Source organism: Rissa tridactyla, chromosome 7 (genome assembly GCF_028500815.1).
Source record: "Rissa tridactyla isolate bRisTri1 chromosome 7, bRisTri1.patW.cur.20221130, whole genome shotgun sequence".
NCBI lineage: Eukaryota > Metazoa > Chordata > Aves > Charadriiformes > Laridae > Rissa > Rissa tridactyla.
The window spans coordinates 16,922,526-17,064,768 of record NC_071472.1 but is presented as its reverse complement, the minus strand read 5'-3'; the positions used below and the strand labels follow the sequence as shown (position 1 = coordinate 17,064,768).

The window sequence follows — 142,243 nt, the reverse complement described above, 5'->3', positions numbered from 1 at the left end:
ATAAATTTACAGTGTCTAAATCAGATACTTGCTTTGACACAGCTCTCTCTCGTCTTCAGCTTTGCACGAGGAGTTCTCTATGGGGGCTTATTTCTGCTTTACCCTCAGCCTCTCCTTCTATATTTGCTTGTCTCTCTCAAGCTGCTTCTCTTGTCTCTCCCTTCTTGCGTGTCTCTCTATCTCAGCCTCTTCTGTTAAGCTGAAATTTTGCGAGACTTAAGAGGCCTTTTTATAAAAGCCCAATAAAATATGATCATGGCTTTATAAAGTGCACAAACATGAAAAAGTCAAAGCCATAAACGCGTCTCCAGCCAAAAAATCTCCGCACACAGATTAATGCTCTCAGGACGAATGAGGCTCCTGGAGTTAGTCCGAGGGGCACAAACTACTTTTATTTCCACCCCTGGCAAAACCTTCAATCTCAGCACCTCAGTAGCAATCTCTGTATCCTTTCCGTAGGGGATATTTCCCCCAGCCCCCAACTTGGCTATAGTGCAGCTCTGTTACTCTCCAGACTTCTATCCTCACCAGTCCCTGACAGGGATTTGTGTCCAGATCAATATTTCCTTGCGGGTTTTTTTCTATCCTAAAGCCTTAACAGCTGCATCTCATTCTAAGGAGCAAAGAAGTCCCCAGTGGGTGGGAAGGATGTCTCCTTATTGTGATCTAACCTACTGTTGTCTTTTGACATCTGATCACTTCTCTTATGCTCTCTAAGTGCTGAATCCAAATGGACCCAGCACTGTACTGACAGTCACGTCCTGTTCTTGCACTATTTTACAGACTAGACAGCACAGACTTAAAATTTACCATCTAGCTTTTTTTAAAAAAAAAAAAAAAAAAAAAGTAAATTTAGATATGTCAGTATAGTTCTCAGTTGGATCCTTAATAATTTCTCCCTAAATAAATAAATAAATAAATAAATGCTGTCATGCACTTGTCTCATATCTGCTTTCTGTGGTCAGTCAGTGCTTTCCCTGGCATCCTAGGAACTTTCCTGGAAATATTCTGGTGAACATTAAAATCACTCTGGTTCTATGAGATTTCCGTGGATAGATTACTGTCCAAGGTTTCTTGCAAGTCTGATTTTTAATGACATCTACTCAGACATGCGGATGGGACATCAGCAATATTGAAAAACAATCTAAAGATTCTTTCTTTCAGCTAGAGGTGCAAGAGGAGGGGATGTTCACGTCACAGGTTTATCTGTCTTCTTTGAATTTCTCAATCAGTTACTCCCATCAAAATGAATTCACCACCACCCCCACGCTCCAACAAAGGTTTAGTAACAAAGCACTACTAGACAGATGTAGTAATAGGATAAATCCTATTACTAAGGATTTATCTGTGTAACAAAACAGGCATTACCCATCATTCTCTGGAATCTATTAAAATTAAGCATTAGATCCAACTTTATGTAACTTTTGAATATTTAAAATTTGGAGACAGAGCGCTATGCAAAACTAAAGCACCAAGCCCAAAAATCTCCCAGTTTGAGAGAAGGCTGGAAAGGGACATGAATCCACAGTCACAAATGATTGATAGTCAATTTGTCCTAGGTAAGGATACATCGACCCCTTTGTGAAGTAGAATCTGGGTGGTTTGGGAGGCCAATTCAAGTTTATCCACTATTTTTCTCACTTAGTCTCCAATGTTTATGAGATTAGGTTGTTTGTACTTTCTTCCTCCCAGAGATAGAGCATCCATGCAAAGCCCTCCTAGCACTTACACGTAAAAGGGAAGAGCCTGTTTTCAGTTTTATGCTCAGAAGGAAGCCAGAATACCAAACCAACACAAATATGGTGAGAAAACATTGCTCTTTAGAGCTGACACCTGACTGAAGTACACCAAGGCAACAGGGGGTTCTTGTTCTTCTCCTATCTATTTTGCCCTATCAGTGCTGCTCAGTTTTCTTGGAATAGGCAATTCTAATATTTGAGAGGTATAGACTCCCCATTTAGTCCTTGTCATCTCTACTGGGCTGGCTAGTTAGTGCCAATGGCCAAAGGGCAACACGCTCCATTTTCCCCTGGGGTACCCATTCCATGAGAGAAGAGACAAGGTCAAGAGATAAGCATGGGCACACTGTGTAGACTAGAAGTTTATTTCCAGGGTTCACAGCAATTCAATCAGCTGCATATGTGATTAACTCCATTTTGATCACTGTCTGGGAGGAGATCTCTGTAGAAATGTCTTTGTACGTGGAGAATACCAAGGTCTACACTTTCTGCCCGGCACCCTTCTCCCTAGATGAGCAGGTACCTCCAGTTACCCATGCCACCACTCTTTGGACCCATTCCACATCTCCTCCAATGAAAAAAGTGAACTAGTGATATTATAGCTAATGAAACTGGAGATGATAAGTAATGAAAGAGCAGAAATGAAATTTGTGTGAGGAAGGGATCTTCATGTAATGAAGATCTAAGGGATGATTAGCCCCACAATCCAGAGGTGACCTCAAAGCTTCTGCAACAACTTTTTTGGGGAAACAACAGACTTGAAAACTACATTAGCAGGGGTTAGTCCCTGTTTTGAGTCTTCTTCTCTCCCTTCAAAAACATACACACCCCACACCCCCATACCTTCATGAGTCGAGTTTGTAGAGGAGAAGCTCAGGTTTCGTTTTGTACCATCTCTGTTTGAAGGGTTCAGGCATGGGCTAACCCCCATGCCCTGTAACATTTCAGAGCAATCAGGGAAGACAGACAGATGGAAACACAGGGGGATGGAGGGAAGCTGATTTATATGCAGCTGAAACACAGCCCTGGGGCTGCTGCCAAGCCATATAGATGTGGTGGCAACACAAACAGAGACACGCAGAACAGCCTGTGCAAATATAAACACTGCCACACGTGATGAGGGTTCACCAAGTTCATGCAAACACCAGGGAAGGAAAAGAAAAGAGAGACTTAACTGAGGAGGCAAGTGTAAAGATTATGTCAGGCACAGGAGCTCTGTTAAAAAAGAAAACAAAAAGAAAGTGCCTCTTCCCTTGTTCTGCAGAAAAGCATGCTTAGATAACAGGAATTTGCAACTGATTTAAAGGACACAGGCCCATCTTCTTGTGTCATCAGGAGATATTCTTAACAGTCCCGTGCATAACAGCGGTCAGTTTTCCTCTCCCATCTAGATCTGGTGGCTGGTAGTTCATTAAATCATGTCTCAGGTCAATCATTATGTTTGTTTCTCTGTCAATTCAGGATTGTTTCCAAATGTAGAAGGCTCCTTACAGAAAGCTGGCCTGGCACTGGCCACTCGAGTGAACTGGCATTTCTTCTCTAGTTTTCCCACGTGAATCTACATCAAGTTCAGCAGAGACTAGAAGTCATCATCCTGCTAGAAGGGGCTCGCATGGAACAAATTTGTGGAACTGTGTATAGTCCCTGGAGGTTACGAATTGCAGGGTAGAAACCACTGAAGTAATTATTGCTGACTGCCATCCTAGGACAGAAGGGACATGGAAACTAAACATTCAGCCATAGCTGAGGACATCTCCTCCACCACCACGAAGTCCTACTGGCCACAGATGTAATAACAAACCGTATTCTTGCTTTGGAGTATCATGTTGCAGAGATGCCAGTGCAGCATTTTTTAGCAGCACCAAACTGCAGAAAATGTTGTATTCCAGATAGTTTAGTTTCCAGGGTGGTATGCTTTTCTTTCACAGAAAAAGCAATTACAGCCCTTCTTCCATTGCACGTATCCCCTCTATCCACATCCTGGTGTCCTGCTAACGTCTGCCTCTTTGCTGCCATCCTTTGGCAGCCTCCAGGTAGAAAAAAGGGAAGAGAGTCACTGACTGCCATCTGTGAAACCTTCAAATATCCCCATCAAAAGCTAAGCACTCAACAAACAAAGCTGTGGTGTCTTACCAAGGGCCCACAGGGACACCGCAATTTCCTTTGGGCTGAGAGATTAGATGGTTAGAGTGCAGGACTGTAAACCAGAAGGCTCCCATCCAAGCCCAGCCACTGACTCAAAGTCCATAACCACCTACAGGCCTTTGCCAAATACAGTTGTAAGCAGAAAGTTATATCCATGAGACTGATGAGACACAGTGTCCTCTTGTTTATTGCTGTCCATAATATTGGCCTGAGCAGGCCACATTGGTTAGATGAAACTGGTTAAGATATCCTTGAACAACGGGCCTTGCCATTTCAGTACCCTTAGCTATAGAGATGCTCTTGGCTGTTGGCACATCCTTTGTCCACCCGCAGAAGTCAGCTCCACAGATGCCGGGAATGTTCCAGCTTTTTACTGCTCCAGCCTTACCTTTTCCATGGAGTGGTTCTCCCCTGCAGAAAAAAGGGGATGAGACTAGGAAGCTGAGGTTCCACCTATTTTGTAACCTATAGTTTCTTGTTTTGTGGAATCTTTTTTTCCATATGGGGTTAGTTGGATGCTCGTCATTTACATTCTCTATTCCAGCTGGGTGAGGCTGTGCATCTCTCATGTCCTGATCTCTCACAAGAGAGTACTTCTCTCATGTACGAATCAACCTGTTGGCAATAATAAATACATACTATTTCAAGATCTCAGTCTATCATAGTGATTTCCTTCAGACTCTCCCTTTCTTGATGATTCTTTCCTTTTTCTTCAGCGTCTTCATCTCTCCAAGTCTTTCCCAACAGTTGTTAGGCACTGTTGTTACCTCATCTACTAGATGACGGTGCCTTTTGCTCTCCAGACAGATTGAGAAATGAAAATGAAGTGACTATTGCTTTTTGCATTTTATTTTTGATAAGGAGATGGAGTGAACTCTAAAATATAGCAGCACGAAAGTAGTTTGTCTTTTCAGAAATGCATCAAAATGTCTCCACATCTGTTTACATTCTCCAGTTCTACATCTCATCTCCACAGGGACTGAACAACTCTGGTCTCGCATTGAAGTCTGGATATTTGTTCTGACTCCTTGTGAAGGCTGTACAACTCGAAGCACAGTTTTTTTGGATACATCCCCATTCCAGCAAGATCACATTTCACTTTTTTTTTTTTTTTTTTGCATTTATAAAGTGCTCTCTGTAGTGTGAAGAAGGTACGGTTGACAGCTCTGGAAATGGAGGTCCTCTGCTTAGCCATAGTAGATGCAATTTAGGTTTCACCACCCCGTCCACTGGCAACAAGACCTCAGCTTGGAACCTCAGCAAAAAGAAGAGCAAATAAAGTTCACTCTCCATGACCAAAAGTCAGCTCTTCTGCTGTTGCAGTCAATAAAAGTGGCAGTTTTCAAGAATAGGCAGATCCGGGCAAGTCTGTCTTACCCTCTTTGGATTAGATATCATCTGTTCTTCCTCTTCCACTAATAATCAGTTCCAAACATTCACATTTCACCAACTTTCCTTGGTTCCAGCTAGCAATCCCTGCTAGCAATGATTCAGACTTGCTCCCAAACCAATCACCAGCATCAACCTCAGTTCATAAAGTGCTTTGAAGATCTGGAAGGCTGATAAGAATCCATATTTCTCTTGGTTACCCTGCACACACCACCCAGCTCTTGCCGTTCCCCAGCTCAGATGGAATGCACAGCCAAGCCAAGACTGCTATGATGCATTGGGCACATGGGAGGGCCAACAGTGAGCCCCACAGCAATCATGGCTTCAAATTAACAAAATTAATTAAAACAAAACAAAACAAACAGTTAAAAAGTAAATTATGAAAGAGGATCAAATCATATATAAAACTTTTTTACATTTTGAGACAACTCCTTTCATAATTTGTTCCCACATCCTTTAAAGGAGCCTGCTATGAATATCTACCATGTTACAATGTTATCTTCTTTGAAATCCATCTTTATATCTTCCTTTCTTTATAATGTGGAAGGCAGTCTTGGCACTTGTTAGATCTCTGATATCCTGAGACACTTACCTGATCACTGTGTTTCATTGTTCTCATTGTTCACTATCTCTGTATCCATTTTTGTGTCCCCTCTCTTACAGAGGGCTGTCTTTTTGCCTATATAGTTTATTGAATAATCTAGTGTTAGCTTATGAATGAACTTCATGAACACCAATGAGTATAAATAAACCCCATTCATAACATGCATTTTAAATGAGATGCATTTATCCTCTTCCTCACTTTCAAAGACAGAAAATGTATTCTGTGGAAAAGCTGAGGTTGGGAAAATGTTCTTTAAATGATAAGTTGGGGAAGAGCAGGCTGGGACACAGTTACCGGTGATTCCTTCTTTCCTGGAAATGGCCTTTAAAAGGCACTAGTTTTGGCACTGGAGCTACAGTTCAGTAAAAGGAGGCCTTTGATTGCCCACATCACCTCTCTTTTTAGTAGAGCTGTGTCACACAGGTAAAGCGTGAAAGAAAATGAAATCCAAAGGGGAATTCTGAACTGTCCTCTTGTGTAACTTCAGCCCAGTTCTGTCCAGACTAATTAAAACCCATCGGCTCTACATATCTCTCCCACCCAGAATCATTGTTTTAGTAATCAGAAAAGAGTGAGGACTGTTGTGTGGTATTTACAGCTGTCAGTGATTTCATGAGCTGTTATAAACATCTCTGCCACTTAAAGATCATGAAGCATGTTGAGAATATATTGACCATATACTGCCATGGTCAGTGCCTTTTTAGTAGAAATGAAAATGTATTTAAGACCCCATGGCTGACTGTGATGGATGGTTTCCATCATAAAAACCGAAATGCTTTAATGAGAACATGCTTTATGGGTCTAGCTGTTAGCCGTGGGGGTGTCATCACACTGTAACCTTCCAGTTCTTTCCCTCTGGGATGAATCGAAGGTGGCTGGACCACTAATTTATTACAAAGACAGACAGGTGCTGGAGACAGCAGAAAAGAAGAAAGCAAGAAATAAAGAAAGAAAGAGTGAGAAGAAAGAGAGAAAGCAAGCAAGGAAGAAAGAGCAAGAGGAAGCAAGCAAGCAAGACGGAGAGACTGACAAACTTAACTACAAAATAGAATTTGCCTGGGCTGCAATTTGTTTGCACGCCAGATGTCTGTATGGTTCAGGCTGGCAGCGTTGCAGAGGGTGGGAAGTTCAGCACTGCCCAAAGCCAAAAAGAAGACAAATGAAAAAAAATAAAAACATAAATGACTTTGCTGTTTGTTTCCTTCACCATCAAAAATTGTGTCCCTCCAGTCACGTAGTTGACCATACCACGCAGTAACACTTTCCCTTGCAAACATGTGGTTGGAGTCCTCCTCAGAATTTGGCCAGACCAGCTGAAAAAATGGATTTTAATGCAGTAGGCTGAGGGAGTCATAAAATGCATCTCTCTAATTAGTTTATGAATTTGAGACTGAAGAACTTGGGTGAAGAAATGTAATGATGTTAGTTCAATGATATTTGAACAGGCTTATTTACATTCCTCACCTTGTATCTTTTCCTTTTGCACCCATCTTCCTTTCTTCACCTCTCCCCCTCTCCCCTGCCAACCTTCTTTCCTTCTTGCTTCTTGCCAAGTCCATCACGTACCTGGGGTCAACCAGACAATTCTGCAGATGTGTTGATGATACTGCAAAACACTCAGCATGAGATGTTTCTGTCTGGTCTACAGATGGGAGACTCATAAACACTTGATACACCCAGTCCCCCATTACTGGTTTAACAGCTTTTCTACTGGAAAGCCAAGAGCTTCCCCAGGCAATGCAAGGAGTTGCCATATGTTCGGGATACTAATAGTTCCTCTGAAAACTCATGTGTTTTCAGGCTAACAGAAGAAGTGAAATTCTTTTCTTCTTGGTATGTTTTTAGTGGTTGAGAAAGGATCCAACTATATGGGCTGTTCTATGGGTATTGGCAGGCTTTGCCAAATGGGTATGTGCGAGTGTGAACGATACTTTTTGTCTTAAGTCATACAGATTGATTGCATTTAAAATGTTCTGTGTCGGTATCTTCTGTCCCTGATGATACCTCATCACAGCTCCTCAGAGACATCACCACCACTTAATCTGCCTGAGTCAGAGCACAGTGTTTCTGAGAGAGTTGCATCTTTCCCTGTAAAAACTAAGTGAGAAAAAGAGGCTGCTCCACACCTCCAGAGCTCTACTCCACCCTGTAGAGAGCAATGAACCTCTTTGAAGCCAGACTGTCCTGGAGTAGGAGATAACTAGGAGCGTCCTTTTTCCCAGTGACGTTCCAAGTGTGAGCTTAGGGCTTCCACATCTGCCAGAAGGAAAAGTCCCAGGAGATTCTTCCATGTGTGAGGCCTAAAAGTGTTCAAATATCCTACTGGAAGAATCAGTCTTCTTGAATTCCTTTGGCTAACCTGAAATGGAGATGGTCAAATAACGATCAGGTGCTAGGAGGAGCAGTGAACATGATAAACTACTCCTTTATCTTCTCTATTTTTTCATTAAATGCTAGGAATTGTCTGTCTGATGGCACCCCGAGGATGGACGACTTAAGTGAAGATCACATCAGTCTGGATGGTGGGGGATTCCAGCCTGCATTTAGAAGGAAAAAGCTCATTAGCCTTGGTTTTCTGGCTGAGTTACTTCAGATAAATTGCATTCTTCTTCCCGAACCCCTTTTGTGGTTTGAGATTGACAGAGCATCCTTCTTTCTACAGTGGAAATACTGGAGTGGTGTTGTTCTGTGCCACCTTCTGTCCCAGATTTAGTCATAATTTTTGTATATCATGTATGTAAATCCCTAAGGAAACTGTAAAAAGTTCTGCAGACCTTGGTGAAAGCAAACTGGCTTCTCAGTGAGACAGAAATGAGGTGTGCTGAGAAAAGAACACCTCCAAAGGGAAATTCAGAGAGTTGTTCCCTGAGTCTTGTGCCAAATTCCTTTGTAGCCTCAAGGTCTTGGTGGCCAACAGAGACTACATCACTGTTAGGAAGAGGCTAGAAAACATGACTGAAAGTGCTAAAATGCCATTGTGTACACAGCATCACTCCCTGACCTCAAACATAGTTTGAATCACCAGCCCTCAGAAAATGTATAACATAAACAAAAAAGACCTAGAGCAGAAACATGGAAATACTTCCACACAGAAAAGTCTTAGAAAGGAGCCCTCTGATGTAGATCGTTAACAAAATACAAGAGAGGAATATGAAACTATGACTGAAACATGGCAGTCCCTAATGCCCTCATCATACTCCTGGAATGAGGGACTTTCAGCTCTTTCTGAAGCTCATGCCTAGTTTGATATACACGAGTTCTTCTTGTAACACCTTCATGGGAATGCCTTGGATTACTCAAAAGGTTTACATTTTGGCACCTGCCTCAGGACGTTGCTGAGTCAATGCCCCAGTCTGAAGAACAGCCAGCGGACAGGACTGCGCCATTCACCACAGTGGGGCTCCATAGACAGCGAAGCAGCAGTTGTGATTTCCAGTCCCGAACCAGCAACTGACTCAACTTACCTTCATTCTTGTAGCCTTAGTTTCTTCATACCATCTCTCTGACATTGACTCCAGCCTGTGTACCCTGGGGGTGACTCTCTCCGCCCTTCCGTGACGAGCATTTTAGATCAGTGAATAGAGTTCTATCTAGATGTGCTACATTAAGCAAACTAATAGCCCTCGGTTCTCCAGACCCCACGTTTCCACAGAGAAAATGGCGATTTGTATTCAAAAAAGCCTGATACATGCTGTAGAAGTTATACAAAAGTTGTTTGTGGTGAGATCTTTGTATATGCAAGCTGCATTTAAAATCTCAGTTTCATAAAAGGCTCTGTCATCTCCTAAAAAAAATACCGACACATTTACATTAAAACCAGAATTCTTGGAAATCTGTTTCTTCTTCTGTTAGTTGCAAAGGAAAGAAAAAAATAATCCACATTGGTAATTCTTTTGTCTACAATACAGCACAAATGCCTTGGGTCCTCTGCAGTCTGTCAAACACTTCTTATTGTTACTCACATGGTGAAAACAACTTTTGTATCTTCTTAAATGTGGTGCAGGAGAATGTTTATGTAATGAATCAGATGAAGAAGGCTGGACAGACTCATCTACACTGATGTTCATCCCACCAATTTTGGCCATTTTTAAATTAGGTGTCTAGATTAAGTAGTTGTCTAGATTATTCCATTAATGAAGAAAAGTAGGCATTTCCAACCAGGAATACCCTCCACCTCTGGGACAGGCTGGGATAAATACTCCATAGAGATACACATCTTTCTCCATTGCCTAAATTGGGATCTACACAGCTTGCTGTGGCAAATACCTAAATACTAGACAGCTTAAAATTAGATGAGTTCGACCCCATCTTGAGACCGGCCTCCTATGTAACATTAATTATACCACTCACTGGATTCATTCCTTCATTTTATCCTGTCTCTCTAACCTGATGCGTCGCTCTCCCTCTGGTAAAGCTGTGCCAGACACCTATGAGACAGCAGAGTGATTTTGCTGCTCCCTGACATGACATTTTCCCCCTCAGAGCCTATCACTGTGTTGGTAGGTCTTCTTGTTTCATGCCACCACAACACCAGTTGTCTCTCCTTTCTACATATGTCCCTTTTGCTCTTGATGCGAGTTCTAGGGACTTTCCCACACTATGTCACTTCATCTGGTCACAAAGCCACAATCCCAGCACAGCCTCCTTTGCCAAATGTGTTGCGTAAGGTTCAGCCTTGTGGGTTTCCTCCGGACCAAGGAGACAACAAAGATCCTCTGTGGGAGCAGAAACACCAGCCTGCTTTCTCAGGGTGCACTGGAAGAGGGCTTTGGCCTCTTCACTTCCAAGTGATTACAGAATTTAACCTTAAATGGGATTACAGAACAGGAGGAAGATGATCCGAAATGCCTGAAAGTACTGGAAGTAGTAAAAGGAGATCATTTTCGTACTAATTCCCCAGCTAACAGCCAGGGCATGCCTGGGGGCACTGCCAGCAGTATCTCCTAGCTGCCGCTCCAATGACCTCACAGACGAGTGGCTCCTGACCCTTGCTTGGGGCAGATCATGCTTCTCACCATCCAACACCTAAAATCCCTGCTGTGTCACCCAGTGCCATACAGCCTATAGCATGACATCAGACTTTACTGCACACACTTTGCACATGAGGAACCAAGGGATAGCATTGAACTCTCATGGTTAGCGTGGAAACTTCCCCCAGTGTGTTTAAGGAATGTTGTTTTGTGGATCAGCAGCTGTGTGTAAACATCTTGGCTTATCATTTCTCCCCTCATTCTGTTAATGATGACCAAGAGGGAAGTATTTGGTATTTTCTATGAACTCTCATGGCAGTTCCAGGAAGGGCATACTTTGGGTCTGTGGCCCATCCCAGGCAATGTTCAGCTTAAGACAGCTGCCAGGCAGGTAGAAGATTGTACAAGGACATGAGGGCAGCTGAACTGGATCTGACTACGTGTACCCCTAGCCCTGCAGCCTGGGGAAAGTAAGAACAGGACAAGTTCATATGCTGCTTTCCCCAGGTCTATTCGTTCTTCATGAACTCATCCAGTCTCTCCTGGAAGCTCTTCTCCATCCATGACATCCTCTGGCCATGCACCTGTCAGAGCAACTACACACCGCAGGAGGCATGTTCTAACCTTTGGTTGGTTCTGACCCGGCCTCCCCAGCTCTATTTGGTGCTCACCCCATGGGTGCCCACCTCAGTCCCTGTGCATTCTCATGGGTGGCTCCGCGTCCCCCTGCACCAGTACTGCTATCGTATGGTGGCTGTGACCAGTGCACAGGGACCTTTGTGGTGAAAGAGTTAAAGCTCAGCTCCTCGACCATCCTGCTCCAGTGCTCTAGCCCCTCTTTTGCAGAGTTAATACTTCACACATGGTCTGTACTAGACAGGTATGCGAGACAAGATAGCAATCAGCTGACGAAATTCGGAGTTACAAACTGGCTGGGAGTGCTGTTCTCCGAGACCTCCTCGCGCGCACGAGGAGAAAAGCTGCTGAGCACAAAGGAAGGAGACGGCTCAGCGTGTCAGAGCACGACGCCTGGTCCTGCTTGGCACAAATAAGGAGGAAGCAAGAAAGCTTTCTTCAGGCTTTCCTAAATCAAAGTGTGCGAATAGCTGAGGTTGGGGAAGAAGTTGCCCCCTGCCAACACACACACATGCACGCACAATCGTTTCTTCCATCCATATCTCCTCGGGCAACTGAGTTTCTGGTTAAGCCCTGTGCTGAGTCACTGAGGTATAAATTCAATCAATATAAAAAATTTCCTCCTTGACAGCAATCCAAAAAAGCACAAATGAGCAGAAGAAGTGGAAGGGGGAAAAAGCTAGGAATGTATCAGGGCTGACAGCCCAGGAGAAGGTCCTACAGGAGGTATCTCAGCACCTTCTCTTTGCAACAGCCTGCCCTGGCACAATCTGAGCCATCCCTTTCCTGACACTCCACAACAACAAACCCAAAAGGATTAATGCTTGTTCCTGAGAGATGCCAAGCAACACTCCATTCCTACTTAAATCAGGAGATTGCAGAGAGCTTTGCACCTGGCAGGATGGGGTCTTTTGGTTCTGGGAGGGAAGATCTTGCTTTATGGCTGGAGATGAATGACGGCCATCTGAGCCCTTGTCCCATGCTGTGATGGGTGGCAGGGCTGCTGTCTGAGCTACTCTGCCCAATTTTTACAATGGTGCCATTATCCATCAGCCATCTGGCAGGCGTAGCCTCTATTTTTTCTGCAGCCAGCCCTGTGTTGGCAGATGTTAGGTGGAAAGGGAGGTTGGCGGGGGGAGACCTGAGATTTTGACATCTCATCCCTTCTCCCCTTTGCTAGCATTCCTTTGGCTTGCAAGTCTGACAAACCAGCAATGGGAGAAGATTGTTATCAGGTAAGTTCTTTGCAAGGACATAGGGTCACATGGTTTTCATCTATTTCTTTTAAGACTTCAATGGCAAGCACATTTCCCAGGAGCCAGCCTGTTCGGTAAAGCAACTAGGGGAAATTCTGGGTTAAGTTTTATTGTTTGTAAGAAGGTAGGAATGACACATCCTCCAAAATATCCTTGAGGGTCACTGATATTCTTAGTTATTAAAAAACCTCTCATGAGAGTCACAGGCCGTGCAGCGGGTATAGTGCAGAGGGAAGGCAGAGCGGGGATGAAGGTCTTCAATGCATTATTGTTACACAGGTTTCACATTCGGGCTGCCAATGGGGGCTGAGCCGCTCCACAGGCTCGTTTCCTGGAAGGAAAGAGCACATCCTCACCAAATACGGCCTGATTGCCTCAGCTGATGATGCTGTTATTCATTATTTTAAGACCCAAAAGCGGCGATTGAGGTCCCATTGTTCTCGGCACTGTATTAACAGACTAAGGACAAGACAAGCTCTGGTAACCAAACCCAGCAGGAGAGGGGTTCCCTCGCACCCAGCCCCTCTGCTGGGTGGTCTCAGAAGAGCTTGTGTTCTTTTGGGGAGACTGGGCTTGAACGGCCAGCATTTCTCCGAGCGTCTGAGTACTAAAAGCAAAGGCAAAAAGGAAAAGCAAGCAGGCAGAGGAGCTGCCCAAGGCGCTCGCCCACACCATGGAGCGGTGCTCCTCTCCAAATGGGCTCGGTGGCTTCTGCCAAGGGCAGACTCATCGAGAAGCTTGTCCAAAGACAGCGTGTCTCACTCTCTGAGTTTAACGTGACGCCTTTTGGTCTCTGCAATTCCCCCAGCACCTCTCAAAGGCACATGGATTTGATTTTGGCAGCTGTTCAGTGAGCCACATGTTCGGCTGATCTGGATGATGTGATTGTTTTTGGGAGGACTTTCCAGGAACATTAAAATTGCCTGGAGGATGCGTGTAGCTGGCTGGAGCAGGCTGGTCTGAAAGCAGAAAGCCATCCAACTGTGACTAGTTACGGTCCCAGGTGCAGCCCGTTGGTCGTATCGTGTCTTCAGCAGGGTGTGCCTCCCCCTCCAGCCAGGACAGACACCCTGAACACAAAACCGCCCCGGGAATGGCAGCTGAAGGGAGACACTAAGGCCTTTCACCATGTGTGCGACTCCCAGTTTTGCTCTATATTATCTGGCAAAAGAGAAAGAAGGGGAGGGAGACATGAAAGAGCAGCCTGGATCTGTATTCCCAGCCTGAGGGTAGGCCTGTAGCAGCAGTTTTCTGCGGTGCTCATGCAGACAGCAGGGCTGAGATGCTGGTCCTGTTATCTGTCCACCTTACTTTCCTCCTCCAGTGGGGCTCGACTTTCGGACATAGGAAATGAAGTCAGGCTGTGTCCCTGCTGCAGCCGTTTCGGAGAGGTGGCACAGAGCTGCACACCCCAGCACTCACACGAGCCCAAAGGGAGGAAATATGAGGATTTTTTTGAGTTAGCTGGTAGTGAGGAAAATCAAGTGATACTCTTTGGAGTGAGACGCAGGGCTCTTTTCCAGCAGAAGGATCTTGAGCCTGAACCTCAGCCCAAGGAGCTCTCAGGAGTAATGGTGGGGTGTCAGACTGGCTACCAGCGACCAGAGGCACTGAGCCCCCTGGTCTGGCAGTAGCAGCCTCAGATCACAGACTGCTCCTTGTAGGGGGCAAGTAAAGTAGATAACGAAACATAGAGATTTCCACTGTCATGCTTGGCTGATAACATTCCCGAAATAGGTCTCTCTGTTAGGATATTTTTTTCTGTCCTCAGAAAAAAAAAAAAAAGGCAGCCGGTACTATGTCGGCTTCTCTAGATATTATGGAAAGACAAATTTAAAAAACCTTACTTGTAACTAGCAAGATTTAAAATGACCAGCAAGTGGAAGATTTCTAAGTGGGGACACCAGAGTAAAATGGACACCAGGGTAAAATCGGGAGTTCTTCTCCTGGTTGCCTGATCCTTCATCCCAGAGTCAGCCCTTTCTTCACAGCCAGCTCCCTCCTCTCCATCTCTCAGCATCCACTATGGACCTGTTCAACTGGCCACCTCACATGAGGGGCACAGACAAACCTTTCCGTGGAGAAATACTGAGCTCACGTGGGGATACCTTTCACAGGATTCTTCTGTAATACAAACCTCCTCACACAAACGCTCAAAACTTCTTGGATCCTCATCGCATTTCTTCCTTATTTGTAATGGGCTTCAGCAAAACTCGTTGTCCATCAAATCCATGTGTCCAAGATCATGTAGTAGGAATCCTGGAGCGTGTGTGAAAGCGATTGCATTTTGCTGTTGGATGTCTTAGCTAAAATGCAAATTAGCTGTCACTCTTCAGTAAATTATGTGGTACTAAGCTTTACTATGCTTCCTTCTTTTCCCTTGTGTTACAAATAAACATGCGGGAAGGACGGCCTCTCCTACACATCTAGAGATGCTGATAGCTCAGTCAGGCAGCAAGATTTGGCTGGGCCTCTCTGTTTATAATAGCTTACAAATCTTGCAACTTAAAAACTACAAACCACATGCACATGCTGCTAAATCACTCATCTCCGCACGGCTGGGGGAACCCACCAAGCCTAAGTTCAGCACAGAAAGCCAACAGAAAAATGGACATCAGATAGGGCATGAAAAGAGGACTGATAGTCTGGGGGAAGTTGGCCCCTGCACAGCTAGAAATCTGTTTGAAATTGCCTCAGGTAGGAGCCATGGCCCGTTTCCTTACAAGTCTTTGCTAGAGAGATGTCACCTCCCATCTTTCTATCTTACCGTGTGCTGGTTTTGGCACCACCAAAATCCAGGCACTCTTCAAGTCTCAAGCACTAGGTCCTCCTCCGATGGGCTGACACAACTGCATTCAAGAGCACCTGCCTCTTGCACTGAGACCTTCTGATGGGTGGAAATATTCTTTTATTACTAGCAATTACAGCAACAGAAAATTAATTGCTCATCACGAGTTTGGGTTACAATAAAGCAGCTGATGCTGGATCTCTCGAGACAATTAATATAGCTCAGCTTGGAGAACAACATGACTGTGAGAACTAACGGCCAGCTGGAAGACTGCAAACAGCCTAGTAAAATGGCAAAGCCGGCAGTTACTACCTTTTCTTGGGTGGTGGCGTGTCTCATACTAAAGAGAGGTGACAATCTTTGGTCACTTTATGGGCTTTAATCACAAACAGTGCTCTCAGCAGGAGAACCCAGCCTCCCACAGCTTCACACCCTCTGCTGTAGTCCTATAAAGCACCCACTTGCACCACAGGCAACTAAACACGGGCTGCCTGGCAGCGCCTTGGCTGCACAGAGTGGGTGTATCAAAAACCAGCACAACTCTGTTTCTGTGCATAACAGGACATTTGTTCCCAGGCTCAGCCACCTCTACAGTTCCATCTAGACCTTGAAAAACATGTGAGTATTATCACTCGGGCCTGAGCGTGACCTCAGGCAGGAGGAGATCTGATTGCTGGAAGGAGGACTTGGAAGCCAACACCAAAATCAGAGTAAGTCCAAGTGGCTGCAATGGGCCAAAACTCCAGGCAGTACTGGAAACAAAAAGTATCAAAATTTGGGGTTGTCTCATGCAATTGCTCAGCACTTGATGTAGGAAAGCATCATTTTCCAAAGCTGGTGCTCTCTCTTTTCCCCTCTAAGTGCGCCGTTTGCTGACGAGCTCTGCTTTGCACCACCGGGATCAAAACCTGAGACAGAAACATAACACGCTGTACAACGGTCTAACAGGCACATCTGGATGCAGTGTGAACCTCACCTCTTCGTCAATATAATAGTATGCCTTAATTTCTCCCTCTAGGAAAAGCAAAAACAGTTCAGATCTGTGCAACAACAACAAAAACCAAAAAAAAGCAGTGATCAGTGATGTGGAAATGCTGCTACAGGAGGAGACCCTGCAAAATGTGTACTGGTTTAGATCAAGCAGGTGAAATACCCAACTCTGTCCAAAACAGAAGCCAAAGCCCGCTTCAACCAGGTTTTTCTTTCCCCAGGGGAAGGAAAAGAGAAGCACTGAACTGCAGGACTGCTCGTGATGGAGATTACCCCCACCTGCTCCCTCCTGGATATAGCCCTGAGAGTTACTGTCTTCTGTAGTTTCAACGGACTTCCCATTCCTAACTCTCCATCCTGGTCCCCTGTGATGTAACAAATGTGACAGCTTCTCCAGTTCTCAGCTGTGCAAACATCCCTGCCACAATCATGACCACACTGATACATCTCCTAAATTTCCTCACCACTTCCTTCCCCACCACCCTTCCTGCTTTGGCTGACATGATGTTGGCCACGCGGGACTGGCCGCCCTCATCCTGCCATAAGCACCCCAAAAGTTTTTCCTGCTGTCCTGCAAGACAGTAGGTTTCACAAGAAGCTGACACCAGGCTCTCCTCTCCTCACATGGTCCACCTCCAGCGGATTATGTATAAGCACAGATGGCTCTGCACCGTCTGCTAATTGGGGATTGTTCCTTTTTATCTAGTCACTGGGGCTTGTCCCGGGCAGGGGCTGCCTGATTTCTTTCTCTTTGATTTCACCGGGTTTTGTAAGAAGTTACCAGGCAGAACTGAAGGGCTGGTGGACGAGGCTTTCATGAATGCCTTGATTTGCGTGGGCTGCAGGGAGGTCTGTAGCCGTGCGGTCAAACACACTGGTGGCCTTTCAAGGATCTTACCCTATCTGCACCAGGTGGCAGGGTTATGCAGGATATACAGAAATGTGACCCAACAATTCCCAGGAAAAGGATGAAAGTGGATTTAGAGTAGGGATGGCTATGTTTCTCCTACCAGCTCACCCCCTCTGCCAAGTCCCTGAGTACCAGGGGTGAATAAGCTCAGCGTGTGCCACAGGCCAGTGTGTTATGAGCCGTTTTTATCGTCCACTTCTCAGAGCTACGTAGCATCCATGCCCAATTCTGCTCTGCTCCACTCTGCTGGGAGTGATGCGTGGGCAAGCTTCAGCTCGAAGCAGCTTATGCCCCCCATCGCTGCCTGCCCGCGGCTGTAAAGCATGGACCAGGATGGTGCACGTGGAGAAGTGAACTCCTGCGTGCCTTGGAATGGCCTTTTCAGGCCACTACAACTCCTGCCTCCCTGCTTTTCTTCCCTCCCTCCCTAACGCGCCTTAGCCCCTTTGGTTGAGGCAGCCTGGAACGCAGTGATGGGGCGAACGATGGGCAGAAGGAAAAGCTATAGTACATCATCCAGGTGGACAGAAAGACGTGTGGACACTGGAGATGTTGCAGAAGAAAAACTTGCTTGGACATGTGAGGATAGCAAAGACAGTGCCCCAAAAGCCAGCAACATCACAGTGATGAAGCAGTGTCTCCCACAGTAAGGGAGCAGGGAGGAGGAGGAGATGATTTCAAAGCAATAGTGAGCTCCAGCTCCACAGGAGGATCAGCTACAGCGGTCCCCTCACCCGTGTCAAACCCATAGCAAGGAACAGGCTTCACAAACTCCTCAGCACATCTGGCCACACTCCGTAATCTAGCATGTCTCATCCCATCGCCTCCGTTCCCCTTGTGGACACAGTCTGACAGCAGTTCATGGGAGGGCTGAGCTGATGGTGTGATTCTTTCCTACATTAGCCTTTAAGAGGGAAAATAACCCTCAACTAGGACATCCAGCACCTAATAAAAATTGTCTTAAGGAGACTTCTGACAATATTCCCTAGACCTCACATTTCAGCTACATGTAGGCACAAAATATTCTGGCGGCAGGGGCAATTCTCATGCAGGTGAGGCTGTTGGTGAGCATTTTCCAATGTGGCAACACCTTTGGCACAGGAATGAACCGTCTGGTTGCAAAATCTCATGCAGGTGAGGCCATGACCAAATCCCCACCAACTTGGAACGAGCGAGACAAGCAAATAGACCTTCGACTCTGCCATCGAGTAGCATCTCAGCAGGGGAGCGCTCCTTTGCCCTTCCCGTGAGCATCCAGGCATCATTAACATCCCTAGTGTGCGGAAATCCTCATCAAGGACATGACCTCATTGTTTCAGCGGCTGCACAAGTGCAGCTAAAAGATGGCCTCTGCCCCTAAAAAACCCATAATCACATGTAAAATGCTGGATGGGGAACACAGTTTGATTGAAAGAGAGTGTAAAGGAATAATAAGATAATACTGTAATATGTCCTTGGCCTGTCTCCCTTTCCTCAGTGTGTTACTCTCTCAAGCCTGATGATGTGATGTCTCATTCACAATTCTGGAAATGCAGGCCATATATATCCTTGTAACTAAGAGATCAGGGACCATACTTTGGAGTCTGCCTGGCACAAGTCAGCTCAGCTTGGCTCATAACTAAATGCCCTTCCTTTCCCTCCTCCATGCTGTGGTAGCCACCTCCACAATCCTTACTGGGAATGGCCCTGGGACACGCTATTCCCCGAGCCAAGCCTGTGAAACACAGGTATGAGCTGGCCAACTGAAAGGAAATGTTTATTATGCACAGCGTATAAGGCTAAGAAGTTGAGGCTAAGACTTGCCTATGGCCATGGGGAAAGTCAATGTCAGCGACCAGGCTTTCCTTTCCAAGGGTTGGGAAACAGAGAGAAGCACTTTTTCAGGTTAGTTTTAGCCCTTATTGCCTATCTGTCACTTTTTTTAACACGCCGTTCAGGATTAGTTGTCACCTAAGGCTCAACTCCGTAAGAGTGTGTAGGCACATAGATCCTAATGTCCCGTGCTGCGTGCACCTGTGGGTGTTGCCAAGGTGTGAGCCAAGGCTGCACTTGCAAACAGCCACTGACACGCACAGTGGAGCCTTTTCAGCAAACGTAAATGCCCTTTCTCAACAAGTACATGATTGGTGCTGCATGTAGTGCCCTGGCAAAAATGGCTTGCAGTGTTCAGCAGAGGGCTTCTGGCATAGGGTGCTTGAGGAGGATCATGTTAGCTCCAGCTGAGCACCAGATGTTCAGCCACAGCTTTTGATCCTGGACTCGCTACCGAACTGGAGAGTAGTTGTTATCAAATCTTCACCAGTGGTGTCTTTGGCCACTTTTGAGTTACAGCTTGAAGTTAATCCACTGGAGGTGTTTATCTCCAGTGCCATGGCTTGTAGGATAAGGAACTTGGATCTGTGAGTCCTGGATAGCTCAGGGTTCCCGTGGACAACTACTCCTTTGAATTAGGAGGCAGCATTTGTCACACCGCCATTAAGCAATTATAATTAGCAACTTTAAGCTACAAGATCATATTGCCTAGACGTGGGGCTTTACTGTGCGTGGCTGCAATGGCAGAAGTGTCACGCTGTCTGCTTGCGCTTCTGTCCTCCCTCTCCGCTGCTGTGGAGTATCTGCAGTGAGAGAGCGGGGAAGGCATTTTTTTTTTTTTTTGGGTGATACAAAGTGAGTGGGGAACAGTGAGAAGAGAGCTGATTTGACCTTGAGCGCTGGGAGAAAGCATAACACACAGTCTGTATAAAGTTTCCTCTTGAAGAAAAATAATAATAATAATAAAAAATCTTTTTGTTCCTCTACCAGAGAAGACTATAAAAATCTGCTCCTGCAAAGCTGAAGTGGATTTCACAGCCAAAACGAGGTCATTCAGAAACTGTTGCCAGGTCAAGTTTTCACTTTGAACATTTTCACAGTTAAAGGAGGATCCAGAACATGTAAGAAAACACAGCCCCAGACTTTCCACTTTAAACTGCTTCTTGCTTGAACTATAAGGTGCAAAGAAGAGAGGAGGACTGCGGGGGGGGTGGGGGGGGGGTGGAGTGGCAGGGCTTGGGTGATTTGTTTATCTAGAAAATCTTTGCATCTGCTCTTTTGAGTGAAGTTCCCATTGCTTTTTTTTTTTTTTTTTTACTCCATTTTCCAGCTGTGTAGCACAAAGCACAGGCAGGTCAACAGCCTTGACGAAGATCACAGAGTGAGTCAGTGGCTCTGGAGAGATCAGAGCCAGGACCCCACTGTGTGCCAGCTCTTTGTGCTTCCCTCTGGTTTTGAAATTCATTTCAACCCCAGGTGCTAAAACAAGGTGAAACAGGACAAATTCCAGACTGTGACTTTGACAGAGGCTTACAAAGGACACAGTGAAAATGCCACCACAATGTTGTGACACCAGACACCCTGGACTGAACGGTGCTCAGTCATATTTATGCTTAGGGGTATGGGCATTTCTGTGTCGCCATGACTTTGCAATAGCTTTTCAACCCACCAGTCCGTTTCAACCCAATCTGACAGCACTGTGGGGTCCTCCAAGATGTAACATTTCTGCAGTTTTCAAGAAAACTGGCAACCAGACAAAGGAGAGAGCTGGAAATTGAGTACCCGCTCTAGGAAAAGGTGACTCAGCCACAGCATTAGCCACCGGCAAATCCACCCAAGAAGGAGACCGGGGGGGGCACAAACCAGAAGCTCAGGCTGCACTTGCGCAAGGGGACATGGGCTCAAGCACCAGCAGGTCACTGTCTGCGCTGTGTAACTGCTAGCACACTCCTCATCACAGCTGCCACAGCATCTTCCAAGCCTTGCAACGGGTATCACACAGGCAAGAGACATGCCCAGGCATAAGATAGGTGACATCTTCCTCTTTGGGTGGAGGGGGGGACAGAAGGAAGTCCCACAGATGTGATCTGTGCCATGCTGCAGGACTGCCGCAAATCCTCCAGACTGATATTGGGTGTTCCTTCTTCTTCCTGATCAGACAACTAACCCATTACAAGTGATCTCTGCCTTTTCCCCCAAATTACTATTTCCTTGTGCTCATGTTAATCAAAGTTCTGGCCATAAGTTTTAATTTCTGAAATGTCTTTAAAAAAAGAAATATTTAGAGAGCTGTTTGAGGTATTTGCAAAAAAATAAAAATATCTGACCATTTTGCCAGCGTTGGATCTCGATTTGTTATTGTAGGGTCACTCGAAAGTAATGTCTGGCAAGGGTGAAAGTAATTTGCAAGCCCTGAGCTACATTGATTAATTGTGGCCAAGTTGCGCAGCGATAGTGGGGTCTTTTATTGGAAGGTCATGGAAGGGTACAGGGCTGAACAGAACAGATCATTACTGGCGGGCTGCTGGTTAACAGAAACTATAGAGCTGTTTATGAACAGGGGGCTCGGCTGGTCTGAACAGGATATTCATGAAGACTGTGCTACAAAATGGTTCGTTGTTGTGGTCATGCGCTCTGGGCTGCTAATATTCGTGGGTGCACTTGTGTGGGCATGTTCAGTTTATTTAGAAAATAAGGGCATTGAAGCACTTGTTTTCTGAGGGAGAAGAAAAAAAAAAAAAGCACAGAGTGAGAATTACTCCAACTGTGCAAATATTGAAGAGAAAGGAAGGAGAAAGTCTCATTCTCCTTTTTACAAGTTTTTAAATGACAAAGCGAAAGACGTGAAATGCTGGGCAGAGCTGTGCTTGCCATCGCCTGGGGTCCCCGGCGCAGCAGAAGGCTGCTAAACCAATAATCCTGCTTTCCTGACCTTGCAGCCTCCTAACAAATCCTTTCTACTTTAGCAGGATTTGTTTCAGAGAACTAGGCTGTGTAATCTGTACTCTGGTAATGTCCTCATTTAACAGACTCAAGGCCAAATCCTGCTCATACCTCCACTGGCGCGGTCCCATCACTTTTGGTGCGACTGCTCTGGCCGAGAGCAGACCGTGACGTTTTTCCCATTAATCTCATTCCCCCTTCCTATTGTGTTTCATTTTACGGTGCCCTGGAAACTGGGAAACCTGTATGCCTTCAGCCATTTGATGTACAGGAAATGTAGTCGCTTAACTAATCTTTTCCCTCAACAGAGGCGGTTTTGGGTTTTTTTTGGTTTGGGCTTTGTGGTTTTTTTTTTCTCAGAGCTGGCCTCACAATGCTTATGGAAACTGGTTATGGTAGAGGGGAAAAAGATTAGGGTTGGTAACTCAGCAGCCACATACATCATGCTCGGTTAAAACTGTATCCAGGCAGCTCCAGGAACAGAAGTCCCAAGTCCAAACTTTGTATAAGGCCACTCTCCAGCTACCCTTTGAGCTAAAAGAGCAGCCTTTCTGGCTCGTCCAGCAGCTGGAACGGATGCAGGCATGACTGAGCCTAAGACATCCCGTGCAGGCTGCAGCTGTACCAGGGTGACTGCAGCCGTCCGCCCCTGCCTGGTCCTGGAAGCTGAGCGGCTGTCAGCCAAAGGGCTCCCGAGCCTGCTGGAAAAGCATCAGAGTCCAAGGCACAGAAGCCGGGCTGTTTTGGAGGAAGGACTGAAGGCATTAGCCATGCAAGCACTGGAGCAGTCACTACTCAGCCAAGCGACCCTGGAAAGGATAGGAGTTCTCAACATCCACCAAAACTCTCAGGTCTTGGGACATTTTGGATCCCCCACGTGAAAGAGCTCAACAGCTGCCTTCAACCAGACAACCAACATTTAGATGTGTAAAGAGAGGTGGGATGGAGTCTGCAAACACAGCTAGGTAGGGTGTACAGACTACCGCATTGATTTGGAAAAGTGTGAGTAAAGTTGAGGATGACATGGTGGAAGGATGGAGATGAAGGTCTCACAGGACTCTCACTGTGACCCCTCCAACATCTTGCACGACTGCACTTGAAATTTGTTCAGATTTAGGAAGGTTTCAGTGGACAGTAAGACATACAGTACAAGGTCTGAAAACTCTGCATGCTCTTTGAAAAGATGAAATTTTAAGAGGCAGACAAGAACATCTTCAAGGAAGAGATGGGAAATCAGGTAACGTGCTCTTCACAGACTTGGAGACCTCAGAAGAGCATCAAGGATCTGGCAACAAGTAGTGGCTTCAGGCAGAGCTAGAACAGAGAGAATGGCTACAGCAGCCAGTCACCTGGGAAAGCTGCTACAGTAAAGTTTATATTGGATCAGGCTGTCCTGAGGGATTTCTGCAGGAAGATTGAAGAGGCTGCTGAAAACTCCGGAAAAAGAGTGCAAATGGGCCATAAAAATGAAGGCAAGTGGGAGGCATGATTTTTTCCTTTGGCCTAAATTTGTGCACAGGCTTTTGTTCACAGATGAAGTTCTTGTCCTGAGGAAGAATCCATCACTCTGGTATATGAATGTTGGCAGAGTCGGCATCGTTGCCAGGATGCTTGTTTACTGTGCTGCTTCCTAATGTAGCATTTCAACACCAAGAAAGGGCGCTCCAGCTTTCTTACGCTGCAGGAGAGGGAGATCCCTGCTCCTCTTCCTAACTCTGCTGTAAATTGCCTGCTCTTCATGGCACTATGTCCTCTAAGTCTACCTCGTCAAGTTGGTTCCCATTTCTCTTGAGCCCTTAACCCTCTGTTGGCCGTTTTGCTCACACTGGTTCAATTCCAGGCTCCCATCTGAAATGTAAAAATTAGCTGCCCTAGAGAAAGCTCAAGGTCTCAAGGCATCATTTACACCAGACTTGCTCCAGATAGAGGGATGGTGACCAAAGGTCCATGGATCCCAGTGGAATGTGAAACCCACAGCTATGGAGAAACTCTCCTGGAATTTCTTTGTAGGAAGGCTCGGCTTCCTTGCCCTATTCCCTTTACCCTCCTCTTGCCAAGGAGCAAACAGTTGGCTGGTGTTTTCCCAAGACCATTGCAAGAAGTGCCTTCAAAGCGACATCACGTGTGCCAAAGCATGCCTCCGGTCTGAGTGAGTTCCTGCCAGCCTGACGTGCGGGGGGAATGCTGAATTAATTCCTGATGCCATTGTATGCATCACAACACGTAGATGTCACCCACTGGCATGAGTGTGTTGAGTCACTACAATTCCCCAGGCTGCAAAAGCACAAGGATCATAACCATTTCCCAGCACAGACCCATGAAGGTGCTGGCTCCTGCTGGGAGACCTGTGTGCTCCGCTCGACCTCCCAATGGCTTTTCCGAGGAGTTAGTACCCATGCAAGGCGCAAGTGGGTCTGCCTTTCCCTCTCACTCTCTCTCAGCCTACCATGGCATGGATGGCATGGCTGTGAAAAGAAAATACGAAGAGTCTGGAGAAAGCTACACGAAGCCCCATGTTGTGAAACTTGGTTCATATGAGGCTGTGGAGATTCCCCCTTCCAATAAAAAAAAAAAAGGGGGGGGGGGAAAGGGAGAAGAAAAAAAGAAATGATGGTTTGGACCAAGTTCAGGTCTTTGATGTGTGCTCTGAGCCTGGGAGCCCAGGAGACAGTTGTACGTTTAACGCCCCAGTATTTCTGTACTGGGCACAGACTCCGTTTTTCCCTCACCGCCTCCTGGATTGCATCTGATCTTATTTCAACTACCTTCTTTATGCATATGCTTTAATACCACTTTTTTATTATTTCTTTTAAAATTGAGTGAAACAATTATAGGTTTTATGGACCAGTCTCAACCCTATGGACCAGTGCTGTTCATCAGAGGGTGGCAAGGACTTTTGCTGGGGCATCTATGAGCGATGCTCCACTCTGCCGGGAGGGCCAGCCGGGCAGAAATGGGAGTCAGGATGTTTCCTAGGGAAAACAAAGTGCAAGGGAAAGGAAGTCTCGTTCACAGGGTGAAAATGCCCCCCCTCACCAACAAGGCGAGGGAGTTAGAGTAGCAGACTGGTAGTGGGGCCCTACAGCTCTCGCTGTACGTACTTCTGCTACTACTGCACAAGCAGGACAACAAGGCGGAACCACGGCTGCAAGCCATTTGTCAGGAGTGCCAGGGAGATCTGTCCCTGGCTTACAAACACCAGCCGTGGCTCTCTGCTGTGATGGCTATGCCTGTCTATGTTAAGGAAGCCAGCAACTGGAGAGCAGAAGAGGAGGATGGAAAAGAGGAGGTGGGAAGGCTGTTGGTCCTGGATGGACAGACAGATGGATAATTATTGCCTTTAGGATCCTGAGGGACAGGTAAATTGTAAGGGAATCTGTAATATGCCATAAAATGAATATCTCTTGTTGAGGCCGTGATTTGTCACAGCCAGGAGAGTTATGAATTTTAGTTCAAGAGTCGGTATTATTTTAGCTTACCCTCGAGGATCAGGATTCACAGGCTGGAGATGAAGTGGATGTTGTATAAAAATGTTTCCCCACTGGTAAGTGGGTGTTTCTGCTCTTCACAGAGTGATCTGTGTGATATGCAGTTTTAGGGAGGGCATTTGGTATAAGGCATAAAACATATCACATTACAGGTGAGAATACGTGGGATCCGGAGCTTTTGACGGGTCTGAAGTGAGACAGCTCTGAAAAGGCAGTTAACAGGGCCAATGACAAAATGTGCTATTTGAAAAGCCTTTGAGGTTTTGCTTCTGATGAGTATTTGGGTCCCCACACCTCTGGCTTAGGATAGGAGAGGGGGTTTCAAGCGGGAAGTGTCAAGCACAAGCAACGAGAAGAGATAATAACTTGCACCGCGATGCAAGGGAGAGACTCGTCAGGGATCTCAGCACTGCAGGAGACTGGGGAGGGAGGACGGTGGCCTCAGAAAGAGACACCAGAAGAAGGGGCTGGTTGGAGAAGAGCCAACATCTCTGCTCTCTGCCCTAATTGCTCCATCCCTCTGGATAAATCAGGAACGGTCTGACTCGCAGGGGCTGCTCCGAATCGCTGTTTATCCATTAGACCCATCCATGCAAGGGTATGTTCCCGCAAGATCCGAATGAGGCACAGCTCAGCCCATAGCCAGGAGACAGCATCCCTTAATTCTTCTTTACTGTGAGTAACAGCTTTAGACAGTCACCCCCAGTCCAGCATCCTGCATCCCACCTCTGCCGTGCTTCGGACTGTCAGGGGATTGGGTTAACAAAACATGGCATTGAAATTTGGCCTCAGAGGAGGTGGCAAATTGGCAAACCAAGCTAGGACCCGTTCATGGGAGCAAGGTCTGCCATCAAGGGGGTGAAGCCATCCGCTCTCCCTGCACAGGCACATTGTCCTCTCCATCCCACTGGGGACAGAGGTGTCACAGCAGCAGCTCTAGGACTTGTTCTAGAGGAAAAGCAAAGGCCAAAATACGCACACAGGTTCCCCTGCAAGAGCTGATCCTTCTGCTTGTCAGCAGTGTAACCATCCGGAACAGTGTAATTATTGTAAATGTAATTAATAGTGATCTGGGAAGATTATAACTTTCTCTCTCTCTTCTTCTTCCCACCTCTCCTCCAAACTTTCTGGTTATGCTTTTTTTGGCAACCCCAAAATAGTAATTTGATGCAAACTCTGGCCACAAATCCAATGGAGCTTGATGGCCTTTAAACGAGGGGAGGGGGGATAGGCAGGGGTGATTGCCTTAATAACTGCTCTTGGAGAAAGGCCATTGATGTGTTTTCATTACTCGGAAGAAGAAGAAAGCCAGAAAGAAAACAAGTGGCAGGACAGCCATTAGAAAATAACTATGAATAATTATAGAGTGGGGGTAAGGGGAAGTCCAGGGAATTACTTCAGGGATATAATCATGAGACCACATCCAGGCCAGTTACTGGCGGCTAAGGAGGATGTATCCAAGCAGTGTTTGAGGGCCCCTCTGGTTTGGGTCCATCTCCACCCAGTCTTGCATGAGCCTACATCCCCGTCACAGAAGCTGTTGTCCCCAGTGTCTCAGCAGGACCCCAAAACGCTACACGCATTCCGGACCTTATAGTGCTCTGCAGACCTTCAGGGATGAGGCTCCATGCATGTGGCTGGGACGGGATGGAGACAGGATATTTTCCTTTCTCAGTGGGGAAGCTGAGGGTCTAAGCCGCAGCATGGATTAGATCAGTGAGGATTTTAATTGTCCTTTAAATGATACAACTGCTCTACTTATTGTGGGCATTTAATGAAGGAGGCTGTACACAGGCATCCCACCAGCAGAAAACTGCAGGAAATCAAGGTGTGACAGTCAAAGGGAGGAGAAAGGAGAGTTTTCCCTAGTCAAAAGGGCCATGAATGGGAACAGCCAGTTCTTCCCATCTCCACATCCCAGAGCAATTTGGATGTCCCTGGAAACTTCTGTGGCATCTCAGCAGAAGAGACAGCCTGGTTTCTGAGCACTGTTCAGAGTCGGGCTGTAGAGGTCACATCTCCTCATCTCTAGAAAGCCTCCAAACCATCCATACTCACTCCTGCTAACGGTGCAGCCAGACACCCACCCATCGGGCTCTCCATGAAAATTACACCTCCCTGCCCTTCGGAGAGGAGTTTTGGTGTGTTCCTCGTGGTGATATCGCTTCAGACAAGAACGTTTCCAGACAAGTGGCAATGCAAAAGGAAATTAAAATCCCAAATCCATCTTGGCTCATGCACAGAGCAGGAGGGAATCCAGAGTGGTTGAAAGATGAAAAAAGAAAAAAAAAAAATCATCAGGTCCCAAGAGGTTATTTTCATGCCAACTCCTCAGGCACTATGCAAAGGTTCAGGAGTGAACGTGCACAGCAGCTTGGAGGGAGCTGATGGTCACAGTCAGGAGCCATCCCTTCCAGGTAAAGCACTGCGTACTGGCAGGTCATGGGGCCAGGCAGCAGGTACGGGATCACAGAGGATCACAGAGGCAAATGCACGGATTCTTGGCCAACTCCAAGCATATTTTCTACACTAAATCATTATCCTAATGCTCCCAGCAGAACCTGCAAAACCTCACAGGGCAGAAAGAAGCATCCTTCTGAGGACAACTGCTTCTTCCAGGAGATGCCCCTCTCCGGCCACAGCAACAATCTATTGTATTTCTGGGTCACACATCACCATGGCATCCCTCTGCACAGCAAGGTTTCTAAAGCTCCTTAGTCTATGCCAGAGAGACACAGCAACCCCCTGTATTATATTGCACTACAAGGTAAATAATTAGACAATACCTCCAGAAGACAGCAGGCTGGGGCATCCGTTCAAATTTCCCAGAGACCATCTGAATTTATACTCTTCCTTTTATTTATACCATTTTTTCTTCTGGTTATTGATGATGTTTCTCATTTGTTTTTATTAGATGCAGGTGTTTTCTGCACTTCAGCTGGGAGCACTTTCCCTTTTCAGCCAATTCCAGATCTACTTTGTGTCTCGGTCACCTTTTGACTGTGATACTGGAGAGGCAGAGAAAGAGAGAGAAAAAACGAGTGAGATACTGGCTTTTGCTGCCTCAGCAGATGTGTGTTAAAGTGTTTTAGTGATTCAGCCAGTGCGTCTGCCTGAGGCCAAAGGAGAGGCATTGTCTGAATCTAAAACAATTAATAACAAAAAAAGAATGTGGGCAGCACGGAGCGGGGGAAGGTGGAGGTGGAAAGCGAGCAAATCACAGGGATACTTCCAGCTTGCAGAGCACCTCGACAAGATCTCCAACCGCTTTCAAAGACAGCCCTTTAAACCCACCCAGTCCCCTCTGAGACACCGAAGCCTCACCAGCCCGGTTGCACAGACAGGGAGAAAATGAAGCTGCTTTTGCAACTCATCCTGGTCATCCAGAGTCTCTGGAAGAGGGCCAGCCTCCTCCCCACAGCCAGACTGCACGTTCCTGGTGCCCCAGGGATGCATGACCCTATATGCAGGTCCATGCCCATGGCACGTGTGGCCGGGAGGGTGGGAGAGTCGCAGCACCCGCTCATTGCTGGGCCACCTGCAAGTGTTGGGAGGGACGCTGGACCACTCGCCCCGCACTCGGGGACCACTCTCAGGTCCTTTGAGAACCACCAGCAATGCCCGCTGTCCGCTCCATCCGGGAAGGTGCAAAGGGGAACCTCTGTTGTCTGCTCATGATGAAACATCTGTCTTTTCACCGTTAGCAGAAGAAACTAATTTCGTCTGTGCTCAGGCAAGAGGAATTTGTCCCCTGAGCCATTTCTGCCTCTATCATTTAAACATCCAGTACAGCCCTTATGCTTCGGTCCTTGTGAAAGACGCCGAAGACCTCCTGATGCTCAGGGTCTGATGTCCCTCACTTAATGAATCCCCTCACCTTGCAAGCTGACTGGGGTGGGCCATGGGGAGATGGAGGCACCCCAGTCACCAGTCACCGCTGGAAATTTTGGCAGCCGAGCCTTGATAATGTGAAACAGAGCCAACACAGCCCCGCAGAACACCCAGGCGCTGATCTGGTGAGGGGAGACTCCATTTCTACATGCGGTTTAAAATTGATACCCCCATGAGGCGTGTTAGAAAGCAAAACATTGATGCTGTCTTCACTGGAAGCATCGGTTGCCTTTGTTTTTTTAATGACACAGAAAGCTGCTTGCAAAGAGATAATTTCATTCAGCCTGGCCCTTGCTGGATGTGGAAGGGAGAAGTCCTTGGAGGTGACTCTCCAACGTATCCACTATGCCACCTAGCCCTCGCTAGCTCTACTACACCCACCAGTGCAGGACGGGCTGTTCGCTTCTGCGGGAAAGGGGCTCCCAGCATGAAGCTGTGAACACTTGTTGGGGTTATCATCGCAAGTAAGAAGGCACCGTCCAAGGGAAGGACAAGTATCTTGGGAAGAAATCACGTTTTACTTCTGACACTCAACCCGGCCCCCATGCGAAGTGAAATATCTTGTCAATATCTGCACCGCCTGCTGCTGCCCATCTTCCCCTCCTGCACTGCTGTCTCAGACTTGCCCCATCAGTTCCACTTTTGTCATTTTTCCCTCCAGGGATGAAATATTGGCTTTTTTTTTCATAACGATGCTTCAGGCACCTGATTTCACAACAAGTTGGTGTTTTTTAATACTTGCACATGAAAAAAAAAAAATACGCATTCTCCTGTATAAGCATTATTTTGCTAATGAGTTTCAGATCTACACAAACTGGACGGTGGTTCTTGAGGGAGAAGAAAAAAAAGAATCTCACTCCTGTATCTGTGATTCAGCTTTTAATCTTTCTAGATTGCCTGAACTTGTTTGATGTTCTAAGTGCCTCCAAAACACACAGATTAGCCCAAACTGATTAAAGCATATGTTCCATCCTCTTTATCATACCCAGAAAAGCCAGTGCTCTTGCACATTACAGAGAGTATCGTAATGAAGTGTGACGTATCTGAGATGTAAAGAATGGTAACTGCTTTCCAAATAATTATTTCCTTTTTTTTTTTTGCAACAGAGCCATATGTAACACATGGAGCCTATAGCAATGAACTATATTAGAAGACGCTAATAGAAACCTTGGTTTCCTCTGAATGCTCTCTGTTCACTCCCCCAAAATAAGAAAGCATGTCTTATAAACATAAAACATGATTGTGATCTGCCTTGGAAGAGCACAAGCCAGGAGAAATGTGATCTTTGTTAGCTGCAGGCTCTCGTACAGCTCACGACCAGCCGTGTGCTGCACACCGCGCTGTTGCTCTCCCAGGGCAGTGGGGTTTTTTTGGAGTACCAGCAAAAGATATCAAAAAGACAGCGCAAAGCGAGGAGCATGGACCAGGCGTTCACCTGCAACTCCATCCTGACTGTTGGGCCCAGTGGTTCGATGAAGGTGCTAGCCCCAAGATCCCCATGGCTGAGGCTACTTTCATAAAGTGGGAGAAAATCCACCATCAGGGCACATCCCATGGCTTCTGGTGGAGGATATGACTCTGTTTCCAGGCGTGCTTTTGTGGATGAAGGTCCTCACAGCACAGCGTAGGAGTGAAATGAGGGTGGCCACTAGACAGCTTCACACTACCTGGATTTTGGCCTCCTCTGAAAGCCCACGAGAAAGCTCCCAGACGGACCTGAATTAGAGCAGCTTCCCCAGGGATTCCTCACAGGATCTCTGCCCTGTGGTGATCCAGCCGTGCCTAAGCCTCCTGTGCCAGGGCTTGCAGCTGGGCTCCATGGAGGCAGTTCTCTACACACCTCACCATTTTGCGTCTTGCAGGTTGGAGTGGGAGTGAAACCTCCCCTCCACCCCTCTAGATGCTCTCGCTGTCTCCATACCAGGTATTAATATACGGCGCACACTGTTTCTTAAGGGGTGGAGGAGAGAATGAGGAAAGCAAATTCTCCCCTGCCCTAAACCCTCTCACAAAGTACTTCCAGATCTCCAGGTGAACAGTCCTCGCTTTCTGCCCAGTGCGATTTTCTGCAAAGCGCCCATTCAGAGTGGCAGCAGATTCTCATAAAAATTAGGGGCAGGATGCAATTAATATGCTGTAAAAGTCACACGTGTCAACTGGAGAAACCATTTTAAAACACTTCTAGATAAAATCCTAGGGGGTGGCTTTTCTTACCTTAAGGGTGCCTATTTTTTGGCAGTTAACTGTGATCTAAGCAGAGATTCAGGTAGTATTAAATAAAACCTCTGGAAAACCTCTTGGTAGAAAGGAAAAAAAAAAAAGCTTAGAAATGTGGATTTCTTGTTTGAAAAGGGGGAAGGACAGAAGGGAGTTGATCTTTACTACAGATTCCACATGGGGCAGGAAGGCAGTAAAACAAGGAACACCTGAGAGGTGCAAAAAAAAAAAAAAAGCCTTAAGCTTGGAAATTTTGGAGAAGAAGGAGTTAATGCTTTTAAGCAACCATCCGTCCTCTTACCATAGATAAGGGTGCATTCTAGTGGCAAAATCCGTGCAATGCAGCTGCACAGATGACTGATCTAAAAAGAAACCTGGGGAATATGAGGCTTTGCAGGAGCGTGTGCATATGTGGAAGGGGGGGGCTGACTTGAATTGCACGTAAACCTCACCCAGAATTGGCTGATCCCTTTTAAATTCCAACTCCCCTGGTAGATAAACCCTGTGCTTGCGAGCGAACTCCCACCCCCTTGGCTCAGCCGTTCCTCCCGGCTGGGTTCAGCTCGTCCTTCTTCTGCTCCAGGTGTAACATCCCTGTGCACAGCTGCCTGGGCGGGCCACGGGGCTGCACGCTGCAATTTCGGAGATTCCCTTCGCCATGCTTCCCAGCTTCCCGGCTCCTAGCAATGAATGAGCACTGAGGGAGGCAAGTGCGAAGGACCAGGGGCCTGGAGAGCTGTAACCCTTAGGAATGCAGCGGTGGAACAAAAGACAACAAACCCCAAGCTGTCCAGGACAGAGGATGAGCATTGCAAGGAGCTTTTTCTTTTTTTTTTTCACTTCTCCCTCCCCACTTTGTACAGGGCAAGAGGCAGAAGAAGAATGAGCTAAAACGTGCAAATTGGACTTCACATGGCAAAATTCCCCTTGTTTTCTGGCATGCCCTAAGCAACAGCGAACTTTTCCAACGAGGAATCTAACACAGTTCTTACAAGCAGCCCAGCCCTCCTTCCTGCTCACTGTCCGGCTGCGTTAACCCTTGCTGTTTGGGGGTGTCAAGGGCGCACCCTGGCACTGGGCAAAGCCTCACTGCGTTTTCACCCCTTGTCCAGGGGCAGGAGAGGAGAGCTGGGCACCCTGTAGCGCAAAGGCTCCTTCCCCGGACCAGGGCGGGCGAGAGCGGCTCCCTGGCGTGCCTCCAGCCATCCCCCCCCTGCACTCACCTTTGGAGCTGATGGGAAGGTGTGTGCACCGGCTCCCCTCTCCCTGTGAGTCCCCATCTCCCCCTCCCCCCCCCCTCCAGCTAACCAGGCAGTCGATGGGGGTCCCTGCCCCACCAGCACAGGGGTACAGCGTGCAGGATCAGACCCTGCTCACTCAACCTTTCCCCCCTTCCTCCCCAAACTCAGAGCCCTGACCTCTTCCTCCCAGGACTCCCTGCAGCCCAGGCTGCCCCGTGCAACCCAATTGCAATCACTTCTCTCCTTTTTTTTTTTTTTTTTTCTTAAACCTTGAAGATCTGAACTTCACCACCACCACCACCTTCTTTCCCCTTTCCCCTCCCCATCCTCGGCTTCCCCGTCCCCCTCCTCCTCCTCCTCCCCCTGTCTCTCCTCATAATATTATCCTTGATCACTGCCCGGGGTTTGAAGCCCAGAAGTCAGAAGCTGTGCATCCCCACCCCCACCAGCTCCAGCGTGCACTGATAGGGCCCTCGCTGCTGGCACCTAGTCAAGCTGAGGTGTCATTGGGATCTCAAATTGCAGCTAGGGGCTGGCAGGCAGCCAGGGGCAGTCTATTTAAAAGACAGCCTGTTCTGCAGTATTCAGTCTCTTTAGAAACTTCTCCAGGGGAAAAGTGTTGGGAGATCTACAAAGTGGATTTTTTTTCCTCTCTTTTCTTTTTTTTTCCCCCCTTCCCCCTGTTTTTTACTGCTCCTCTGCAGACTTTGCAACAAAACACTCCAACTTTGCAGAAAACTTTTCTTTTTAATTTTTGCCTTTTTTTTGGCTTTTTTTTTTCCGCTTTTTTTTTGCCTTTGCAAATCTTGGAAGAGGAAAGCGGGAGGGTTGAACAGAGCCGATCGAAACACAACTTTGCTTCATACCAAGCAGCTCGCTGCGTCGGGAGAGACTTTTTCTCCTCCTGCAGAAGAAGAGAGAGGGAAGGGGAGCTTTGCATCCCTTCTTCCTTCTCCTGCGGTCTTCCCCCCCGCCCCCGGCTGCTTTGATGCATTAATAGCAGGACACTGGTTTTCAAGGAACTTTGCTCCCTTCCCAACCTGCCTCCTCCCAGAGTGTGTCTGTGTGTGCGTGTGTGTGTGAAATCGCCGTCCCACCTCCCCAAACCCCCCTGCTCCCCCACGCCTCCCCCTGCAACCTGTAGGCTGTGCAACCCCTGCAGGCTTTTCTCCCTTCTCCCCCTCCTTCCCTTCCCCTCTCTTTTTGCGCGCCCGCGGATCGCAATTCCCCTTTTCGACGCGAGAAAAAGCTGAACGAAGGAGGAGGGGGGGAAGAAAGAAAAAAAAAGACAAAAAGCAAACCTTGACGCCCCCCCCAACCCAACGCCAAAAGCAAAGCAGGAGGGTCTCGCACCCCGAGAATAAACCCCAGCGTGGGGCGCCTGCAAGAGGGGCTGCGCTTTCCGACCCTTTTTGAAATTTTTTTAATTTTTAAATTTTTTTTATAATTTTTTTTTTTTTTTTTTTTTTTGCCCCCGAAGGGGCAAGCGGAAAGCAAGCACCGCCCGCCGCCCCCCCCCCCCCCCCCCGCTTCCCCCTTCCACCCCCACCCCCGTCCCGCAGCATCCCCGCCGCGATGCTGCTGCGGCTCCTGGTGCTGCTGGGCGCCTGCCCGGGGCTGTCGCGCTGCCTGGGCTCCTTCGTGCAGTGCGAGCCCTGCGACGGCAAAGCCCTGTCGCTCTGCCCGCCGCCGCCGCTGGGCTGCGAGCTGGTGAAGGAGCCCGGCTGCGGCTGCTGCCTCACCTGCGCCCTGCCCGCCGGCCAGCCCTGCGGCGTCTACACCGAGCGCTGCGCCCGCGGGCTGCGCTGCCTGCCCCGGCAGGGCGAGGAGAAGCCGCTGCACGCCCTGCTCCACGGCACGGCCGTCTGCCTCAGCGAGAAGAGCTACCGCGAGCAAGCCAAGGCCGGTGAGTGACACCCGCACCCCCCTCCGCTTCCCCCATCCTCATCATTCCCGCTGACACCCCCCCCACACACACACACACACGCTTCCCCCATCCTCGTCATTCCCGCTGACACCCCCCCCACACACACACACACGCTTCCCCCATCCTCGTCATTCCCGCGGAGTGACCCGCTGCACTTCCCCCATCCTCATCTTTCGCGCTGACACCCCCACCCCCCCGCGCTGCCCTATTCCTCATCTTTCCCGCGGAGTGACCCCCTGCACTTCCCCCATCCTCATCTTTCCCGCTGAATGACACACACACGCACATCCCCCCCCGCTTCCCTATTCCTCATCTTTCCCGCGGAGTGACCCCCTGTATTTCCCCCATCCTCATCTTTCCCGCTGAATGACCACCCCCCCGCTTCCCCCATCCTCATCTTTCCCCCATCCTCATCTTTCCCCCATCCTCATCTTTCCCCCATCCTCATCTTTCCCCCCTCGGGGTGACCCCCTCCGGCTTCCCCCATCCTCATCTTTTCCGCCTTGCCGGCTCCACTTCCATTTTTCCGCCTGCTTTTTTTCTACCCCACCACCATCTCCCGGCTGCATTTCCCCCTCTTTCCGGGTGCTCTTCCACCACCCCCCCGCTTGCTTTTCCGCCTTTCCGGCTCCCTTTCCATCTTGCCGCTTGCTTTTCTACTCCCTCCCACTGGCTGCTCTTCCCTGCCCCCCCTCCTCCCCGGCTGCTTTCCCAGCCTTCCGGCTGCTTTTCCATCTTCCCAGGTGCTCTTCCATGCCCCCGCTTGCTTTTCCGCCTTCCCGGCTACTTTTCCATCTTTCCGCCGGCTTTTCCATACCCACCCCCCCCCCGCCCTCCCCAGCTGCTCTTCCGTCCCCCCTCCCCCGTTGTGTGCTTTTCTGCCTTTCCGGCTGCTCTTCCATTCCCCTCCACCACCGGCAGCTGCTTTTCCATCTTTCTGGCTACTTTTCCATCTTTCTGCCTGATTTTTCTCACACACACGCACATACACACACTGTGGCTGCTTTTCCATCTTGCCAGCTATTTCCCCATTCCTTTCCCCTCCACCGGCACCTTTTCCAAGCCCCTGGTTGCTTTCCCACTGCTTCTCCACCACCACCACTTCCCCTGTCTGCTCCGCCAGCCCCCTATTGCCTTTCCACCTTTCCAGCTATTTTTCCATCTTTCCAGCTGCTCTTCCACCCCCCGAGCCCCAGTTGCTTTTCTCTCTTTCTGGATGCTCTTCCATCCCCCCCGGCTGCGTTTCCATCTTTGCAGGTACTCTTCCATCCCCCTAGCTGCTCTTCCGTGCCCCCTGCCACTTTTCCCATCCTCCTTTCCATCCATGTCCTGGTTGAACCTCCTGTTGCATCATCTCACAGCCTCCCTCACCCCCCGCCTTCCATCATCACCTTTGGGTTGTCCCATCCCCGATGGAAAACTTTTCTTCCCCCACCTCCCAGATGCACCCACTTAGTCACAGCTGCATCCCAGTCCTTCCCCAGTTGCATCCTTTACATCTTTCCTGCATCCCTGTCTTCACCCTCTCCCTGACCTCTTTCTCTCGCCATATCCTCCACTTTGCTGTGGGGCCCAAGCTGGCTTCTGCAGCTTGAGATACAGGGGAGGGCAGGGCACCTCCTCGTAACCATCTGCCCCATCCCCAAAGCCCCCCCGCCCCCCCCAGATTTGTTGCTCAGCCTCCGGCTTTCTCCTTGCGATGATTGCAGCCTGCTCTTCCTGGCTGCCCGCTGCTGGACGCCTTTGTTGGGCAACCGGTTTTAGCCCAGGCAGGTGCAGGTGCATTAGGGACAGGGAATCTGTGAAAGCAAAAAAAAAAAAAAAAAACCCAATATAAATAATGATGGTGTTGCTAATAACCAGAAAGAATAGGTTAAAAGCAAGCACGAAGGCTGGTGTGGTAGCCAAGCTTCTGAAATGTTTGCACCTTGCACGTGACAAAAGCACGAAAGCAAGCGCTCCTTCACTTTGGCACGCGTTAAAGCTCCCATTTCTGGATCCCGTAGCTTGTGCAAGGAGACTTGCCCTGTTTTCATCCAAATACATCTGTGTTTCTGCCACGGCGTGAAGGGGAGGCAGGGAGGATGTCGGCATGTCCAGGGGACCAGGGAACCACTTGGCAAAAAAAACCCCAGAAACAAGCCCCCCTACTTTTTTTTTTGGTCCATGAAAAAGTCATTTTGCTTGTTAGCAAGCTGCTGCTTATACCCGCGCAACGGGAATCCGTTTCTCCTTTCTAGCACCTAATAAATCTTGATGCTTTTATTATTTTTCCCCTTTGCTGCTTGCAGGCAGTGCTTGCTCCATCCTTCAGAGCAAAACCAAATTCCGTGTGTATAACTGCCCCCCTCGCCCCCAAATGACAACAAATGACCAAACTCCCCTAAAATTGGCGCAGAAACAGCAAAGCTGAGCATGGTTTTGTGAAGGGGAGCTGGAGGGGGCCAGGGCTTGGAGGGGACCCGCGCAGGGAGTGGAGGGTGAAGCCAGGAGCCGCGTTCCTGCCGTGAAGCCCAGGAAGCTGGGCAATAACCCGCCGGCAGCAGAGCTATGTGAAGTATCCCGGAGCGCGTCATTCCCGGTGTTTATTTACTCTGTGCGTGTGTGTGTGCCCGGCTGGGGGCAGGCGGTGTGGTGGGGAAGGCAAAGCTCCGCAGCTGAAAGGCAGCGGCCGCTGGGGGAGTGGGGCCGAGGGTGCCTCATGACACCCAAAGACACCCGAAAAAAAGCTTCAGCGCTTGGCTCCCAGCGTGAAACTCCGTTCGTTCCACCTGCCTCGCTCTTTCCAAGGAAACTGGTCCTTTGGCAGGTGCTTTGCACGAAAACTTTGGCCGGTCCCCTCATCATATCGCTGCTTTTGGTTTTCCTTAGGATGGGGAGCACCCATTGGATGAACAAGGAGAGGGATAGGAAAGAGGTTGCAGGTTGGTTGCAAAACCACCACCCCCGGCACCACCTGCACTTCCAGTTTGGACTCCCCAGGTGCCGCAGGGGACCCTTTTCGGCGGGTTTTGTTCACAGCCGGGAGATGAGCCTGTGTTGGAAAGGCTGCTGCAGGAAGGCACAGGAGACCGGCAGGCTCCTCTTGAGATTTGCGCGATTGCAAAAAAGAAATAAAAAATAAATCAGGAATTCCTGAGGACGGGAGAGGGGAAAAAAAACTCTCTTGGCATTCGACTGGTAGCGTGTGAGAACAAAGTATATTTTCATAGGCGTGTTCCTAAGCAACGGGGCAAGGAAAGAAATGAAGTTTGACTTGAACTTGCTGGCCTCTGCCAGTTTGGCCAGCAGTGCAGGGACCGTGCGCTGGGGAAGCTGGCCTGGCCCTCCCATCTATCAATGACCAAAATTGGCCCTGAGCTGCGAACCGCTGAGAAAGAATCAGCACTCTGCAAAATAAACTATGTGACAGCGGCGAGGACTAGATCAAACTGCATTTCTATCTATTTCTGCTCTTGCGCTGGCTGAGTTGAAAATCGCAGATGCTTTCCTCCTTATAGCCGAGGTGGAGACGCAGCAAGCCGTATTCCAAGAGCCCAAGGCTGGGAGGCCAGGCTTGGCTCTCCTCTAGACCAGCTGTCTCCCCTGGGGATAGGATGCTCCCGGGTACCGTGCCTCAGTTTCCCCATCTGTAAGCTGGGCATAGCGGTACCGAGAAATGCTAGAGCTAGTGGGTGGAATGTGCTTCTGGTTTGCTGAGAGGTCGGAAAGGAAGGCAAGTGTGGAATTAAAGGTCTTTGGTAAGGCTCGTTTTAAGTAGACGGATGTGTAGGTACTGAGGGGACGGTCCCTGCAGTCCTTCCTGGCACAACAGCCAGACGCAGTCCTTTACCAAAAGCCAAACATCGTGGCTGTAATTGACTGTTCCTGGTAAAAAAACCATGAATGAACTTCATTTATGGCACCGGCTGCAGAATTCTGGGTTTTCTCTGTTTCGGTTAGGTTTCCTTTGAAATGCACCACGTCTTTCCTTTTTTCTCCCCCGTGCTCCCGCCAGACTTCCTCCTGCTGAGCCAGCAAGGTCAGGCCGAGCGCCGGGGAGCGGAGGGCACAGATTGGAGCCTGCTGCCCTAAAAAGGCTTGTGGAAAAACAAAGGTTGTTGGATATTTCCTTCACCTCTCTCATTCCTGCTGTCTTTCTAGAAAGCGAGCAAGACTTGGCAAGTTTCCTCACGAAACCGTGAGCCAACGATAACCAGGAGGGGAAAGGGGGGAGCTGCAGAATTAGCCCTAAGAAAATCGTCTTTGCTGCGTCAGCTGGAAGCAGGCGGAGGAGGAGTGCTGCCGAGCCCAAGTTTCCTGCGGCTCTTGTTTGGTGCAGTCCTTTATCCCTCCCCAGCATACTCCATCCCCCCACCCTCCCCTGCATTTCTCCTTCCCGCGCTCTTCTGCTCCCCGTTCAGGGATGCGGGGCTTCAGGGGCGAGCGATGGGGAAGGTGGGTGGCGCCATGCCCAGGTCCAGGGCAAGGATGAGGGTTAGGGCAGGGATTGTGGGAGCTTGGGACATGCTGGCTGGCAAACACGTGTGGCTCCGGGAGGGACCCGGCTGGTGCGAGCGAGCAGCAGGTCCTTTGTGCCAAGCAGCTCCCGAGTTGTCAAGGGGAAAGCTAGTAGCAACAGGCCTGCAAAGCCTCGGATCCGAAACAGGAAAATCTCCATTTTTCTTTTGATCTGAAGTTTCAACAACAATAACAATATATTAAAAAAAAAAAAAAAAAGCGGGTGAAATCCATCAGGTGCCAGCAAGAGAGCCGGGTTTCTGCTGTGTGTGAGTACGGGGGAGGGAGGGATGGGGTGGTTCAAACAGGAAAGGAGGGGCCTTGGCTGGAAAGATTTTTCGGCAGCCTGGTTTCTAAGGCAGGAGGGAGAATATTAAGTAGTTGATCCAAATGAAATTCCTGCCGGGTGCCAGCAGAGTTCACCAGAGAAAAGACGTGGCTCTGTGCGTGCGTGCGTGCGTGTGTGCATGAGTGATAGAGCTGGTCCCCAGCCCCGGCACAGCACTGGACCCGCTCCAGGTGGACGGAGGGAGCCCCTCCAGAGCCCGCACCGCCGCAGCGGAGAACAGGGGCTGGCCTTAAAACCGGACCCTCTGCAAACCTGAGGGATGCTGGAGGAAGGCTGCGTGCCTCCTCCTCTCGATATTTAAGCACCGGCATCCTGTGCCCAGATGACCGTCGCGGCTTTGGCACGTCGGTGGCGTGAGCACAGCCGTGTGAGACTGGAAGCGTCTGCATGACTGCGGGGTGAGGTGTCCCGTCAGGCTCGGAAGAGAGGGGTAGGAGAGGTCGGGTACGTTTTGTGCCAGCCTCGGGACGGCCCCTGGTTTCTTTTGGTCGCGTAGTTTGGCATACGTGGGTCAGGGAAGCCGGGGAAGAAGGAGAGGAGAAGCAGCAGCGAGCGGGCACTGCCTCGCACGGAGCGCAGTGCTCTGCTTCCTCCTAACGTCCGCTGGAAGTTTTACCCGGGCTGGATCGAAAGGCGTCGCAGATGTAGGAGCAGCTGCAGGAGCTGTGATCGCGCTGGTGGTTCCCAGCACTCTTCACCCAAACTGGAAAGCCTGGGAGCAGCCTGGGAAGGGGGGCAGGAACCTCAGCCCCTCCGGGCCTTGTCCTCCCCTGCTCAGCGGGGCAAGCCACTAAGAACAGTTGCAGCTCGTTTCACCTGTGCTAAGTCACAGGGGAGATAAAAGGGCCCGTGGCGCAGCAGATCCTGCCTGGTTTTTTTACCAAGCACTTAGTAGTGCAAATTCAAGGTGGGACATAAAAGCAGAATTTGGCTGGAGCACACCTGCCCCTCGATGTGGGCTGCAGAGCAGCAGGATTAATATGCCCAAGGAAGATACACGTGTTCGCATGCCCACGCACGCCTGCACAAACATTTAATGTGTGCAAACACACACACGGAGCATTTTTGTCTCCGGGGGCAGAACGGTTTCCAGGCAGCACACACAAACCTCTCTTAGCTGCTAATGACTGGCACATCGGTATTTTGCCGTCAAGATCAGATATTGGCGTACAGACCGGCTCACTCTATCCTCCCACTGAGGGCTGAGAAATGAGGTGCAGCAGGTGAGCATATCAAACAAGGGGAGGCAAGGAAGGAGACAGAGGCAAGATATTCCTCCCAGCCAGCTGCGTGGATCCGAACTCTCCCGCCGCGTTTGGAGGAGGGTTGTATTTTCTGGATGGATGAAGTCTACGTTAGTTAAAAAACCCCGAGAGATATCCCAATGAAGGTGCGGGTAGGTTGTGGCTTGCAGAGGGCAGCTGGTCCTCCTGTCGCATGGCAGGGCTGGAGGACACGTGTTCGGGGGCAGTGGTGCCTGGTGGCATCGGTAGAGGAGATGGGTGCGCCGGGACCCCGCAAACTTCTCTTTGCTCAGGCAGCAACAACCGGCCTTCGGGAAAGTGTGAAAGAAGAACCGAATCGGGAAAAGATGGCAAATTTGCTGAAATGTGGCAAGCTGAGGGCAGGAGAAACAACCTCCAGCGTTGAGGAGGAGAAGGCCGCAGGACCTGAAGACATGGTGCATGCAGAGGTCAAGGATGATCCAAAGAGTTTGGCCTGTGTGAACTCACTGTCAGACAGCATAGTAACCTCCTAGTCATTTGTAATGAGATATTTTTGCAGGTAAAAAGACAGGTATTATCTGCTTATCCTCAGGACAGGTGTGGCCAAAAGCATGAGGACGCTCTGCTGGCGAGGAAGAGAGGGAACGCTGGCCCACGTGCTGCAGTCCTCTAAGACCTGGACCCCCCAGGCACATTTAATGAAAGCCCCCATGCTGGGTCTCCCCGGGCCGATGTCCAGGGTTGCCCGTGGGTCACAGACCCCCTTAGTGTTTATGTCAATCCACGGCTTGCAGTCAATCCCATCGGAAGCCAACGTAATGGGTTTGCAGAAATTTGGGACTGTTGGTTGTTTCATGTGGGCAAATTTGCTCTCAAGGAAGCCATTTCTCAGCATGTTTTAGTGGATCTCCTGTTTGTTTATGATGTTTCCAGGACAAATGTGCTAACTCCCATCAGTCCATGTCTTTTAACCGTCAGCTTCTGGCTGGGAGACTACACTTGCCTTAGGCTATACCTGCGGGAAGGTCCAAGCCTCCTTGGCTGCAGAGAGACTCTGGACAACAGACTAAACCTTGAGGAGGCATCTTCAATTTATGACTGTGGAGTCAGTGGGCATTTCTTATGCATGTTTGCATAAAGCCTTGCTCTCACTATTGCCCTCATTCTCCAGACCCCTCTGATATTCCCATAATTTTTCCTTGTGCCTTGTACCTTTTGGTACCACCTCTTTCACACAGAATGTGGAAAGGGGGTGTCAATACCCGCCACAGCAAACTGGCACACGGTTCCCTATTAGCCTGGCAGGGCTTGATCCTGCAAGATGCTGAGCACCTCTTTGCTAGGCCCAGAGCTTCACAGGCTTTCAGGCACCTAATCCCCTTCGTGGGAGCCACGACATCCATCCTGGAAGGAGTGTGAGGCCAAAGCTGAAGACGCTGTTGGCTTCAGTAGGACTGGAAAGCTCTTAGCAGCTGCCTGCCTTGAGGGCTGTTATTGCAGTTTGGTTTGTTTGCTTGTTGGATGGACACAGCTGGCTCACTGATGGAGATAATTGTTATGTTGATGGAGATAACTGGTCTGGTTGCTATTTAAGGGCAAGAAGGTAATCCTGACAGATACTTAAGGAAATGATCCCCTAGCTAAACAAGAGAGGGAATGTATCTTAAAGGTAACGTGGAGGGCAAAGCTGGCCAATAGTCATAATTCTATTTGTAGAAAACCAGTAGAAATATTTTCTTTTTCCAAATTCAGATGGGATTCATCCTCTGCAGACAATTAAATCAACAGAGCCATTTATTATTCATGCTTAAGAAATCAGATGTTATGTGTTGGACAAATTATGGAAATCTGGTAATTAAATAAGCCAGTGAACAACTATGGAACCTGGCTTTCACTTTTTAATTTAAAGGAGATGCTGAAAAATAAAAGTTTTATTAGGGAGGGACTGCATGTCTTATACATGTCCATCAGTGAATTATGGTGCTGCCACAGCCACATGTATGTCTTAATACATCTTAATAATGTCTAAACACAAGGTGACATACAGTCACTTGTGACTTCTGCTTTCCTGAAGAAATAGCAGAAGTGGGTGACATTTACCGCATCATTTCATAACCAGTTCAGTGTTCAGTTGTTTGGTTTTGTAATAGCAGAGGTGGCTTGAGGTTGCAGGATAAACAATGAAATGCAACAGGGATTTTGTCATTCCAGACAGGCTCCAGACCTGTGGCAAAGGGTGATCAGTTGTCTTTCTTGGAGTTTCAGACCCCAAAATGGACGTCTGCACCCTTGGCTCCATCAAGGGACCTGTGATATTTTTTTAACGCCGCAAAGTATCTTTGCATCACATTGGTCCAAAGGGATTTGGTTAGTGTATGCAATGGGAATACAGTGTAGGGAGGAAAATGGCTAGGAGAAGCAAGAGTCATCCGTTAGGATCAAGCTTGGGCAAGCTTTCTGCTTATCGATATCATCAGAGTGTGAACATCAAACTTCTGGTACTTTTTTTGTGGTACTACTTAGGTGGACTGAGAGATTAAGTAATGGCCAGGCCTACTCCAGGCGAAGGCTTTGCGAGGGAAGGAGCCATTAAGAAAGCAGAAGTAAGTCCTGAGGGCAGAGGTGCAAATTTCATCACTTGGAGCTCGTAAAAGTCAGGTCGGACGGTACATGTGACAATGTGTCATCCGGTGCTGACACAGAGATGAGCAATGGATGATCTCACAGATCTTCTCCATCTGGTTTGAGACAGAACTGTGAAAGTCAGACTGAAGGCCTAGAAATTAATCCAGGCAAGACTGGAGGTTGCAATCACAGCTGCACGCCTGAAATACTTGTGGTGTTGGACCAGTTCTCATCCAGCACCTGACACATCCGTCTGCATCTGCAGGCTCCACCTGATGTGCCTTCGCCTTTCTCTGGGGCGGGCAAAGGATTTGGCTTTCTTGGCTCTTCCAGTTCCTGGCTGCTGTTGAGGGTGACAGAGACCTTCAATAACATAAGTGAGGATGGATCTTGTGATGGAGACCACCAGCCTGCAGCGGGAGCAGCCTCTACCAGATTCAGTTCCCATAAGCCAGTTGTTAAAAGCTTGTGCTTGGTGTCAAACTAAATCAGATTTGAAACCCTGACTAAAAGGCAAAAGCCACCTTCATCCACAAGCAGGCCAGAGAGCTTAGCATAAACGGTAGTGGCTACATTTCTGGTAGGACATCCTCTTCTCGGGATCATCTTCTTTAGTATAGAGGTTTCCTCTTAATTGCACATCATTCTCAGTGTAAAATGAGACAATATTCACAGTGATATCCCAGCTTTTGATGGCCGCCAGCAACGCTCTTCCTGATTATAGTTCTCTTTCTAAGGCTGCCTTAGCACCTGGCTCTATGGTTTGTCACGTTTGGGTGTCAGTGATCAAAATAGTATCAGCATCCTGATTTCAAGTCCAGGTTTCTTAATACCTTGTGTATATTGACACCTGCATTCAGCTGAGTTTTGGAGACAGGCCCCACATAGTCAAGGGGGCAAAGCTACCTACTCTTCCTCCCTAGTGACGTTTGCTCCACCACTGCTGTTGAGCTACCTTCATCCAAAAAGTCCTCCTGTGTCCCCTTCTTTCTCATAAAATAATGATAGTTGATGGATGCTATTAGGCTTCTCTTCCAACCTAACATACCTCCTTCATTCCTAAATACATGGTGAGATTTTTTTCAGGTGATCCTTTCCCACCTAGTGGTCAGATGAGCAGGTCGCACCCTTTTGTTTTCATTCAGAAGACTGGAAAATGTGTTTGTTTTCTAGGAAGGGTTTTCCTGTCTTTTTGCCACAGATAAACCCCATGGAGAAAGTGCTGGTAAACAATTAAATGGTGCTTGTCAGGAGATACTTTAGATTTTCCTCACCTTTCCTGACAGTTAGGCAGAGACTGTCATGCAGTTTTCTTCCCTTCTTTGCTCTTTTCTGCTCTTGGCTCCTTGGCAGACTGGTGAGCTTTTTGCTGCCTTTATTACAACCAATGGAATCTGCTGCTAGGGTGGCTTTGTTGGAAAAGATGCAAGACTAAGAAAGACTGAATGATTTCATCCTTTCCAGGAAGGAAAAATATGTCTTGGTCACTATGATATTGAAAGATGATTTATTTAGATTTCTCTGGGTCATTCTTCAGTTCAGCTCACAGCTTCTTCTGCAGTTTCAGCATATGGAATGGGGAACATCTGTAGTCTCCAGATGATGTGAAGGAAATATGTTTTATCTTCCTATCATCAGTGCATCAGCAACAGGAGCTTCTTGATGTAAATCTAATCCTGAAATACTTCCTTCCCCTCCACTTGCCAGTTCAGTTCCCTGGAAGATAACTTTGTTCAGGAAATGTCAGGCTGATACAAGCAGCTATCTAGAAACAGCGTGCCTGCAATTTTGCAAGATGGCGCGCGTCGGCATCATTTAATTGTAATGGATGGATGTTTGTTCATCATCTTACCGGAGGGAGAAACTCTGGAAAGTTTCCCAACATTTTTACTGGTTAGGCATTTTGAGTTCCCTCTTGCACCGAAATATTTGTTGCTGAGAACCTCGAGTCTCTGGCCACGCTGCCTGTCCACCACAGGCCCAGACCTTCACCTGAACTTGGTGTGTCCTGTATATCCATTGCTAGCTCCCAAGCCCCTGTTGGGAACTAACTGTAGCCAGATTCAGGACCCCTCTGGAGAGAAAGAGACAGGTCAAAGACAACAGTGAGCCCCAGTCCTTGCTTGTACATCCCAGGTCAGAACCAGCCCAGCCCTCAGCTAATGCCCAAGCTTGGCTCTTCCAGCACAGCACAGATGCTTGGAGCCTGCTGAACTAACAGCTAGCAACGTGTAGGGAAGGAGCTTCCCATCATGGAGCTCCCCATCTCTAAACCTGCTTTTTTCCTTGCTCTAGAGAGTTGCTCCCAGGGAGTTTTATTTTGTGGCTGCAGCAAGGAAGGGCAGCTCAGGAAAGTATCATTTGGCACGCAGCAACACCGATCCATCCTTACGGTTCAGGTTCCCATAGCTGTACCTCTCCCACCTCCGCGGCACTTGCTGGCACTGCAGAGAAGTGGTGCTGACCCAGAGATCCGTTCCTATAGATAGGCACTGCGCTTCCAGAGCAGACCAAAACACGAGCTGGTTCCCTTGAGAGCTCCTTTCCCACACGCTGAGCTGCATTTCTCCCCCATCCAGCTCTGTATGAGGACACCGAGGTCATCAGGATGATGATCTCCCTTTCCCATGAATCCTATGTGAACCTGGGGGCAGCCCAAGCACCTGATATTCACGCTCTGCAGGTGAGCCCTGGCTGATGCAGCAGAATCTGCATCCGCAGGTTTCTGCTGAGGAGACAAAAATCTCATGAGAAAGAGCTGGTCTTCCAGGCTAGTTCAGCAAAGCCCAAACAATAACTAAAAAAAAAAAAGGCCACAGTATAGCACATCTCTCTGCCATCCATCCCCGCTCTCCGAGGCTCTTCAGGTATTCCTGAGCTGTTCCCAAGCATCCTAATGGGCCTTGGCTTAATAAAATGGAGATAAATCTTAACCTAGGGTTGAGTTCTTCCAGCCCTCTGTCTGCTTTTCTATCTCTTCTCTGAGCATGGTCCCACTGATCGATATCCTTCTCCTTAAAGGTGTCTCTGTGGGACAAGAGAGTGAGATCCCAGCAACTTTCACCATGGTGTCACAGGGATTTAACCTACTGGGATACCCCAGAGCTCTCTTCCAAAACCTCGTGTGGCTTTTGGGCCGTGGACTATTTGGACTCTGATCATACGTCTTTGGTAGGGGACTGGGCATGGTGGGGCAGAGTGGGTGTTTTTGTGGATGCTCCACGATGCTTTGGCTGCTAAAGACTTCCTTCCACACTCCGAAAATCACAAAAGGGATTTGCTGCCTTTGGCAGCTGTTGAGATACCTAATTCCCAGTGAAGGAAATAGGATCTGGGTTTTCTCACTACTGCTCCTATGCTTATAAAAGAGTTTGGTGCTGCTGCCCATGACAGCTGCACCACAGGCTGCAAGGGGACCAGTCCTGAAGAGGTAGTGCGCTTTATCTTTCTTAACTTCAGACGTTCGGAGGCCTAAGTGAGACCATTGGAGTCACAGGAGGAGAGACTGGAGCCTCTAGAGATATGTCGTTCCACCCTAAAATCGGCACCGAGGCCAAGTGATGGGTCTGGTCACAATTTGGAGGGTGCAGCATCTCTGCAATGACTTAGACATGGAGTTGAGCCATCCAGCAAAGCCCCAACACCTCTGTGCGAGCAGACGTGCGTTATTTGACACAGATCTGTCGTAAATGCCTGTTGTGCATTGCTGGGACTCGAGGGAGGTGGGGTGGCAGTCCAAGCAGGGCTGCTGTTTTTCGGTCCATCTCGGTGTGTGGCTGGTATCTCCTCCCAGTCTCTCATCGCCTGCGAGCATCACCAGCATGCTCCCTCGCCAGTCCCCACCAGACCAGCCGCGCCGGCCCACCGTTGAGTCCCCACCAGAGCACAAAAGTTCGTCGAAAGTCCAAGGCACATTGCAGCTGGCTCTCTGGCAGGCAACGCCCTGGGCTAGCAGAGGGACTGGCCCGAGCCTGCATCCCAGGCCCTGGCTGCTTCTCCTCCAGTGGGTGCCAGACGGCCTCGGGCTGGGCGGCCGCCTGAGATCACCGCCTGACTTCACCGGGGCGGTGGTCCGGAGCAGTGACCCTGGCCCCGGGCATCGCGCCTGAGCCGGCTCTGCTGCCCACCCTTGTGGGGCTGTGACGAGGGGCTGGGGGTCGCTCACCGCCACGCTGTGAGGGGGTTGTGCCTGCGACAGGAACATAAACGGGCTGTTCTTCGTTAGGGCGGTGAGTGCTCCCTTCAGTCTGGGCTGATGCCGGCAGCCTCCGGGGAGCTCAGGAATGCTTTTGCTCAGTTGTGCTCTCCAGCTGCCAAAGGGCGCGAGATGAGATGACCCTCCTCGCTCTGCATCCCTTCCCTGTCTGCATTTTCCCTTCCCTGCCTGCATTTCAGGGATGCAAGCACAGCAGCTGTCCCTTTGCACTGACCAGGAGGGGGGGATTTTGATTTTCCTGTCATGGTCACAGGTGGAAGTCCAGGCTGGGGTGGAACTTGCCTGCCCATCCCAGGAGGTTTCGGCGTAGGTCAGGCACCTCTGGAGTGGGGACAAGTTGGGGGGACAGCTGGGGGCAATGCACGATGGGTTTTTTTACCAGCCAGGGACTTGGGCACAGACTTCCTGTGTAAGATCCAGTCTGAAGAAAAATAGGTACATCTCTAACGTGCAGTTTGATAGGGCCCCTGTTTCAGGGACAGCACCGATGCTCCTCGTCTCCCAGCCACAAGGAGCCCAGGGAAGCTGCTTTGTGTTGCCCAGCAAGAACCAGCAGCATAAAGGATGGGAGAGAAAGGAGCAATGGGAGGATCCCGTCCCACCAGCAGGTACAGGGAAGAAGACAAGCATCGATTTCAGCAATCATTGCCTCTGCCTGCGTGTGCGTGTAAAGTCCGTCAGGAAAGCGTAAGAAGCTGGCGTGGGGCTGGGCAGATAATGGAGCCGCCGTAGATAGGAGTCTGGAGCTGTTTGTGCTGGGGAGCTGTTGTTATGGGTGAAGCTCGGAGGGAGTGTCTGGATCTGGCTCTGATTAGCGCTTCGGGGTTGCGATCGATGGGAACTGCAGAAAAATCCCTCCCTCACTCGGCCAGCCTCTCCCATGATTTTCTCCCTTCTCTGTTGTCGGCATGAGCTGCCTAGGTGTCTTATCCCAAGATGTTGTCCCTCCCCTCAGAAAGAAAGCCAAGGTGTCAGAGATCACGCAGCCAGGTTTGGAAAATGCCATGTTGTAAGCAGCGATGGGACAGAAACTGGAGTCTTCCAAAGACAGCTGCCACCAGGGCGCAAAATCACAAGGAGCCCATTGGAAAAGCAGGGTGGAGGGGTCACTCATGATGTCCTGCAGCTGAGGATATTCCCTTCATGGGTATACTGGAAGGTGGCACTTCATCCTGGGGGTAAATACTCCTCCAGTGAGAGCAGAGACATTGTGCAGTGTTGCCCTGTGCTGTTCAGTGGGAGACACTTGCTGCTCCGTAACTAGCGATGTTTCAGCCCTGGGTGATGTAAGCCTTAATTTCCGTCTTGCACTGAGCATCTCTGAACAGAGATGGCCCAGTCTCGGGGCAGAGGAAGAACTGGGCAACTTCTCAAGGTCTCCACCAGCGACATTTGCTGTCGTTCCTATGCTAGAAGTTTAACTGAGATCCCCTTTAAGTCTTTCTTCAACACTTTCCTGCTTAAGGGGTGTATTATGTTGTGCTCATGCTTTAAATAATAATAATGATGATAATAATCAAGAGGGCTGTTTAGCAAGGTTGTGCTATGGTTGTGCTTGTTCTTCTTAGGTGCATGTGGCTTTTTGGGGGGATTTTGAACAGGACAGCAAGTCCTCTAGCAGTGGGCTGTGGATGTACAAGCACGGATCATTAGCAGCGGTCAATAGATACTTTTCCTACTGTCCTGCCAGAAACTGATGAAAATGTGTTAGGAAAATTCAAGCCTCCTAGTGATTTGGAAAAAGCTTCCTGCTCCTCTCTGTCATGTCAGCAGGCAGGGAGGTGATGTTCCCACATCCCCACCCTGTGGGGACCTCACACGCATCCAAAACGTCTGGAGCACAGAAGCACCCAGGCTGGGTTTTGGCCCAGGTGCAGGAAGGTACATGGGCTGCTCTGGGCGATGTCTGTCAAGGACAGCAGGCAGATGGACAGGAGCAATTTGCAGCTTCCCGGAAACCATGCCTGGTACTTTGCTACTCCATGTCCCTTTTGTAGGGGCAGGGTGAAAGGGTTGGAAATGGCTCCTGCTATGGAGCTCCCTCTCCCAGAAGACACTAAGCCCTCAGCCCCGAGGCAGAGGTCCACGCTTTGCTATGGGTATTTTCTGCCTCCCAGGGCTCATGGGACCCTGCATCGCGTAGGACATCAACAGCACAGCTCTTCAGGCCTGACCTGTGTCAGGAGCATCTTCAGATGCTTGCCGCTGTTTCCCTGGGTCCTCCACAGGCACTGCAGCACCAGGACAAGACACGGAGCCATGGGGTGGCTCTGAGTTGAGTTCAGTCTCCTGCCCTGGCTGTAGGGTCAACATCCCCTTGAGATGGCTACAGCCCAGGTGTCACCTCCAGACTAGCCAGGCATCCTCAGCTCACCAGCAATGTCATTCACCTGCATGTCATTCACCTGGGACCTCTGCTGAGAGGTCATCTCCTCCTGAGGAGTGGGGAGAAGGGATGGAGATGTGAGAGCCACCCACCTCCTGCATCCCACTGTCCCCCGGCTGGGAACAGTGTGAGTAGGGTATTCCTGCCTATGGCTTGCTCCCAGAGCTGACATATGGAGATGCAGCACCCTCTGCCTCTGCAAACGGCTGCCTGCCTGAAACCCAATCGCCGGGTTGGCAAGGAGGATGAGAGTAGGCGGGAAGGGGCTGTGCAGCGGGCCAGATCCTGACAGCGAGGGAGGAGGAACTCCAGCCTCCTTCCTGAGTCTCAGACAGGCACAATTAGGGCTCATTCGGGGAAATTGGGCGTTGCTCCTGCCAGCGTCTCCTCCAGAGCAGACGCACAGCGGTGCCAATGCTGCCTGCCACGAGCCAGCCCAGGATGGCAGATGAGGTTAACGAACCAGCTGGTGGGTGAGGATGAGCAGGCAGGTGCGGGGGCTCTGGAGATGCTGAGGTGGGTGTCTGGTCCCAGCTGCAGCGGGTGGCTGCAGGTTGATGTGGATGAGCCAGCCAGGAGGCGAAGGAGGGGGGGCACATGGGTGCTGCCTGCCCCGGCTCTGCCTTTCCCTCTCACGTTGGCACCAGGAAGGTCCCTCACCAGCTGCCTGGAGCTTGTCAGGAGTTTGTGTGTCAGAGACCGTTGCCCTTCAGTTTGTCAAAATTGGCTCGTTAGTATCGAATTAGGGAACAGCTAGTCAGGTGCATGAGCAGGGACTGCTTCAGCCTTGTTGCTGGAGGAAATTAGGCTAAAAGTCACCAGAGGGTGGAGGAAAGGAATCCCTCCAAGGCATGCATGGGGTTCTCACTGGACACCACTGCTGAGTGGCAGTTGGAGGAGCCCTACCACGGCCATCCCTTGTCATATCGCTACTTGAGCAGGGACCCCCACGTGCCAGGGAGGTTGAAGGGAGTCAGTTCCAGGAGCTTTTTCGGCCCTGCAAGAGCTGGACTTGAGCTGGGAGCTGGGCAGCTTTCCAAGCATGCCACCCCTCAGCTCCCTCTGCCGAGCACTGAGCTCCCGTGGCTCCCACCTCCCCTTGCTGAAAGGGCTCCACATTAGTCCCCAGCTCCCAGCCCGCTGCCAGCTTGCAGGAAGCGGAGGAACAAGGTGTTTGCAGAGGCTGAAGCTGCTGACGATGTGAGCAGGCTGAGCTGCTGCAAACACCCGTTGCACAACCAGTCCAGGGGACTGGACGCCCCGTGCTGTTCTTCTGCCTGAATCCTCACTGCCTTGTCCTGTCTGTTTGTTGTTTTAGGTTTGCCCAGGTAGCTGTGCCTCTTGTTTGTTATTGCAGAGGTAATGAGCTGTGCCCCTCTTGCGTTATTGTAGGGTTGCCTGCACCGGTGTGAGTTCCCCCCTCCCCTTAATTACCGTAGGGCAGCCCAGGGAGATGACCTGGCTTTGCCATGTCTGGCCCTGGCAGTGAGTGCCAGAGGGGATTCCTGGGACAGATCACAGCGTGTTTCATTGCTGTGGAAGGGCTTAGTCACTGCGGATGTCTCCGGTCTCCTTTCAGACCTCGGATTGCCACAACATCTTCGTGGCAAAGGATGCTCTTCTACTGCACTTGTTCAGTGCCATTCCCTGGGGGACAAGATCTTTCCCAATTTAATCAATTTCTTCCCTCTCCCTTGTCTATCATCCCTTTATAATAGAGGAGCCCCAACCTGTGGGGGCCTCTGAGTCCTGCAACAAGAAAAAAACCAAACAAACATAAGAACATCACTGGGGGGAAAGTGCCGAGAGGATCTCACCCTGGGGATACGTGCGAGTCCTGGGGTGGTGCATGGGGTCATTACGTTGCTGTGGGCAGTTAGGATGGTGCCGGGTCTGGGATGCTCACCCAGCTCTGTTCTTGTGGTAATAGAAAAAAAAAGGGCTGCTTTAATAAGTAAGTGGCCGTAGAAAACTTTCCGGTTTTGCTGGGAGAGGGCAGGTCCGCCTTGTGAAGGAGGGAGGGGAAACTGGCAGCCCCATGGCAGGCTTGGGGGTCCAGTGAGCAGCCTGTACCCTTGGCCACCTCCAAGGCCACCCTGCTGGGTGTGTGTGTGACAGGCTGGTGCTGCCATCTGCCGCTGAGCAGTGCGTCCGTCCCTGCTTGTCGGGTGTCCCCCGGGCACCCCTGGGCAGCCTGATGGAGCAGAGAGATCCTCCTCCTCCCTGGGGTGCATCTGAGCTCCAGGGAGCTGCTGGTCTGCAAGAGAACTCCTGTTTGCCTTGTTGTAGGGAGGTTTATCCACTTTTATTTTCTTCCTGAGCCTTTTTCTTTTGTCCCAGCAGTGATGTTGCAAGGAGGGGCAAAATTGGTGCCCTGCTACCTTCACCGTAGGGTTGCAGGAGGGGATGAGCCACGTTCACTGGCATTGAGGTCGCAGGAGTCACCGTGCAGGGAGGGATTTCAGCCGCTGTGACACTTTTCCTCCCACCGTGGTGGGTTCCCCCTGTGCCTGACCACTGACCCCAGCACAAACCTGGCATCAGCGCAGGGCTGCTAGGAACCTGGGACTGGGAGGCCGGGAGCCTCAAGAGCTTTAAACTCTGTTCAAATTTAATCCAGAAATAACCCTTTTTCACTCCAGTGGCTGTACGAAATGTCACAAGTCATCTAAGTTTAGACTGTCACCAGCTCGCTCCTATATATAACCGCTCCTGACTGCATCCTGCCCGCACAGGTCACACTGGGGCGATCTGGAGGGTCTATAGGAAGCCGACTGCCATGGGCAGAGCCTAACGTGCTCCTCCCTTGCTGTCAGTACTACCGGTGGCAGCTGCGGTCGGGCAGCACCGCTCGGCAGCGTTACACCGGGCTTTGCCAGCTGCTCGGTGCGTGCCAGCGGATGGGGGCTGGTTCGGTCCCGTGAGCATGGGGCTGCAGGCTGAGGACCCTTGAGATCCGTGCGCTTGTGAGCCACGTCTTCGGCATCGCTGTCCAAGTGTCTGCCCAGCTGCATGATGGCTTTGCTGTGAGATTGATCTTGACTTTGGAGTTGTCTCATCTTCAAGCATGCCTGGCTTTGCATCTGTAAGGCAGGGCGGGGTGTGAATTTGTCACTTAATCCTCTCACCATGGTTAAACACGGCCTTCTCTGCCACATTTTGTGTGTCAACTGCTTCTTTCTGGGTGTGGGATGACCCTCCCGCCAGTCCTTCTCCACTGACACACCACAAATGATGTTAGCCTTTTATGTAGGAGCCCATCCTGACCCCCAACTCTCCATGCCCTCAGACACCTTCCTGTCCTGAGCTCAGGGGTCGCACAAAAGCCATGCCAAGTACCACACAGCGGGATAAAGACAGGGCTGTAGGCAGCTGCTGAGAAAGGGCTTTCTTTGGTCATTTGTTCCTATCCTGCCTGATGATGTCCTCTGGGGCCAGGCCAGAGGTTCTCCATGCAAAAGCAAGCCCCAGTCAGCTCACGGAGACCTGATGGCTTGGTACTGCTTCCCTTCCAGAACGGGAGTCCCGAGAGCATGAGGAGCCGACCACGTCGGAGATGACAGAGGAGACCTACCCACCCAAGGCCTACCGGCCCAAGCATGGGCGCCTCTCCGACATGAAGGCTGAGGCCCTGAAGAAGGACCGCCGGAAGAAGCTGACCCTGGCCAAGTTTGTGGGCATGGCCGAGAACACGGCGCACCCCCGTGTTGTCATCCCTGAGCTCCGGCAAGAGTTTGAGCTGGTAGGTGCCTTCGCCTCAACTCTGGGGAGCAAGTGCCGGTGGGAGGGGACAGGGGACCTGGGGGCATTTGCAGCTGGAGATTTGCTGAGTGGTGCTCCCCTCTTCACGCTCCATCTTTTCCCCACTTGCAGGGCCCCTGCCGCAGGCACATGGAGGCATCCCTGCAGGAGCTCAAGAGCAGCCAGCGGATGGTCCCCCGTGCTGTCCACCTGCCCAACTGTGACCGGAAGGGCTTCTACAAGAGGAAGCAGGTAAGAAAGAGCCCCAGGGAGGGATGTGTCCCACACAGGGAAGGTCTGCTGCCCTGGATGGAAAGGATGGAGGTTTTTCCTCTGCTGGGCTGGTGGGGAAGTTGCTGTGAGCATCTCCAGGCATGTTTGGCGGTGGGTGGCCTTGCTGATGGCTCCGAGTGCCATCTGACCTGAGGAGAGCATCCTGAAGGAGGTGGCGTGGGAGGAGGAAAAGTCAGAGAGCCCCAGGCAGGGGTAGCAGCGGGGATGGAGATGTGCTGAAAGCAGAGAGCAGAAGCTAGGTCCTACCCAGGGGATTGCATCACTGGGGTGAAAGGGGCAAAGCGCACAGCGGCTGGTGGCCACCTCCTGATCTTTGCCCTTGGGTGTCTCCCTAGTGCAAGCCCTCCCGAGGCCGGAAGCGTGGGTTGTGTTGGTGCGTGGACAAATACGGCATGAAGCTGCCGGGGACTGACTACCTGAGTGGAGACCTGCAGTGCCACGCGTTCGACAGCAGCAACGTGGAGTGAAGTCGCATCCCCTCCCTCCACCCCATCACTACCTACCCAGGCTCCCTTCCACCCTCCCCTCTGCACCTCCCCGCGCCCCGGGACTCCGATTCCTTTCATCTCATGTAAGAAGAAAAAAAGAAAGGAAAAGAAAAAAGAGAAAGGAAGGAAAAAAAAAAAAGAGAAAAGAAGGAAAAGGGAAAAAAGAGAAAGGGAAAGAAAGAAGTAAAGAAAGGAAAAGCAAAAAGAGAGAAAAGAAAGGAAAAGCGAAAAGCAAAAAGAGAGAAAAGAAAGGAAAAGAGAAAAGAAAAGCAAAGAAAAGCAAAGAAAAGAAATAAGAAAAGAAATAAGAAAAGAAATAAGAAAAGAAAGGAGAAAAACAAATCCTGAAGAAACTGAGGACTCGGAATCTACAGCAGCCTCTTGACAACAAGGACTCAGCAAGGAAAGGACAGAGCCAGAGACAAACCAGCCGCGGCCGCTCTGCCATCCCGCACCTCTCCCCAGTGCCACCCGTGCCCCCCCTGCCATGAGCAGAGGCCGCCCCGATGTAGGAAGCTCTCCGAGTTGGTGATTTTCCAGTACGGGTTTTGGGTGGGTTAATTTTTTTTTTTTTTTTTTTGGGTTAGCCAGTCATTTTCTAAAGGATCTCGAGAGAAAACCTTGCAGCCATCAGCGTTCCCCCCTCGTCGCCGCAGTCCTCCAGAGTCTCCTGCCCACACGCTGGGACTCACTTGAGTCGACTTGACTTGACTTCAGTCTCAAACGACCGCCCCGGATCCAGGCAGATTTCGACAGGTCAGGAGGAGGAGTTGGGACTGCTGGTTTCGTGTCTGGAGATGAGCCGGGGAGGGAAACACAGCCCTTGCAACGGCACGAATAACCCCTTAAAAATATTCGTGGACTTCAAGAAGAAATCATCCAAAAAAGAAAAGATACCCTTCTCCGTCCAGTTCCTCTCGAACGGGAGGTCAGAAATCTTTTTCGACAAGCGGAACTCTGACTGTTGTCCATCCAGGTGTGGAAGCCTTTGTGCACGTGCGTGTGTGCAAGCGAGTGTGTGCACGGAAGTGGCTTTTACTCCTTGGAAAACTTCGCCTCAAAACCTGCAACCTGGAGGGCTTAACTGTAAGAGGGGGGGAGACATGCTTCCCCCTCCCAAAAAAAAAAAGAACAGTAACCTGCGGGACTAAGCACGGGAGCAGAGTTATGGAGGAGCATCGGTGCCTGCGGGATCAGGGCCCCGCTGACGCCAAGGGCTGCGTCCGAGCCGACACCGCAGATATGCCATCGCTGTCCAGACTGAAGCATCCCTACGTGGGGACAGGGGGATCGGGGCCAAAACTCTTCACCACCCTTTGCCGCCACGAGGAAGACCAACTATGGAGATTTTATTTTTATTTTGTTTTGTTTTTTTTTTTCACAGCCAAAAAAGTGGTTTGCTCCAGGGGAAAAAAAAACCAAACCGACACTTTGTTTTGTCTTGGATTTTTTGTTAAGGCTGGTTTATAGCCTTTCCCGTGGGTAGGAAAACGCCGGTCTCCATCCTTTCACACTGAGGATACCGCTCACGTTGCCGTGGCTGATTCCTGCCACCCTGCAGTGAGATCCTGCGACAGGATCGTGCTTAACCCGGGATCCAGCTCCTTGTCGAGTGACAGTAGCCACCACGCCACGGAGACCCACTGCCTCAGGCGTGCTGGGACAGCCCTCAGCTGCCTTCCTGACTTTTTTGTTGGTTTTTTTTTTGTTTTTTATGTTCGATTTTGGGACTGTTGCCTCTCGTTTCCCCATGACAAGGGTCTCCGGGGTGTTGGTGCTGGGAGGAGATCCTGCAGCAAAGGGAAGGAAGGAAAGAAAAGCGAGCCGTGGGGTCTGGGCGGGCGCTGCAATCCCAGCGGGCAAACACGCACCCACTGGGGACCACATCCCACCGCCGCCGCTGGAGCTGGCAGCCAGCACTGCCCAAAGGACATGGCCGATCTCGGGGGGAAGGTTTCTGCACCCCCGAAGCCCCTTTGAGCATGCCAGAGCTGGGCAGGGAGGAAAGGGGGTCTGCAGAACCACCAGGTCCCCACCAGCAGGGATGGGACAGAGGGGATTCGGCACCGAGGGGCTCCGGCGGATCCATCATGGATTGGGCACCCTCATAGCCTCCCGCAGCACAGCATTGCTCCCCTGAGCACCCCACAGCCCCCCCCGCCACAAGGACACTTGCCCCACTCAAGGGCAGGACTGGATGCCCCACAGTTATTTCCCTCAGAGTTATGGTGGGGATGAGTTTCACGGATGGACTTCCATGGAGAGCCGGTGGGGCGTGTTTGGAGCTGTGGGTGAGGTGTCTTCCCTTGCCAAAAAGGGGGTGCCACCAAAAGCATATCTGTCCCCCACAGGAGCAAGGTGACCCCTGTGATGCTGGAGGGGAGCACGGTGGGTGCTGGGGCCCAGGGAGGGACCCCTCCGGGCTCTGCAGGGCTGATGGAGCAGGCTTGGTTTGACCAGGGTGGGGGGGCTAACGGTGCGGTGAAGGTGGGGTGAAGAATGGGGTGAAGAAGGCAGGTGGAGGAGGTGCCTGTGCCAGCCCCAAGGGCCACAGGTCGCCGTTGTCACCACTGTCTACCATCTCCTCCGCTCGCCGATCCCCGCGCAAAACCTCCTGACTGTTATAGGCCAGTACCACCTTCCCCAGGACCCTTCCCTCCTCCTTCTCTCTCCCTCTTTCTTGCTTTTTTGTTTGTTTGTTTGTTGTTTTGTTGTTTGATTTCCCAAAACTTGAAAGCCTTTGGCTGCAGAGAAAGGAGACGTGCTGCCGGGGCAGGATGGGAGAGGGCAGAGGGACGGCAGCTCCCCACGGACCTTGTCTTACAGGGCTGATGCTTTTGCAAGGTGAGGGCCAGCTCACGGGGCCCGGTGGTGGTCTCATGATGTGGCCGCCATGGTGACACTGGGAGGGGGACACCCCTACAAAGGGACTCTCAGCCATGGCCCTGGGAGCCCGGAGCACCGAAATCCATCCCGCACAGCCTCCCTTCCCCCTGCACATCCAGCGTGGGGATGGCACCGCCTGTGCTGTCCCCACCAGCCTGGGGGAAGGAGAAGGAGGCAAGGATCGGGCTGCGCTCACCTTCCCCCCACCCCAAACCACCTTGGCTCCCGGGACAGGGCACCAAGCGACCCCCCGGCCGCCCACTCCCTCGAGGATCCCCGACAGGACGAGGCTGATTGCAGGCTGCACTAATATTTAGGACCGGGGTTGGGCTGGGGGTGAGAGCGGCGTCAAGGAGGGGTTGGCCACCCCACCTTGGGGTGACAATGACGAGGTGCTCCCGTTCTCAGCACCCAGCAGCACTCCTTTGCATTTGAGGTGAGAAAACCAAAAGGGGCAGATTTGGGAGCTGGGGAGGGCTGGGTGAGCAGCGGGGGGGCGGGTCGCGGCTGGGGTTGAGAGGGGAAGTGCTGGCAGTTTGTGCATCAGGGGAGGCGTGAGGCTCGGGGGGGGGGGTCTCCGGTCACCGTGTTTCCACTGAGGCCACGCCAGTACCCAGGATGCAAGCTGGGAAGGAGAGGACAAGGATGGCGCAGGGGTCAGGACAGCCCTTCCACCACATCTCCCCGGGGAGCGGCGCTCGGCGGCTGGGCTACCCCTTGTCTGTACTGCAGTGGACCTCGAAAACCACTAGTACAAGAGCATTTTGCACTATTTCTCTGCTCTCTCCCCCCACCACCACCCCACCCCTTCTCCTTTTTTCTCCCCCTTCCCCATGAAAACTCTCCTTTTTGTTGTTGGGGGTTGGGCGTTTTTTTGTTGTTGATGTTGTTGTTGTTGATTTTTTTTTTCCCGGACGGAGCATTGTATATTTATCGACTGACAGTTCACCTCGCTTCCAGACCGCTGTCCTGGCGCTGGCTAGGAGCCCTGCTTACTGTGCCCCCCCCTCCCCAGCCCCGCCAGCCCCCCACCACTGCCACCGGGACAGACGTCACCGCGCACGTTACCCACCGTTGTAACACAGTTGTTAAAACACACCAGATTCCGAGTTTCCTGCCTGGTTTTTTTTTTTTTTTTTTATCTTTAAGCAATACTCACTACACATTTTACGGTAGCTTTTTATAGCTTTACATACATACGGTAGCTCTGTTGTTTCATTTTGTTTTGTTTTTGTTGTTTTTTTTTTTTTTTCCAGTAAACAAGAAATACTCATAATCTTACTGGTGGGAAAAAAAAAAAAGCAGTTTGTGAAAAACTGACAATGGAAGAAGAGCTTAATGCTCTGTTTAGCATTTTGTACTTAAAAAAAAAAAAAATCTCACATTTTATTAAAAAGTGAAGATTGCTGTATACTATTTATTCAACTTATAATTTATGTTACTCTTTGATCTTTGTCTTTTCTCATGACAAAGCATTTATTTAATAAAGTTATGCATTCAGTTAGCTTGTGCCTGACCCTTGTGGACTGTCTGCTCACTGGGGCCCACCATCGAGGTGCTGTGTCCCCGAGCATCCCTCCAAGCCAGCCGTTCTGTGCCCCTGGGGGGCTCAGCCAGCTCCATAGGGGTGCTGGGGAAGGTACAGGGCATGGGGAAACGTAGTGGCCATGGCCTAGGAGAGTTTTTGACAATGGAGCAATCTGCTAAGGCAATGTTAAAATTGCAAGCCTGAGTTTAAACCATCCTTAAAGCACAGCTCCCCTATTTTTTTTTTTTTTAGCAATTTCTTTGCATGGATGTGGCAGTTCAACCAGGTTATGGGGGGAGAGGGCCTGGCTGCTGGTGATGCTGAGCCCCCAGCTATTACCTTAAACTGAACCCCACAGTTTGGGATCGGACACGGTGTTTGAGCCTTGGATGTCTCCCAGGAGCAGGGAGATTTCCCCCAGTGTGCCGGAGCATCCCTGTGCCATCCCTGGGCAGCCCAGCCAGACCGTGGTCCTCAGACACTTCATGGTAGCCCTCCGTGGCCCTTCCCACGTCCCCGTGTCCTCCCCGATGCCGGATCCAACCTCCCTTTCCACCCACACAGCCATCACCTTTCATCCTCCCTCACACCCCCTCATGTCCCACCTCCTGTGCCCCCCATCCCCTCCATCCCCCCCCCTCCCCGGCTGCCAGCATCACCCCATGGGCCCAGTGCGGGGTGGGAACGCAAAAACGGCTTCTTTGGCCCCCACTGGAGATCGTGGGTGTAGTAAAACATTCCCCCCCACACTCAAATTTGCACCATCCGGAGCCGGCACAGCCACCCGCCCCCCGATGGCTTTCCCACCCCATTGCACGGATGGGGCCAAACCCGTCACCCCGAGGGAGCGAGGTGGGGGGAGGGGGGGGAGGGAGGGGGTGGGTGGGTGTGTGTGTGGCCCCCCGTTGCCCCCCATGTCACCCCGCAAGGCTGGGACCGTTTCCCGCCCCCCCCGTCCCGGGCACCCCACGGTGCAGGAGCCGCAGGCGGCGGCAGGCGGCGCCGCCGCTGCCGCTTTCAGCCACGCAGGCGCTAAAAACGGGTTTTCCGCTCAAAAAGTCAGTGGCTTGGGTTTTTTTTAACCCCCAGCTAGTGGGCTAGTAGGTCACATTCCTACCCACAAGCTGTAGCTATATGCATGTATATAGATAGCTATAGCCATGCAGTCTTATACTAACTATATTATTTATATTACATATTAATATTTATATTATACTAGTGTATAATTTTTATGCTATACTAAAACTGCCAGCTGAGATAGCTCTGTGTGTGTACACCAGAGCTGCCGGGGTTTCGGCTATTACCCCATGTGCTGCTGGCCCGGTCCCGATGCCCAACCGCACAAAACCGGCGCAGAAGAAACCCCAGAGCCGGGATCCAAGCAGTGACACCCATCACACACGTGCACACAGACACGCAGCCTTCAAGGCTTTGTTGCAACCCTGGGGAAACCTAACCAGAAGCTCTTTGCTCCCTTTGCCTTACTGCTGTGTCTCTGCCCCTCTGCAAGGAGCCTGGCTGGCTGTAAGCCCCTTTGGTGGGCTGAGGGCTCCTGTCCTCCCTCGGGCTCTTGGCACATGAGCAAAGGCCACCTCCAGCCCTTGCACCGGAGCGTGGTCCCAGGCATGGCTGGGCTCTGGGCTCAGCCACCCCAGCCCTCCCTGGGCAACACCTGGCTTGTAGCATCCTCATGCCCCACAGTGCTACTGGCATAGCCCCTGTGGCACCTGGTGAACCACCTTCAGCCCCCCCCAGGGGCACAAAACAGGATAGTATTAAATGTTAATTTTGCTCCTTTTCCCGTGTTCTCCAGCTTACATCCCCCCCTCCCCCTGCCCCCCATCCTGTCTGTCCTACCCCCTTCCCCTGCAGCCCCATGCACTCGCTGCCTCCTGTCCCCATACATTTTCCTGGTGCTCCCCACCACTGCCCAGACGCTTGGCACGCGTCGATCCCACTCAGTGTCCTGGCATGGGGTAGGAAACACCAGATGGGGAAGCAGCCTGCTGGTTTTGCCTTCCTTTGGGGAGGCCAAAGAGAAACCGCAGTCACCTGGATGCTGGCAGCTGGGGGCCACACAGGGTCTCTCCCTCAAGGCTCCGATTTTAATTGAATGCAGTGTGGATTATTGGATTTTTTTTTTTATTGTTGTTACTGTTCTTTGCCTCCCCATGGTGTCCTAAGCACGGAGCTGTGCTGTCATGCTCCCTTAGGCAGCACCTCTCACCCTGGGAGAAGGTGCAGGACCTTCAAGGGACCTGTCTCCATGGCCCATGAGTGGAGCAGCTCAGCCAAGTCCTGATCCCACACATAGCCCCGGCCTCCCTGCACCTTCCCAGCAGCCTGGTCTGGGCAAAGGCTTCGCACGGAAACACTAAGTCTGGCTTTTCAGCTGGCTCAAATTTTGCGCTTCTTGAGGAAGTGAAGGGGAGAGCCCCTGGAGGATCCTCCATGGAAACCCATGGAGGGTTTTTCCCTGCAGTGCCCTGCTCAGCTGAGGAACTCTTCACATGACATGCAGAGGAGACCAAAACCATAGCAAGATGCTTAAAGGAGCCTGGATGATTCATGGAGAACAGGTCCATCTGCCGACTAATTAACAGCACGGTTAGATGCAACTGCTAATTCAAGAAGTCCCTGAAATACCAACGCTGGGAAGATGGAAGCAGAGGTCCCTTCTCTATGGAGAAGACGCCTTTGTCCAAGCATCTGCCAAGGTCCCTGAGGTCCCTGCAGTGGATAGGAGGGACCTTCCCTTGCAAAGCTGCTCCCCTGCTCAAGGAGAAGCTCTTGTGCAGCCTCTCGGCAGCTCATGAGCATCACGGCAGACAGGGCATTTGCACTGCCATCCTCTCTGTCCATTAAAGGAGGACAAAAACACCCTTTTCCACCAAACCTAGCTGCTGTCAGGCAGGGAGATGGTCTCCACACACATGCTGGCCAGACACCGACTCCAAGGCAGGGTTGCATTTTGCAGACTCACAAGGTACCACATGGGGAGCAGCAACACAGCAGGCCAGCAAACCAGTGACACCAGTTCCTCCCTTCTCATAGAACTGGGACCAGTAACAACAAAAGGCCCAACTCCCATTGCCGCTCGTTGGGCCCAGTGTTTACCACAGCCCCAGGACAAAAGCTGAACGGGCCCAAATTTGCGTGTGATGCATCAGGAAACGTGTGCTATGAACAGAAGGGAGCGGGGAGGGGGAAGATGACAGTTTTCTGGCATCCCATTTAATTTATTCCAACTTTATGCAGCTCAGCTTTTCCAAAAGAGAAAAAGAAAAACACAAAAGAAAAACTTCCTGATTCCTAAACAAACCAAAAAGTACAAATTGCAGATGAGAGCCAGCATGTGCAAGGTTTACATGAAAAAGCAGAACACCCTCGGATGTTAACAGAAAACAGGTAGCATCATTTGTACAGTTACTTGGCTTTGCATGCAGGTGTGTTTTCTTTCTCTCTCGCATGCTCTCGCTCCCTCTCACACACAGCCACGTGCACACACCCCACTCCTGACTTTCCAAAGCGGGTCCTTTCCCCATCTCCTCCACTGCCACATCCAAACCCCTGCAAAGTCATGAGTGGCTTAATTTGCAGAGACCACCTGTGCCCTTCGCACTTGGGATCTGAAATGCGGGGCCAAGAAGGGGGGAAAAAAAAGCAAGAAACCCCATTGCTCCCCTTCCTCCACAGCCTGTTGGGCTTTTTGCTTTTCCTTTTCCAGATCAAAGTCCCTGCATGACGGGGGATCAGCAGCGGGGACCCCAGTGTGGTGTTTTTCCAGCACCACTTGGTGTTTCTGGGGTGTGCTGGCAGTCACCACAGGCTGGTCTCATCCCTGCAGGTCATGGTCATGGTCATGGTCAGGTAGCTTTTGCCCCACCGTGCAGGCATAGGGTGCTCCCAGCCAGCACCCACACTCACCAAGGAATGCCCTTCCTCCACCCTATTCAACCTAACCCTGCAGAGGACCTGGGATCTGGAGGATGTTTGCTACTCAGAAGCATTTGCCAGAAATTGGGATGCTTTATTCCCCCCCTCCTGCTTGATTTCATTTAAGAAAAGCCCAAGATTTTTACTGTAAGGAGAGGATTTTTGCAATTGCTCTGCAAATGGTATTTGTATTAAAAAGGAGAGAAAAAAAAAAAAAGGAAGAAAATAATAAAATCTCCTTGCTTAGGCAATGGGGAAGTTATTTATTCTCAGCGTCGGTGTGTTCTGTACAGAAAGAAATCAACAGGTGAAATAACAGCAGAGACACATCTCTCCTCAGAGTGGCATGCCCAGCGCAAAACCTCTCAGAGCGCCTGGAATTGCTTGGATTTAATCTATACAAATGTGTGTGTGGGCAGAGGGGTGCGTGTGTGTCAGGGCCTTTACAAAGCAAGATATATACTGTAATTTACTTACAAAAAAAAAAAAAAAAAAGAAAAAGTATGTGCTGAATAGCAGATGCTCACTCCAGTCCCAAACGAAAATGGAGGGACAAAGGCAGCTGCTTGGGAGTGCAGGTTTTAGATGGGTTTTTTCCTATCTAGAAACAAAGAAAGAATGAGTGAGAGAGAGGGAAAGAGAGAGAGAGAGAGAGACACTCCCTGGCTTGTTATCCTAAATCTACACAGGCATCCTTCCACCCAGCCCCAGCACGTTCACTTTAGCTCCCTCAGCATAAGTTGATCCTAAGAAATACTGGGCAATAGCCCTTCAAATCCCCTGGAAAACCAAGCCTTTAGCTTTGCCTTCATCCAAAGGCCCCATCCTCCTGGACCAGCAGCTGGAGCCGGGTCCCTGTGGGGCTGGCTGAGCCCCAGCACTAGGAAGGGAAGCACCTAGGGGTGGGGTTTTTTTTGGAGGGGAACTGTCTCATCCTTGGCCCTTTCCCTTACTGATGCCTCCTTGGGGGATGCATCCCGACCACGTCAGCATGTTCCAGCTGGGAAGCCGGGGGCTTTCCTCCTTCCCTCCCTCCCACACCACATCCCATGCCAGAACCGATGGCCGGGCTGGGGCGCAGGGGACTGGCAGGACGCAAGAGGCAGGCGACACAGTATTTACAGTCTTTGGTCTTGGGGAAGGGAGGGAAAGAGGGGGAAAGGGTGGGTTGTTTCTTTTTCCTTTGTTTTTTGTCCCAGTCCCGCCCGTAGCAAGGGGTTTTGTCCCCTGGGATGTGTCGGGGAGCACAATGGTGCTCTGTGCTGGAGGGTGCGGGAAGATGCCACAAAGCAGCAGGGAGGGCAGGGCCGTGGAGCGAGGAGCAAAAAAGACCAGTTCTCTGGCTTACATTGGGTGAAAGACTATAGGAAAGCAGTCCCTTCTCCTTGCAACCCCCCCACCGCCCTTCCCCTCCCGTTATCCCTCCCCTCCCCAGGAGCCGGGCAGCAGGGGAAGGAGGGCAGCACGCAGGACCCAACCCCAGTCTCTTCCAGAGCCTAAAGAGACACGCTGAAACCCATGTAAAATCCAGCACTGGGGCCACGGCGAGCCGCCTCCAGCAAGCAGGATCACGTCCGTCTACTGGCTCCGCAGGGCATGTGCTCCCCGGTCCTCCTGCTCGTGGGCTGTGTAGAAGAGGTGGCACTCGGGGTCCCCGCGGATGGTGGGTGCGCCCTGGATCACCTTCCCGTGGATGGGGTCCACGCACCAGCACTCGCCACGCTGCCCGTTCACCGACATCTTGCACTGCATTAGAGAGGGACAGGGCAGGCATCAGCTGAGGAAATGGAGGGACAAAACCCCCTTCCCAGCCCCACCAGCCCACAGCCCGAACACAGGCAGAGCTGGGGTTTCTCCGGCAATTCGGCACTGGTTTGGATTCAGGCAAGATTCAGGGATGCTGCACCCAGATGCCACGGGGTCTGTGCTGCACCAGTGTCACTGCTCCAGCGGTCCAGGCTGAGGGCTGGACCTCTTCCCCCACGGGCTGTGCCAGGGACCAAAAAGCTGATTTTAATGAACCACAACGACAGTTGTCCCTGAGATGCATCACCCTCTATCAGCTGTGGATGAAAGCACCCACAGAGTCAAAAATCCCTGGGGGAAGAGAGATGAGACAGACTGACAGAGGGGCTGCATAAGCTTCACTTTGCTTGCAAATTAGGCTGAATAAACTAAATGTAGATTGGATATTAGGAAAAATTTCTACACCGAAAGGGTTATCAAGCGCTGGAACAGACTGCCCAGGGAAAGTGGTGGAATTGTCATCCCTGGAGGTATTTAAAAGATAGACGTGGTGTTTAGCAACATGGTTTAGTGATGGTTTTTGTCAGTGTTATGTCGATGGTTGGACTTGATGATCTGAAAGGTCCCTTCCAACCTAGACAATTCTATGATTCTATGATTTTAAATGTGAGAGCAAGGCCCCCATAGCCAGACCCAAACATGTTTCCAAACAGGGTCTCACTCTGTCCCAGCACAGAGGTAGGGACTGTGTGCATCTGGGGCCAGACTCTGCTCCCCTGGGTTAGAGAGAAGCTTCTCGCGCCCTGATGGTTATCATCTATATCCTGCCCTGGCAGGGCTGCAGGCACTTTGAACCTGATGCTCATCCCTCCAGCCCCACCAGATACATCTCTGAATAGGAGACACAGAGGTTACTCCAGCAGGCTGGGCTCTGCATGCACACTGTAAAGCTGAATTCAAGCCATTTTTTGCATCTGGACTGAGGTCAAAATGCAGCCTTGTTCATGGGAATAAAAAGCATGAAAAGAGAGGGGGAAAAAAAAGTCTCCCCAGGAGGAGAGTGCATCCAGGCACCCTCTGCCCGAGTGCTGGCCCACGGGAGGTGGGAGCAACTAGGAATGCTTTTATTGGCATCCCATTTCCAGAAAATGAAAAGGACCTGATGCTCAGCTCTGGAAACACAGATGGAGGGAAATGGGTATCGCTTCACATTTGCCTTGTTTTCCCTTAGCCAGGACAGGGTGTGGGGGGAGAAAAGAAAGCAATTTTTGTCCCCTCTCTTTTTTCTGCAGCAGTCACCAGTGTGTAACCCATCTGCAGGCTGACTTTTTTCTCAGGCACAAGGAGCAGCGTAGACCGTCTTGTCTTTGGTAGCACACGATGCATCGCTGCATCGCCCAGGCTCGGTCCCCAGGCACAGCTCATCTCCTTACAGGGAATTTGCCAGCTCTGCTCCATGCACCCCTCCTACATGTGCCCATGCTGGGGGGTACAGACAGGCCCCAGGGCTCTTCAGGGGGAGGCGGCGGGTGAGGGTCCGGTGAGGACAGGGAGGAGAGAAGGGATGGAGGGAAATTATTTCAGAGCCTCCTACTTTTTTTAATGCTTTTTTTGGTTTTTTAATGCTGCTGGATCAAGGGATAGAAGTAGTCCTGAGAAAAAGGCTTAGCCCTGAAAACAGCAGGTTTTCTGGGGTTTCCTCCAAGGGCTTAGTTACACATAGCTGTATGGGGTGCTTGTATCCTGGTACTATTCACACGTGGCTGCCAGTCAACCCTGGACATCCTGGTGTTTTGCTGCCCAAGAGGTTTTTCCTGGCATTTTTTCCCCATGTCTCAGCTGCTGACACCTGCTGGTTTTGCACGAATGAAGCCAAGAAGTCAAAATTCAGACACACGTTAAGTTGTCTGAATCCCTTTGGGTCCCATAAATACTTTCAGAAACATGCTGCCCCCCAACCCCCACCTCGCCTGGAAGGAATCTCTCCTGGAGCTGTGGGACCAGCTTCAATTTGTGGAGGAAAACCAGTAAAGTGCACCTTCCTGACCCCAGGAAAAGTGCCTTCTGCTTTGTCTGCAGGACGGGCCAGCATTCAGCCCCTCTCTGCTTTTCCCCTGTAGTGGGGCCCAGCCAGGACAAGACTTGGCTCAAAGCAGATGAAAATAGACCTGGACAGATAAGCAGCTCTGGCGGGGAAGAAGCAGCCCTGAGCTGCTGCGTGTCCCCCTTGGCTGCGCATGGCGGGGATGTGCGTTGAGGGGCTGCTGCTGGGAACGCAGCCAGCCTTGGGGCTCTGGGTCTCCCCACTTGCCTGTTTGAGATTGTACAAGCCATGCTTGTCGCAGTTGGGGATGTGGAGGGAGTAGAGGTGTTCCAGGGGACCTCGCTCATCCGGCAGCCGCATAGTGGAGATGCGTTCCAGGACCTGATCCAGCTCCTGCTGACAAGGGGTCTGAAAAGAGCCAAGAAAGCAGAAAACAAACAAAACCATCAGGGCAACGGGATGACTCATAGTATCAACACTTTGGACAGCAGAAACACCAGTAAGGATGAACACCCGCGTGCACCTCCTCAGGACACAGGTTTGCCACTGGGCCCTGCTGCTGACTGCACCTGCAGGCACCCGAAGGCATGTCCACACATGCCGAGGTGGGGAGACATCCACATCTCTCCCATGTGCTTCATGTGGCCAAGAGCCAACATGACACCAGGTCACAGGCCCTGGAGGCACAGAGGAGGAGACGCCTCAGAGATGCTCCCATGGGTCCCACTGGTGGTGACAAGTGATGTGAAGCAGGACTAATTCAGACAGACTAGGAGGGTTTCCATGAACATAGCCCAGATCCTGCACCTGTGATGCAAGTTTTGTCCCAGAAGTGCAACTCAAAAGCATTTTGAGACCCCATGGATGTGGAGGGGAAGCCCCAGGAAAGAGAGCACCCAACAAAGCCGGTCTCTGGAGGCATCTCTTGCTCCACAGCAACCCCAAGCCAGGGCTCCCGGCCAAGGCAGCCTTGTTGAATTATGCCTGATGTGAGCCGGAGCGAGTCCACATCTCTCTGCTTTTGCAGTTGCTGTTTTTTTTTTTCCAAAGGAGCAGCAGCAGTGTGGGAGCTCTGTAAGTTGATGGTACTTGCACCTTATTTTGAACCTCTGTTCCTTGGAGGGGGTGAGGACTCTTTTAAAGCCCCTTTCTGTCCCTGCACTCCCCAGATATAAATACTCAATATGTTTATACAGATATGTATTATGGACCTTTCGGGGTGGCTTTCCATCCCCATCCCATCTAGTTGCCTTGACAAAGCTGCCCACTAGAGGGAAACCACGGCCAAGGACTGGAGGGTAGAGAGACAGGGACGGGGAAGAAGGGGACAGGGAGGACTCCGGGCACTCTCCCTGCCATGTGACAGCCCCACAGCCCATCCTCGGGGGCTCTGGGCCCCCCCCTCAACCTGGACTGGGGCTGCCCTGCAGCAGGCAGACACCCTGCGACCCCCCAAATCCCCTTGGGCCATCCCTGGCACTTGCTTAGGGAAAAAGGGTGTGAGAAAGCCCGTCCGTGGGCAAAGGGCAGGCTCGCACCCCTGCGGAGGTAGGTGTCGAGCCAGCAGGACCCCCCTTCTCTGGCTCTGCTGTCAGGAGGTGAAGCTGCAACGAAAATAACACCTCCTTGCCAGCACATCAAAGTTCATCAGATGGTGTGTTCGGCCTCAACTTCAGGCCAAAACAAACGTTTTGCTTTCCCTTTTTTTCTCTCCCCCCTTTTTTCCTTTTTTCTTTCTTTTTTTTTTTTCTTTTTAAGACCGTTTGTTACAAATGTCACTAAGGCTTTTGCATTCAGCATTTCCCTGGTGAGTCCGCAGTGGCCTCCATTAGCTCCCCATGAACCCCTGCCCTCTCACCCTGCCCGTCGACAGCCGCGACTTCTTCGAGTCCTCGTGGTTGTGATGGGGCTTGCCGACTTTGCCCATCTGCCGCTGCTGCTCGTTCACCTTCTCCATCATGACCGCCAGCTCCTTCATGCCTGTCTTCACGGGCTTCCTCCCACCGGCTCCACTCAGGATCCCTGTGGTGCCATCCACGTGGTTCTCAGCAAGGATGCTCTCGGACCGGTCATCGCCATTATCTGCAGGAGACGGGGCAGACAAGGAAAGGGTCAAGCTCAACCAGGCACTCCCTCACGTGTTCATCCCGTCCTGGATCGCTTTCAAGCATGGCTGGTTACCAAGCCATAAAAATCCTTGCATGCAAAAATTTTAAATTGCATTAGCCCTTTCATCTGGAAGGTGAGAATAGATCCTTTCATTCTGGAGTTATTACCACACTAAAAGACAGTCTAGAGAGCAGGGGAAATCACTGCTGGAGAAGTTCTTTCTGGTTTTTCTTTGACCTTCTAAATTACTTCCCGAAGAATGTAATTTTCCCATCAGAAGTCCAGTTGGGTTAGGGATGCCAAGTGTACTTCGGCTCCAAAACTTAAAACCACAGTGATTAGTAACAATACCTTGAGTCCATCTATCATCCCCCAGAGTATCTCCAGGAATACTTACTCAATATTAATGTGCTAAAATAAATTTTCAGGCCTGCTTTCAAAAATGCCTTGCCTCTGTTTTATGGCCACCCTAATTTCCCTCGGAGATCCTGCCATTCCAGTGATCCTCCTTGCCGTATCGTCTTTCACGTCGTTTGTCATACAGTGCATTACTCATTTATCTTCTACCTACTTCTGCATTTGGCCACTTCTGCTGACCGTGGAACAGCCCCACATGTCCTGGGCCCAACTCTGCCACTGCTCCAAGCCACAAGACCCCCAGCTAGATCAGCCATTTCAAAATCAGATAGCAGAAATCTGGGGCTGAACACTGGACTTTTTCCACCTCCTTCACTCTCTGCTTTGTGCATTTTTGCAGTTCACTGGGTGCCTTTTCTGAGAGCAACCCTTGCCAAAGTAGGACACGATGGTTGCAATGCTGCAAAGTCCAAAGGGACTTTGCAGCATTGCAACCATCGTGTCCTACTTTGGACAGATCTCAATTCCTCCTGCTTGCTCCAGAACCCCAGAAGGTGACAGCTGACCCCTCCTTGGTGCCTGGTCTGATCTGGCTGAGCAAGCACGTCTAACTGTATATGGATCTAACATTGAAGCTGGCCCTGCTTTAAGCAGGAGCTTGGACCAAGACCTCCAGAGGTTCTTTCCAGTCCAAATTATGATTCAACCCATGCACACACATCACCTCTCGCTGCAATAACCCAGGCTAAGTACGTCTCTGTGTACAGGAGCTCCTCAGCAGCTCCACAGGTCCCATACCAGTGACAGAGCACACCATTCTGGTACTACAGTGGTGACAAACATGAAGTGTCCTTTAGCACATGCCAAGGAGGAACTGTAGCACCCAGCCTCCCCACATCAGCATTCTCTCTGGCACCTCCAGTTTCAGCTTTCCAGCGCTCCAGAGTTCAGGCACGTATATAGAAGTAAAGAAATCACATCAAACTGTGCATGACAGAAGGCAAGCAATGCTTTAGCTCACGTAACAATGCTTAATTTATGTATCCCTCCTGCTTCTTGGAAGACCAAACACACAGAGCATTTAAAGATTTTTAACATTTCCTTTTTTCAGAAGCTGCATCATGATGCTTTGTCAAAGCATAGCTCTACTGTCATGACAGAGAATGAAAAATCATAATGGCAAGTGTTTTATTTCTGCCACAGCTTTCCAAGCTCTTTTCAGGTGTGACAACCCCAGGCTCAACACGGTAAACTGCAAGAAGAATTTTGCCTGAACTTACTCAGCAAATGCCTGCAGACTGATGGCAAGAGAACAGCCCAAGTGAGCTGGATCAAAGAGCCACCCCAGCCCAACATGCCATCCACAAGAGACCACCAGCAGCTGCTCAGGGACACACGTTGGAAGGACCACTCCCAGTCTGTACTGCGGACCAGCAGTAAAAGCACTTTCATGGCTGGAGACTGCAACCGACCCAGAGGATTTAAAAGTCACCGACAGGCCCATCCCTCAATGGATTTGTCCAATATACTTTTGAACTTCCTCACCATTTTGGCCTCGGATCTCCCAATACTGGGACCATCCCACTTCCCAGAAATACTAAATGCATTTGGTCTGCAGGTTTTTAGCTGCTTAGGTAGCAACTGAAAAGCAAACACGGGGCAAAACCAAGCTGGCAAAGTCCATGACTTTCCTCAATACTGGTTCCAGATGAGAACTGGGACCAGGTCTGATAGCCAGATGGGCGAGCTCGAAGTCTGGGCTGCTGCCTGGCGATTGCTGTCTGGCTGTCATCCTAGGAGCCGGACAAGGAATATTTTGAGCAGGAATCTTCTGTTTATACACCAGTCTCCCCGTTAATTAGAAACACATAGTGAGAAGAGAGAAGGCCATGAGGCCGCCCTTCAGACAGGATCAAATGAAAAAGCACCGTGCAAGAGACGGGCAAGGCTGGCCAGGCTCTGATCCACAATGAGCTGCTTAGGAGGGTTTTAGCCTTCCAGTAGTCTTTTGTGCTCCTCTCCCTGGTGTCCCACCAAGCTGTCAACAGCAGAAGAACAAGCGCAGCAGCAGGGCAGCATCTCAGACACTTTGCAGTCCCCTGCTTCATTGAGAAAACCAGTGGTACAAACTGACGGAAAAGCAGCAAACTGGAAGCAGTGCCTTCCCCCATCGATTCTCACTCCCTCCTGCCTCCAACTAAAATATATAGACATCTGCCCAAATAAGCACTGCACTAGTAAATGAAGGCGAGCTGGTAAGCCTCTTGTCGGCTGATTCATTCACAAAACCTGCTTCTGATAATATTTTCGCTCATTTTTCTCACTTTCCAATGCTAACAAATGTCAGCCCAAAGAAAACCACCGAAGGGAGCAGAGTGTGCAAGCCCATGTGCATGAACACACCCAGGGGCAGGAGAGATTGGTCTTGGCTCCCCGGGCACCATCACAGGAGCAAGGCTAGAGCAGAGGCCAGGAAGGTCTAGCTGCTATCGACTGCAAGCTCTCCTCCCCAAGGCCGAGACAGCCACAGGGAGCCGTACCATCGCCCTGACGCTGAGCTGGCTTGATCCACATGGGGCTGATGCCAGAGCCCCACCACAGCTTTTCCTCTCCCAAACCTGGTGCTGCTCTTAGGATGAGTTCTCCTGACTTGGGGCCTGCAGGGATGGCTCCATCCCTGGGGAAAGGGAGACAGGACAGAATAAGTTGGCCCCATGTGCAAAGCACCAGCATTTCCTTCACAGATGAGCTGCGCACACAGGAGCATCAGGTGTGACAGACCACATTTCAAAGAGCAAACGGGACAAGTAGCAATGACAAGAGTGAAGACATCAAGCCTCAAGAGTGAAGACATCAAGCCTTAAGGTTGGGAGAACACAGAGCACGCCATGAGCCAAGCAACGCCTTTTACGGCCAGATAATGCTTTTTAACACTGCCCAAAAGAAGCAAATTGGGCGTGCTTGCTTATGACTATCCATGAACCAATTAAGACACCCATCAACCCTACCGGCGTGGGATGGGCAGGTATGCAATTGCCTCAGATATACAAACCTAATCCGTTTGTCATCCTGGCAAACGCCCTTTTGCTGACCAATTTCAATTCACGCTAAATATATCTGTGAACAAAGTGGTGCCAAACTCCAAAACAATTAAGTTTTATAGTTCTTCCATTTTCCTATGGCATGTGGAAAACATCTCCTGTGCTATTTTGGATCAAAAGGTAGAGCACTTTGTGCAGGGTGGGACAAGTGTGGCAGGAATCAAAGCAGATAGCTGAAGTTCTCCTGAACACTGATGTGGAGCCCATGAAACACCTCTCTCCATGCCAAGAAAATGACTTCTTTATGGCCTTTTTCCAAGGAAAAATCCCATTGGCTTCAATGGGGCGAGGACTTGGCTGAGGTGAAAGCGTGCTCAAATGGCCATCAGCTAACATCTGCACAGTCTCGCCAACAGTTTCAAAAGCGGCTACCAATTTCTAGCGCTGAAATTTTGGGGAATCTGGTTTGAGACCTCTAGGCACCTCCACTGAGACAGCTGAGGAACAGAGGGGCTTGAAAACAACCTGCCACCTCCAGAGCTACAATAAGAAAAAAGCACCACACAAAAAAAGGCAGCTGCCTGAAGTTAAAAATACATCTCTATCCCTTTGAAGAGCCCCGAAGCGTATCTGGGCTGCGGGACGGGATCAAGCCAGTAGCACTCACTTAGCACGAGAGGGCCAGCCTGTATCACGGGGAACACGCACCATGCCAAGGACCGCAGCCGCCCTCTCCAGCGCTGCTCTCTCTCGGCTCTTGTTTTCCTTCGACGACAGCTTTCCCGCAGGGTTTCACATGCTTATCTGTTCCAGGGTGTTTGCACAGTGTTTAAGTGCTGATTAAGGTCCCAGACTCGCAGAAAGTTTCACCCAAGTGGCCTTCAACAACCTGCCTGGAGCCCCGCTAGACTCAGGTCCCGGCTGTGTCCCAGGCTGGACGGGGCTTACATCTCCCTCCTGCAGCAACTGCAGCCTCCGTGTGCCAGCACTTTTCCCTCTGAAGACATCAAAGTGCTTTGCAGTTCATTAATTACCCTGGAGAGAGAGGTGTTCATCCTGGGTTGCGCACGGTAAAAAACAAAGGCATGGAAAAAATTGTGAGCGTTGTCCAAAGGGCAGGGAATCGATGACCAAACCCAGGAGCCTGCGTGCTCCTGCCCTGGCACCGCACCGTGCGCAGGAGCGAGAGCACTTGGGGCTGCGGGAATGCAGCATCCAGGGAGTGATTATTCACCCTGAGCAGCGTTGCGTGTCTGTCTAGCTTTTTTTTCTTTTCCTCCAGGATTTACAGCCTCTTGTGGCTGTAAGTTCTACCATTTCAGGACAAGTTAAGCCCCTGTTCTGGGCTTTGCTTGCCACTTTTTATTTTAAGGAGCAGAGCTGCCTGTCCCAGGCTGCCAGGAGCCCAGCACTTGTCCTTCGCAGCCTGAGAGAGCAGACAGAGTCTTTAAACCTGACCTTTAACATGCACAACAGCCATGGCCAGAGAATTTCTTGCAGAAAGGTGGGGATGGAGTAGACAAACCCCGACCACAGCCCCGGTGACCTCTGCCTCATGAGTCTGCAAAGTATTTCTAGGAGAGCCCTGGGCAAAGGTTCAGGTGCAATAGCTCTGGTGTGGGTGTTGTTGACCTGGAGCTCAGATACCTCAGAAAACTTTTGCCAGCAGGGATTATACCGGCGTTGCAATTTCCTCGCAGCAGAAGCTGCCAAGAACAAAGTCCCCCCCAGGCCCTCTGGCCCATCCTACCCCAAAAAGGGACCCAGAGTTTGCTGATTACGGCTGCCAAACTGCAAAGCGCTGAGCCAGGGCGCAGCATCCCTCAACGCTCAGCTGGCGGCAGGGAGGAAACGCGGGGGACACTGGTATGGTACGTGGTCTGGCCCCAGGCACAATGAAGTCGCGCTACATGCAGCTCTCCAGAGGCAGACGAAACCAAAGCAGCCACTCAAATTTCACTCTTTGCACACAAAAAAAAAAAAACAAGACTAAAAAAAACCAAAAAAGAACGTGACTGGGAAATGCCACAGAGGGAGCACAAGCAATGGGTCCTGTAGAGGAGGTGGCGATGGGAGGAGAAGGGATGCAAAAGGATGCAGAGCAGAGAAGAAGCCCCCCCGCCCCAGGAGAACATCTCTCACAAAGGCCAAAAGTGGATGCTCAGGGGAGGAGCACAAGAAAGGACACAATTACAGAGCAATCCCTCCCCAGCTCTCCTCCTGGCAATCAGCAGCTCAGGAGCCAAAGGCTGCATCTAGACTGGGTTTAATAGCCACTGACAGGCCTAACTGGGGAGGAATCGTGCATGATCCCTTTCTGGATTCAACTACAGGGGTGCCCCCATACCTCTCCTGGTCCCCTCTCTCCAGCCCGCAGCCTGTTCTGCTTAGCCTCATCTGCTTCTGCACAGGCGACACGTGGATGTTTAAGCACTTGATTTGGTGGCAGAGGACGCACAGCCAGCATTCCTGGGCAGCCCAGGGGTGTCCATGACACCCAGCTTTTGGGAGGGCTGGCAGGAAGGCTGGTCTCCCAAATCTCTCAGAACCGCCGGCTCCTACGAGACGCGCAGATGGAGATCAGCACAGAGCATCTCTCCATCTGCCAAGGAGCTCCTCAGGGCAGGTTCCCGGGATTCCCTGCCTGCCTGCGCTCCCCAGGGTTATTTCATCACACCAACTTGATCAGTAACAGCAAGGCAGTTGTACACCACAGCCAGAAAATTCCTGCACTGGTCTCCAAGAGCTTGTTTTACCTCTCTGATAAGCTGTCCACAAAACACCCAGATCCCCTGGGGCCAAAAGCCCTGGGGCTCTGCAAACACCCTTTATTTTGGCGTGAGATCTTTTCAGCCCATCTCTACCAGCAGGGAGGGCAGGACTGGGGAGGGAACGGCATGTTCTGGCCAGGGGGTTGCTTAGCAAGCTCCTCTCCCTGCCCTGAGCGGCTGGCACCGAGGGGTGATCCAAGGGGCACCCAGTGCCTTCCTTTGGCTCGGGCATCCCGCAGGAAATGGTTTATGCTCCTGCAAAGTGTCGGGGACATGAGTCGGAGCAGCGCAGCTTTCAGCAGCCTGCTTCGCTCTCTTTTCTCTGCCCGTTCCTGGTGGCTGGAGAGAGCAACTTGCCCTCCTCCATCCACCTAGGTCCAGAGCCAGAGAAAAACCTATTACCCACTGCACAGCGCCCTATAGTTGTGCCTGTGCCCTTTGCACACAAACTCCTCTGGCACCCTGGAGCAAGCACAGAAGTGATACTGAAGTGGAGCTGATGTCAGATGAGGGAAGAGGGATGGAGATGTCCCTTCCCCTGGGCTTTACTTCAAATAGCCTTTTTTTTTTTTTTTTTTAAATCATGTTTGTAGCCTGGTTTCCCAAGGATACGGGACTTGTGCAATAACACAGCCTGCCTCTATGTGTTTCTGCATGTGCATGTGTTTGCATGACTGCCTGTCTCCCTATTAGTCCTCCTCCTCCTCCACCTCCCAATATATCTACAAACACGTCAGCAAATGCCAGCTACATCTCAAACAGGAACAGAATTCTCAAAAATAGTAAGTTTCCACCATTTCATGGAAATGTGCAGCCAGGCTGAAGAGAGATAAAATAGCAGGGTTTGTTTTGTTAGCTTTCTTTCCAAACGATTCGACTGATGGGCTGCGTAGCATATCACCAGCCCACTCTGTGTGGGCCCAGCAGAGGACAAACCACCACTGGGGAAGGTCTGCTCCAGCCCTCCTCCTGCCAACAGCGAGCCTGCAAGCGGTGTTTGCGACATCCTGTTCCCTCCCGCGCCAGCCGCTCGCTGCCTGCCAAGAACGATAAGGGAAAAAGCTGTTCAGGTCCCTCAAAAATGCAGGGGGACACTTCAAGTCAACCCAGCTTCCACTTGCAAGCCTGCTTTTCTTTCACCCGCTTCTTCCCCCGAGCGTGGGGCTGCTGAGCATCCCAAGGTGCACCTACAGCAGAGACTCTCCGGACTCACCTAAAAGCTGAGGTGCCAGAGGGTCTCCTCCTGTGGCTGATGACAGTGGTTTTGAGCATGTGCTTAACTTCAACACGTGTGCAGGCAGCTCCCGCAGGGGAAGGACCTTAACGTGTTTGCAAGGTTTTGCTGCGCGAGGCTCTCCGAGCTCCCTGCCACCACAAAAGCATTCCCCCTTGTTAGTGAACCGTATCTCAGCCCTTTCAACACGCTTCTCCGATTAGCCCTCCACAAAGCTGCAACCTTCCCAGCAGAACCAAACGAATTAACTTGAAAACACTTCCAAGCTTAAATTAATTGCACTGCAGCTTCCCGATTTGACCTTGACCCCATCTGTAAAATCCCCAGAGGAGCTGCTACTTAGTCATTAGGGGCTTCTGCCTGAATGAAACAAGCCATTAAGCTTACCAGGCCAAGTCTCTGCTCTCCTTCCCCAGTCACTCACACGCAGCCATATGGCCTTCCGTGCCCCAGCCACCCCAAAAAGCCTGCACCGACTTCCAGGATAAGCTCAGCTCCTAAATCCTCAGTTCCTATCAATTTCCATAACAAAACCAGACCACAAAAACACCTCGTTCATTTCCTACAGGTTTTACTGCTGTGTTTGAATTACCTTTATTTCCCCGGTATGTTTTAGGAAACACAGGCTCATCTCTGAGCCCAGGTCCAAGCCCATTGGGGCTTTTGCATCCCACAGTCCGGACTATCCAAGCTTTCCTTACCGCAGCCTCCATGAGGGTGCCTGCATGTTAATTATTATCTAGATGATCTCTGTTTGGCATTGGGATGCTGCATCTCCCTCTCCTGCAGCAGAGCCAGAGGCTGGCAGAGTTACAGGAGCTGTGAATCCCAACAAGGCTGATTCACAGGTACGACACTCTGCAGCCCACCAGAAAGGGCTGATGAAGGACTGATGATCCGATGGACACACAGTCACAAACAAGAAACCCTTCTCCGAATTCACACTAAACATTTCTGCCTCCCTCACACATTTTTGGAAAAAGTATAATATACAGGACCTGTTCAGACTGTTCTCCTATTTTAAGATGAATACCTTTTGAGGTGTAGGCAGTGACAAGCAAACACCAAGTTAGCTGGAGAGAGACTGTCAAAAAACAATTTGGACCTGCACCGAGGAAAGATGTGCTGCTGGAGGAAGTGCTCCCATCTGCCCATTGGGGTCTCCAAACCCATGTAATGTGTCTCATGGGTAGGGTGCTTTAGCTAAATACAAGACATCTTGTCCCAAGGAGAGGTGGCTATGGGAAATTTTGTGGTCTTTACCATATGAGAAGCCAGAGGAGATAGTCATGGGGTTGTTTTTGGCAATACCTTTTGCCTGTTCTAGCTCCTCGGGGATGGCTTAGCTCACCAGGAAGATGTCCTCTGGCTCTGGAAGCCCTTTGGTGCCTGTTCACAACCCCCATCAAGACCAACAGCTGGTGGGGAAGCGACTCTGAACAGGACATGACCAGAAGAGCCTACGGCAGAGTATTTCTGCACACCTTATGGGAAGGCTGTGTGCAGAGCGGCCAAAAGTCCAACCTTCCGCCCAGTTGAAAGGTGGAAGAGCTTCAAAATCAGGAGGAAAAAAAACCATACTGCAAGTAAAGCAAAAAAATACTTTAAACCCCCAAAAGGTCAGAGCAGTGCCCCACCCTGCCTGCGAGAGCCTTCTCTCGCCTATCTCCGGTATTGCTCCACGCCCTTCTCAGCCACATTGGCTTCTCCGGTTATTATGACTATTGCACGCAAATGGAAGGAACTTCAGCCATTTGTATTACTAGTTTTTAAATAACATCTCACTTTTTTCCACAGTCGATCTTCCAGATGGCAGCTCAGTCCAGGGCTCCCCTCACCACCCACCCAGATCTCATTGCGCATTTCCTCAAAGTCTGCCTTTTTGAAAAACGCTCTATTATTACGATAATTCCTTCCTATCTTCTCCTCCTACCCTGCCAGAGCCCAACAGCAATTACCACCAGTGTCCTTTCAAGGTCTGCTGGACCTACAGTCCCCATCATAGCCGCCTCGCCAAGCACCAGCCTTGAAGCCAACCCTGTGACTGCTTTTTCCCCAGGAACCTGCATTCCCCAGGGACAAAGCACAATTGCCTCCCAATAAAACCAGAGCACTGCACTGTAGGTGGAAAAGAGGCGGTATCTGCTGTAATTTAGTTGTGAGTCTCTTCTGCCCCCCAGCATCTCCCAGCCGCCTCCAGCGCTCACAGACATTATCATTCCCTCCTCATTAGGGCTATTACCGAGTTACCATATCCCACATTTAAGCCCCAAGTTCATTGTGTTTTTTTGCTTGTTTGATGTTCAAGCTAAACAACTTTGCAATTGTTTCAGGTTATGTCAAAATACTTTGTTCATCTGTTCTTGGGGCAATATTTCACTCGGTTTTGCAGTCACTTTGCTGGATTTCGTTAACCCTTGTTTTATCCCTCTCCCAGGTAGGGGCAGAGCTGAATTTGAACCCTCACGTTAGAGTACAGCATGAGAAGAAACTGAACCTGGTCTTGCATGTGTATTTATTGTGCACGTATACTATTTATCTTGCTATGTGCATTTACTGACATAAGGCAACTGCCTCTCTCTAGGCATGAATTCTTAGTTGATACAGCACTGCTATTGAAATAAAGAGGAGTTTTGCCAAAATTAAGACCCGTGGATTTGTCCCACTGCTCAATGACACACGCGCACATGCAGTAACGCCGTGAAGGGCTCAGACTTGTGGACAGGCTACCAGAAGGCAGCAATTTACTGCAGATCAGTTGATCTGTAATAACTGTTTATGGCATACAACAGCCATGCACACGCAAGTAATGCAAGTCACCTTTATGGTCCTTTGGTGACTTCCAACCTCCAGAGCCTACAGCATGGCCAGACCAATGTCACTTGGCCTTCAGCAGGGGAAGTTTCCTCCCACACAGGTGGGAGGGAAGCAGCGCAAGGCAGCCTGCTGCTTCGCCCTGCTGTGTCATCGCTTTGGTCTCTTGCCTTTATAAAGGGGCTGGATCTCACTTTGTTTCCAAACGACTCTGTATTTTGGGCCACCCATGAAGTTGCCCAAGCTCCAGCCTCAGGAGCATGCAGACTCCCGCTGAGCAAAAGGCAGGAAGAGAGAGTCATAAAACTGTGGTAGAGGAAGGAAGAAAAGAAAGGGGAACATCAGTCGGCTGCATTCCCAAGGAGGAGAGAGGCATCGCAAAGCTTAAAAAACAGACCACCACAAAACAACAGAGTGATGGAGACAGATGCGATAAGCCAGCTAAACCACTGGAAGGGAAGCTCAGATGTGCAACAGTCAGCTTTCTGCTCAAAGGGCTCCAGACAGCATTTCTCGCACACCCAGGCAGCATGCTCAGCGCCAGTGCCCCAGTGTTTGCCATGCACCTGATCTACACAACACCCCTTTCCTGGTGGGAGGATCTGGCTACCACCTTAAGGCTTGGAAGATACCCAGGCCTGTGGCAAAGAGCCCTTTAAAGGGTGAGCTGCCGGTATGTGGTGGTGGGGTGGTCCCCCAGTTACAGCAAACCACCCATGCCTGTGTTAACAAGCCAAATAGTTAAAACACCGAGCTTCTGCAAGAAAATGCTGGGGAATCCCCTGGCTTCAAGTGGGATAGGTGTTCACATGGAGCTCAATCCCAAAATGCTGGACAGCTTCAGCTAGCTTGTGGCATACTGATGTTTACGTCCCGCTCCCAACAAACCCTGGACATGGTCTAAGCATGGCCCAGCTGAGCTTCCGCAGCCAAAACCCAGCCGGCTGCTCTGCAGCAGGTATCACTCACCCTGGACGTTGCAGGTGTTGTACAGCATGCGAATAACAGGTTCTATCCGGCCTTTATCCATCTTCTTACAGCCGAAAGCATCTCACAGCTCTCTGCTGCATTTTTGAACCCCCAGATTTGCAAAACAAAATGTGGCAGTCATTTAAGGGCATGTAACTCCCCAGGCATAGGGTCTGGGGAAGAAGCACATCAAGAGGACCACCACAACCTCCTGGGAGCACTAAGACGGGAGGCTGTCATTAGATAAATTGCCCTGGAGTGCTATAATTAACCCACCCTCGCTGCTCTCAGACAGACCACCGCAACTGAAAAGCGCCATAACTGCAGCCATTCCGAAGGCAAGGGGGCAGGAGCTGAGAGGACAGTGGGAAACATCAATCCCGAGCACCCACATACCCTCCGAGGGCTTTCATCAGCCCCCAGAACAAAAGCAGGGCTGCACCATTCCCCGTCGGGAAGCGCAGGCACACACGCACCCGCCTCCATCGCACTCGGTCCATAAAACTCCGCTTCATTAGAGCCACTGTTGCCACATCTGTTAGTGCTTTAAAGCACGTACATCTGGCTTAATTGAGCAATTGACTTTATTGCTGCTTTATCTCCATTTGCTGAGCAGGCCTTGGGGAGAGGGTTTTGTGCATTTGGGTCTGGTTTTTTTCCTTCTTCCTTTTTAAAAATTTTTCCACTGAAACCCCACCTGAAGCAGGAACAAAAGCCCCTGTGACGGTTGCTCACTTGCTGGGGGCTGCTTTTAAGAAAAGTCTCCCCTCTAGACAATGAACCCCATCCTAAATATTCTGGTATGTCTGCTCCAAAGCTACAGACTCTCAACACACCAATTCCCCCTCCCACTGTCCCTCTGCTCCCCCTGGGAAAAAAATAAAATAAAAATCAGAGTTACTGGCGAAAGGTGTCACAGTACATGCCAGGGAGAAAAGAAAGAAAAGAAAAAGGATCTCGCTGCCCCTGCAGTCTCTGAAACTTTGCCTCTGCCAAGTTACAACAAACAGGAAAAGCAGAATCAAAACACAGCCCCCACGTCCCCCTCCATCCACCCAGCGCAGGCTGCGCTAGTGCCAGCTACCGCTCACAAACAATCACGCTGCGAGCCTCCTCTGGCACATCCTTCCAGGTGGCCTGAAGAACAGAAAAGCCCAGCTCAGGAAGCCTGCATCCGATGCATGGGGCGCTTGAAATCCCTTCCAGGAAGCGCAAAGGTCCTTCGTGCCCCCAGACAGAGGAAAGGTTACCCGCGAGCCCCTTTGCCAGCTCCTACGCTGGAAGATGCTTGTGTTTCCCTGTGAAAAGGAGAAGCCAGGCACGCAGTCGCTGGGAACGGAGAGGAATACTGGCGGCAAAGTTGGCTATTTTCCCACTAAGCCACCCCAAGTGCTTCCCAGACACTGGGAGAACAACGGGACTGGTCCCTCCTGCAGGAAGGAGTCGGGGCACCACTGCTGGGCTGCAGCATCCTCCCAGGGACCCGTGCCCAGCGTCTTTCCTGAGCTTTCAGGCCATGATCTGGCACGGGCAGGTACCAGTGGTGTCTCCAAAGCCTGGCTTTAAAACACTGCCCCAGACAGTATTTCTCTCACTGCAGACTGGGGCTGGGACCGCTCAGTGGGCAGCCCGGCTTTCACCGAGCACCGAATGCACAGCAGATGCATTACACCGGTTGCTGCTAACACACGGGATACAACCCACACATACAGCCCATGGGCTTTATACCTGCTACAAGCCGGAAGACCTGCTGAAACCAGGACTACTGCAGCTTCAGGGTAAGTGGCTGGATGGGAAGTGACGCAGCAATTCCCACCATCTGTTTCAGACACGCAGAAGCAAGCTCCTCAGTGACACCGCTTGGCTTTCATGCCTGTCAGGTACGTTCCTCGCTCCCACCTGTCATCTCCCCAGATGTGCTGCCCTGACTGTCACCTGCTTGTTCTCCTGCCCCCCACCCACAAGGGAGTCCCGTTCAGCCAGCGTCACACCTTGGAAGCTCTGGCATTCAACTCTTCCGATGGAAGCAGGCGTCAATGTCCTGCCTGTCCTCCTTCCTACGAGAGTAAGATATTCAAAGCACTGTCAGCTCTCCCAATGCTGCGTTCCAGTTTGATTTCATGCTGCAGTGCTGAGTCCAACCATCTTTTATCCCCACTGCCTGGTATCTTTTCTCAGATGTCTAAACACAAAAGCCACCCCTGAAGCGAGCAAAAAGCAAGGCGTACTAGCAGCAGCCGAATGAGCACCCCTGGTCCTTCCTGCCCCAGTCCAACAAGACTTCAAGCCCAGGAGAAGAAACATCTAAATGGTGAAGTGAAAGTGGGCCAAAACGTAATTAAGCTCTGCACTTCCTATCCCAAACTGTTAGTGGGTGCTGCTGTGGGTTTGAGAGTTACTCAGGCACTCTTGTTTCACTGGAAAGGAAAACAATCTCATCTTTAAAAAAGGTGCTCTTTTTAAAAAAAGCTCTTCTGGATTCCTTGGGAGGAGGGCAGTAAGTAAATTTCAATTTCTAAACCTCTCCCTGTCCTTTTCCCTTCCTCCAACAAGGCTTATATGCACAAAGTAAAGACACCTTTCCTATCAAAAAATCTCTCTTTAGGCTTTCTAACTGAACCCAGCTGGGCTTTACCCATGGGAAGACCAACCCAAGTCATCCTCACAAGGACACCCCATCTTCCAAAGGTGGGGAAGGCAGAGAATTTAGATACTGCAGTACATAAAAACCAAAACTGGTAACCAGAGCCTCTGACTGTGTGTCCTCTGCTCAGGGTCCATGCACCCATGAGCCAAGTATGGCTTATATGGAACCCATGTTAACCCCCCCTTCAACTGAGAGCCATGGAGAGGGGACAGCAGAGGGCATCTGCAGCGATGCTCACCAGTGAGAGAGGGAGCGGGCTGCGGTGGTTCCTTGTGAGGAGACCAAAGCAGTCACGAGACCAAAATATAAGCTGACCATGATGCAGAGGCTGAGGGAGGAGCAGCGCAGACCTGCCCAGCTGCACGCAGCTTGCTTGAGGCCCCAGCACATGACTCTTCTTCATGTCTCCCTGCCAAGGCACCAGTGTGCTCTTCCAGCATTGGGCTGCGATCTCCATGATCCACCAGCAGCTACAGCTGTGGTCAGCAGCAGATGTCAGGAGGAGCACAAGGGCTGATCTTTTCCTCTGCTTCTGGAAACCAATGGCGTAGGGATGTTCTGAGCCAGAGGCCGCACAATGGATCTTCATATTTTATAGCCAGCCATTCCTCTATGAATTTCTATACTTCGTTTTAGAAGCCATTTAAATCCAGGACATTTCCAGCTTCCTACGGCAATGACTTTCGTGGTTTAATACTGCGCCCTGCTCCCCAAGATGTGCTGCTTGATCTTTTCACGGGATGCCTAATGAAACTGAGAAATAGTGATCTTCTCATTCGTCCCCCTATTCACAAATTCATAGCTCTCCATCTCAGCCCACAGGAACAAGTCAGCAGAAAGACCTAAACACCAAAGTGCAGGTCTTTGTGGTCCCTTAACCAAGGAGTGACCTTCAGAAAGCAAGGTGCACCTGCTGTGTGCCATGCACACCTCCATCATGCCTCCAAAATCAACTGCAGCCCACTCGAGGGGCTGGCAGCCAGGACACCTCTTCTTTAAAGAGAAAAAAAAATGCCCGGCCTTTTCACAAATACAGAAGGCCTTGGCACAAGCCGAGGGCACAGGAACAAAGCCAAGGCACATGGAAAACAGCAGCAGCAGCAGTTCTTACTGCTGCCTGTCTAATTGGAGAGCCGGGACACCACCCCAGAGCGAGGGATTCATTGCAAGCTCCTGACAAGCTGCACGGGGTATTCCTGACGCAGGGAGAGACCCCTCCAGTGCCACCCCGCCACTGCCCCGACGGCCCCAGCCCATCGGTGCTCGCTCTCGTCACGGGCTGCTCTCTCTCAAAAGCCTGCGAAGCATGTTGGCTGGGCCCCAACGAAAGCACCTTCTAATGGGATTTTTCAGGATTCAAGGATATCAGTGTCTGGCACAGGTTGAAGTAATTAAGAGGACGTCCAACAGACAATCTGGCATTGATTAACCGGCTATTTACCACTGAACATTACAAGCCCCACTCTAAAACTCTGCACCAAAACACTTGCTTTTTCCTAATTGTTTTCTCCCTTGACCCATCCCTGCCTTTCACAAAGCCCAGCCATGGCCCCCCTCACTCCACTCCCTCTGCCTTTATTTAGCTTTGCTTTTGCTAAATAAACCATGATGTGTCGGCCAGGCGAAAGCGGGAAGGCTTGCTGAGGGTTAAAGGGAAAAAAGTGTGTTGCTCTTGGCAAACAGATAAACGCAGTTTGCACTGAACAGGCCTCAAGATGGACAGCCACATGCGCTTGCCATCATCATGTTTGCATTTGACTCTTCCTATTGAATACCAGGGTAAGAAAATCCTTGGGTTGATCTCATTTCTACAGGTTTCACTGTGTTGGCCCTTCCCAGGCACAGATCTGTTCATCATCAAGTTCTTCCAGCCCAGTGACATCCCTAAAGCTGCAATAGCAGAGTTACAGACTTGTTTCACTACGTCTCCCTCCTGCATCTCTTAGAAAGTGTGCTTGGAGGAGCAGCAAACAGGTTGCCCCGGAGGGAAGGGTTTGAAGTCAGCAGTGAAGAGTTACTGGTGGCACTTAACACCTCACGGGAGCAGTAACGCAAATTCTGCAGGGACGGAGCATTCAAAGACAGGATTTGTTTCAGCAGCCGAGACAGCAGAGTTGGCAGGTCCAGTTTCACTGGGCTCGGGCTGGGTCCTCTGCCCCAGCGGAGGAGGACCCCATGCAGCAGGCTGAGCAAGGCCTGCCAAGTTTGTCAGTGGGTCTCATCATGCAACAGCCCAACACACAGAGAACAAAAGATCGGTGGGTTTTTAATGGCAATTGCCATTTTCATACACAGACCAGACTGCATAATGCACCACATGGGCCGCCTCCTCTAAGACACGCTGAACAAATTACCAGAGTACTTCACTCTCTCTGCATGAAATATCACCAGCAGTTATGTCCTCCCCTCTCTTTCAAGGGGAAGTAGGAAAGTCTTCCACTCCCAGGGAGCTCCAAAGGAGCAAAATGCACTCAGCACCTCCAGTATTTGGGTCCTCCCCAGCAAAGCTGTATCATCTCTGCTCCCAGTGCCCCCCCAGCAGCACAGAAGGTGCATGGAAAGACCAGAGATTGGTGGGGCAGGGCTCTGCCTCTTTTGATGTCCACAGAATCATAGAACGGTTCGGGACCTTAAAGATCATCTAGTTCCAACCCCCCTGCCATGGGCAGGGACACCTCCCCAACCTCAAAGCCCCATCCAACCTGGCCTTGAACAGGTCCAGGGTTGTGGCATCCACAACTTCTCTGGGCAACCTGTTGCAGTGCCTCACCACCCTCACAGTAAAGAATTTCTTCCTAATATCTAATCTAAATCTCCCCTTTCGTTTTAAAACTGTTACCCCTTGTCCTATCGCTCCACTCCCTCACAAAGAGGCCCTCCCCAGCTTTCCTGTAGGCCCACTTTAGGTACTGGAAGGCTGCTATAATACTATGTAAATTGATGGGGCAGCATAAATATTTATTATTAAGGGAGTGTAAGAGAAGAGGAGAATGGAAACTGCTAATCAATAATGAAAAGCAAAACTGAATAAAACCTGTAGAGAAAATTCCCTCCGAGCTTCTTCTTCATTCCTAAAATACAGCTGAAATGAAGCGCCACAGAAGAAAGCAGGATAAATTGGTCAGATAAGACATTAAAAAGGAAAAAGAGCAACCAGGGAAAATTTTACTTCACCTATGGTTAAGTATATGAAGAACAGAAGAGAATTAATGACACTTGCAAATAGTCAACTGTTACTGAGATGACTTTACTGGACGAGATAGTCATGGACAATCCAACGAATTAGCCACTGACACAGTTTACAAAGGGGTTGTGATAGCATTGCTTGTCATGAGTGATTTTAAAGTCAAAAATTGAATGTCTTTTGTAGTGCTCTAGTCAAAACAGCAATTCACACAGCAAAAATCTGTGGTCTGAACTGGACCAAGAGTCAGGCTTAAGGATGGGAAACCCTCCTTCTGGCCTTAAAGCTGTGAAAAATGAACCCAAAAAGTATCAGAGATGGATGCACCAAGGAGAAGACCTGACATCGCATGGGCTGACCCCTAAACCGAAGTACCTCTGCCAAAGAAAAGGGCAGTGGTCAGATCAGACCTGCTACCGTGGAGCTGGTGAGCATGGGATGGAAGTTTCCAGATGATGATTCCTTACAAAAATGGCCTTGATCAGTTTCCATGACTGATGAGGTTAGCATCCTTAAATCAGACAGGAAATGAGGTAGCATTGATACAACAAAACAGCCTCAGAGACAGACAAAGGAACCACCTCTTAATAAAGCATCAGGTGGTGGAAAATATGAGAAGTCACTGGAGGAGTCATCCAGACAAATTAACTGGAAAGTGGCAGAAGGCTGATGAATATTTGGCGCTGAAACAGCCATCAGCCTCCCTGGGATGTTCCCAGAATGAAATTGTAGAATGAGCCATAAATAGTCTGAAGTGCATCTTGCTCCTTTGTCCCAAAGGCAACACACGGCTGTGCAGAGAGAGGCTGGAGGTGGGGAGAAGCAAATGCCTAAAATCCAACCCTCACTGAGTCACAGGCATAAATCACTCTACAGCAGTCTACAAAGGACCACTGTAAGCTGGGGAAGAGCCTTCTGGAGACCTTAAAGGCATGTGATGCTTCTCAATTTCTCGCCTGCCAGCTTTTGTTTCATTTGCAATTAAAGTATCAGAGATGCCAGCTATCCTTTTCCCTCTTTCTGTTTGGGGCTGTTGGCCTCAGATGATGTACCTGATACCTACCATTTAGCAATCGATTCTCTATCAAGGGCTTCCTAAATTTACCACATTATCTAGTTAATGGCATTGTACGAGGGCTTTGTCTTAAAGTCTTCCCCCATTTCCTCGTTGCAAATATCCATTCTTTGAGCACTTGCCGCTTCTCCATTCCCCAAATCCCCTTTCATTGAAAGTTTAAGGTCACAAAGTACAGATTTCCTCACTTCAATTTCCCCCAAAGCTGGAAGAATTTGGCTTGGCTGCAGGGCAAACTTGAGAGCCTACAGAAAACAAACACGCTGGACACTTCTGTTACCCTGAAATGCTGAGCAATAAAATCTCAGTAAATAAATAAATACATGGAAACTCGCTTTGGGTCAGAGTATGTCATGCTGCTTGGTTTGCTACAATTAAAAATAAAATCTATTTTAAAAAAGAAAACATACAGAGTGGGGTCCTGCACCTAGCAAACAGTATTAACAAAGACAGCAAAAAAATCTCTACATCTCCATTTCCTTTGAAAATTCAGTACAGTGACTTACTGTCAAAGAGGAACAGTACTTTAGCCTAGATCCAAGAGCACTTTGAACCAGACCCCAAATTCTGAGAGCAAGATTTTATTTTGAATTTGGTGGATAAATATTGATCTTTAACAACCACTCTCCCGTGACAAAACTTCCCTCTTGCCAAGCCAAAGGAACGTTAGCATGGCAACGTCAGCCCTACGGTTCCCTGTGCACTGAAAAAAAACCTGCTGGGCCCACAAATAAAACTAAGCAAAAAATTAAAAAAAAATATATTCTTGTTTAAGGGAAAAACCAAAATCGTTCCTGGGACTAGTGCGAGGGCCTCCTGAGCCACTGGATGTGGGACTTGCCACCAGCAACATCGTGGCACCCTCCCTGGGAACAGAAAAGCATCTGCCCTGCCCTAGAGGTTTCACCTGGATATGTCCTAGAAGGATAGTGCTCCAGCCAGCAGAAGATGCCGTGTTTTCTTGATGCGATATTATTAGGGACGAGTTATGGTACGCTGTCCTCATGCCAACACTCTTCTCTAACTCATGGCGCTCTTTCCCTTCCTTTGTTTCCCTCCTGTATCTCGAGGGAGCAGCCAAGTCCTCCCCTGCCAAGCGCTCCAGCTCCCCTGGAGCTCTTCCCTGCACCTGCGCCTGCCCACATCCATTTTTTTCAGGCTCACAACTGCAGCCAAGGGCTTGTCAGCTGCTTTCAGAGGGGTTAACGCTTCCCTCCCCCTGTGGGATGCTTCTCTCTGGATACAGGGTGAGCCTGGGTGGTTGTTGCAAAGCAGAACTCGAGTGGCAGTCCATCCTCACCCTGGGATTGATTAAGACGCACAGGTCTCACTTGTCCACTGAGGGATCCTACTAGCAAGTGTTCTGTTCATCAAAGTCTCTGGTCTGGTCTTTTACTGCCCATCCCGGCACGCTGTGCTATTCTGTTTTATCCCGTTCCTGACCCTGCCACCCCTCCACATCATTTATTCTAAAGAGTTTTCCTGAGCTTTCTCTCTCCCTGACAATGACACGAACTCAGTGCAATCACAAACACCTTCACACCTACAGTCTCCACCAGGGCCGTGATTGCAAACCCACACCCAGGTGCCCCTCACATCCTGTCCCTGGGGTCCTCTGCAGCCAAACCCCACCATCCCCACACAAGGCACTGTCACTCCCTCACCTGCCACTTCTCAAACTGAAGTGGTAGTGGTCCCTTGTCCCCATTTTAAAGGAGTATTTTCTCACACGCATTTGTACGTACTGCTCCACAGGAGGTCACACAGACCAGATAACTGATTTTTCAGAAAAGAAGGGTAGTGTAATCAGGCCACAAGTAACAGCTCAGCCTGGCATGATCTACCTTTGCTTCATCAGTCTGGCATTTACCTTCAAGTCCTTTATTACTCTGTCTTCCAGATCTGCTACAGTGTCAGTTAGATTAATGGGTCTGTATCTGTTTGGATCACTCCCCCACCACTGGCAATCTTAAAAACTGTGTCCTTGTCTCCTATTTACCACCATGACCTAAACATTTTTATTCATGACAGTGATTTTTTTTTTTTTTTTGTCCTGGTCCCTTCAGAAAGTGGGGTTGGTGTTCCTGGCCTCTGCTCTCCATCCAATTTCAACCACTTTAATCCTTTGACTTTCATTTTTCCCCTCAATTTTCAAGGCTTCCACATCCTCATCCCCTCCAGCTTCACTGAAGTGAAGTTTGGTTAATACTAGAGCCATACCTAGATAATCTTTAATCTCCAGTTGGTCCACACTGCACAGCGGCTTCAAGTCTCTTTTTATTTATATAGCTGAGAAACCTGTTGCTATTTGTTTTAATTTCCTTTGCCAGGCCTAACGCAGCTTGACTTTTGGCAATTCTTATTTTATCCCTACCCCTCCTGACCTCCAAGACATTGCTTTTTTGCCGATTAGTCTTTTTTTTCCCATTCCTTACAGACTCTCTGTTTAATCCCAACTATCCTTTTTAAGGTGGCTATTCACCAGCTTCAGCCTGAAGCCCTTTCCTGCCGTGTTTTCCTCCCTTGCTTGGGATCCCTGGTCCAGATAGTTTCTGCACCTCTGAATTAGAGAGAGGCTCTGCATCCTCTGCCTTCACGTTCTCATGCTTCTCTGCCCAGATGACTTCACCCACCAGGTTTTTTCATTTTTCAAAGTTTGCCCTTTCAAAGACAAGTATCCTAGCTCCAGACCTACTTTTGTTTAGGCTTCCATTTAATTTAAAAGGAATCCATTTTATGAGCACTAAGCCCAAGATTCCTCTGTACAACCAGGCCCTCCTTTAACATCAACATTAGTTACCAAAACAAAACCTAAAATAGCACCTCCATTTGCTGGTGCTGTTACTATTTAATGAAAAAATCTGGGCCGTCACATCCAGGAATATCTGTTTTACCTTATTAATACAATGTGTTTGCCAATGTGTATTCCTAGATATTAAGATACATTCCTAAGTTCCCACAGCAATATTATTTTGGTAACATTTATCTTTCTAATAACATTACAGAGAGATCTATCCACAAAACTCCTGCCACCCCTCATTTCAAAGTCAGCAGCTCTATCTATCTATCCTCCCATGGCTATTTCCCAAGGTACTTAGTCTCCTAAGGTATTTTGTGAATACCTTCAAGTGATCCTCTCACCAGGATGTCTCCTGAAACAACCAGCCCGTCACAGGAACAACTGTACCAGCTCAGACCACAGGTCCACATAGTCTTACCTCCCACAGTAGACAAAAGTGGGTGGAGGTGGAAAACTGAGGGGATTTTAGCCCCCATTAACTTCCCTGGCCTCCTCTTGAGCACTCACAAATTTTAAGCGTTGACAGCATCTTCTGGAAGCAGTCCCACAACTCAGCTACTGATGCTATGAAAAGGCACATTCCTTTATTTGGGCAGCCTCTGACCTCTCGGCCATGGTCCTCAAGAAAGACCCATAAAACACCTTCAAAAGGCAAGCTTGGAAACAAGCATTTATAACCCTGCTAGATACCAGAAATCCTGGTTTCAACAGGGAGATTGGCTTTATTGCCTGCAGTAGTTCTGTCCTGCCTCCTCCCAGCTAACCCCATCTTCAATAGGTGTTAGGTTCTCTCTCTCTTCCCCATAGAAGGTAATTTCCTTAACTGCACTTTTTTTGCTAACACCCCTCTCATATGCAGGTATGAATTACCTTTCTCTCCAACAATCTACCTGATCAACCTATCTCATTAAGCTCAGAGTATTTGCTCTCAAACTGAATGTAGCTTTGAAGATGGCTGTCTCTGTTCCAGACACACTTGTGTACCTGAAAGCTTGGCCACCAGCGAGTTAACCCTTGCCCACAAAGCTTGCCTTGCCTATGTCTTTAGCCTACTACAACTAGGACAACAACATTACCAGTCCACATAGTCTACATGCTAGTGCTTGTGGTGTCACCAACTCTGCGGCCCTTGACTTCTGATCACAGCCACCCAGACCCTTCTCCTTTCTGAGGATACTATTAAAGAAAACAAAACACACCACCACACAAAAAACACCACCACAAAAACCCTTCACTGAAGGAGTCTTTGCTACTGCTGTCCTCAGCTTTGGTCTGTTTGAGGAGTCAGGAGTGTTGCCTCAATGTGAGGGACTGTGAATGGACTTGTCATAGAAGTCACAGGCTCTGGCATGTTTCTTCATCAAAACCAATGTTATCTAAAAAAAAAGAGGAAACGCAAATGAAAGAGGACAAATTAGACTAAGACAAAAATGGATTCCGGTAGACTAAGAAGTCCCAGTGCCCACTCTGTTACTCACTGAGAGACCAAAGAGCTTTGCTTTCAGTACCGTCTTTGTTCCTGCTCCCACTCCAATTTTTGTGCACTGTGTTTCACAGTAAAGTCCTTGAAAGCAGCTAATGTGGCCCTGGCCATAATCTGCTTAAGGCAGTTTACACTGGTGCAATATAGCTGAGTTCTGGGAAGTCAATCCTGACACCAGGAAGGTCCCATAAACAGTCTCAGGGCCAAGTTCATGAATTGGGATTCAAGAGAATTGGATTCAAGCCCTCCTACCCTGCTTCCCCCTCCTTAAGAGACCTTGAAGAAGTAATTTTATCACTCTATCCAGCAGTGCACATCTATAAAAAAGGGATCATAAAAATCCCGTCCTTGACAGAATGACTATTAGCATCAAGCCAGCAGATAGAAGGAAGTCCTTGGAACTATGGCAAGGACAGCCATCTAGCCACACTGAATAGATATTTAGGTGCAAGACCCTTGCTCTGACACTGACTGTGCTTTTAGTGCCACATAAATAACTCCACTTTATTTTGGCACGCTATTATCTCTGCACATACAGGTTAAAGCAAAAAAGCCGGGGGGGGGGGGGGGGGAAAGTCAGGTTTCTTTCTTTCTTCAGCCCTGCAAAGGCTGGAACTGTTTAGTGAAATTTGAGAGGAAAAGGAGTGTGGTAATTACCTCACCTGCCTCACTCCAAAGATTGCCTCCTCACAAAAAAAACCTCACGCACTGCAGCTGCCCAAACTGAGACAACCCCAGGCATTAACCCTGAGCTGTGCATCTGACTTGCTTTTTATCTCAGGCTACGCAGCTTAAGCAAAGCTGACCCCACGCCAAAAGCCAGGAGAGACAGCTGCCGCTGGATGCTTACCCTGACACGGCTCCCACCTCAAACCACCCAGCAGGGTGGGGGAAACGCAGCTGTTTCCCTACAGCACCAAACACAATCCACCTAACGATACCACCTTGTTACCTGCTGGAAAACTCCTGTCTCTCACTCGGCACCAACCACCATCATTACCGAGTGTGGCAGAGGTTGGACACTCCTCAAACTCAGGACTTTCAGGTAAGATTTGGGTGCGTCTTTTTTTCCTCCCATACAAAAAGAATCAGCGATATTGCAAAAGTGATTTGCATTTTCTCAGCCCAGTCATTTTTCATATCAAAGAGGTGTACGTGCCAAACATAAGTGAGCCTAAGCACGTAACAGGCAACTGTAGTCTTCAACTTGCCTTTGAGAAAAGTCAGGCAGTAATGAGCTATTTACTCATGGGGAGAAAGTTGCTCCCAGTCAGCTAACAGCTTCAGAGGGGCCAAGGTTTGGCCCTGGAAGAACCGTAAGACCCCAGGAGCACAGGTCACACACTACCTCCTAGAAATGATAAATCCAATTCTACACTTTGTCAAATGCTGTTGTTATCACTTAAGATGAACACATTGACCTGAAGTCCCTTCAGGACAACAGAGTCCCAGCATACAATTTGCTGAACAAACCCATTTAGAGATAATCTTGTCTCCTAAAGACTTCTTCATCAAAGAAAAACAGTCAGGCTTTAAGGGAAGAGCTGAGCCCTCCTAATCTCATTGCTTCATGACTGGATTAGCTAATATGGATCTTCAGGTTCAGGTCCAGAAGCTGAGCTCCCTCGAATCCACCTACTCCTGCTGAACCTCCTGGGGCCTAGCTGACTCAAAGGCCACATTAACCAGCCACATTATGGAGAAGTCCTCCAGCCCACAGCCTTCACTCTCCTTGAATGCATCAAGGTTTCAAAGTTCTCTGAAATGAACACTGCACCATCACGATGCTTACATACAGCAGACAGGCGAGCTGGAACAACTCAAGGTCATCTGCTCAAGATCATACAGGCATCAGTGGCAGAGCTGGGAATAGAGTCCCAGGCTCCAGACTTGTTTTTTCCACAATGGATAGTGTAACTCCAGGGTTAGGCAACTTGACTTGCACAAGTTCGAACTGGCTGCTCCTCCTACCATAAAGAATGCTCTTGCCTGCTCTCCATTGTATGGTCTCGATGGCCATGGGTTTGGAAGGGGGACAAGGCAAAGACAAAGGAACAATACAGCGGTATATGATGCAGCCTGCTCTCTCATGTTGCCCTATCTCCTCAGCTGGTTATAATCTCTTACACAAAATGAAATAACAAGAGGATGACTAATGACTGGAAGATGGGAGAGCCTTGCTGAAGCAACACAGCAGGGCAAAGGACTCTTGCCAAGGGCAGTGGAGAATCTTATTTCATTGCTTCCATGAATACAACAGCCATACACCTACCTCACCAGATTAATCGTGCCTTCAGTAGGCTGTAATAAAAAGAAAAAAAAAACTAACCACCATCTTCCACTGAAGGCACTGATTAATGCCCCCAATCACCTTAGCTGCTATGAACCATTTTCCCTTAATGAGCTAGGCCAGCTCTCCGTTCTTCCACCACAGCTGCTCACAAGCACCTATTAGAGATAACTCTAAGCACCAAGGGAAAGCAGCATGAACAGGATCAGCCAGGAAATCCCCAGATGGCCTACAGGGAGGGAAAAAAGGCTGCATGATGCAACCTTTTGTTGAAGTAAACCTGCCCTAACCAGTTCCCATCCACAGTAATTTCTATCCAGGGCAAATGAATTTCTTCCTGAGACAGCTGTTTGTTCACGTACAGATGTCCAGAGGCACGTACCTCCATGTTTCTGTTGCCTTTTCTCCACCACTTATGCCATAACATCAATTATATCTAATGTTATTTCACTACCTGCTTTGAGCAACAATAGCTCTTGTTTCAGGGAAGGACACTCTTCTCTCTTTTCTTTGTTTCCCCTCCATATTTCCACATCTTGGAACAAGCTTTTGCTGTCTCTTTTCTGAGAGCAATGTTAGTTTGTGACCCTGTCCTCACTTCTGCTCTGATGCCAAATAAGTACCAGTCCAAACCCATTCCATAATGAAGATTCCCACCTGGATGAACCTCTGGGGACCACAGCAGTTTCTGTAGCAGCTTATACTGAACTTGAAGGTTGCACTTTGCTGCATGATCAAGAAACACTTGGAGAAAGGAAATTGGGCCCAGGGAGCTAAGGAAGGAACCAGGAAGGTCTGACAGATGTCAGCCTGCCATCAGCAGGGGTGGAAGCAGCAGCAGAAGCTCTCAGGGAGAATACAGAGAATAGTAAAGAAAAGGTTTGACAAGGCAGAAAGGAACAATTGTCTTAAAATGGCCAGATTACTACCAGAATACTCTTGGGTTGGAGGCTGAGGCCAGTTTCAGCATCTCTTCTGCCCAAAATGACAATGAACTGGTGGATCCTCCAGGGAGCAGAACCAAGGGGGTTGGCTGTCCAGGGGACCAGCATGGATGAATGCTTTCCATGCAGTTCTCTGACGTCAAATTCAAAGCATTAGAAGGGTCTCATCTCTGCCAATTTTCACAAAAAGAATAACAAATAGATTAAATGGCTTCAAAGATTATTACACCAGGCAGGCAATGGAACAACTGAAACACGGGCAATGTCACCACTTATGTTTCTTTAAAAACAAACTGAGAAGTCACCCATAATACATGACTACCATAGTCAGTCTAGAAAGACTGACTAGAGACTACACGTGGAGGTGATTCTCCCCCTCTACTCTGCTCTCATGAGACCCCACCTGGAGTACCATCCAACCCCCAACGTAAGGACATGGGCCTGTTGGAGCGAGTCCAAAGGAAGGCCACAAAGATGATCAGAGGGCTGGAGCACCTCTCCTATGTAGACAGGCTGAGAGAATTTGGGTTGTTCAGCCTGGAGAAGAGAAGGCTCCAGGGAGACCTTATTGTGGCCTTCCAGTACTTAAAGGTGGCCTACAGGAAAGATGGGGAAGAACTCTTTATCAGAGAGCTTAGTGATATGACGAGAAATAATGGTTTTAAACTGAATGAGGATAGATTTAGATTAGTTATTATGAAGAAATTCTTTATCCTGAGGGGGGTGAGGCACTGAACAGGTTGCCCAGAGGAGTTGTGGATGCCCCATCCCTGAGGTGTTCAAGGCCAGGTTGGATGGGGCTTTGAGCAGTCTGGTCTAGTGGGAGGTGTCCCTGCCCATGGCAGAGGGGTTGGAACTAGAGGATCTTTAAGGTCCCTTCCAACACAAACCATTCTATGATTCTGTGAAATCTTTCCTTCCTGAGCATTACCCAAAGTCCAGCCTAGCATGGAAGCACCCAGAGTCAAGGTGGAGCTGGAAAAACTGATGGTGCCAGACAGTAGCTGTATGCCACTGCAGCTGGAAAAGGCATAGAAAGAAAAAGGACTTGGCATATCCAACAGATGGTGCAAGACAAGCCAACGAGTCTCCAAGGAACTCAAATCTCCCCTCTAAGAGACCTAACACCCACAGGAAATGTGATAACACAAGGTGGCCCCCTGCTTTAGCTCCTCACGCTCACCACAGAGTGTGTGACCTTCATGAGGGGAGCAGAGATGATGCTCACCCTGGGATAAGCTCCAGAGAGACCCAGAAGACAGACATCACTACAACAAGAATCTCAGCAAGTCATGTCCCAGAGCCAGAAACACTGACTAATTAGAAACATCTTTAAATCCCCAACTGGGGAGGTGCCTGAAAAAAGCCAAAACATAATAATGATGATGATGATATTTCTAACTGCTGTTACTTGTTATCTTCTCAAAATGTTGACAGCAGCTCTTAGCAGGCACACACCAGTGAATAGCTTACATGTGCTAATTCTCTCTTAAAAAGCACAGGTTTAACCCTCATCAGAGAGAGCACTTCATTCCACATGCGACCTTAGAGATTGCCAAAATGATTTAAAACCCTAAGAAACAAGAGCTTTTGGAGGTGATAATCAACCCCCTCTTGCCCACACGTGACTCTCAAGGTCTGTTTCTCATGCTCTACCATTTCCAGCTGGGACCCATCAGCAAGCTATCAATCGCCCCTTACATACAGATGAACAGGTAATTAGTAAAATGACCTAATTAATATTAATACACTGGAGTGATAGAACTGACAGAGCTTGATTTTTTAGGGTTGGTGGTTTTTTCATGTAGCTCTTTCCTGAGACTGTGCTCAAGAGCTGATTGTTGGTTCTCTGATGTCTAATCCTGGCTGAGTTTCTGCTACGTCATGGAGATACAAGCAAGGTACAGCCCCACCACCTAGCAACTACTTTCAAAAAAGCTGTAGAAAACCAGCATGTTAGAGCTCGATCCCTCCAGTGAATTTTCTGGTTCAAAAGTTTTGAGGGTAGCCATAGAGACAAAGATAATCCACACGTGCCCACACACAGGGCTCGTCTGGAAGTAAGCCAGGCTCAAAATGGGACAGACAGTACATTGCTTTAAAACAAGAAAGAGAAGTCTTTACTGAGTGCAAGAGCTAAACAAGGACCATGTTTGTACTTTATCGCCCGGATGCCCTCCTGACAGAGTTAATACGGCGTGGCACACCGCAGAGACGTTAAGGGGGAAGGACCTGCCCTTTGAGTGTAATCAGATGCTTAGAGCACTCTGGATACACAGAGCGTGCATGCACACGACGGGGATCAAAAACGTTAAGATTTGGGAATTTTAAGGCAGCGGAGGGGGAGGCAAAGAATGGGCATAGCGAACCCAGCCTCCCAAAACACATGCACGCACACGCCTGCGCTAAGCGAAGATGCCGAGAGCTTCGGCGTCAGGCCCTGGAGCAGCACAGGGGATCCCGCCCGCCCTCCCCATCCCTGGGGCTCAGGCGGCGGCAGGAACAAGCGGGGACAGACCTGTTACCGAGCAGCCCGCGGGCAAGCAGAAAGCCAGTTGCTCACCTCGCAAAGGCTGCGGCAAGGAGATGTGGTCCCTGCCTGCGTGACGCCAGCAGGGCAGCACCCCGGGGAAGGGGCAGAGATGGGCAGCCCCACACGGAGAAATGGGGCGTTTTACCCCAAACACCATCCAGGCCCGGAGGTGTTCCCACGTCTCGGTGACTCCAGCACATCCCATGTGGAAGAAACCCGGGGACAGGGCTGGATCAAGCGGGAGGAATTAAGTTTGAATTCACTTAAAGCAATTTTAGGACCCAAACAAAATAGAGGGGGTCGGGTGACCCTGCCAGATGGCTGGGCTGGCCACGCTGAAACTGAAGAATTCAGGGGCACCTTCTGCAGGCGAGAGACCTCCCAACTCCAGTGTCTGCAAGGAGCAGTATTTGCCCCTGTGCCACATCACCCAAGAGGCCATCAAACCAGTCAGCAATTCAAATATTCTCACAAGTTTCCTTCTCTCCTCAGGTTAGGACAGTTTTCAGGGAACACTGTCAAGGCTGACAGACCCCTAAAAAAAACCCCACCACCCATCACAGCCCCAGCCGGAACCCTTCAAAAATGAGAGAGGCGGAGGGAGAGAAGAGAAAAAGGAAAAAGCTGCGTCAGGATGGAGGACACAGCACAAAGGATGCAGGCGCAGGCACGTCGACAGCCCCTGGGAAAGGGGAGAGCGGGGGGCGGGGGGGTTGAAACACAGCCCAGGCCTGCTGCTTAGCAGCTGGGATTTTAACACTTGTTGCAGCAAGAGAAATTAGTAACAGAAATCAGTCCAGGGAAAAATGGGGGTGTCGGGTTCAAGGCCTGTGCTGCACCAAGGGAGAGCAGCAAAAGTCGCCTTTAGGGAAGGGTTGATTGGCTTTGTTTTATGCATTTTTAAACAGTTCTTCAGACCCCTGACCGCAGCCCCAGGAGATGTACATCTGCCTTTAGATCTTCCTATTCCACCATCTTGGTGCATCTCCAAGGAATGAACACCCTGGAAACAAGAACACCAATGAATTTTTATTATTTTCCCTGCTGGAGCTTTTAGGGAGTCAGAAGAAAATGCTTTCGCGAATGGCAACAGATAGCTTTGTTATCCGTAGTCCCTTCCACTGATCCTTGCAAAGTATTGAATGGAAGGAGTAACATGAAAAAAATAATCCACATTACCCCATCTCACAGCGGTTCAGCTCCAGCTGACATCCCACAGACATTTGCATCACCGCCGTGAATCAGAGCCAACTCGTGTGTTGGTGCTGCCCAGGCATCACCCGCTGCATGACTTCTTCAGCGCCAGGCCACCCCACAGCTCAGATCCCCTCTCCTCCAGAGGGGGGAACACATGGGAGTGAAGGTAATCAGGAGCCACACACACCATTTTCTCAGGACATCCCCATCCCCATATCCCTGTTGCAGATACGCTGCCACTGTTGGACCCTACGGCAACAGCAAGGGCGCAGGAGGAGCCTTCCCTGCCATCCCATGAGGGTACGCGTGCCCGGGATCCCCCTCACCAGAGAGCAGCACTGCTGCAAGTGCATTTGGGGCAGCACAGGGCACTCGTACCCAGCTCAGAGGAGCCTCCTAGGCCACCAGCTGAGCCCTGGCGGCCACCTGCATGCAGTGCTCCTGGGAGTCTCAACACATCCAGCCCCTCGCTTCCACGTTAGCCTGTTCATAGGAAACTCAAGCCTCTGGGGTGATTTAGGCTAAGCCATTTTGTTTCACAACTGGAGTGGAAGAAGAGCAGGCTTGTGCTCTATGGCCCTGCTTCTGCTGACAGGAGACACCTCTGCCCTGCAGGACGCTGATGCTCAGACCCATGCGGGCTCAAACCCCATGCAGGTTCCCTGGAAGCGGAGGATTTTCACACAGAACTAATAAAGCAATAATCTGTGCCAAACTATACTTTTAAACTGATGCGTAGCACAGGTAGGCTCCTGGTTGAGATTTAACAGGTGGCAGCAGCAGCTCGGGTTCCTATTGCAAATGGCAGAGCTCTCCTACATCAGGATAAGCAGTGAACACCTCCATCCCGCATCTGAAATTGTTCGAGCAAAATAAAACACTGAGCTCAGCGGCCACCCATCTGAGCCAATATTACTAAAGTAAAGGCTCCCGAGCTTTTCCCAAAACCTTTGCGCTGGGACCACGTTCAGGTTATGGCTGCAGAGGATCACGCAGTCCTCTGCTTCCGAGATTTCCTCCTGCAAGGAATGTGAACCGCTTGGAAACACTAGCGGCTTTCCCACACGGATGCAGGGAGGGAAGCCGAGACACCAGGGAACCGCAGCCTCTCAGAAAAGAATTCGTGATGAAAAATGATGGCTTTCCCTCCCATCTGGGGTAACCTTAAACTGGGAGAGACTTTAGACCCACATTCTGCACTGCAGCCACTTGCTCCAAGCAGAGATCTCAGACACGGAGTGTTGCCAGATCAGGACTGCACCTACACATCAGGAATTTTTCTAAAGCATGTCAGTCATTGAAGAGACTCAGCAGGAGCCTGGTTGGGCTGGTGGACAAAAGGGAAGGGGCAGGGGAAAACTGTGACAAGTGGAAAATTCAACATGGATTGCATAACTGCACGAATAGTTCCTTTCAAGTCAAAAGGGATTCCTGCAAAAGAGGTAGTTTGCTGCAGTCCCTCAGCTCCACTTAATGAAAGAACCCCCAGACAGTTCGGTGGGTTCGCCCCCTCCCAAAAAAAAAAAAAAAAAAAAAAAATGCGTATAACCCTGTTGCAAGCTCTAAGATGCAACTGATCTTCCATCAGCAGAGAAGAGCTGGGGGAACCAAACGGGCGACACTGGAGGCAGATTTCCCCACCCTGGCTGGACAAAAATTGGCTTGAAATGGCAAAGATGCTCTTTCCCTTTTGCTAGAGACAATTTTTCACTAATGAAACCAACATAAGAGATATTCGGGGGAATCTGCTGACAAATATTTTCTCTAAAACGCTGAGATTTATTAAAGCGTGGGATCACCTCCCAACAGGAAAGAGGACTTGGTGAAATGAAAAAGGGAAGGCTGGAAAAGCAAGGGCGGAAGGGGAAAAAAAACCACAAACAAACAAACAAACAAAAGAGTTCCAACAGTAAGATCTACTCAAGTTATTGAGTGGCATACCCAGAAGTGAGGAAGCCCCATCTCTCAAGCTATAGGATGCAAACCTGGAACCACCTAGCAGGAGGAAGGGCCCCCTCCCCTGCATTTCCCAGCTGCCACAGCAGGGTTTGGCTTTTTCCATTTGCAAAATCTAACCCTGCAAGAGTCTCTTCTGGACACATTGCCCCCAACAGATACTGGTCTCACTGTATTCACACACAACCCTAAAACCAGTCAAACTGACCCAGACCAAAGGCCCAGTTTTGCCCTGCGTCCTGTCTCCTAGCAGGGTCAACTGAGATGCACAGGAGGGTGTCCGTACCCTGCAGGACCAACAGCCTCCCCACACCCCTGGGGCTGACAGTATCCTCTCAGTAACAGCCAAAATGACCCTTCCTCAAAAGCAGCAGTCCCCAAGAGGGGAGGAGGTGGGTGTCCAAAGCATTTCACCTGGTGAGAATAGGAAACTGGGTGGTGGAGGAAGGGGATAGAGGCCATTCATGGAACTGAGGGGAGACCTTACCGCTCTCTACCTGAAAGGAGGTTGTAGAGAGGTGGGTGCCAGTCTCTTGTCCCAAGTAACAGGCGACAGGACAAGAGAAAACAGCCTCAAGTTCTACCAGGGGAGGTTTAGATTGGATATTATGAAAAATTTACTCACCAAAAGGGTTATCAAGCACTGGATAGTGCTTGCCCAGGGAAGTGGTTGAGTCACCATCCCTGGAGGTATTTAAAAGACATGTAGATATTGCACTTAGGGACACGGTTTAGTGGTGGACTTGGCAGTGTTAGGGTTATGGTTGAACTCAATGATCTTAAGGGTCTTTTCCAACCTAAATGATTCTGTGATTTTGGTGCAGAAAGTGCACTGTTTCCCAAAGCGAGAGCTAGCCATCTCAGGAGCAGTGCTACCCATGAGGGCGTCCTGGGCACTAGCACCCACATAGATGCCCTGACGTCAAATATGTAGTTGAACCCACACTACAACCTTTCTCTCCAAGCAAGAACTAGCAGGGTCTTTCCTCCTCTACCTGGCCAGTGATTTTCACCAAACTTTCAGGAATGAAATCATTGGTCAGACCTCTGCACCACCCCACCTGCGGGGAGTTGGTCAATAGATCCACAAGCTAGTGGGAAAGGGAAAACCTTTATAGAAATCAGTCTAAAATACATTCCCTACTGTGGGATCTTCAGGAGCCAAGCCCACTGGCTTTGGAGCTCCCTCCTTGAATTCCACATTATATTTTACATCGTTTGCCTAAAACCAGATCTCCAACTCCCTGCCAAGCCCTCCTAACCCACTGGCTTCGAGAACAGGACTGCAGCCCACTCCGTAAGTTCTGCCTCCCCTCTCCTGGACAGCCTCAGCTTCTCCTCCTCTTCCCTGAACACCAGCCCCACAGCTGCTTATTCACCATTTTCCACCTCCACCCTAGTTCCCCTTCCTCCCTCTTCTTGCTTCCCACATGAACATCATGAGCTCTAACTCCCTTCCCAGCCAAACCCAGGTCCCACTTTGTTCAGGAGAGCCTGGGTGTCTATCATGAGCTCCACGGCCAGGCATGAAGACCAGAGAAAGGGACAGGATGGCAGGTTGGGTGGTTTGAAGGCTGGTGTTTGTTGGGAGGGTGAGAGAGCACTGATCCCTTTTTTGCTGCTTGTGTCCCTATTTGGGGGTAGAGATGCACAAAAGAGGTTCAGGACTGTCTCCTTCTCTAGCCCCTTGGTTGGCAGAAGCAGTGTTGCAGCTCAGTGTTCCAGATCTTCTGCTCAGGATGGCTCTGAGCACTCACAAAGGTACATTGCTACCAAGAGATGCCACTCCACATGTTCCCAAACCCCCCCGTTCCAGACAGCGCTCGCATGGCAGAACTGAACCTCTCCATCCTCCCATCTGGCTCGGCTGGGACATGAGCAGCGAAACCCACAGCCCGACGCTGAGCTCAGGGGCGGCCTGAGCTGCACACGCGCTGACTCAGGCGTGAGCAACCCCGGCACGAGGGCATCGCCTGCCCGCAGCACCCGGGGCCCAGACAGCCCGCAGCTTCAGCCCAGAACACGCTCTGCCCCAGTGAATCACACACCAACCCCGGCAAGTCCTTTCAAGACCCATCAGTCACCAAAGTGGGGGGAAAAAAAAAATAAATTACATGCACACAAAGTAATTAGAGGTGTAACCCTCTCCCCTCCCTCCGTGCAGGCTTAATGCTCCCTTTGTCCGGGCATGTTTGCCTTGCTAAGTCATGCCTCGGGGCAGCTTTCTTGACAGAAAACAAAGGTTAATTAATAAAAAAAGAAAAAACACAAAGAGAAACCCCTCATTAAAATGGCCACCCTCTCGGCATGGCTCTCTACCCAGGCTGGTTCTTCCTGGAAACAGAGCACTGACCCACGGCCCTCACCCCTGCAAAAAAGCCGAATTACACGCAGCCGACTCAGAGCCATCTCCAGCGATGAAGGGGTGGGAAACCAGCCAGCGGAGCAGACCAGAGACACAGCAAGGTGCAAACCTGATGGCTGTTACCCACCTCACCCACTGAAATCACAGCCTCACTGTTTGTCTCCAGTTAAATTAAAACCTTGCCCTGGCAGCTTGGTGGCACACGTCCTGTGACCTGCTATAGCTCTGCTCCCTCCCTGCACCCGTGGCTCTTGGAAGTACATTATGGAGGATGGGATATCAACTATCAAAGATACTCTGCTCCCATCCCTCCTCACCTAAGCAGCCGAAACCACAGCAAACCTCGCTTCCCATTTACCACCTGCATTATCAAATGCTTCACCTCCACAATGGAAGTCTCTCATTACAGCACAGCCATGAGAAGCGCAGGTAAAAGTCTGCTTCAAACCTGCACTCCGCAAGAGCAAAAACATCTCTCCCACGTACTCATCCAATTTACCTTGGACACACATGAGCACTTCTGATCCTGTTAGCCAGAGAGAGGTGGTGAAAGCGCACACGCACATGCCTGCAACACCAGCCAGTTCATTAAATCTAATTAGACAATCTTCCACGGGGGATTTTGAAATGCATATCCAGCAATTGCTGTGCGCTGCTCTTTCCTCAACCCTCTGGATGTGTGAGCATGATTACTCACCACATGAAAAATAAAACTAATATGAAACTTAAGGGAACTGCCACACTTGCACATTAACAGAGGGGCACTATAATTTAATCAGAGTCTCCCTGCTTAGAGATAAATATGGTGGTAGCAATATAGGAAAGGCTCAGATTTGGACCCAGCCTCTCCAAGAAACTCACAAACCAGAAAACCAGAAGTTCTCCCCAGTAACTTTATCAAAAACTTACCCGGTTGACATTCTGGTAATGTGTGGAGCCAACACATGTGTATGCAACACCATCAGCACCATGAAGACAACTAAGCAGAAGTACAAGAGACTGAATTCTGAGGGACTCAAGGAAAAAAAAAAACCCTCTTCGTGGTCCTCCAGTATAGAAAAATTGAGGCTTCAGACCTGATATATGATGTATAGGATACACGAGAGCTAAGCACTGAAGTGGAGGGTGTAATGCATTCCCCAGAGTGTTCTCCATCCCCCCCTCTGCCAGTGTTGCCAGCCAGGGGCAGTTAACGCCAGCTCCAGGGACATTCCCTGCGCTCAGGACAGATGTCCTTTACAACTGCTGCTTCACCACATTGGTTCATCACACAACAAAATCCCTCAACTGGCTTGTTTACACAGGGGAAGCTTAATCTGAATTCACTTTCACAGCAGAGTAGCTAAACTAGGTTAAACATGCCAACTCAATAGAGAGCACCCCTCCTTTGAGTTTGCCTTCTTATTTGCAGGGACAGTTCTGCTTACTTTGAACAAGGAGCATTTCAATTCTCAGTAAGCGTATGGCATTAAACCTTCTATAGAGAAAACTAATTCAGACTATATACACATCATGAATTCCTGGGCATCCAGGCTCAGCAGCCTCCCATCGTGCCTAATCCAGCAGATCCCAGATAGATTTGGGAAACTCCTGGTTTCCTTGCTGATGTGAAGGCACCCCAGCAGGTTTGACCAGGATGTGCCAACAGCATTGCTCATCTGCACCAGTCTATGCAGAATACTCAGGGGACAAAATAAGCATCTCTTCTGAAGCCCATCATTTCTTTATGTTCTTTGTTAGGGTGATTAGTCACCTAGAACTGAAAGCCAAGAAATGGTGTCCGCTGAAACCATTTATACACATGTAAAATATCTTTAAAAAAAAATAAAAATTTTGCATTGTAGGGGTCATAGTCTGGTCTTTCCATGGCCAAGTCTGAACAACTAAACCCAAGCAACACACTACTCAGGACACAGAGCTGTTATGTACCTCTGATCCAAGCAGCAGTAGGAACTAGTTTCGCCTTCAGACTTACCTCCTTTCAGAGGTATTTTGCTTTTAATGCTTTTAACACACAGCTGGGCATAAAACTTTAAACAGACATGAACCACTTGAAAGTTGAAGAGCATGTGGCATTTCAAACCCCAGCACACAGCATGGAGGCCTTCACTTGGCCATGCCATATTCCACTCCTGCAAAGGGCAATGCTGAGCTTCTCAGGAGAGTTTTACATCAGTAGAAGGTCCTGGTTCAGAGGCTGCAGACCCCAACTGCTGTTCCTCTTTGAAAGAACTTGAAAAACTCTCCCTTGCTCTACCATGAGTGCTCCAACTCCTGCTCTCCAGTCCCTGGTGACTTTGGGTGAAGACCACCCATGGACTCAACACACCCAGGCTGCGTCACACTGTCTGGCTGCCCAGTGATCAACATTACAAGAGCATGTAGGGCCAAGATGGGCTCCAGTCCTCCTCTGCAAAGCCTTGCACAGGACCAGCCCCGTGAGCAGAGGACAGTTGCACCCTGTCCACGCTCAGGGAGCAGCTATGTTTGATGGCAACCACCGAGCCATCAGCCTTGGGAGCCCACAGGGCCAGCGCTCTCTAGGGCCCCAGCCAGCACAGCCCTTCTACCACAGTGCACTGGGATTGTCCCAAATCCAGCCACATCGATGCACAGAGACATCTCAGTGCACATGTGGGTATAGGTGGCTCTCTGTGTGTCCGTCTGTGCACGTGACACTGGTAATTTCACGTGAGACACTCTGAAAACAGGAACGCGGATGACAGACACAAAAGCCACGTACCACAACTATAGCAAAGAAACTTCCCTAATCCTTCTCAGATGTACTTTGGGTCAAATCCAGCTGCAGGCAAGGATGGTGGAAAGGCTCCCACCGACCTTCTGGGAGTTGTATATGATCTTCATGTAGATGCACTCACGTAGGACACAGCTAGTTAAGCGTAAGGAGGCTGGTACATTCAGTGAATTTGCAAGCTTGGCTAGTGAAGCCAAAGGGCTTGCAATTTCCATAAATCAAGCCGCTCCCAGTTTTTTCAGCCTTGCTCTTTCAGGTCTCAAAAAAAAAAAAAGAAAAAAAGAAAAAAAGAAAAGAAAACAGATACACACAAAGAGCTCCTACATTAAAGTAGGAAAAATCATGGAATACAATAGACTAAAAGCAACTGCCACTCATTCATATGGATGACATACCTGCAGCTTTTGCCTTTGTTTTTCTTGCTGGTTAAGTCTCTAACTTACATTCCTGCTGTTCACAGTAATAAATGCAAGTCCTAAAATATGCAGGATAACAAGTATCCAGCTAGGGTCAACGCACACTGACCGAGCTGTTCAAATTTCATGATTATTCCAAGGATACAATTTTGTCATGGACACTACAGTTTCAATTTAAAAGACATCAGAAATTAACTGTGAACTGCAGCACATAAGGCTAGAGAACAGCTAGCTGTCAAAACAAGACATGCACGCATAATAAAAAAAAAAATAACCCCAAACATTTTCACCAATAAGACCTTTCAGGAAAAGATCAAAATTTCAGCAGAGCGATACACAGTCAGGGAGTGACAGAAGGAAATTGTACTTAAAAAACCCTCACTTTTCCATAGGTTTTGTGACTCTACATTAGATGACTTTTCATTATGGCTCACGATCAGAGACAGCAGTTATGTATTTTCAGCTTTTTTCCTGTTTTTGTCTTAAAGCTTTTAATGGTAGAAAAGAGTTTAAATAAAAAGAGAATCTGTAAAAATTGAGACACAAGGCAACCAAAGGCTTAGCCGTATTACAGAGCTGGCTTTGCTCTGTGAAAGTGTTGTTTCAGGAAGAAAACTAAAAGAAAAGATAATAAGATATTTATTCTGACTACTGGAAAATACAGATGTTAGTCCTAGATTATGTCCTGTTAAAAACAAAAGCTATGGGAGGGGAAAAACTTTTTAAAAGTTTTGGAGTCACAACAGCTTTTTCACAGAGACAGAGAGAAGCAACTTGAATATAAATAAGTGTCCAAAATAGGTCAGCACTCTTTTCTTGGCCACTGAAGTTTGATACTTTTCACTGGAGGTTAGCCTGGACGGCGGTGGCACACACGCTGCAGGGACGGAGGCTGAGCCCGTGGGCAGCTCCTAGCTTTGGTGGGAGCCCCAGCGCCCCAAGCAGAGCCCCACAGCGATGAGTCGGGGCTCACACACCGAGCATCACCAGGCACCCTCAAGGCAACGGCCGCACACTTTGCATCCATACCTGCGTTTTACCCCATCGTATGGGTTTCTGATACAACCTCACTCACGTCCCAGGAGGGTTTTGAAATGCCGTGTGTCCACAGCCAGTTTTGAGCTTATCGAGCAAGAAGGATGATAAGAAACACCAAGGTTTCCACAGCCTTCACCAAGGCCCACCAGCTCCATGCATTTAGCCCTGAGCGTCCCATAGCTTTGCAGGGAGCAGCTCTTTGTGCCAGGGCAGGATGGGTCCTCTGCAATCCAGCTATGGTGGGCAAAGCCATTACCTCCCTGCTAGAGGTTACAGACCCTTAAACCAAACCAGAGCACAGTTTTAGACCCAAAAATGAGGCCACGATGTACAGAGCATGCACTTCAGCTGCTCCGTTGCTGCTTCCACGGGGGAGGCTGGTGGGAGCAGTAACATTAGGCTGCAGGAAAGCCATAGGCTTTATCTCTCTTTTTTTTAAGGCAAAAAGTGAAAAAGTTATTTCTACAGCAACGAGAGACAAGTCTGCTGGTCCAGCCTCGGCAGCATTCCTGCCTAGCTCGGCTTGTTTACCACCAATAAAAAGCCCATTAGTTGCACAATGCGCCTGTTAAAAATAACTCAAAAAAATCATCACTGCCAAATTAGTAAGACATCAGGACGCACAGACACCTCAGCATGGCGTTATGGAAACCACAGAGGAGTCAGACTTCCCTCAGGAGCTTTTCTCAAGGAAGACGAGCCCGGAGATTTCTCTCCCTTTGAGTGGACCCAGCTAATTTGAAGGGCTCAGGACCAAAATGCATCAGTCATCCCGCCAACCAGCCCAGGGTTTCCGATCAAGTGACTTCCAGAGAAAGTAAACTCACCAGGCTCAAATGCCACCCGTTTGTGCCAGCAAGGTCCCCCCCGCACAAGGGGTGGCCAGCAAAGGAGGCTGCGATGGTCCAGAGCTTCCCCAAAACTTCATATCCTTGCCCAGGCTCTGATACATGGCAGCAGCAAGTGCTGACTCGGCACATCCCCCTCCCTGGCCACCCAAGGATCCTGCTTTAAAAGCATCGCTGGTATAAACCCAAAAGGAGGCATGGGGAAAATCCTAAGTTGCCCTCCTTTAAGGACCAGACACTCCTCACCAGACTTTTATGGGCACTGCTGGCACAAGGAGAAAGCCCTATATTTTCCCCGTACATCTTAACAACTGCTGTAAAGAAATACCAATCTCCCAGGCCAGTCCCTGACCAAATGAAACACGAAACTTAGCCTTGCCACCTTCCACACACACCATTACCCTCCAGCTACGGAGCCCACAGCCCAGACCTCGCAGGCAGGGCTTAGAGTGCCTTTTCTGATCACTGCCCCCAAATTCATGCAATTCAGGGGTCACCTCGAAGCTGACCCAGGGGTTCACACAGGGAACGGAAGGACTGGAGGCACTGCCTGGCTTCCCACAACCCTCACTGAGCACACAGAGGACACCAGAGGAGGTAGAGTAAGTTCAGGAAGGTGCTACCTTGTGGGTTGTGGGCAGAACTGAGGGTTTTTTACAATAACGCCCCTCTCAGCACACCACCTCCAGAGACTGAGCAATCCTAGGAGCTGCTCAGCAATGTTGCTTTTCCTCTTGAGCCCAGCTGAACAGCCCAACCCCCTAGCATCACCTCCAACCCCACCATTAACTAGTTAGGGAAAACCTGGAGATACCACTTTACAAGGACACAACATAATTTTATTGTCTTTCCCCACAACAGCAGGGTGCCTGCGACTCCTCTGCAATTAGGGTGTTTCTGCTTTTCCTCTGTGTGAGCGCTCCCAACGCCTTCCATGAGCCCAGCCATCCCTCCCCCCAGCCCCTTGAGAGGAAGCTCCTTTGGGAACACACCAAGCAGATCTGCACATTGAGGACACAGCACCCGTGAAATAGGAGGGGGATCCCTTCTGCTCACAAAGTGTTAAGAGGGGACTTCAAAAGCAACTGCTAATATCCAAGGCAGTGATTTAGAATGACCTTTTCACAAGAGGAAACTTTCTCTTCCCATGCCCACCCAAGACAGCAAATGTATCTTTCAGACACTCGCCATATCCTCTAGGTTTCTAAGAATGAAAGTGGGGTCACACAAGCTGGTAAGCAAGCATTGTCCTAAATCCTGGCTGAAAATATAATCTCTGGATATGAGAAATAAAAGCATCCCTCAGCACAGAGGGTCCACAGTATTTGTATTACTGCTGTTACTAACAATTTTCCTACAGAGCCCTGAATATTGAAAATCCCCAAGCATGACCCAAATGCTCCTGATGTCAGGAGCGCTCATCATCCTCATACCAAAGGACAACAGCTGGTGAACCACACCTAGCAGGCTTACATACAGAGGAAGAAAAGCTCCCCCGCAGCCTCTCAGCTTGGGAAGGAGAAACAAACAGGCAGCCTCCCTGCTCACCCTCACCTAACATTTAAATTCAGGTGGGAGCTGACAGAGACAACAGAGATGTAAGAGCTACAACCAAATTAGTAGCCGGTGTTTGGGCCAGGATGATGAGGATGCTCAGCTGCTTCAACCATGATCATCTCCAATGGGAAATGGGTGGGAGCTGCTCCCCTTGCAGGGTCTCTATTTCTGAAACCAGCATTATGGTTTTAAAGTTATGCTCGGGAACAGCTTTCCCACTGCCAACAAGCCCCTTCCATGAGCAAACCAGTAACGCCAGTGCGATTACACCAGGGAAGAGTTTGGCCTGTTACCGTCCCTACCACATATGTTTTTTAACCAACAGTGAAGGAGCTTCTTCACAGTGAGCCACCAAACTGCAGTGTGTTTCGAACGCCCCACAGGGATGGAGGTGGATGTGGCTATATCAGAACAAGCCGCAGCAGAGCTTTGCTGGACCACTCTCTGCATGGAGACCTCATCGGACATGGCTTGTGCTGGAGTGTCGTCACCTCCAGCCCTACCAGAATTACGTATTCCCACATCATTTTAACTAAATAGCTTATGTCAGGGTTCCTCGAGATGCTAACTCCATCCTGAGGGTACTAAAAAATGCCCAGTGACCCGCTCTGCGCTCATCCCTGCCGCCTCTAATGCATCCAAAACAATTCCGGGGGAGAGGGTGGGAGGGGTGACTCCGCTACAGATTTCACACCGGATGGAGTATTGCATCGGATGCGCCGCTGTAACGCGATGCCGGCAAGGTACCGTCCTGCCCGCCGCTGCGAGGCACAGAGCCAGCACCAACACCCCGTCGGGCGCTCCGGCTGGTTCGACAACCACGCAGCCGTGTCCTCGGGCCGGATCCAGACCGCAGCCCGCCCGCCCAGCCGGACAGGCGCATCTCCGGTGCCGACAGCCAGGGAAACCGAGCTTGGCTTTGCCCTCGTTAAGCCGTTTTTGGGTGCAGGGGCCTCCGAGCCGGCACAGAGGAGGTGGAGGTGCAAGCCCCGGGAGCTTGCAATAAAGGAGATCTGTGTGGCTGGCGAGTGCGAGGTCTCCTGAGAACAGCCCTTTTACTGGGCTCCAGATGCTGTGGAGTGATTGCTTATATGAAGGCGGGGGAGGCCTCTTTACTGTTTCTCATTTCCTCCTTTTTTTGCCCCCCCCCCACCTCCTGATTTCCTGGTTTTGTTCAGAAGCACAAGAGAGTCATTCATCATTTTTCTTCCAGCACAAGGAGCGCTCTCACCTCCCCCTCACCCCTAAATCCCTCCCCACCAGAAAAGGGCACGCGTTCCCCAGCCAAAAAGGCTCGCAGCAGGGAAGGCAAAGCTCCCCGGCTCCCGCAAACAGCTCCGGCACAAAGGGCCACATTCTCAGCTGGGTTCAGTGGGTGCCAGCCCCCAAAGGGTGAAGGCCAAAACTCAACGACAGCAGAAACGCTAAGTCAGAAAACGGATATCAGCGGCGGAGGAAAGCAATTTGCAGCGGTTTGAATTACGGGCGATGCAAAGCAGAGAGGAATTTGCATGCTGAGGAGACAGACAGCGCCTCAGGTAACTGGAAAGAAAGAGCTAAGAGATGAAGGTCCGCTTCCTTCTCAGCCCACATGCCCTGATGGTCACTCGACTCGCTGAAACCTGGGAAAACTATCCTTGCGGACTTACACCCCCTGCTTCTAGAAATTGGATGGGCACCAGTCCAAGTGTAGTCCAGGCACTGGATTTGCATTGCTCTACGTGACAGCAAGCCACCAGTCCCAGCTTTGGGATGGGCTTCCAGGAAAGCCCCGTTCAGTTTGCAGGAGGGGGGGAAAGGGGTGGCTACAGATGCAGACATTTAACCCATCCAGAAGGTCAACGACACCCCCAGGAAAAACTCTGTAGGGCTTTCCTCCAATACCTCCAGGGGACACTTGGGTTCACAGTCACTCTGTGCTCTCCGTAACTTCTTGATGGCCTTCTCCTTGCCCCATCTTGGACGGCGAGAGCCAGGACTAAAACATCTCGGTACAGCTGTAACAGAGAAGAGAAGCTCTCTCCAAATGCCACAGAGAAGGAGAGGAAGTAGGAAATCTCCAAAGTAGCTCAAATTCTTGCACGTGTTTTTATAAAGCAACTGTGCGTTTGCATGAAAACCAAGACTGTGCAAACACCTGGGGTCTGTCTGGGGCCTTTTGGTTTGGCTGATGACCTGGAAAAAAGGAAACAAAGCCGGACATATAGAAAATGTTCCAGGTTTTGGTTTTGTTTGGGTTTAATCACAGCAGCAAGAGCAACCAAGTCAAAAAGGCCTGCTTATGGTCAAACCCAAAGCTTCCTTTTGGTGCTTTTAGAAGGAAAAGAAATAGAAGACTGTGGTCAGTACTGGGGCCAGTAGGGTGGAGGGGAGCCTGTGTACCAGCAGCTCCACCAAGGAGGTACATTTATGGCACAATTTCAGCAAGAACTGGAAGAGCAATGAAAACACAAACCACCAAGAGCCTGGCCGTTTGGGACTAAACTCTTCCACACCCACTGAGCCAGAGATCCTGGAGGCTCACCAAGCCAAGTGGGATCACTGCACTCCTCTAGTCTCTCCCCCAAACACCACCAGCTTGCTTAGGTGAACTGAAATGTCATCATTTGGAAAGACCCAAGCGTTACAGTGTGGGAGCCCAGACAGCCTGTGTTCACATCTTGGGCAAAGGAAGAGTTTGGGGCCATTTTTCACACATCCTGGGTCACTGGGTAAACTGGGAGCATGCTTTTCAGGGCCATCTTTGGGAGTCTGGCTGTTCATTCCCTTTGCTTTCTTTAAAGTGATCAAATGGGAAACTGGTTTTGCTGCTGGTCTCCCTCAATACCTTTGCAAGCTTGTTTCAAGGTTCTTTTAAGCTCCCACGGAGAAATGCCAATATTTCAAAGTTACGTGAATAAAACCTTAATTTTGCTCTTTTTTTTCTTTTTTTTCTTTTTTTTTTTTTTAATGGTTTGGCAGCCAAACCGAAATGATCAGCCCCAAGCAGGAACCAACATGTGTACTCCATCATACTCCAAACCCAGAGCATGTCACCTCCACGAGCTCCCAGACGTGCTCACGCAGAGCTCAGCGCCTGACCCTCCCACCCCGGCAGGATAGCCCCTGACGCCTCTTCTCTCTGGAGCAACAGCAGGTTTCAGCAGGTCTTCACCAAGCCAGACAGGTCAAAATGAGCCTGCGAGCACCCCGCTGAAAATATGCAAAGTAAATCTGAGAGCCAGCACGGGGAGAGAAGGTGAGGCTGGCAGAAAGGCAGCAAGAGAAAACAAGAGGAAGAAAGGGAGCGCAGCACTTTACAGCAGGGAAAAAATAAACCTGCTGACCAAAAAAAAAAAGCAATGGGAAAAATGTACAGGGCTCTAGGGAAGAAAACGGCAGCAAAGGAAGAAGGCACGAGGGGCTGGGATGAACACCCTGGCCTGAATGCACGTGGTCAGCATGGGTATAACGCTGCATATTTTCTTCCCGGCACCAAGGAGATCCCAGAGGGCCCCCAAAAGCCCTTTGCAAATCAGGACCAAGCTCTTGACTTCTCCTGGGTGCAGCAGCTGGATCATTCCTTACCCCTCGGTAAGGTAATCTCCCATCCCACAAAAGTCCAGGCTTCTGCTATTGGAAAGAATATCAAAATAAACTCCAAGAAATTGCAGAGGATTTTGCATTGGAGCCTTTTCAGTGTTTGCCTCACCCTGGCATCTTCAAACTAAGCGACATGTGGCACCATCATGGTTTCTGTAGCGTTCATCCCTGGAGCAACTAGCAGGCTGTTCAGTCTAAGAAACTTGCTCTCCTGAGATACAATCCCACCACCGGGTCTTCCAAAGGATAAGTATTCCCAAGAACAGCACGCCCAGCAGCACCTGCCTCAGCTTCCTTGACTTCCAGATGGGGCTTTCACAGTGCAGCCGGGACCAAACCCAGGTGCCCGTGGCCGGTCTGTGCCTGGCGACAGCAGAACCACAGTCGGGGAGGGATGTGATTAATTACATGAATAACAAACAGCCCCCACCCCACGCAGCTCAGACTGGGGATGCGGGAGGGAAGCGAGTGGCTCGAAACTCAGACAAGCTCCCAAATGAGGCCAGTCTTACCCTATTCCAGCTACGGACCTGCATCTTGGCCTTCACAAGGGACAGGAAAAGTCCTGCACATTTTCTTTAGAAAGGAACACAACAGTGAAAAGCCCCCAGTAGGAGAGTTTTCCTTTCAGCCTGACCTGGACCGTCCTGTGTATCCGCCGTGAGGGCACGGCCACCGGGAGCCAGCCTGCCCACTCAGGGAGGAGAAAAGGGAAGTTAATTGTCACAGCCAAAAGAAAATAGGGAGCTCTTTTCAGATGGCAGGAATGTAACCGTGACGTTTAGTCACTTGCTATTTCTGCTTCCCGGGTGCGTCTCTCTACAGGAAAGCCCCCGGACAGAAGTCTCTCCGGGCAGCATTACACCATGTGTTTGCCCAAACTTTGTGGTGTCTAAACCCGCTCCGAGGTCCCCACGCTGGCTCCTTGGGGAGCTGCGGGGTTTTTGGGGAGGTTCTGTCTCGCCCGCTCTGTGCCTTGGCTGCCTTAAAGCAGATGCATGTGTCTAGCTGGAAAAAGGGCAAACCTGCAGCCCTGGCCTGAGGCCGCTCAGGGTCTGACTCACCAGCTGAAAACAGCAAAGCCCCGCTCTCCGACGCGCAAGCCAGGGCATGACGGCAGCACCGCACGGCCTGCGGTGGGTTCAGAGCGGAAGGGAACCAATGCCACGTCGCTGGCTCTGAAAGGCAGCCATTCACCACCATCATGACGGGGAAATTGCTTTTGCTCCACGTTGGGCTGTGACGGGGAGAGACTCTACCTCGTGGCGTTGCTTCCCTAGAACTCCCCAGCTCCATCACAGGGACAGTATCTGGTCTGCCATGTCCCAGTCCCTCCCAGACTGTGGCTACATGCCCTCTGGGCACCATGCATGCTTCCACGGTTGGAGAGAGAAGAGAGGGACCCGTCTTGGGCTTACTCCAGCACAGGGCAGGCTGGACACCTTGCAGAAGAAGCCCCAGGTACCGGCACCAGGCAGTCAGCTCAGCTCGGGTCACGCTGCCGGCACCGCTCAACCCGCGATTTCAAGGGATTTCCAAAGCACAGCCCAGTCTGTCAGCTGCTCACAGAGGCACCTTCTTCATTGTGTTACCACACTAATTGCAGCCTTGCATTGCAGATGCTTTCTGCCATGCAGCCTGAAGTTCCTCCCATTCACAGATCTTTCTTGGACAAAATGTTGGGAACTTCCCCCATTAAAAATCTGATGGGAGTCCACCGCTTCAAGAGAAGTGCTGCAAAAGGCTCTGCAGAGCTTCTCAGGATGTAATTTATATGGCAGTGGGCAGCCCATGGTGGGTTGTAAACACTCGCACAGGAGCATTCACACACTCAACACTGAGCTCGATGTCGGTCCTGAGCACGGGTAATGGTGACGGGAGACAAGCAAGATGCACAATTTAACTGCCAAAAACGCAGCTTCATCACAGGATGCCATGGAGGGGATATGCATTCAGTTGACTACCCCCACATAGGCCGAGAAAATAAAAGAGAAGAACTGGAAAAAGAAAAAAAAAAAAACAACAAACACAGACAGTTAAATATTTATAGGGAGCCACTGCATTTCAATCGCAACCAGTTTTTTATGTCAGCCGGGACATTTCAGCTCTGCTAGGGCTGATGAGTTCCAAGGGACAGGACACTGCTGACAACCACAACCTGGAGGCTGAACTCTCCTAGCACGTAACTCAGGTTAAAAACAGACCTGGGCAGGGCTGTGCTTCCAGTGGGCACAGCCCAAACAGTGGGACCTCCCTTCTCATCACGGTTGTTGTTCCTGGATGCAAAAGGCAGCAGGAGATGGGAAAAGGCCGCAAATTGTATTTTTAAGAGCAATCCCAAATTGGTCTTGTATGTGGAGTTCTTCCTATCCCGAAGCCTCAAGGCACACAGACAAGGGTTTGCTTGCCTCCCCCAGCACTTGAATCCCCACTGCTAGAAGTCAGGAGGGCAGATCGCACAACAAAGAAGGTTGTGCCTCTGTGAGCAGCTGGCAGACCAGGCTGTGCTTCAGAAATCCCTGAAATCACAGGCAGTGCAGTGGGTTTCCCTAGCACTGTTCCCACCTCGCAAGGCTCACTCCATACGCTTTTCATAAACTCCCAATTTGTGCGCCGCTGGCTACCACCTAAGGCAGGATTCTGGGCTTGATAGACCTTTGGCCAGCTTGGTCTGCTGCTCGGTCATCTCTGCACCGTCCCAGCGCTTTCAGCGTGGTCTGAATTTGCAAAGGTCGGTTTCAGCACGTGCAGGACAAACCTAATGGCCAGGGGTTAAGGTAACAAATCCTTGAAACCAGCCTGATAAAAAGAATAAACAGAAAAATTGAGGAAAGCAATGACAGAAATCAATAACAAACATTACTAGAAAGACAGGAGCTTTCCAGCTGTCTGAGATTAGAAGAATCTATGTCTGCATTATCAATTTTTACTCTTTTTCTACCAGGCACATTTTGTTAATGCTGAAAATTCTGTGTTTCAGCCCTTTGGCAGTTCAGCCGGCCTTAGTCCCTGTGGGATGAGGGTCACAGGTCCCAAGAGGGCTGAGCACCAACCAGACCACCCTTTGTGTAGCGGGACCTGCAGGAACTTTGCCACCTCCCCTTTGCCATGTTGAACTCCCTTCACCCAAAATAAGGGGGGGGGGAAAAGCAAACAAGTCAAGCCCTAGTTCACAAAGGTGGGGCTGAGCAGAAAGGAGGGGTTAGACTCAAAAGGAGAACCCCCGGTCCAAACACAAGTATCTGAAGCAATATTCATAAAGCAAACACCGGGACGACCGGCAAGCAGTGTGCATTTTGCACACCTGACCCTTACCAGCATGCAGATCTCAAGAACAACATCAGCGCTTCTAAAAAGAAATCAAAATAAAAGCACACTGAGTCCGTGAACAACCTTTGTTTAAACGCCATGTGAGAGTCAATACGTTTCTACAGGCTGACTCCCCACAAACGTAAGCAAGGGAAAGTTATCAGCTCTGGGCTCCCAAAATATTTACTCAACTGTCCTGGTTTGACATCAATCTAACATTATTCTGAGTAATCTCGAGCAGACCTTTCCAAAGACCCATGCTGTCATTTTTACGGCATACTCTTGACCAAAACTCAAATGCAGAGCAGCCTTTCCCAAGTGTATTTCCAAGCACTTTACTACCACAGAAGCAAACGGTGTCCTTGCAAGGTAGGAACAGCGCTATGGAAACCCATCCTATGGGGAGAGGAGGCTGAAGGTGTGCAGCCTCCACGTGCAGCATCCAAGGGTCAGATCCAAACACTGCATCAAACTGAAACTGTGGGGGTAATTACGACACCTCGATGAATGGTTTAAGCTGAGCAGAGGCTGAGAGAAGACACCCTGGTGGAGAAGGCTGGGGTGTTTTAGTGGCTGCAGTGGATCTAAAACTTGGGGTTAGATCTCATCTGGCCAAAAGCCACAGCTTGGGAAGCACGTCTGGTGGAGGACGTCGGTATACTCTGCGTGTTTCCTCACAAAGGCTTGGGACACCAGCTCTTATTTTTAGTCTTATTTTCATTTCTTCGTGTAATGAGTTCAGTGTTTCAAGCAGCCCTAGAGGAGCAGGAAGGACATGTCCCGTAATAAAACTAATTAATTCATGTGGAATTTCTAGCCATTATTGTGAAAGTGGCCAAATTCCTCGCTCCTGAAAAGCTGCCAAAATGGCCATTAATCTGGCTGTGGTCACGAGCAGGATTCCTGTGGCCTCCTGCAACACCCGACCAGCCCCCGGGACAGGGACTGCAGAAACCAAAGTGGATGTTGTTATTTCCTCACACCGCCTCCCATAGCCCCAGTTTTACTAAACAAGAAAGTTGCCTCAGAGGGCTCCATGCCAAATTCCTCCCAGTGCCCCCAGAAAGCATGCCCCAGTCACGCGCACAGAGGTCTGGACCTCCAAAATCAGCCCAAATCAGGCATTTCAGCATTATTCCAAGCCCTGCAGACCAACTGTTTTCACCTGCCCAGCCTTGGCGATGCTCTCAGTGACAGGTGCCCTGAATTTGTCTGAATTTGTCCTGGAGACATCAGAAGTTGTATTCCCACCACCCAGCTGGGTGTGCTAGGAGGCTGAGCTTTTCGGATCCCATCTGCAGGCAGTGGGAAGCTGGGCTCCTCCACAGAGAAATTCCAGGCAAGAATCTCATTGACTGAAATCCCTCAATAATGCATAAGAATTAATGGAATCTGTCTCTCTGCCTGAGAGCTGGGGGTGACAGGGTCTGCAGGGCCTGGCAGGGGAAAAAAGCATGGAATAAACTTATTTTAGTCACTAAAATCAACAACAAAAAAATTACTCAGAATACCCACAGGGAGACGACCTATTGCGTAAGAAGGCACCATTTTGCCATAGTCTCGTTTTTCTCCCCCAATTCTGGACAGCTTTTTAAATTCAGTGATGGGATAGAAAGTTACCTTCAAAATAGTACCTCTAGTGCTGTCTCACGATCCAGTCCCAGGAATGGGCATATTCCCTGAACACCACCAGCAATCCAGACCTTCTGCCCCAAATGTCCTGTGTAACGGACCATCTGTAACAACCTGGATTTCTAACAGTCTAAACAAAATCCTCCCAAAATACACCTCTGCACAATCCATGGAGGCAGCACTGTTCACCATGGCCAAAGGAAAAGGTCCCCTAACATGGCCACCCATTGCTTTAGGCCTCCTCATCCCAGTTTCCACCATGGCAGATGGTTTACCTGTCCATTCCCATCACAGTCAGATCAAGATGGTGCTACAGTGATTGTCCTGCCATTATATCAATCTGGTTTATATGACGTTCAGAAGAATGGAAAGTGCCCTCTACACATCAGGGATTGTATCAAACTCATGGCCCTTGGTTAGTGGTGGGTACTGTGCTGGAAAAAGAATGGCTGTTGGAGCCCAGTAGTGCAGATAGGGAGAGGTTCCGCCACAGGAACTTTGTCCTTGACCAGTTGGACTAAGAAATGCCTTGCCAGAGCCTGGGATGGAGCCTGGAGCAGATCTTCCAACCTTCAGAAAGCAGTGATAAGACTCACCATAGTATTATCACTCAGCATTTTCCTTGCGCTGGTTCAGCTGCAAACCTAGAAGAGCAAACTAGCTACCGTGTGGAGAGTGGATTGCAACATCTGTGACAAGTGTCCCCAAGAAGCAAGACAATTCACCAGTGTAACTGGAATTTGGTTTTAGCAAAGGCACTGCAGGTTGAGCGAGGAGGACCAGGAGGAACAGAAAACAGCCACGGAAAGCCCTGGGGTTGCTGGGGTAGCCTCACTGCAAACCGGAACACCATGGTGGCCAACCACCCTGACCCTACAACCCCCACACCAAACTCTCACGGTGGTCAGGACCCAGAGGACACAAACCAGGCACCTTGGGGAGCCCCCAAGCCAGGCACCCCAGATTATCCACAGCCTCAGTAGCTCCACGTCCCTGCCAGGGCAGAGCCCCAGCACCAGCCCCGGGCTCCAATGGTGCAGGACGGTGAAGCCCCACATCGGCCACCCCTCCTGCTCTTCCTCCTCATGCCATTCCTCTTCGCTAAACCTGAGTTCCTCTCCCCATTTCTGCTTGCTTTTGAAGTGCCAGATGAAACAGCAGCAGATGGAGGCAAGCCGCTCGCCCGCTGAAAGCAACGGGAGACGAGCGTTTCCACATGGGCTGTGTGGGAGGGCTGCCATCGTGCTGGTCCCAAAACCTGCATCTCCCCCGGCTCAGCCCGCAGCCAAACGGCATGCCGAGTGCCACAGACAAAACCTCCTGGATTCAAACAGAAAATGACCCCCGAGCAACTTCCCAGATACAAAAAAAAGGTCAGATTCTGGCAAGCTTCACTGCTTCTGCTCTTCTGCCTTCACTGGGGCTGCTCAGGATCTGTCCTGCTCCCCTTGAGGGCAGAATTTGGGACTTCTAAAATATAGGGCACTCCAGACCCTACAGGAAACAGGCCACACTAAGGGAAAACACACCTGATCTTTGGAGGTATGAAAAATGTCTTGGAGGACACCCAAAAGCACAAAAACGCCTTCAACAGACTGAAGAGCAAGCACTCCTGGGACATGGACATTAGGTGCCCACCCTTTTCTACTTTTAACTTAAAACAGCAAGAGGACAACATGTGAAGGTTATCAGAAAACCTCCCCACCTAGCCAAGAGAAGTCCATTAGCATGGATTGGATCTTCTACGACTAGCCGGAAGAGCTGAGAACAGACTGCCCTGGCTGAAGTCTGAAAAGCAAGATCTTACAGGGAAATCTTGCTGTGAACTCCAGCAGAAATACCAGGCAAGGCTTCATGAATTTTCCCAACATTATAGGACTACAGGACTCTCCCACAGACAATGCCATGCTAGTGACTTCAACAGCATGTCACCACTGTATGTATCCTGCATCACCTGGCTACAAGGACAAGCTGCGAGGAGGCACAAAAGCCCCTCTTTCATCTCACCTCCAGTTAGTGAGGTGTCGGAGACGTTATTAATTCCAAGGGCAGAGCATTAGGAACCCCCTCATCCCACCTGAGCTGTTTTATCTGCAGAAAATTGTAAGGAAAAGCAGGGATTTCAACACGGTCCAATTCCCACCAGCGCTTTGTGTCACTCTCAATTACAGTCCAGAATGAAATACCAAGAAATCGTTCCTCGCGGCCGGCAGAATTAATGGGATCTTTGACTACAGAGAGCACCAGGCAGTGAACTTGTTCCCTTACCAGCCAAGAGGCACAGTGCTGCTTTCTTCAGAATAAAAGCCACAATGTCAAAGGATAGTTTAAGGCTTATAAAAGTGACCTGATGTTTCCCAGTATTCCAGTCCGTAAGAAAGGCACATGATTAGTGACCCTTTCCTTTCTAAAACAATTTATTTCTGCCGTAAGCTGATGCAGCGAGAGACTTTATCTTCCCACTGGTATCTGGCTAAATTACATGTGGGGCAAAACACCGAACAGAAGACAATCAATAATGCAGTTACAACAAGCTGTCAAATGCTGGGCTGCAGCAAAGCTCCGATAACTGTGCGCTAACCCCTTTCTCTTAAGCCTTTGCCCAGGATCACCACCACATCATGTTCGCTCATAATTATATGTCAACGCGCACGTTTAATGAGGTCACACTTGGCCAGTTTGCGAATGAGAAACACCTCTGAGCTTGCTGGCAGTGACTGCTGAAGGTGGGCAAGGATGTTTCAGTCAGAGACTGAATCTGCTGAAGGTAGTTTGTCTTTCTGGAAATAATAGTAAGACTGAATCTGCAATCTGCTAAACCGGCAGAAAACTCATCCTTCCAGAAAAGTGAAGATTTGGTTGGGTTAACTCCCCATCATGGCTCACCCGAGGTTCCAGGCAAGGACCAAGACATGTATGATGGACCATGAGGATGTGCACAAGGACAGGGAGGGAATGGGGCACGACTGTCACAAGATCAGCTCAGCAGGGATGAAAGGCAGCCAAGAATAAGCTGCACAACACGTTAGGACACCCAGCAAGGATTTTTCCTTCTCTCCTGAGTCGCCACCAGGAGCACGTGCCACGGTTAGCCTCCAAATCCCATAGTATGCTCGGCACCTATGAAGTAGCATCTTGCCGCATGTCACACAGCAAAGGGACACCTAACGCAACTCGCTCTTCCACTGAGGACAAACCTGCCTCTTCTGGCAGACGCAAATAGTCAGCAAGGACATGTTGGAAAGCCAAGCTCAATGCGTTCAATATGTGCTGCTAAAGGACACCCTCAAAAGTGGTCACACATGCACCAATTTAGGCAGCACCTCCCCGAGGAAGAGCTGGGGGGAAGATGGGTGGAAGCGATAGTGGAAGCGCATGCCGTGACAAGGGGTTTGCATCCCTCTGATTCGGAAGGGGTCTGCTAAGCGGCCAGTGGATCAAAGTTACGTATTTCACCCTGATTCAAGGAAAGAAACCAGGAATTCATACACCACCAAGCTCAGCCCTCCTCCTGTAACAGAAATGCTTTAAAAGCATCTCTACATTTTACCTTGGCCTTCCTCTTACTCTGTCTGCCTAAAGCAAAAGACCTTCCCTGAAGGAATCTGAGCCCCAGCAAGGAAGGCAGCTGCGACCATGCTCAGAAAGCTGGAATCCAAGCACAAACGCAAAAAAATCCACCAAGGAAACTGCTGTTCCTCCCAGGTCCCCAGTGCTGAACACAGGACCAGGAAAAACAGGTACAGGAGTATTGCTGGCCACTGGGATGAAACCCTGTCTTCACAAATCCAGTCGTGTTTGTGGGTAACAGCAACAGCCACTCGTGGGGCAGATAAATTATCCCCAGCTAATATTGCAGCCAGGTCTAGTACGGAGCCATACACAAACACACCTCTCACATTCCAGTTTTCACTGTTTTGCCTCCTGAATTGTTTATCTCGGCTCAATTCCTGGATGTGGATAAAACAAACGACATGGACTTTCTCACAGACGGGGCTTCTTACTGTTCCCTTGACAAATACCATGCTCAGCGAGTATGAGCCTGAAACCCAGAGGAAAGGAAACAACTGCAAAGGGCAAGAAGGAAACAGATCATTTGCCAAGGGACAGCATGAAAACACATTTCTCCTTTGGGCCAGAGCCTTTAAATCTTCTCAGGCTTCCCCTTCCCTCCAAACCACCATTTTCACACCATCATCACCCCTCCTAAAGCAAACTCAAGTGAAAGTGGGGCAGGGGGTAGCATTATTTTCAAGAAGCTGCTCCACAAGGTGTTATTTACTGTCTTAATACTTAAAGATGACAGCCAGCCCTGGGTCTGACCAGGTTAGCTCTTGACCAGACACAGTTGCTATGAAGGAACTTGGAGACCTGGTCCACCTACTGGAAAAGCCCCAGAGGCAGCAAGGAGAGATGAGCTGTGTGGGATTTTTTTTTTTTTCATTCACATATCATCCTTAGAGCTGTTATTAATTGTATTTCAATTTTAATAATGTCTTCCACAGCAAGGAGCTCTGCCGACATTCGGTTTAGCCTGGGCAGAGCTGCTGTAGTGGCTGTGGACATATTAACACGCTCCTGTGGATTTGGTTCTTGCGGTTGGCTTCTCTGGTGTCTAGCAATGTCCAAGCTTGCATAAGCCAGGCTGAACGCCTGGTTGCAGCACTTGTAGCTAATCTCCCCCTCGCTCATGTGCTTCTGTCTCAAGAGGCATCTAACATGGGACCAGGGGGACACTCGTAGCGTGGCTCTCCTCTACCCCTCGCCCACTTTTTAGCAACAGAGTGCCTTCAGGACCTCCACTGCTGCGCTAGATCTGGCCAACTTGACTGACGGGCTCAGAAGTTGTGGGGGCGGAAGGACAGACACACACACGCACATGCAGTTCGTGATGGACGCTTCATTTGCTTATAAAAGGAGGAGAAAAGCAGAAGTCTTCCTGGCAATTCGGTGGAGGTGAAAAATGCGCTCATAGCATAACTGGCATGGTTTTCAAGTTGCTGTTAAAATTCCTCCTATATTATGCTACCTCCAACCCCAGAGTCTTCTGTGTTTTGGAGCAATACATTAAGCTGTCTTTTAGCAGTTGCCTGCCAAGGGGAAATGGAGGTTTTGACATCTGACCCATAAGGAAGGATGTGTGGCATTTGGGGCTACCCAAATAAGGATTTTAGTTGGATGCTAAAACGAGCCGCGTTGTTAACAGTTAACTATTTTGACGCTGGTTTGGTATCATGGGAGTTCAAAGTGGAGACCCTGACCAGGTGAATGAGGCAACCCCAGCCCTGCAAGTTCAAGTTTGCCTGAGGCCACATTCTTTGCACAGCTCTCTTTCCATTTGGAAAGGTTACTTTGCACTGGCGTGGACTAAAAAAACCACATTTGTTTTAATAAAGCAGTGAGATTCCAAAGCAGGACTCAATAGCCAGCAGTGGGTTCTGAGGCAGATCCCGCTGAATTAGTACAAATATCCCAACAACAAAATAAAACAATACTACAAACCCAACTGAATTGCTCTGATAAAGGGGAAAAAAAATCCCTTAACTGGTCAGCTTTGAACAGTGGCTCAAGAGCCCTTTTTTTCAGAGTGGAACAAGTTTTATTCCTAGGACCTTGTCTCCATTAGGAGAAAACAGATTGTTCTTCAGGGATTCTCATAACTTGGGCAAGACAACTTAGGACATTTGCTGACATCACTAAGATCTGCCCTACTCCATCTCCAAGCACAAGTTCCCACCTTGGAGCAGCATTGGCACCCTGCTGCACCTTGAGCCAGTTCAGGTCAGTGATCTGACAGAAAACCATTGGCTTGTTTCCTGGGGCTGGCTTTCTGCAGGATTAGCTCCTGAGCCAGCCTCCTCCAACACAAGGTGAGAGCTAAACCCAGCAGAAGGAAGGGAGAGGGACATTGCAGCTGAGAGCTGGCCAAGACCACGCAAGCCCCTGACTCCAAAGCAGAAGGCAGCATCCTCACCCTCTGGCTGAGACTGGCGAGGCTGAGAGACCCCAACGCTACCAGATATGCCTCTCAAAGCATATTGTGTCTCCGGGACCCATTTGGTCCTAGACCTGCTTGGAGAGAAGATGGCTATCGGGGACTGATCTGCAAAGACGCAGACTGCTAACATGACGTTCAGACAGTCCCCGCTCTGCTCCCCGTGTCCTGGAGGATTTCGGGCACATCGTTTAGCCCACCTGCAAAACAACATGCCGATCTCGCTGAGGCACTGGAAGAATAAACACACTCAAGACTGGCACGAACCCTCCGGCAGCATCACGCGCGCAGTAACAACCCTCTGTCCCCAGCTCAGGCGGTTCCACTCAGCAGTACGTAAAGTTTGTGACACGGTGACCTGAAATAAACTGTAAAACAGTGTGGTCCCGTGGCATCGAAACTATTCCAGAGGCGCTGATCCCTGGAGGTGCCGAGCCTCCGTCTCGCTCCCACCGTCGGTGGGAGTTCATGCACTCGCCTCCCCCGGGGGGGTGGGGTAGAAGTTCTCAGCCTGATTTCCACAGACTGCTGCTATTTTGTTCCAACATTCCCAACATCTTCAAAATACCCAAAGCCTCTTGTGCAATGAGCAACATCCTCTGCTTCCTAGCTACATGGTGGTTTATGTTACTTTCCGCCTACAACCATTTCAGGATTGGCTTTGCAGACCTAAGTGGAAGACTAAACAATGCTGGAGCCACAGCAGGAGAATTTGCAGAGTTTTATTTCTTGTTTCATTTGGGCAATCGTTCTGCCTCTCATCAGGGACAAAAAAACTTGCCAACCTCTTAATTTAGGAATAGCACGAGCTCTGCATTCCAGCCCTGAATCAGCCAAAGGAACCTTTTCAAGCTGGAAAGGGGAAAAAGGGCAAATACCTTTAAGCACATTTAAAAAAAAAAAAAAAAAAAAGCCTCAACACCTGCCTTTTGCAGGCAAAAACCTGCTCTCAGGGCACTCTTGAAACTGGCTTGACATCAGCATTTGAAAGGGAATTCCACTCCCTGCTCTTCCCTGTCACTGCTTTAAACAAAAAGCACACTCTCCCTCGTATACGTTTTGTTATACGTTTTGCAGGCACGCTGCAGAGGGAAGCGACCGACCATGTGAGGCTGAACAGAAGAGTATCAAGTGAAGCTGCCAGACTCGGGTCTTGTTTTTGTTTGGGGGTTTGGTTTTATTGTTGGTTTTTGTTTGTGTTTTTTTTTCTAATGGCTACAACAACCTGTTAAAAGTTTTGTAATCTGAAGAGAGCAAACCCTTTTCTGGATGTCCAAGCTGCCTCTGCCAAGACATGCTCGACTGTGAATATTCCAACTGCATGTTTCACATCATGCTGGTTAAGGATGTGCCAGTATTTTTATTATTCAACCCCTATGGACATTACAAAGCACCACATACATTGAAGTGTTCTTAAACTGTGATGTTTACGTGTGTGTATTACGCACGGAGATAACAGTGAAATAAATCACATCCATTATAAAGGAATAAGGATAATAAAATCAAGCAAAATACCCAGTGAAGTAACATAAAAATTCTGAAATAAAGTCCGTAAAAGCAAAAAAAAAAAAGGCAGCATTAACTCAGAAAATCACCTCTCAACCCATCACTGCAATGCTTTCTTCCCCCCGCCCAGTTTCTTGTAAAAGCATAAGCCTGGAAGTCAGCCCCAGATTCTTTAAATCTCAATGCCCTTGGTTTCTTCTGGAGAGTGTAAAATTCACTCCCTTGACACTCATATTCTGTAGTCAAGCAAGATTTCACATCAACGTGTTCTCCAGACTCCCGGCTCTCTACAGCCCTTTGCAGCAGGGCAAAGGAGGGGGGGGACAGGAGGGGGGACAGGAGTGGGGACAGGCGTGGGGACCGCAGCAGTCGCAGCCATCGCAGCCTGGGTGCACGGAAGCAGCAGCTTGCAACGCACAGAAGTTTTCCCCGCTGCAGGTTTTTCTCCATCCCCCTCCCTCCATTTCTCCCCCTTTGAGCAGAGCAGCATGTGCAGGTCCCCGGCTGCACTCCCTTTTAAATAAAGCCTCAACAAGAGGGAAGGGAGGGAATTCAAAGTCGTGCTGCTGAACTAGTTATGCAAACAGGGTCAGAGCCCCGGTCTTAGCCAGGGGAGTAAAACCAGCAAGGAGGCAGAAATCAAGGAGGGGTGAGTTCCAAGGAGAAAGTGCTGGTTTCTACTCCCAGACCCAATTCGGCAATTTTCAACATCCCACAGAGGGATGCTGATCTCAAGAGAGAGGAGGCATTAATAAAACCAAGCTCTGTTGCATCAGCATCCCCAGGAGCGCTCGCTCCCACAGCAATCGCAGCAACAGGTCAAGAGCCTGTCGGCATCCTCGGGGCTCTGCCCTCAGGGGATGCTCCTCTTCCTCCTGGCACCCAGTGCCTGGACCATGGGAGGCAGAGGGGACCAGGGTCCCCATGGCAGAGGCCACCCCAGCTCCAAGGTGGGCTCTGCTGGGACGGTGGCCGTAGGGAATGGAGTCCGCACACAGCAGGGCCCCCGCAGCCCCACAGCCAACCCCTTCCCACCAGGCAGCATATCATATGGTCCTCCCACACCGCCTCTCCCAGTATCTTTGGGGCGCCCATCACTCTCCGGGGTGCTTTTACTCCCCGATCAAACCCAAATCTGCACTTCCACCTCCCTCTGCTCCCCGAAGGACTCCCCCTCAGCTGCATCTCCCCAGACTTCACCCATGGGTTCTCATCTCTAGAAGACACCAACCTACCCCCTGCTCCCGGGGCAGTCCCTGCATCCTTGCCCCCGCCCCCCCCCCCCCCCCCCCCCGCTCATTACAACCCGACCCTGGGGTTCCTGCTCTGTGCCAAGGAAACCTCGCTCTCTAACCCCCGGTTTAGCTGCACCCCCAGATACCCCCTTTCCCCCACACCCCCAGGGATGCAGTCACACTCCTTCCTCAACTCCAGCACCTCTCTCATTCCTGCCCGCTTTGTCCCTCCCTGGACTCTCTCTTTTCCCGCAGGGATGCCCCTTCCCTGCCCTCCCGAGGGGTCCCTCTGCCCCGGGAGGATCCTCTCTGGGCCACCCTTTAGGACCTCTTTGCCCCCTGGACGTGCTGGTGCCCCGCTACCCCATCGCTCGCTGCCCCCAAGCCCCTCTGGTGCACGGTATCCAGCGCCCGGCGCTCCGTCTCCGGTGCCCCACGCCCGGTGCGCAGTGCACAACACACGGTCCCCAGGGCTCGGTCCCCGGTGCTCAGGACACAATGCACAGTCCCCGGGGCTCGGTCCCCATTGCCCGGTGCCCCACGCCCGGTGCGCAGGGCACAATGCACGGTCCCCACGGCTCGGTCCCCGGTGCGCGGTCCCCCGAGCCCCCCCACGCCCGGTGCACGGTCACCAGCGCTCGGTCCCCGGTGCGCAGGGCACAACGCCCGGTCCCCGGCGCTCGGTCGCCGGTGCGCGGTCCCCCACGCCCGGTGCCCGGTCCCCAGCGCGCGCTGCCCGGTGCCCAGCGCACGGCGCCCCGTCCTCATCACCAGGTCGCCGGCGGCCCGCTGCCGCTGCGCGGGGCGCCGGGTGCGCGGTTCCCCGCGGCGGCCGGTGCGGGCTGCGCGGTGCCGGGCGCTGCTCACCTGCGGGGCGCTCTGCGCTGGCGCCGTACTCGGCCGTGTCGCGGCGGCGGGCGCAGGTGCCCTGTCCCTGCACCAGGGCTTGGAGCGGCAGCTCGGCGCCGGGGTCGGGGTAGCAGCGCAAGCCGGCGGCGCAGCGCGGGGTGTAGACGCCGCACGCCTCGGCCTCCAGGCGGGCGCACACCGGGCAGCAGCCGCAGCCCGGCTCCCGCACCAGCTCCGGGCAGGGCGGGCGGGCGGCCGGGGGGCAGGCGGCCAGGCGCTCCGCCGTGCAGGGCGGGCAGCGGAACAGCACCTCGGGCAGCGCCGGCCCCGCCAGCGCCAGCGCCGCCGCCGCCGCCGCCACCAGCAGCCGCGGCCAGGCGGCCCGCGCCGCGCCGCCGCGACCGACCCCGCCGAGCGCCATGGCGGGACTGACGGGGGGCGGCGGGGCCGGCAGGTGGACCCGGCAGCTCGGCCCCCTCCCCTCCCCGGGCGGCGCGGCGGGGCGCGGAGGGGAGAGGAGCGGCGCGGAGAGGCGCGGAGCGGCGCGGAGAAGGAGCGGAGCGGGGCCGGGCGCGCCGCGGCGCCGCCGGGTCCTAGAGCCGCCCCCGCGCCCGCCCCCCCCCCCACCTCCCACCCCCGCGGGGGTCGGGGCTGCCCCAAAGGGGAGAGGGGGTCAGCCCCACAGGGCGTCGGGGGAGGCCCCAGAGGAGGTTGGGGATGGCCCAAAGGGGAAACGGGGGTGTCCGGGACCGACACGGGGAGAGGGTTTGCCGCAGTGGAGGTCAGGGTCTGCCCCACCGGGGATGGGGGTCTGGCTCGCAAGGAGGCCGGGGGATGCCCCGCTGGGCAGAGCAGGGACAAACGCGGAGGTAATCGGGGCCTGCTGGAGACACCTGGTACAGGGAGGGATGGAGATCCTACCCCACATGAGGGTTGGGGTTCTGCCCTGCAGGGACAGCCAGTGCTGGGTGATCTCTGCAACCTTCTTCTGGGCGAGAAGGCGGCTGGGGGGCAGGCGGGGGCTCACCCTTACTCCGCTGACCTAGAGGTTCCAGGCCAGGTGGCAGCAGCCACGTTTCAGGACAGGTCCCATCATGGAGATAGGAGGGCAAAACCTGGGCTCAGGCACAGTCCCACCATCCAGCCCCCGAACGCTGGGCCTGGGAGCCACCCTGCCTCCACAGGGACAGGACCCCAAGGTCGGGTGAGCCGTTCTGGAGAAGAAGGGCTCCATGCCCATAGGGCTGCCCGCATCTCCAGGCTGTCTCCCCAGAGGGGAGCGTTTACACCCCCAGACCAAAGCCTCGCGCAACGGGCTCAGTCCCTCCTCTGCAGCACTGCCCCACGGGGGTGCCCGAAAGCCAGAGTACAAGCCGGGGTGCAGAGGCAGAGCTCTCCAGGCTTTGGGGTTTTGGTGTGAAATCCCCATTTCACACCCTACCACACTCCTTTCCCTATTGCCCGGCTGTCACGGGCTACCCAGAGGATATTAAGTGTAGGGGGTATTACATAGAGGTGACTGATTTTTTTTATTTGTAAAATATAGTAACAACAAAGCCAAGGGAACACAGCCGAGCTAATGAAGCTGGAAAACTTCATGAACATCATTGTGGGGTTATGTGGTTAAAGCCAGGCACCGAGGCTGCCGGAGTTCCCTCAGCTGCGGGAATGTCAGCTTTGAGGCACGTAAAGTTAACATTTGCTGCTGCAGTTTTTTGTTGTTTTGTTTTTGGGTCTTTTTTGAAATTAAGAAAAATGCAAAGTGCTGCTGTTGATGACTCGCGCGGCACAACTTTCGGCACGGGATTACTCATGGCCCTGGAGTTATACAACAACATGTTTGTTTGTGGGATCGACCAGCGCAGGGTGGGACGACAGTCTGCGGCGTTCAGCACGCTCCGTGAAATCCCTGCGATACCTCCTGGGACCAAGCACATGGTCCCATCCCAGTTCCTGGGTCTTCCCAAGCAATAACTCAGGTTTTACAAGGGTTTAATCAAGCATGGACTCTTTCTCCGGCTGCCCTCACGCTGCGGATACCTTGTGGTAGACGAGCTGCCCATTTGCTTTACTTTATAAAATGTACCATTGCTTGTTTGCACCTCGCTCAAGCTGGGCGGTGATTTTTAGCCCTCCCCATCTCACTTCTGGAGGAATCCAGTTAGTTTTGGGGTCCCTGTGGCAGCAGCACTCATTGCTCTGAGTGTAGGGGACTCCGAAACTCCAAGCCGACAAAAATGTTCCCCTGAAATTAGAAGCAAATAACAAAGATCTTTTTATTCCACTTCACGTTATGAAAATCCCCTTTTGCATTACAGAACCCGAATTTTAGCCTGACGCAAGGAAATCTCTTCAAGAAGACAAAAGAAATGTAAAATATATCTATAAAAAAGCCCAGCACAGACTTTGCATTCGCTACTCCCACAAATCGCAAAGTGGGAAAACGGGATGCGCAGCCCAGCACACAGACAGCCCCTCAAAAGCCTCCCTTTAAAACAGATTTGCCAGCAGATGTTCGATAGAAAATGGAGCGAATTATTTTCACCGCACTCTCACGACGTCTCGGGGATGGGGGGAAGGAGGCTCTCGGTACCTTTTTTATGATCTGCCATTGACTTCACTAATGACTCACATTTGGTTCCAATGAGATATTTTCATATGACTAATGAATCTATATTTGGAGGCGTAAGAGGGTTTGGCTAATTATCTGTTGCAGTCAGTTAAATATTCCGAGTATTCAAAGTAGGTTTTCTTCCAGTGGCAAATGTTATGCCCCCGCGGTCTGTCTTCTCCTGGTGCTTTAAAAGCAGCCCAGCGCTTTGACTCGTACCAAGCTGACATCTGGGTTTCTGCCTGTGTAAGCACGAGAGATGGCCTGAACTTAATTATACAGGGAACCAATCCTGCATTTTTTAGGTGGCCGATAGGTCATTCCCCAAGGGACGATTTAAACCCGATTTTTCAACACGCACTTGATGCTTGCAGGGGCCCGTTTTGCTGGGGGCATTTACTGGGGTGCCATTAATAACTTCTGGCAGGGGCAAATTCCTTATGAGCACCATTGTGTAGGCTGCCTGCGCGCGAACCATTTTTCCACAGGGAGGGCTCGAAATCTGGTGAGAGAAGGGAAGGGGGAGAGGAGGGGGAGGGAAGGGGCTCTGTCGGCTCAGCTGCCTGAATTGCAGGAGGACATTAAACATAATGATCCTGGAGGGAAAGGAACCGTACGCAGCTCAGATGTGGGAACGAGCCAGGATTTCCTGTTCATATGCCTCTTTAGGAGGTGCTCGGGCTGTTCTCCTCCTTTTATCGCCGTCATTTTCTTTGTCCGCCACCGAAGCAATAACGCCGGGGCAGATACAATGGGTCAGATGTTCCCCAGCCCTCGGCCGGGAGACCCCTCTGTGCTGCTCTCCAACTCCAGCAGAACAATAAAGAAGATTTTACAGCTGTTGTGGGGCTGGGGGGAGGCGGGGAGGCAGAGGGAAAACAGCTTGAGTGCCCATGGCCAGCTATAATTTCTCCAGTGGGTCTTTGCTGACAGTTTTAGGATTAACAAGTGAGCTCTGTTCCCAGGCATTTACCCCTCTGGATAAGCTGGCCTGTTTGTTCTCAAGGGTTTATTTTACCCTACAAAATATGGCATTGCCAAACAGATGTAGGCTTGTTCCTAGAAAGGCAAGTTATAGCTGAAGCTGCATCTCAACAGAGGCTTTAGCCCTTGGAATTGTTTGGAAATGCTACAGTATTCCTCCGACCCTTTTCAGGGCAGTTTTTTCCCACAGACGTGCTGGTCGATTCTTTTATGGCTCTGTCCTTTGTCAGGGATGAATTAGGAAAAATAAACTCACAAACAAAAAGTGGAGGCCCAGCACAGAGATCCTCTTGCTTCCAATGATTAAGAAGCATTTTACAGCTGCAGGTTTTGGGGGGGGAGGGGGAAAAAAACAATGTGTCCCCCTGCATTTTTCTTTCCCTCATTTTTAGCTCGGTGGGTAATGGGGGGTGGGGGGGGCGGGGAGGGCAGAGGAAAGAAGAATGAAACAGTCTTATTTCTAAAGGCCTCTTTTTCAAGAGACTGACCCAGAGTGCTTTACGATGAGTGCTGCAGAAAGCCCCGCCACGTCCCAGCGCTGGCAGGGTGAGGTGATGAGGAAGGGGAAGGCTGCGAGGAGGAAGGCTGCGAGGATGAGTACTGGGCCCGATGTGAGTCTTTGGTGGCCAGCATCTCTCTTTCTCCCTGGAGTCATGAGTAAAGGTTTGCCGAGGGGCTGGGACCTGGGGATTGCCACCGGCGCACGGCGAAGCGCAGCAGGGCAGGACAGCAAGGGGTCTGCCTTTCCCCCCCCCCAGCCCCTGGCCCCATCCTTCCCCAGGCAGGGGGATGTGCCCAAGGTCAGGGTGAATTGGTAGCGGGGGCAGCAGGAGCTCTGCCTCAATTCCTGTCCTCTGCAGGGAGGACCCCGATCTCCACCTCAAAAGGAACAAAATAGCCTTAAAATTCCAATTGTGGAGGTGCCGAGTCCCTTCACGAGACACGTGTGCATTCGTGGTGCCGGGTGATGCCCTGCCCTTGCCGGCCGACGTGTTTTTCCCCTCAGCAGCAGACCAAGCACCAAATACGCTGCCAGAGCTTTGGGGGCCGGATTCCCCCCTGGCACACACTTGGAAGGAAAACCCACCTCACCCACAAGCCCAGCTGCCCTTCCCTACACTGGCATTTGCGAAACGACTCCCTGTCCCCCCCTCTACCTGCTTCCTAGGACCGTAGCTCCCCGGCATTCCAGCCCCACACTGCCTGGCCCCCTGGGGAGGGTGAAACTTAACCTGCCTCCAGACACCCCAGTTGAGCAGCTTCAGCCACCGAATTGGGGTGGTGGGGGCCAGCTGAACAGGGCACTGCAGGGAGGGGGGGAGGCACCGCAAGACCCCTTTGAGCCAGCCTGCCCACAGTGCTAATTGCTCCCCAAGGCGATCCCACTGGAAATGCCAAGCTTTCAAGGAAATAAAAGAATAGCCCAGAAATAAAAGAATAGCCCAGAAATAAGGTGGTGTTTCTGTTGACGCTATGTTGGCATCACCTCTTCTTCTTCCTCCCCAGGGTTAGGTACCCAGAGGTTTGCTGCAAGCCTCACCTGGCTCTGCCAGGGTATGCAGGATGGAGCAGTTTCAAGTGGTGGGAGACCAAATTTTGCCCACCCATGGGGCTCGGTCAGCAGAAGGGTTGAACGCGGACGCGGGAATGGTTCCCACCTGAAATGAAGCTCATGTTTTCTCACTTGGAGGAATCGGCGGTCGATCAGCACGAGGCAGGGACAGAGCTGCACCCGCCTGGGTGGCTGCACGCCCTGCCCAGCACACCCTCTGCCGGTCCCTGCCCACCAGCCTTTGCCCCTGATGATGGCTCGCTTTCCTTTGCCCTGCGGTTACACCTCTGTCTCTTGTCCTTCCCCCTCATCAAAACTCATCCAGCACGTTTCATGCTCCCCTCAGCACTTGCTCTCCGGAGCTTGGTTTGCTCAGGTGTGAGGAGCATGGGCACACCACGAGGTCCTGCAGCTGTGATCCCCTCCTGCAGCTCTGCTGCATATTGCTCTGTGGGTCACGCTCAGAGGTAGGTCTGAACCCACCCAGCCCCCCTCTCCATCATCAAATTGCTTTCCCCAGGTGCGTGAGCCCAGCCAGAGTTCAGATGTCAGCAGAAGGGTCAATTATAGGCCACTTTCTTTACATTTACCCTATCTGAGATGTTTTTAGAGCAGCCCTAAACGCATTATCTATGAGCCCGATCCAGTAATTAGGGCTGCTTTGGAGTGGTCCCAGCTAGTTTGTTTAGGTTTCTCCAGCACTGATTAGAGATTAGCAGAGCTAAACCCACCCATTAGCTGGAAGGCACGAAGCACCTGGCCCCTGAGCCTGAAAACCACCACCGCTTCGTGCCTTCCCATCTCCCAGTCACCACCACACTTTGCTGAGGGTGCTGGGGAGGGAGGCAGGGTGCCACAAGTGTGCCTGGTCTGCAGTTGCCATAGATAGCAGAGGCTTGTGGATTTGGACACCTCAGTAGCCAAACTCCTTGCTCATCCCTAACCATCCCTCAAAGATGCCTTCATCAGTCCCAGGTGTACAAGGCAGTTTGAAACCAAGCAGCTGACTAGGAGGAGGTGATGCAAAAAGGGTTAAATATTGACCTAGACTTGTCAGGCAGAGTGACTTGGCTTATAGGGATGATAAAACAAGAGCAGAGAGCATTTGTGTGGAGATTGTCCTTGACTTCAGCAGGGACCAGGGTTAATTGCTGTTGGAAGGGGACCGGGCAAGGATGAAGGAGGTGTAGCCAAGGGAGGGGAAGGAAGAGCCTTATCTCATTCCAAGGTAGCAGCGCATCTTTGCAGAAATATTCCTACTCTAAACAAATCTCTGTGTGAAGTGGGCCTCGGGTAGCTAAAGGACTTGGTACTACCCACAGCTCCTGTCTTACAGTTTCCCAGTTGCAGTCCTCAGGAAATCAGAAGAAGGAGAACTCTTTGCAAAGGACCCTAAAACTTCAGCACCTTTTCAGGCATCACAAAATCCCAGCCCCAACATATAGGGCATGGGGATTAATGCTCTCTGGGTTTGGTGGCTAACAAGCCCTAGCTTCTTCCCTGAGGACCTGCTCCTCTGGCCTCAGAGACCTTCCATCTCCAGGCCGCTCAGCCCTGATTTCCTTTCAGTGGTAGGAGTGCTCCCACAAACTCACATGCCTGGGCGTAAAAGCCACCACGTTGCTTACACATACTGAGCCTTCCGATGTGCTCCCTGGTTTCCATGGGGATTTAGATCCCTAGATAAAAGTTAGATTAAAAATCCCTGTCTTCCAGGGAGTCCAGATGCTGGAGGGTCTGGCTTCTTGGAGAGGGCTGGAACAGCCTCCCAGCCCCATGACTCAGTGGGATTAGGAAACGGGCAGGATCCCCCTGACAAATAAGAGAACCCAAAGATCCCTTTGACATTTACATTGACAGGCTTTCCCTCGGTGTCTGGTACCCCTTGAGCAGGGCAGCAGGATGAAAGCATTTCAAAGCACACGTAGATGCTTAAGAATTTTATTAGCGGCATCAGCCAACATTTCCACTTGCTTTGTATTTGCTGTTGGAAAAGTAATAACAGCTTTGGAGAACCTACTCAGGAGAGAAAACAGCTCTTTCCTAGGCACCACGCTGGGATACTGCTTTGAGTAACAACATTGCATGCAGGAATGGAGTGGAAAGGGGCTGCAGCCCCAGGAGGAGCAGGGATTGCTTACACGAGCCCACGGAAAGTGCTTGGATGGAACAGGATGAAGGAAAGGAAAGTGCGGTGTGACTACATATCAAGAAAAGACTCCAGCTGCTGCTCTCTAGCTGCCTGTGTCAAAGCCTCCTCAGGGAAGTAACTTTATTTGTCTCCTGGGACAAATAAAACAAGTACTGGAAAAAATACAGGGAACAGTCTTTCTTAGTGTTGGCTGGGGACAAGACAGATCATTCAAATCTTAACCCAGAGCACAGGGTTCTCCTAGGGCAAGAGTATTTGAAGGTGCACTGATATTTACCTCTAACGTAAAGGAAACCCCAAGCCCCTACAACAGCCCTGGCTGTTGAGGAACGGGAGCTACTCCGGGACTATGGAATACGTGGGGTTGTGCTGCCTTTGACCCCCTACCAACTCCTAAAACAGAGGATTTCCCCAGTCCCATTTCCCTGGTCCTGTGTCTGACTCATTTCTGAAGATATGGCCGACGCAGAGGGAGACGCAGCCAAGAGCTGAGGGGACAGAGCATCTTGCAGAAACAGGTCCTCACCCCACGGCTCCCCTGGCCTCAGATGAGCTCTGTCCCACCTCTGTCCCTGCTCATGGTAAAGACAGAGACCACTCGTAGGGCATCTTGGGGCCACACCAGCTCTGTCTTTCTGCTTCCAGACACAGCTCCTTGCCCTCCTCAGCAACAGCACAGGAGAAGGACGGAGGAACCAACCCTGTATAAAAGTGTCCTTTTCTTCTTGCAGTTACAGATGAACATCTCTGGAGAGTGTCACAGCCACTTGACCGATAACGGTACTTAACCAAGATGCTGGCAGAAAACAGGGCCTCAACTCAGAATATTTAATCATATGCTTTAAAGTGCTCTCCCTGTCAAGGCAGGTGTGGGAGGAGGTGATCTGGATGACCTCACTCCAAGGTAAGGGGGTGAGCCCTCCTGCAGCGGTGCAGCCCTGCCGAGGCAGCCAGGCAGGTGGCTTTCCCCTTGCAGGACACTCTCATGGCAACAGGTCTCTGCCTTTCTTCAGCATGTGTATATGTACTGGCCTGTGAACGCAAGCAGTGACACGCAGCCCACAGGCAAGACGTCTTCCAGGACCTTCTGCCCAAGCACCACCGCTCATTTCTGGCTTCTCCCTCTGGACCCTCGCGGATTCCTGTTACACGGAAGGAGCTGGACTAACAAGCTCTCCCACTCCTTGCTGACACGAACACCCTACCAAAGAAAATGCATGACAAAAGCAACAGGGATGAGGCACCACTGCCCAAGGCTCTATATTCCTTCCCCCTCAAGAAAAGGTCCCCTGGTGACCCTGCAAACCAGTACCTCCTGCCTCCTCCCCACCCCCCGTGAGCAAATAGATGCCGTGCAAAGCAGAGGGTTGGGCCAGAGACCTCCAGAGGTCCCCTTCAAGAGCTGGAAAAGGTTGCTCAGGGCCTTGTCCAGTCCAATTTTGAATATGTCTAAGAACAGAGATCCCACAGCCTCTCTGGGCTAAACCATTCTCCCTGTGAACTTTTTTCCCTTTTTTTTTTAGAGTCAGAACTGCCCTCGCAGCAACTTGTGCATGTTGCTTCTTGTCCCTTTGTGGCACCCTTCTGAGAAGAGACCTGCTCCATCCTCCCTGTACCCTCCCTTTAGAGAGTCAAATACAGCAATTAGCTCTTGCTCTCTCTTCTCCAGGTTGAACAAACCCAGCCCGCAGCCTCTCCTCATCGCCTGCTATCACATGCTAGTTATTAACCAGACCTTTCATTAAAGATTCTGGTGTCTCACTCAGCAGTAGAGCGTGATTTTTAGGTTTATAGCTCTGTATCTATTTCCAAGAATATTTTACTGGCCTGCCATACAAAGCTACTTAAACCTTAAAATGAAGTCATCTCTGCTGCAGAATACAGCTTGCTAATTAACCCTTCACAAAAACGCTACAGCTAAGGGCTCAAAGCACGAGCACCAACGTAGCCCAGCGAAAGGGCAGGAGGCTTTTAGGAAGATCACAGGAGGGATCCAGATCACGGGTTTGCCTGGACGTTAAGGCTGCATGAGCCAAGCACTATCACATTGCTTTGAAAGCAAGTGGACATTAAAGCCAAGGATGATCCCACTCAAATCAACTAAATTTGGATTTTAAGCGCAGCCCCACTCTGCAAAGCAGCTCTATAAAAATGTCATTCCTGTTTATTGTCTTTCTGGACTCCAGATGAAACCCATTCCACCAAAGAGAGCTGTTTTCTAACGAGCCTTCTGCAAATACAGGTTCTCCTCCCTCACCCACCGGCTCTGAAGCCAAGGGTGCAAATCTACTTCCCCAAACCCTATGCAACAACCTGGCTTTTGGGATAGCCACACAGCCAGAACCTGCTAATCCACTTCCTTGCTCCGTGCTGGATCCATCCTTCTCCTCCAGCATCCGCCTCTCCCGTGGGTCAACTCAGTCCCGGCGGGCGCTGCTGGTGTGGCTGCAGGGGTGTATGGGACGCAGTGAAGAGCAAACACAGCCCTTCCCTTCGGCAATAAACCCGTTACTCACTTTTTTACTTACCAGAACAGCTGTGGGCTGGAGTATAGCCTACTTACCTTCATCGCTGGGATTTTTCAGGGAAGCCGAAGAGAACCAGGAGCCTGTGCCCTATGGACATCCAAAGGCAAAGGAGTACATGATTTCCTCCAGCTTTTTTGACTTTCGTGCTTGAAGCAAGTACAGCCCAATTCTGACCCTTTAAAGGAAGCAAATGCACAACTACTGGTGCTGGTTTTATGCAGCATCTTTTGAGACTTGAACCACACTTTAAATCACTTTGATGATGCACACACACTGAATTGTCCTGAGAATAAAGAGAAAGCATCCCCCCCGCCCCCCCCCCCCAAAAAAAAAAAGGGGGGACAGAAATATCTGCTTCACTTCAAACTTGCTGGTTTTAGTCTCAAACCTCAGCCAGGTCTAAGGGTGAACGGTGCACATCCCCGGAAAGAAGGGAACTTGATTAGGAAAATTCTCCTGTCCTGCAGCACGTAGGACTGTGTGACTGCCAGCTGGAACAGGTGACAATGTGAATGTAGGGGTGCACTGTAGCTGTAAAGGAGCAGCAGGCACAATTTGAGCAATGTTTGTGCACAGCTTGGGCAGAACTGCTCTTTGCTTGTAATAGGGAGGCTGGGGAAACAGCAGCTCTTCCAGGGAATCAGCTTTCAAGACCCAGGTGCTTGTGCTGCAAAGTAGACGAAGAAAAAGAGGAAGATGTCTTCCAAAACAGCAGGAAGAGACATAGGAAGCAAAACAAAACAAAAAAACCAAAAAGACAAAAAATACTTCTTGCACTTGTCCGCATTAGTAAGGCTGGGAGATAGCTAAAAAGTTTGAATATAAGATACCAATCAGGACACCAGCGTAGCAAAGAATAACATATGGTGTTACTGGTCAGGAGAAATGGCAAGACGCAGCCAGGTGAAGAGGGGAAAAAAATGGGTTGGATAATGCGATCTTGTCTGCTGAGAGCCCAAAACAATCCCAAAGGATCTTTCCTGAGCAATTGGCTGAATTTGCCGCTCCGGGCCTGATGCGAGCGGCGCAGGAGAGATCGCAGGGCCAGGATTGCTCTCTTAGCTCGCTTGCCCTCTGCCGGATGCCAGGCGCTCGGCGAGCCCAGCCAGATATCCAGAGTGCCGGGGTTTAAGGCAGCTCTTTTACAGACCAGTGCTGCATTTCTGTAGGGCTGCATGCACTGGGAACTGCAAGGGGAGAGGGCAGGGGAAAGCTGAACACGTAAGCCGTTGCAGAGATAGGAACTGGGTACAGAAAGGGATGGAGGGTGAGTTCAAAAAAGAAGAAACATCTTCCTCTTGCCACTTGGACCTCTCTGAATTGTCCAATGGCTCGATGAAACAAGACTTTTTTTGTTGCTGAGGTTCTCAAGATTTGTGTGTCTGTCTTCCTGAAGAAGATTAACACTGCTCCCTAAGTGTTGCATTGACATGCCCAGAAGAGCAAGAGGTGGATGTCAGGAGGGTACTGCCATCCTTCGGTCTGAGCAGAACTGCCCTGCCCCGTGGAGACGAGAGAGCTGACGCTGTGGGAAGACGTGCAGCTTTCAAACTCCTCCAGCCGCTTAGCCACTGCAGAAACAGCCCAATGGCTTTTGTGGGCCAGCCCGACCCAGCAGAGCATAAACACAAAAGATCTGCTAGGAAATAGCTTCTACTTCTCTTAATTTCACGGGACAGGTCAGGGCATGGAGCTGCATGGGAGCCGGCCAGGATTCCTGTATACACACACCACCAGCAGCCTGCACATGAGCTCCCACGAGGTTTAAATCATGGTCTGTGGGAAAATGTCAGGCCTAGACAAACTATTCACATGAAAAAAATCAACGCTAGTGGTAAGGACCTGGAGAGGTTTGATAGCAAGCTCAGCATGATCCACGCGGCGCCGTGCTATCCGCTCCTTCGCCTGCACCCACCCAAACAGGTAGAGTCTTTCTCAGGACGCCTTGCAGATTCCCCAGCTGCTGGGAATTCACAGGAAAACCCACGCTGGTGTGGCAGAGATGGGACCCCACCATGTGGCTTCCTATACCCAGCACTGCTGCTTGCAAAATCGCCATGGTTGTCCCCTACACCCACTTTTCTCCCACAAAAGCAAGTAGATGCTCCCATTCCAGCATGATGGTAACCTCTCACATGAGGACAAAGGGCATCATCTCATGCACATTGCCATTTTGCCAACAAACACAGTCATTACTCAAAGAAGGGCAAAAGCGGAGAGAACAGAACAAAGTGCTCGGTAAACCAGTTCGCCACATTGGTCTGAACTGGGAAGAGCTGCAAGAGATCAGCCTGCCAAGTCCTCCACTGGAGTCCTTTCCAAATTACCCAAGCCAGCCAGGACAGCGCAGCTTGGCTGAGAAGTCGATGGGATGGGGCCTTTACAGGCAGCTGGACTTTCCCTGTGTCTAGACTGACTTGGGGAGGGGGGGAGGTTACACTCCGTGACTCACCCTGGGCAACTGGCAGTGGCCTCTGCTCTCCCCCACAAAACCCGACAGCCAGGGTGGAGGAGTTCGTGTGCGTGATCCCAAGGAGAACCAGTCTGCAGCTGGGCCTGGGTGCTGGGATGCTCTAGCTGGGGACCAGGCAGTCTGGCTGCAACCCCTGCACCCGGCTCTGAGAGCACAGGGAGACAAACCTTCTCCATCACCACTTTTGTCCATGCCCTGTCCTGTACCTAGCTCACGGGATCACAGGGGACATGACTACTCTACCTGAGCTTGTCCCCAAAATGGGTCTCATCTGCTAGCCACATCACTCGTACATGAACACTTGGGTGGATCAGAGACATCGCTCCAGTCCTGGACAGACAGCCAGAGCCTGAGCCCTTTGGCAGGTCCTCTGAACATGAGCAGGTCAGGGCTCTAGGTATCTGCTTTCAGACCCACTCTTGAACTGGCAGCATGGCTGCCACAGCCTAATGCAAGCCCAGAAAGTCTTGCAGGGCTACTTCACACTGGGACAATAGAGCCACCGTCTCCTGGGACGGCAATAAAGTGTCCCCAGGACAGAACAGCTCTGCTGGTGTAACTGCACTGGGGACTTCAGTGAGCCCAGCTAAAGCCACTCACAAATCACATCACCCCCCACCCCTGACCCGCATAGCTCTGCGGGTAAAGTCTGTACCACTGCTCTGGCCAGAAGCATTAGACATAACAAGTGTATTTTTAAAACAAGGGGGAGGAACATTTTTCAGGCCTAGGGGGTAGAGGATGTTGGCTTGAACTGCAGGAGAAAGTTCAAGGTCAAATCCTCCTGCATGCAAACCAGCTCCTCCGGCAATGCTTTGCAGCAGTGCCAATTCTAACATCTTCCACACAAGTACCTCTCACCTTTGGGCACACACACATATTTCTGAAAAAAATCAGGCTGTAAATCAGCTCTGCTCTTAGCTGGTAGGTTTTGGCAGCGTTAGGTTGATGGTTGGACTTGATGATCTTAAAGGTTCCTTCCAACCTAGACAATTCTATGATTCTATAAATAATACCTGAAAACCATGCGACAGAAAGCCAGGTGATGCTGTCTTTATCACACCAAGATGTAGGTGCATCAGCCCATGCTTCTCACTCAGGATCCCAACAGAAAGTTTGGGCTTCATAACTCTTGTTATCACCTCTGTTCCAAGCCTGGGACAGACAGATGGACAGGCAGATCATACATCAGTAAAATGGGTCACGTTTAGAGCACTTCTGACTCTTCACCATGGTCTTCTTCCCACTGGGAAGCCAACCTGAAAGAATATGGACACCTCTCCAGGGACATCTATCCAAAACCCCTTTCCCAACAGGGTTTGCCCAAAGCCTTATTATTTGTCGTAATTGTCTCAGCCAGCCAAAGGGCTACTTTGCAGTTTGAGCTCCAGTCAGTTGACAAAAGCAAGAGCTAAAACCAGAGCGAGGTCCTATCTGGGGCCTCACTACCAACAGATGTAGTTTTACGAGCAGGTTCTTGGTTTTTTAAGTATTTTACTCTCCTCCTCCTTAGAAAAGGGGCAAATAGTCAACTGTAGAGAAGGAAGTGATGAAGCCCACCGCACTCACAATGTTTTGTTGACTCATCTGTAGATGAGTCAACAAAACATTTTGTTTTGTCTCACTCATCTCCCCCAGCCTGAGCCACAGCAGATACTGCACAAGTTAGATTTGTAACGCAGTTCTACCTTCAAATATGTTTAATTCAGCATGTTGGTGAGCAGTGTTCCCTGCAATGAAACCTCATCTTGCAAGTATGCTTCCTCCCTTGAAGAAATGGCCTTGCGCACAGCAGACTAATCACTGTCCCCTGGGCATGGTGTTCCTTTATTATAGTAAACTATTTTCAGAAAAAATACTGCATCAGGAAATTAACTACACTGCCGGTGCTAAAAATGTGTCTTGTATGGCTCAAAGCAATCAGTGTGGTCATTTTTCTGCTCTACTCATTTTCAGTTCCTTGCCACCCTTAAAAAAAAAGATTGAGGAAGGTGCATAATAGAGGTCCTGCAATTTTGTTCTGAGGTCTTGACCTGCTCTTTAATTCAGCTAAACCCTCAACAGAATATTTTTCACATGCCTGTCCAAAAGCAGTCCACCATTCAAGAGCTTACCCAGCTACCTGTGACTGCAAAGCACTCTTGTTAACGGCTTTCTTTATAGTGCTCCTCACCACACAGGTGTCCCACACACTTCCCAAAGATTTCTGGGAGGCAGCCGCCCTGGGTCAGCACTTGGCACTCCTTGGGCAGGGCTGAGCAAAGCCCTGCAGCTGGAAGGGGAAGTTCTGGACGTCTCACGGGAACATGCCATCAGGGTGCCAGAGTCAACATTTGTGCTGACCTTCAACTGCAAGCAAGAAAAACCTGTAAAGGAGACCGTGCCATAAACATCTGTGCTCTTGCCGTGGCCAGGTGAAATTACTGTAACGGGCTGTCAATTGGCCTCTTGTTGAAACCGGTCCAGGGGCAGCAGTGCCAGGGATTGTGCAGTTCAGGGGGAGCAGCATTTGCACTCCCCAATTTGCTCCCCATCTGGGCA

At 50.4% G+C, this 142,243-nt stretch overlaps 2 protein-coding genes and 1 long non-coding RNA gene across 3 annotated transcripts; 1 reads left to right on the top strand and 2 right to left on the bottom strand.

Moving 5' to 3' along the window:
* Positions 1 to 34,551: 34,551 nt before the first annotated feature.
* Positions 34,552 to 55,064, top strand: IGFBP5 (insulin like growth factor binding protein 5). Its single transcript, XM_054209890.1, has 4 exons — positions 34,552 to 34,925; positions 53,764 to 53,990; positions 54,122 to 54,241; positions 54,619 to 55,064. Exons 1-4 carry the CDS (start codon positions 34,595 to 34,597, stop codon positions 54,748 to 54,750), a joined length of 810 nt encoding a protein of 269 aa, XP_054065865.1. The 5' UTR covers positions 34,552 to 34,594; the 3' UTR covers positions 54,751 to 55,064.
* Positions 55,065 to 61,173: 6,109 nt separating this feature from the next.
* Positions 61,174 to 127,823, bottom strand: IGFBP2 (insulin like growth factor binding protein 2). Its single transcript, XM_054209250.1, has 4 exons — positions 127,421 to 127,823; positions 68,770 to 68,993; positions 67,179 to 67,319; positions 61,174 to 64,867 (listed from the first exon to the last, which is right to left on the bottom strand). Exons 1-4 carry the CDS (start codon positions 127,821 to 127,823, stop codon positions 64,700 to 64,702), a joined length of 936 nt encoding a protein of 311 aa, XP_054065225.1. The 3' UTR covers positions 61,174 to 64,699.
* A 1,112-nt stretch (positions 127,824 to 128,935) lies between these two features.
* LOC128912396 (uncharacterized) lies at positions 128,936 to 141,274 on the bottom strand. The gene is made up of 3 exons (XR_008467619.1): positions 140,719 to 141,274; positions 137,265 to 137,404; positions 128,936 to 129,647 (listed from the first exon to the last, which is right to left on the bottom strand). It is a non-coding gene; the product is annotated as an uncharacterized LOC128912396 (long non-coding RNA).
* Positions 141,275 to 142,243: the final 969 nt, after the last annotated feature.

Excerpts from the sequence above, each read along its gene's own strand:
- IGFBP5 (XM_054209890.1), top strand. The coding sequence starts at position 34,595 with ATGCTGCTGCGGCTCCTGGTGCTGCTGGGCGCCTGCCCGGGGCTGTCG. Across the intron at positions 34,926-53,763 it reads CCGCGAGCAAGCCAAGGCCG|AACGGGAGTCCCGAGAGCAT; the intron begins GTGAGTGACACC and ends CTTCCCTTCCAG. Across the intron at positions 54,242-54,618 it reads GCTTCTACAAGAGGAAGCAG|TGCAAGCCCTCCCGAGGCCG; the intron begins GTAAGAAAGAGC and ends GTGTCTCCCTAG.
- IGFBP2 (XM_054209250.1), bottom strand. The coding sequence starts at position 127,823 with ATGGCGCTCGGCGGGGTCGGTCGCGGCGGCGCGGCGCGGGCCGCCTGG. Across the intron at positions 67,320-68,769 it reads CGCGGCTGTCGACGGGCAGG|ACCCCTTGTCAGCAGGAGCT; the intron begins GTGAGAGGGCAG and ends GGCTCTTTTCAG. Across the intron at positions 64,868-67,178 it reads GCTTGTACAATCTCAAACAG|TGCAAGATGTCGGTGAACGG; the intron begins GCAAGTGGGGAG and ends TCTCTAATGCAG.